This window comes from Podarcis erhardii, assembly GCF_964252035.2.
Source record: "Podarcis erhardii genome assembly, chromosome: 3".
In the NCBI taxonomy this organism is placed as follows: Eukaryota; Metazoa; Chordata; class Lepidosauria; order Squamata; family Lacertidae; genus Podarcis; species Podarcis erhardii.
In genome coordinates this window covers 71,910,824-72,055,002 of record NC_138507.1, presented here as the reverse complement: position 1 = coordinate 72,055,002, position 144,179 = coordinate 71,910,824, and the positions used below count along the sequence as shown (strand labels likewise).

At 40.2% G+C, this 144,179-nt stretch overlaps 1 protein-coding gene across 11 annotated transcripts; it reads right to left on the bottom strand.

The window, feature by feature from the left end:
• Positions 1 to 32,296: 32,296 nt before the first annotated feature.
• Positions 32,297 to 140,629, bottom strand: QKI (QKI, KH domain containing RNA binding). Of its 11 annotated transcripts, none has more exons than XR_014154796.1 (9): positions 140,021 to 140,616; positions 102,674 to 102,816; positions 87,192 to 87,308; positions 75,374 to 75,517; positions 51,456 to 51,543; positions 43,149 to 43,445; positions 39,852 to 40,685; positions 38,426 to 38,468; positions 32,297 to 35,326 (listed from the first exon to the last, which is right to left on the bottom strand). XR_014154796.1 is itself a non-coding variant. In XM_081855200.1 (9 exons), exons 1-8 carry the CDS (start codon positions 140,160 to 140,162, stop codon positions 38,437 to 38,439), a joined length of 1,038 nt encoding a protein of 345 aa, XP_081711326.1. In that variant the 5' UTR covers positions 140,163 to 140,616; the 3' UTR covers positions 32,297 to 35,326; positions 38,426 to 38,436. The 11 variants fall into 11 exon arrangements, 8 of the variants coding, with proteins under 8 accessions (XP_081711326.1, XP_081711329.1, XP_081711327.1 ...); XM_081855200.1 differs by having other exon boundaries at positions 39,852 to 39,926; XM_081855201.1 differs by lacking the exon at positions 32,297 to 35,326 and adding an exon at positions 43,734 to 43,757 and having other exon boundaries at positions 35,849 to 38,468; positions 39,852 to 39,926; positions 43,149 to 43,421; positions 140,021 to 140,629.
• Positions 140,630 to 144,179: the final 3,550 nt, after the last annotated feature.

The window sequence follows — 144,179 nt, the reverse complement described above, 5'->3', positions numbered from 1 at the left end:
ATCACTTTGGCATCAGACTTTGCTGCCTGTTTACATGTTCCCTCTCCAAGAAGCATTCAGCAAGCATCCATAAGGGTGCGGCTATGTCACAGCTCTTCACTACCATCATACAATGTTTCCTGGCCAGCTTTTGACAACCACTCCTCTGTTTTCTGATGACACTCATTGCTTACTATCAAAAGGCTAAGTAGGTCATTTCTGCCAAATCCACCCAACTCCCATTTAACATACACTCATCCCAAAATTGTTCCCAAGGGACAGATGAGGTAAAAAGCTGGTGAAGAGTGTATTGTATGAAAGCCTTCTAATTAAAAGTCATTATGTGAGGTCATAAAGTTCCTGGGGTTATGCACAGGTCTCACTCAGAAATGAATTCATGCTACCAAAGATCTGATTAACTTCTTTGCTGCTTTGGTCTGGTTATAAGACTGACTATGCCATTCCAATATTAAAGGCTTGTTGCAACAAGAAAGACAGGCACCTCAGAGACTGAACACATGCTAATGCTCCACTTAGTTGGGATCAGTGCCTCATGATTATAGGGTGGGGGACAGATTGCAGCTTCAAAAATGTGTAAATAAATGTGGGGAATATTGTCAGTATATAAATAATAGAGGTGATTTGGTAGCAGCAAAGTAGATATTTTCTCAGGCTATGGTCTGAAGGCACAGGAAATCACCACCATGTCAAAGCTAAGTAGGCCTGGATCTAGTCAGTGGCTGGATGGGTGACCACCTGGAAACCTTGTGATTGTGGATTCAATGACAGAAGAAAGGTGGGATAGAATGGAAGAAAAATAAATAAAATAATAGTGTTGTAAGTGAGTTAATGCATGGAAAAGATGACTGACTAATTTTGTTCCTGGTAGTGAGATATTGTGAGATTTTGGGTCTGGCAGTCAAGAGGCACTCTAACATGGAGTGGGTGGGCCTTTAATGCTTCTGCCGGCTTCTCACTGGACCACATACTCTATACGTATTGCTGCTGTCGTCTGCATCTGTCTCCAGATGTGATAATGTGGTGGATTCCCTATATCCCATCCTCAGGACTCTAATAAGTTCTAGTACAGTTTTTTTATGTTCCAGAATTGGTGCGTGTTCCTTCACAACTATGTTACTCTAACAGCCATTGCCTTTTGGAAAATAAAACCGGTCATGATAGGATCAATAAAATTCTGCAGCTTCATATCTTTCTAAAGAACTGCCTCCATCACCCTTGTCATCTACTGCCTTGCTTCCATACTGCCTTGCACTGCTTGACTGGGTTGTTTTCAACAAAGGCAAAGCCACAAAACTAAAAGGTTATTTTAGAGTATTTCATTTCCTCTGAGCAAAGAGAAGACGACAATGCGACAGCAGATGCACAGCTCAAAAATGAATATTTCATGATAAACAAGGAACCTTTGTAAACACCAAGTACAGATTTATAATTGATGAAGAATGCATCAGGGACTTTAACATGTTCTGAAACTCTTGACTTCAGAAAAAGCATCCAAAAGTGGCCAGTCCCATTAAGCAGGTGGTCTCCAGTTAGTCTCTAGAGAACGCATCTTCCAACCATACATTGAACTGCACCAGGCAGCGAGAACCACATGGACTGATGAGAAAAACAAAAATGGAAAACAGACTAATGCTTTGGGTGGGAAACCAATCTTCTCTCAAAATATTCCTTGTACTTTTCAGAATTGTCCTGAATTCCAAATACTGCCAGTGGAAGGAAAAGAGCTCTGACCTCTTAACTGGTAATATATTCCATGGCCAACTTCTTCCAGTGGAATGTTATAGTTATGTGTAAGGTTGCATAATATTTGGTTTTGTGTGCATCATGCCATCCCCTTACCACTTACAGGTACTATAGCAGATACACCCCTACCCCCCTGAGAGAGGAAAGCTATACACTCATCACAGGCATTAACAATGCCAGTGTCTCAATATGAGCATTAGAACTACAATAAAGATGATTGTATATTTGAAGCCATGTTAAGAACATAAAAAGAGCCCTGCCGGGTAAGACCAAAAGGTCCATATATTACAGCATCTTGTCATCACAGTGGCCAAACAGAGGGTCATGGGAAGCTCACAAGCCAAATCTGAGCACAACAGCGCTCCCCACAATTGCAATTCCCAGCAACTGGTATTCACATTGCCTTTGACAGTTGAGGTGGAACATAGCCATCATGGCTAGTAGACATTGGTAGGCCTCTCCTCCATGAATTAGTCTAATCCTCTTTGGAAGCCATCCAAGTTGGTGGCCATCACTCCCTCCTGTGGGAGTGAGTTCCATCATTTAACTATGTGCTGTACTTACTTTTGTCTGTCCTAAACCTTCCAACAATCCACTTCGTTGGATGCCCACAACTCCTATGATTGTGAGAGAGGGATTAAAGTGTCTCCATATCTACCTTCTCTACACCATCTGGTTACTCACACCTGTTGCTGCTCTCCTTCTTCTGCCTTGATTACAAAAGAGGAAAGGAAGAACAAATATGCTTGCTTGGTTTGTTTCTTTCCTTCAGAAAAAAAGTGCACTTTCTGCACTTTTATCATTACAAAATAAGAGCAATGTTCCACGTTCAGACCATTTATGTGAGGAATCTGTTGTTTATTATAGGAACACCAAGTACTACAGCAAGTCCACTATTATCTCTCATTCCCTGTGCACAAACAGCATGAACAAGTGAAAGAGATTAAGGAGAAGCGCAAAGGTATTCCCAAAGTTATTGACAAATATTCAATACAGAAAGCCTTATGAACAGAGGAGGAACCCTGCTAGATCAGGTCAAATGGGTCATTTAGTCCAGCTCCCTTTTTCTCAGAGTGGCCAGACAGATGCCCACAAGTAGGATCTGAGCACAACAGCACTCTCCCCACTTGTGATTCTCATCAACTGGCATACAGAGGTGTAAAAGTGATGCAAGTTTGCAATGTAGACGTGTCACTGTCTGTGAATATGGTTTGCCCCTACACCCGGATTTATGCCACCCCTGATAAATCCATGCTCCAAAAGAGACAGTGTACTACATCCTATGTCCTGATTGTCAGTCCTGGGGTTAAGAGAAAGGTGAAAGGGTGTGTTGTTCTTGGAGCTGTAAATTATCATTTGGCATTGCTTGCAATAATTTCCTTGGAAAACATCAGGCAGGTGACAACATGAAGTTGCATTCTTATATGATTAAGGGCTGGAAGGGTGAAGGTTGCCAACCATGTATTTTCTTCCTCAATTCTCAGAAGTAAACAGCCCCTTAAGTTGATGTGAAATTTGATATCCAGTCAGTAAAGTGAGTATGACACAATAGAAGTGGCAGAGAACAACAGAATTATCTGCTGGGTATTGAAAAGATATGTCTCCTTTAATGTGGAAGTATAAGGACCGTTGGTACATCTAGCACAACATTGTCTATGTTGACTTGTAGCAGTCCATCAGGGCTTCAGACTGTGGCACCTCCTATCTCTACCCAGAGATGCTGGGGATCAAACCTGGGACTTTTTGTATGCAAAACAGGTACTCTTCCATTGAGCCATGACCATTAGTCTAGGAGTCCTAGTTTGACACTCCAAGAAGCAAAAGCAAGAAAGAATCAATTTTGCATGCCCTTTTGATACCAATATGTGCACAGAAATAACCAGTCACTGCAGAAACACAACTTTAACTGGCATGATTTCCAACCTCTGAAGACGTCTAGGTGCTGAAATACATTCAAAATCCCCTCCTCTTCCCCCCCCCCCATATTCAGAGATCCTTTCAGAAAAGAAATGAACATTAAGCCATTTGTCATCAACAATGTAGATGTGCCTTCCTTATTTACTTTGAAGAAAGACACCCTGACATGCCTGCCGTCCATACCACAGACCTTCAAAAGTGTTGGAATTTATGGCAGGGCTTTTGATTCAATAGGCACCTACAAATGATACAGCTTTCAAGTAGTGTTTGAATCATGGAGGGCAGAGGCCGGGCCCCTAATGAAATCCATGTACTTCAACTCGCTTCAAATCAAGACTTCCCTATGTTTTACTTTATTAAAAAGTAGATAAGGGAACTGTTGCAAAAAAATAAAGGGGGCTGGGGGCAGCCCGCATTTTGAGCACTGCTTTCAAGGAAACATTTTTCTCTATTGAGCATAGGGGTGGGCAAATCTATCATTTTTGGTTTCCCACAGTTACTAACTTTTCTAGTCTTTAGTGCTGTTCTCCACATTTCCATATCAATTTGCTTTCTCTTTTTTAAAGTCCTTGTGAAAATTCATCAGCATTTTAAGGCCAAATTTATCCCAATATACATGTTTGTATGCAATTTCTCTTGATGTTTACATTTTTACGAAGCAATTCTACCTCATATTTGTGCACTATTTTCACTAATATGTGTTTTTTTTATGTACACTCTATTCCAGTAGATGTTTTTGCGCTCATTTCTTGGCTGGAGAACTGCACCGCAAAATTCAGAGATATGAAAATTTCAGTAGATGCAGGCATTGTGGTCCACATATGGTTTTAGAATGTATGAATTGGGTAGGTTTCCTTTAAATGTGAATTTAAAGGCAAGGAATTTCTCCCCCATATCTGGCTGAGATGAACATTAGCTGCTTGGCTGAAAAGTGAACAGCTGTTGGATCACTTCCTACAATGGTGCTTTTAGATAAATCTAGACTTTGTGAGGGGGGTATCTTTAAATGATAAAGTTTATTCAAAATGTGGCAAGCCAGCTTTGCTCCATCTGGAGCCCCTCCTGTTAATTCTGCTGAGTGGGACCCTAGACCTCTGCCCCAAAATCCTCCCCTGACAGCACCACTAGCTTCCTACCCTGATCTGTAAGACAGACAGGAGACTGGTCAAATACAACCCATCACCTTTGAAACCTGAGGAAAGAGATTCTAGCAAGCTTCCTCCTCAGTGGCCATCTGTTCAATGAGTTAAAGACTCACAGAGAGATACAAAACATGATCCACAGCTCTGCCTTTTCAATAACAGGAAAGCATGTTGCATGCACACAGCATCCGCCCTCTATGCTGTTCCCCTTGACCTTTTCTCTTGCATAAGAAGGATACATACACAGATTGTGCAGGCTGTCATTGCTGTCTAGAGCCTAAATGGAGACGCTCAAGGGAGTTGCCTACCTAAAGGTCTTTCGGGCCAGTTCTCATGCCTGCTTTACAAAGATACTGTGGAAAGCAACTGGGAGAACAGGCCCCCAAGAAAGGCATTTGATGGGGTTGTATTTGGAGATTGGGGTTGCAAGAGTAAAGCTGGCCGGTTTGTTCAGTAAACAGAAGCTAAATGTGGGTGGAATGTCACATGGTCCCACAAAAAATGTGGAAAAGATTTGGGATTTTAAAAATGGGTGCTGCAAGTCTCTGTTACTGTAGGAAATTGTCCAGTAACACAACTCCTGTGATAAGCAAGGCCCTGTGCAGTACAGCTGAGTTGGAAAACTTTGTTTCACTTGAAAAGAAGCAAACTCTGGTGTTAAACAGTTATATCCGCACCCATGTTTTAGTCTCCATATCTACATCCTACCATTGAATGGCCAGCCTCCTTGACGAGGTGTCACCAGAAAAGAGCAGTCCTCTTTCCACAAAGCTTCTCTAATTCCCTCAGTGGAATCCAAATGCACACAGCAAGACTGGGATTACATTGGTGTATTAGCCGATGGGAACAAAATCTCCTGACAAGCCGTTTGCTCGACCCTGATTGGAAACTATCTTTAATTAAAACACCACATCAAAATCCTAAACCAATTTCATCCCAGCTCAGCTAAGTGCTTTGTACAAAACATTAACTCTAAAATCTCATTACACATTAGCAACCCCTCTGACAAACATAAATGATAATTTAGCTCTAATGCAGTCTAGAGCAAGCCATTTCTTTTATTAAAAAAAGAAAGAAAAGCACCACATGGTCAACAGCAGTGTGCACTGGCTGGAGCAGAAGAGAAAGTCTTTGATTCTTTATTTGCTTTCTGCAAGCAATTGGTCGGCTGTTGGTTTGTTATTGGTTTGTAATGTGTTGTTCAAATTGTGGCTGTTTTCAAACAAAATGCTAAGGCTCTTTTGTTTCTAGATAAGTGTTTGAAATCCCACCAGAAGGTTAAGGCTTTAGGATATTTCAAGCACTAACTTGGGAGAGCGGAGAAGGCCAAGGAAAGGCAAAGCTTGGGGGCTTGTTGTCATGCAGAACTAGAAAGAAGAAAACAGACCCTCCAAGGGTCCCTATTTTCCAGGGACGTCCTTGATTTAGAGAAGCCATCCTGGTTTCTGATTTGATCCTGGAATGTCCCACTTTTCATTAGGATGTCCCTATTTTCATCGGAGAATGTTGGAGTGTATGGGAAAACATTTTCAAGATTTGACCGTGTGTGTGTGTGCTTGGGTCTGTGCCTGTGTTATTTCATCTGATGCAAAATGTGATGTTAAAAAATGCCAACAAAAAAACTCCATTGACAACAAAAGGGCAAGGGAAGTGGGGAATCAGGGCTGGCTGGGGAATATATTTTCCATCCAAAGGCAGCCTTCACTCTAGCCAACTTTCTGAAGGCCACATCTCAGTGATGGATGAGGTCAGGGGCAAAAGCAGAGACAGGTTTAGGGGAGTGCAACCTGTTTGTCCACACTGGGTGCTGAGCTGAGAGGATGTCACAGGAGGCACCACAACAATGACTTAGAACAGAAGACAAGAGGCAGGGGCACCAAATTTTGGTGTCGCACAGGGCACCCCCAAAATTTAAAAGACCAAAGTCTGCCACTGGCAAAAGCAAGTGGAGCAATGAATCTATTTTTTGCCTTTGTTTAGTAGTCTAGTTTCTATACACACTCACAACGTCTTGCTCTGTCCTCTGTGAACACTGGGACAATGACAATGTCTTGGCCTCTATTTTCTACAGGCTACAGAACATGCCGTACAGACTTCTGTGCGACTTCCCCACTACTTTTTAAAACTAAAACATAGCTGGTAGAGGCTGTACAATCAGGAGTGGATAAAAAGAAAAATTAAGATAATAAAACAAAGGAATTTTGAATTTGCAAATAAATCAGGGAAGTTGCTGGCTTTGCAACTTAAAAAGAGAGAGTAGGCAAAGAGTATTTAATGAATTGATAAATGATAGAGTACACATAGATAACCCAAAAGAAATAAGACAGGAGTTTTTGAGGTTTTACACAGATTTGTATAAAAAAGAGAAAGAAGATCTCAAACTAATAGAGAAGTATATAGAAGAAAGTAAATTGAGTAGTATCTTGAGAGAAAGTGCAGAACTAAATATGCCGATCTCAATGATGGAAATATATTAGGCAGTAAGTAAGGGAAAATCTGGGAAAGCCCCATATCCAGATCAGCTCTTGGTGGGATACTACAAAAAAAATAAATCAGGATGTGTTAGGCCCCCACCTAAAAGACATTATGAATAAAGTGTTAGAAATAGGACAAGTACCAGAAACTTGGAAGGAGGCCTATATCACCTTGATACCTAAACAACATAAGGACATGACAAACCCTAAAAACTTCCACCCGATTTCACAAACCCGATTTCACAAACCCTAAAAACTTCCACCCGATTTCACAACTAAACTGTGATTATAAATTATTCACAGCAATATTAGCAAACGGACTCAAAAAAATTATGAGCGATTTAATACATAAGGACCAAGCAGGCTTTCTTCCGGAAGACAGTTAAAAGACAATGTCAGAAATATAATCAATGTCAGAAATATAATCAACATGAAATATAATCAACATAATAGAATACTTAGAAATGCATAACAAAAAAGAGGCAGCATTGATGTTTCTAGACGTGGAGGAAGCATTTGACAATGTGTCTTGGCTATTTATGAAAAGAGTTTTGAGGAAAATGGACCTGGGGAAAACCTTTTTAAAGGCCAGAGAAGCAATATACACCACACAATGAGCAAATATTATTGTAAACAATACTATGTGGGCTTTGATGGGTGCAGGGTTATGAAAGGAACCAGACAAGGATGCCCATTGTCTCTGTTAGTGTTTATTTTTATTTTGGAGGTATTGGCACAAAAAATAAGGAATAATGACAAAATAAGGGGCATAAGAGTGGGTCAACAAAATTACAAGTTAAAATCAAATGCCGATGATGTTCTCTTGACCCTGGAAAACCCACTAGAAAAACACCAATATGTCACTAGTGGAAACTCTGACAAGGAAAAAATTAACACAGAGACAAATTGGAGTACATACAGTGGTACCTTGGGTTAAGAACTTAATTCATTCTGGAGGTCCATTCTTAGCCTGAAACTGTTCTTAACCTGAGGTACCTCTTTGGCTAATGGGGCCTCCCGCTGCCGCTGCACCACCACCGCACGATTTCTGTTCTCATCCTGAAGCAAAGTTCTTAACCCAAGGTACTATTTCTGGGTTAGCGGACTCTGTAACCTGAAGCATCTGTAACCTGAAGCGTCTGTAACCTGAGGTACCAATGTATAGAGACTTGCTAACTGTCACCAGAGAGGACGATAAATTGAAAGTGTATGGAGAGGTAAACAATCACGGGACAGATTGGTTAAGTTACTATAAACTCCCCCCAACTTTTAAGTTAGAGAAAAAATATGGATTTTGCTGCATAGGTGGTATCTGATGCATAGGTGGTATCTGATACCAAATACACTAGCAAAAAAGGGCAATTGCTGGAAATGTAAGACAGCAGAGGGATCCTTTTATCACATGTGGTGATTGTGTAGCTTAATTAAAAACTACTGGGAAATTATCTATAATGAACAAAAAAAATGTTTTAGAAATCCTTCTCTAAAAACCTAGAAGCATTGTTGCTGGGGTTAAAAACAACAGAAGTGACAAAAAAAGAGAAACTTGTTCCTATATGCTGCACGTATATTACTAGCCCCAAAATGGAAAACAGATAAGGTACCAACAAAAGAAGAATGTCATATTAAATGGTTAGAATATGCAGAGTTAGCAGGGATGACCACTAGAATAAGAAATCAAAATGCTGAAAAATATAAGGAGGACTGGTTAAATATATATATATTTATTGAATATATGAAAAAGTATTATAAACAAACAATTAACCTAGCAAGATGGTAAGATTTTGAGCAGTGTAAGAAAAAACTAAAGTGTATATAAGAAGTTGTGACAGACTGGGTGAATGAAGAAAACACGAGAAAAAGAGACAAAAGGAACCATGGAAAGAGAGGATGGGAAGACGGTGGAGAAATGATTTCTGGTTTTCTGTTTATTTTTTTATATCCTAAAATTGTTATTTAATTTCTATTTCAGAGGGGAGTTTTGTGTGTCGTTTGCATTGTTTCCGTTCATTTCTTTGATATGGAATTGTATCAGAAACTCAAATAAATAAATAAAAAGGAGTGGAGGAAAAGCGATTGTTGGCAAAAAGTTGTGCCTTTCCTCCATTCGCAGACATACAGCCCCCGTTAGCTGCTCTTTGTTTTTAAAGAGTGTTGTTGAAATGACACAGATCTCTGTGTTGTGTGCGGTTTGGCCCTCAGGCCTGTACCTACTTTCCAGTGATCAAAGGTCTAAGTGTGTTATCAGTCATAAACCAGACCAGTTGAAAAGAATAACGTTGTTTTCTCAGTCTTCAAAGCATGAACATTACAAAATCACATGGGATGGCTTGCTTGCAAGAACAATGGTTATAAATTGAAAGGGATGGATTAATATGCTAAATAAACCTCTTATAAATGAAAGTTAATCTTAAACGCATCAAGCAAGTGAAAGGTATAATAAGATTACAATAGGAAAATAAACTTAACGTGGAGAGATGATTCCTAGCTTTTCTTTTTTAAAAAAAACAAAACACCAACCTCAATTAATTGTTCTTGAAATGTTTCGAAGATTACATTAGCAGTTAAGAAATAGGAAGCTGAGTTTAAAACAGAAAAGATTTATAATTTAAAATAAGAGATCAAGACTAGTTTTAGCTTGGTCAAGGCTAGTCATACATTACCAAAGAACAGCTATGTTCTTGCTTCCATTGAAGTTTCTTCTCAGAAGTCCCAGAGTAACTAATAGAAGTCAGTCGCTGCTTTTCCTTTCTATTGAATGACCCCAGCTTCTCCTCCCTCCATCTCATTTCTCTTGTCTTTCCCCATGCCTACCTTTTAACATTAAAAAAAAATGCATGTTTGATCAATCACCCGCCAGATATTGATCTTGATCCTAGAGAGGATTTGGTATATGTGACACGAACATGATGTATATGCTTCTATAGTGAAGCAGCTCCTATTACATATATTTGAATGCACCCTAATTGAATATAGTCCCAACCACACTTCTCAGATGGCAAAACCATACAAACTAAGGATAGCAATTGAGTAGCTAGTTATATCTCACCAAAAAAGTGATGAAATATACCACCAAAATCAGGGGGGAGGGTGGGACTTGCATAAAATTGGTATGTAGTAGTTTATACCTATATAAACTATATAGGTATCTCAGCAGAATGGGGAAGAATAATATCCGATGACCAGCATGCCTGTAGATTGCCTTGCAAGATTGTTTTCTTAAAAAGGCAAGGAATATAAACCATGAATGCATGAATAAAATGTGGGGAGGCAAGGGAAATTGGTTTATGGTGAACATTAGCAAAGGAAGTTGGTATGTCTTTAAGGCTACAATCCTGGGATTATGTGGTGTTGAAATCAGTGGGACTGAGTGGGCATATATAGGAAAGATCGTAGTTTTAGTAGTTTATGTGCAGTGTTGTGGTACAGTAGTTGCAGGAGAAGAGAAGAGAAGAGTATTATAAAGACAGTCTTGTGCCACTGAATAAGAGAAGTGCATGGAGCTTAGGAACTTGGGTTAAGCACTTTATTTGCTGATATTTGATCTTATTGTCTACTATAATATTCTAATGAATTATTGAATATTGTTGTTATCTGAAAGTTATGTTTTTATCGCAAACTTTTTGTAGTGAATCAGTAATATAGAAAGGGGGCATACAAATTAAAAGTAAAATGAAATCAAACCAGATATTTGGAGCTGAAGTTCCATGGCTATCAACTGCAGTGCATTTATATGGAACAGATACACTCAGGTTTGTATTGTAACACTGCTTCCTATTACACAGATCAAGTAATGCTGGAGAGGGCAATCTGCTCCACTGAAGTCATATTAAACAAAGTAAGGGTGGTTTTTAAGGCACATCTGAGAGGCTGCAGTGATAGCGGGCTTAATGTTGTTTGCTCTCTCCATTTATTGTAAAAGAGACTGACTAAATATCCTCTGTTCGATTAACAACAACACTCTCAATCTCACTCCAGTCTAAAATGACCTTTGTAAAACTATACCAGTGGTCTGAATTCTAATTACACCAGAATTGATTTCCCTCCCTCCCCTGGGTACAAAATGGGAGAACATACACTTAACTTCATAGACCAAAATAACAACTATGTATTATTACATATACATAGATTATGTAGTCAATGTGTTTATGGAACCAAAAAAGGATTATTATTATTATTATTATTTTTAGAGGGGTGAATTATCAAATTCAATCATCACTAGATTTTCACACCTAGATTTGGTTTTGATTTGTCAGCCAATGTTTGGCAGCTTTAATATTCCAAGAATATTATGTGAGCTCTGCCTTTCCAATAGAGCTTTGTTACCTAAACAGGGTTGCCATCTTTTTAAAAGCAAAAAAGGAGAGGTCACACATTCCATTCAATGGGTGTTGAGTCTGAATACACAAATAGTTTAGCTCGTACGGTTACTGACATGTACCATTCAACAAGTGTACAGCGTATGTACCTCTGTACACAATAGTTGAGCAGTATAAACCAACAAGTGTACGCTCTTTCACACAAACACTTATGTGTAGAGGTAGTTTGTACCTGCGTTCAGTGTAACATGTGAACAAACTTAGAAATTATGGTCCCTACCCAGAAATACCTTAGAAATTATGGTCCCTGGGTAGGGCCTTGGAAGTAGGCCCTCTGAATCCAGAGGCAGAGCTCAGAGCATGTCTAGAAGTGGAAATATTAGGACTGGCTCTGCCCTCAGGCAAAGCGAGGGAGCTGCCTCAGATAGCTGATTTTGTGAATCTTATTTATTTGCAGAATGTGCATCTTACTTTTTTGGGGGGGGGGGGGCAAATCTCCCAACTTGGTTTACTACAACCAAGAGAGTCCCTGCCCTCAGGCTTACATCTTAAAAAGGCACAACACAAAAGGGCAATGGATTGGGGAGGAAGGAGGAAACACATAATTCAGAGCAAGCACCATCCTCTCTCCCTTCAGGCAAGGATCATGGCCCACAAAGAGTATTCTCATTCGAAAAAATTAGACAGAGAATCTAGGCTCTTTCCAGTGATCAAATATTAAATTTAGTAGATTGGAGCCTGAGTGGGAAATAGTGGTGAAATATAAGTCTAGGGATACAATTTAAGCAACAGTAATTTGCAAGGATTAATAGTGCAGATTCAGACACATGTACTCAGAAATAAGCCCCACTGAGCTCAGTTGGTCTTACTCTCTAATAAGTGTGATTAGGCTTGTATTTTCAGTGTGCTAAAGTAGTTTAGGTTAGAAGTTAGTGCAAAACAACAGACTAGCAGGGTTTGCTATCTCACCTAACAGCTCAGTAACTCATCTGCGTTCGTTCTGTTTATTCAAACATACCAGCTGCCTGAGGAGCCCTTTGAATTTAAATCATAGGCATGCAGGGCTAAAAGGAATTTGGAAATAATACAGGCAAGAGTTGCCCGACACAAAATGACAATGCAATGGCAGAGTCATTGTGACAAAGTATAACATTTCTCTCATTAGACAGCAGGGGGGTCCCAGATAAAGAAGGTGACAGTTAACACACTGAACCATACTAGCTACTAAGTCCCCAAACGCTATGCAGGTGCTATTGGTTTTTTTAAAAAACGTACCCTGCTTTCCTCTCCATAAAGAAGTTTTCTGAAGCAGCTTACAAATATAAAAGCAAACATCAGAAATTCCTCTGGGGAATGTGAGACAGCAATACAGGAGCAGATGCTTGGGAAGTAGGATGGTGCTTAGAAGCTTCAGAGCTCCCTGGGAAAGAACAGACGGCCCATGTTCAGCTGCTGAAATATCAAGGCAAAGCTGGGAAAGATTCATGCTGGAAACCCAGAGGGACTTCTGCCAGTCAGTGCAGGTGTTGAGCTAGATGGAGCAAAGTTCTAAGGCAGCTTCCTATGTGGTGGTGAGATGGAAGAAAAGGGCAGCTAAATCAAAAGAGTTTCAGATGATTTATTGGCAAAATATATCCCTTCTCCAGAATTCCATCTGCAGGTCAGATTATGGAAACCCTATGCTTGAATACAGAAGAACCAATAGCACATGAGTGTCATGGCAATCCTGGTGTGTGGCAGTCTGGACACTTCAGATAATGGAGGACTTTCAGTGAATTCACTCCTTTATTTCAAAAATAACCAGTTCCCACAATCATTTGAAGCAGGCATGTCCAAAGTCCGTCTTGGGGGTCCAATCCGGCCTGCCAGTCGGCTAAATCCGGCCCCTGTGGCAGTTTCCTGGGGTAAAATCCTCAACAACTTCAATCCTAAGAAAAGGTTAACAACAAAGGTTGGCCCTTTGGCTGGCCCTCACAGCTCTTCACTTCAGTAAATCTGGCCCTCTTTGAAAAAAGTTTGGACACCACTATGAAGCAGTGAAGCTAAGCAGCTCTGGTCCTGTATGTTGCTTGGATTACAGCCCTCCTAAAAACCAAACGTAGGCCAATCTGAGCCCCACAGAGGAAGAGCTGAGGATGTGAAATACATCAAAGAAGAATGATTCTTTTGCACAGACCAAATTTGGGTTGGTGTTGGGAAGCAGCCTTGACAAATACTGTAAAATTTAGGGAACAGATGGATCTGAACTGGCACAATATCTAAATCGAATCTAAATTTTGAATTCGGAACTTCAAAATTTGAACTTCTGCACCCCAAAATGTCAAATTATAAAGCAGAATTACTTTCCACCCTCCAATTTTTTTTTCAGTCCTAGCAACCGCTTTCCTCTTGCACTGGAGCCCTGCAGGACTTCATCTCATTACTAGACATACATGGATGCTAGTGGAGATAGGAAGGCAACAGGAAATGAAGTGTGAATGGACAGCAGATACACAAGACTAAATCACACCTGGACTTAGCAGCCTCTTTGATTTCCCATGGACTCAGAGACGTAAATGGGAATGAACTGGCTGAAATTCAACCATCACAAAATAATAGATGTTGACAGGTAGGGGAATTGCTTGAAAGAATGAGCAATGGGCATACATAAGATTATGCCTAAATCTTGCCAGCATTTTGTTTAAGTAGTCAAGAGGTCCAGTGTCTATCAGTGAAGGTGCTCCATATAATACATAATGTAATACATGTCTAACTATGCCATCCAATAATCTTTGTCAGAGTAATTTGCTGTCTGAAAGCAGTTAATTCATATAGCAATGGTTACAGGTGATGAATATTTGGACATGGCCACATCTTGACTCCCTGCGCTGCTAATTCAGTCTGAAGATGATACCTAGGAAGCAAAATCTAACTGGAGCTTGGCGAGGGTCTCTTCAGATGTACCAAACATCACCATAGTTGACAAATGTGATTTTTTGATGAAATTTCCTACTTAGAATCATAGAATTGTAGAGTTGGAAGGGACCCTGAGGATCATCTAGTCCAATCTGCCATTGTCTCATACGGGGATCAAACCTGCAACCTTAGCATTATCAGCACCATGCTCTAACCAACTGGCAATTACTTGCTTTTTTGCCAGAACAACAGACAAACCACAGGATTCAATCTGGGAGAGCATTTCTTGTGAAGCATCCTAATTCTACACTGATGTCATTTTAATATAGTCCAGCCTAGCCCAACCTGGTGCTCTCCAAATGTTTCAGATTACAACTTACATCAGCCCCAACCAATTGAACTAGAAAGCTGAACTAGAACACTACCAGGGTCCATGCCTGGATCGTTTAAATCCCATGGCAGAAATATGACGAAAGATAGAATCTCCCAGACTCTTCACAGGCTTTTCATTTGGTGTGGTGGCCCAGAGTGGAATTGTACCATTTAGACCTCTCAGAATGTCTGAGTTTTGTGAAAGAGCCTAATTATCTTCCCCAAACAAACAAAAAGCTATTGCACCCTAGGAGCATCATCATCATCATCATCATCATTTTATTTTATGCCACATTTCCTCAGTTAAAAACAATGCTCAAGGCGGCTTACAACATGACAAGATTTACATAATTACAAAAGTCATAAACAATAAATAAACCACATCAAAAAAATACACAACCAAATGGAAAACAATTTCCACATAAATCAAAATCTAAAACGAAGGATAAAGCATTAATATCACAGTTTAAAATGACATAGGTAAAAAATAACAGCATTTTTTTAAAACAACAACAACAAAACGAGCCCTCTCTGCCCAGCAGCAGCAGCAGCAGCAGCAGCAGCAGCAGCAGCAGTCCTTTATGGAGCCTGTCAGGTCCCGCCCTAGGCCAGGTGGTGAGTGGCAGGACTGGGCCCCTCAGGATGCTATAGTAACTCCTAAATATAGATTCAGGTAAGTAGCCGTGTTGTTCTGACACAGTCGAAATAAATAAAAAAAATTGTATCTGAATAAGTATGCATGCACATGAAAGCTTATACCCAGAACAAACTAATTGGTCTCTAAGGTGCTACTGGGCAATTTTTTTATTTATTCCTAAATATAGATTTACATTCCCATCCCCATCTAAAGAGGCATCCAGCCAATTCAATGGACTCCAGATGATGAGCATCTCCAATTACACATCTGTACGAGCATCTGCATCAGCTACACACACAAAACCCGGCTTCTACATGATCTACCTTGTGGTTTTGGGTGCCGTTCTTTCTCTTTTCAATCATAAAAGTAAATTTTCTATTATTATTTCTACTAGTACCTAAAAATACTTTTAGATTTACAACTGTGCAGACAATGTATCTTAATGTTCAGGAGGATATCGAGGTCTAAAGAAAATAATAGTATATAGATTGGACACAATAATCAATTGCTCACCAGACACCAGAAAGAAAATAATACCATACATTTATTATTCAAATAAATCATTCTTCTAGAATTACTTCAGGAAAAACATGTATCCCACTTTTTTATGTTTTATTAGTACATTCCAGTCAGAAGCCATCTAAGGAGGAGAAAATAATTCATTAAACAATCAAGGAGACATTTGTAAGTCAAGGACTTATTATTATCCAGACTCGAGGAAACATACAAGTCTTCAAAAATATATTACGTTTTTATCTATTCCAGTTAAGTTGTTTTACATAAGAGAGAGGAATTTAATCCGACTGATCTATCTCTGTAGCAGCTCAAGGGGAAAGCAATTCAGATTCACTATAATCTGAGTAATAGGTTCAATGCTAGCTTCCTCTTATCATAGGGAAAGGAGCCGTTTTCATTTCACAGTTTATGGTGCCTTCCCTATAGTTAGCTTCTCCCTGATGGCCAGGCATAACAGAAGTTCTATTAGTGAAGTCTTTTGCACTTGTGGCTTACGCTAGAGTGGAGCCACCACCCGTGCTTAGCTGAAGTGTGAACACAGCCTCTTGGGGAATAATAGACACTAAATCCTTCATAATTAGATCTCATTGAGGAGGTGAAAATGAAACACTTGCTAGTTGGCTCACTGAATTCTCCCCCAAATCTGGCACATTTGACTCTCCCAAACTACAGAGATGGACAAAAGGGTCTTCTTCTTGGTCCTTTGTTCAATACACACATTTATTTATATCCCAGCTTTCCTCTGTGATGCTTAAGGTGGCATACCTGGTTCCCTTCCTCCACATGGTGTCCTCGCAACCATGGTAGGTTAGGTTGAAGAGATGGTGATTGGCCCAAGGTCACTCAAAGAACTTCCTTCATGGTCTCCCAGGTCCTAGCCCAGCACTAACCACTGCTCCACACTGGTTCTCAGTTAATACATAAATAGCTTCCAGCACAACACATCTAAACTATGTGGGGAATGAATGTCATGTTTGACCTAAGTACAGGGATGACTCAAGATCTTTTGCCTCCTGATGAATGACCTAGGCCATTCCACACAAGACAGCTGCCGGCTTCCTATTTCAATTGTTTCCCCTCCTGCTGCATCTTGCTGTAGCCAACCTCAAGTCTTTCTGGAGGGTCCCTGATCCTGGCATGCATGTGCAGAATTAGTGGAGAGAATCAAGTCAGCAATCCCCCCCCTGTGCAATCAGGGTTCTCCCCATCTAGCCTACTTTGCTGCCCTATCAAAGGCAGCCTGATTGCATGGAGAGATCAATGTTTACATATTCATGTGAACATTCTTCTCTCAAGAAAACAATTTGAATGAACAAATCGTGCAGGATGCATTTTGAGAAAAGTGGTGATTTATGCTTCTCAGCTCCCGGACACTGAAATGAAGAGAAAGAACCCACAGAGAGTCAACATAGGGCTTATGCACACTAAACTTTTCCCCATGCTTCCAGGATTGCCATAAAGAGTGGGTTTTTGTAAGGAAAGCTCCAGAACATTCAGACATGGAGCTTTAAGGCATGGACCATGCCTGCAAAGCATGGAGGAAAGCTAAGTGTGAATAGTGGCTGGGAGGAGCGCAGAGAGAAGAAACGCCAAGGTGCATCTGCACAACTGGGTGCCTACATCTGCCCCAGCTGCAACAAAACATGTTTCTCCCGCATCAGTCTCTACAGCCACAGCAGGTGCTGCAACCGTCCAACAGCTTGACCTCATCCCCAAAGGCACACTCCTCCATTGTCTCCTGAGACAGCCAGATGCCAACAACAGTGGCTGGAGTGTTAGCATGATAACCAGAGAGAGGGATGGATTAAAATTCTCATTCTCAGTCATAAAATGCATTGTGGGATCTTCAGCTAGACACTTAGTTTCAGCCTAACTGGCCCTCCCTACAGGGTTGTTGTATAAGGATAAAGGGGGAAGCTATGTGCTTTTCTGAGTTACCTGGAAGGAAAAACAGAATATGGATAATTTAGATTGCAATGGAAATAAATCTGTGACAAAATAGACCTCAATTAATAGGAACTTTTAATGGTATGTGTAAATTCTCATGTTTATTGTGGACAAGAACAGAAACCAAAAACTGTCAGGAGTAGTAGGAACATCTAGGTGCTCTTGGTCTGTGGAATAGGGACTCCAGTATTGCCATCGCACCTCTTCCAGGTTGAAACACAGGTGTGGGAGAAGGAGCATAAGCAACTAAGAACATCAAGGTCTGGAACATCTGCCCTGCCTTGTTGATGGCTTAATAATGGGTTATATTCTCCTTCTTGGCTGCTACTGAATGGAATGTGCTAATAAAACATTATGAAAAAGCAGGATGCATGTATTTCCCAAGGTAATTGTTTAGTCTTATTTTCTTGCTGGTATCTGGTGAGCAATGGATTATTGTGCCCTTATCTTAGTTTGGCTGAGTTACAGCTACTTTCTGGGAACTTATCTGGAAGGCTGCTGCTGGCCTTGGAACGAAGCAACAGCATCAGCATCAACCACAGCAGGAGAAACATCTGCTCCTGGGTGAAGGTATTGTCATCTCAACTCCCCCACATACAACCATTCCTGTGAGAACAGTGTCCAGTGGCTAAGAGCATCAAGGCTTGTAGAATCTGCTCTGCCCACTCTGGAGGTGTTTTCATGCTGAGAGAAGCAGCACCATCAACTGGGCAATGCCAGAAGGTAGACCTACCCTGTCCCCATGAATGATGTAGTCAACTATAGGGCCTGGATTTCCAGGTCGGGGTGGTTTACAATTACTGGGCCAACGTGGCTCCAAAAAGACCCAGCACCCGGTGGAGAGGTGCAGTAGTTGGCTAATCCCTCATTCAGCAAGAGGGAAACTCACTGTTGCTTTGCCTATGTCAGTAGACAAGCATGTATCCTCAGGTATAGAAAAATCAATAGTAAGAGTCCTTACTGATCTCATTATACTCGCTCCATTTAGGTGAGCGACTCAAAATGAGTAAACCGAACACTTTTATTGGACTAATTTCCATTCAGGACCAAAATATGCACACTTGCAAGCGGCAGAGAACTCATCTCCAGGCAGAATGAGGAAAAAGCTAATTCTCAACTGCGTACAGAGTAATGGTGCTAATGCTAATACCTTTTAGTCATTTCCGGTAGATGGTGTCCCAATTACAAAACTTTTAGCACATCAAATTGTTGTTTACAATATATTAACCAGCAGGGGGGTTACGGGCTTATGTAATGACCCAAGAAACTATTTGCAGCATAGCGTTTAGCCAAGGTAATCCATGTGATCAGTGAACCTCCGTGTATCTGAAGGAAGCAGAAGCAGAGTGGCAAGGGAGCTATGAAAGGAGAGATTGCATTGCCAGGAATAGATTTCAGGCCTGACCCTTGAGATTCCTTAGGCCTCAGTAAAGGAGACACTCTCTCCTTTAGTCATCCGTAGTTTCACAGCTTCCAAACGGGGATCAAGGTTGTGTCTGTCATCTTCCTTTACCAACCTGGCACCCTCCAGATGTTTTGGATTATAACAGCTGTGTTGACTGGGAGTTGTAGTCCATCAGGCTGGCAGAGGCTGTGGGTCATCCAGACTTCGTTTTGTGCTGCATTTCTAGGCACTGGTCTGCATTTTCTCCCATTTGCTCTGATTCAGCAGTAAAATGGGGGTTTTCCCAGGGAAAGTGCCAGGACACGAAAACAGCTGTTTGGACACAGAGCTTTAAAGCGCGGACCTGTGCCTCAAAAGCATGGCACGAAAGGAAGTCTAGATGAGCCCTGTAATTCAGAATGCTTGTAACAATGACTTGAGAGCAAGAACCCTGCCCTCAGTAACTCCTACCAACTATAAATTTACTTAGTCATGAGTATACTCGGTTTTAAAAACAGCTGCCCTAACTCTCAGTTCATTTCTAAAAGTGTGTTTGCATAGATAAACATCTGACAGGGCCAGACTGCAATAGCCACCCTTTGCTGTCCTTAGATCTCGAAATCAGCCCCTCAATTTGCAGGTTCCACATAAGTTACCTCAAACAATATGGAGACATAATGTATCAGTGTTTTAGAATTTAGCGAGAATTTGGTTTATAAAGATAGTTTAGAGCACCACTAAGAAGTTAAATGCCAACCTCATTTCCAAAGAGCCAGTTTTATCATCCTGTCACCCATGCCATGGCCCTGCCAAGCACATCCCTTGTCAACTGTCCAGACCTTGGCAAGAGTACGTTTCTGAACAACTGCAGCAGCATCACAAGGGACGTCCTTAAAAGGGGGGGTGCAAATTATCATGTCCTTACTAATGTGTAGTAACACATCTTGATCCTACAAATAACAGGTGGAATCCCACATGCAGAAGTGGAAAGGAAAAGCCCCTCAGTACACATGGTCAATAGAAGGATCAGGAGCACAGCTGACCACTGTCCCCTCAGGGGGGTCCTCAGTCCTCCTCATATTAAGGCTATATAAGAGTTATAATTTCCTGAGAAATTCTAATTTCCTGTAGCAAAATGCACTTTGATGAACAGAATCCAAAGCTGAGGGAGTTTTTCATTCAAATGTGTTCTTTGATGAAAAGACCCAGCAGAGACCAAATAAAAAGACAAGAGGCCAGTGAAAGGGGTGTGTGTGTCTATTTTGCTTTTGAATGTTTGTTGACTTTTGGACATGAAACACTTATCTTATTAGTATGTTCGGCATTGCACAGCAGAAAGCAGTGCTTTCTCCACAAAGGCCTTTGTAATGAGGGGCTCTAAAAAGACTTTCAGCAGTGCGGCAAGTTCCCTCAGAGGCTTGGCAAGAATCTGAGGTGTGCAGGTCACCATTTGTAGAAGCAGAAGACATCTGGTTTATTGGAAGTGACACCCAGATCACAGTTAAGAAAGCCACTTAGGAGGATTAGTCGCTGCTCATTTGTGCCTTTTGGATCTTTTCTCATTCAGAAGTTGTGTTAATAATCATCCTCTTTGCAACCGAAAGGAAGGGAAGCACTGGGGAATGGGATTTGCAAAAAATGCAGGGCAAAGGAAAGGGTGTACGATAAGCCTGAAAAATGTGTGATCTACCAGGCAGGCATGGAAACTTAACAGGCTTGACAAACTTCCCACCATCGCTGGCCTGCCTGTGTGAGATGTCTCAGGCTATGATTTGTATCTGGTGGGCTGCGTCAGGCTTCATGGCATACAGGTTTTGCAGGCCTGAGGTAGAAAACAAAAGTTGTAGGACAAGGAATGTGTAGTGAAGAGGCCCTATCTTAGCCCCTTACTCTGCCTTTTATGTTGGTTACACCAAATTGTGCCAAGAAAGAAAATAGCTATTCCTTATGAATAGGAAGAAGGCAGATGGCTCCATTCCAGAAAGCTTGGATGACCAGGAACACATTTGAAAAGCAATAGGGCTTTCATTGTATATGGGCCAAAGCACTAAATTTCTGGCTTTCCTCAGATCTTTTGTACTTGTTCCCAGGAAACAGAAAATACGGGCAAGGGCATAGCTAAGTAGTAGCGCTCTTTGTGGGATGTATCCAGAGATATACTAGTGGAAGGCGTGCCGATGGTATCACTGTTCCAAGAACTGCTGCACAATAATTAGCAGCAGTAATTGTACAACACAAGACTCTTATGCTAACTTGTGGCGGGGGGGGGGGGGGGCGGGCTCTCATGCATAGAAGAGGCTTTCTGTCCATGGAAGGACTCCTGAAGACTTAAACTTAATTCAGGGGTTGCTGACACTGGAAGGCTAGTAGGCTCATTTGGAATTTTGAGCAGGTGCTAAGGGTGCCAATCACAAAATGGCAGCCATGGGCAGTGTAGGATAACAGAAAATGGCTGCTAGAGCTAAAAGAGAGGAGAGCAAAATGGTTTGCACATGCCCCCTCCAATCAGCTGCCCCATCAATGGTCAGGGAGAAGGGAGCCACTGCTATTAGTCACTGCCACATTTTGTGCCTCTGATCTATTCAGAACATAGAATCAAAGAATCTTAGAGTTGGAAAGGACCTTGGGGGGTGGGAATCCCAACTAAAGCGTCCATGACAGATAATCTCTGCTAAAAAAACCTCCAAGGAAGGAGAGACCACTACTTCTTGTGGGAGTCTGTTCCACTGCCAAACAGCTCTTACTGTCAGAAATGTTTTCCCCTGAAAGTTTAGTCAGAATCTCTTTTCTTGTAACTTGAAGCCGTTGCCTCGAGTCCTACCCTCCAGAGCAGGAGAAGAGATGGGAGGGTGCACGTCCAACCCTGCCATCCAATTGTGTGCATGTTTAAGTGTACACATTCAATGCCGAACAGGTTGAGCTAGTGCAGACCAACTGAGCAGGAAAGAGAAGACTCTTGTGCTTTGTAGATTTCTGAAGTGATATTACCGAGACCATTTGTGAGTGCCACAGAGGGTATTGGCCAGCATGTTGGTGCCTGTGTTTGTTGGAGAACCCTTCCTCAATACATCTAAGATCCTAGGTTCAATATGTGGCACCTCTCCTCAAAACTAGGGACAGACAAACCTATTTCTGCTCCATGGCACTTTAACATGTTTCTCCCGTAATTTTGTTTTATTTCTGCACTGATCTTTTTTTAAAAAAATGATCCCAAAATACATATTTAAATGCTTTCCCCCTTCCAAACATGTACACTGTTACCTTAACCTACTGAGTATTACATCAAAATATTTGGAGATATGTGAATACTGGGGTAGTTAAGTTCTACTTCTCATATTGCAGGAATTTTAGATCAGGAAAAAAAAACCCTTATAGAAATCCACAATGATCATATTCACAACAATCATATTCCTCAAACTATCCCTAGAGATATAAATGTTCAGGATTCTCTGTAGCTGCTTGTCCACATAGAAATTACTGTACTGTTTTGACCATGTTGAGCACTGGCCTTTATAAGCAGTAAAATGAGTGCAAAGGGCTTGTTTTCTGTTGCATTCTTTAATTATGATAATGGACTAAGTCAGGATAATAGTTGCCAGGCACAAATAATCATACTTATGAATAAAATAGTTTGTTCTAATGCTGCATTTTGATAGGACAATGTTTTGCTCCAGCCTGGTAACATTTTTTAAATGTCATACTGGATTTGAACAAGTAATCCCATTGTAATGTAAAATATAACTGAATTGGAATGAAGCAGAGTAATTCTGATTGGTGCAACAGATTTTTCTTTTTCTTTTTTTGCTGCTATGATGATACACCAGCTTTCAGCTCAAAGTTCAAACTCTACTCAAACGGGGGAGTATTTATTTTAACAGATCGGCTTGACCCAAGAGATGTTGCACATACAAAAATAAAAATAAAAATGATAAACTAATTTCCCCTTTACAACCCAATTCCATGCCTCCTATTTGCATCACATGGAATCTCTTTTTGTCTGTTTCTGTACCTTTTACGTACCATAGCAGAACTATGCGAGTTGTTACAGGGTTGCTTTTCTCTGTAAAAGATAACTAGATCTACAATACTCAATTTTTTTTTAACATTAGTACCTGAAATTTATTGTTAGGGCGTTCCAGCGTGATCTACTATTAACAACATACACACAGTTGCTCACAAGGGTTATGTTTTTGCCATGAAAATCATTGACTCTTTTTGACAAGCATTGTTATTTTGCTGCTTTTGACTATGATTGCTGGGCAGGGAGAATAAACACATTAGCTGTTGTGCCTGTCACTCACTTAGCACAGGGGACTCCTCACATCCAGCAGCTAAGGTTGATATTTGTTGTCCAATCTAATTTGCCTGGCCTGCTGGCTCTGATCAGTTCAGGCTATGCTCTTAGCTCTTCCCCCAATTTGTCTCTGCAAGCTCCCAAGCCAAAAAGAGAGAGATTGTGCCCTGGAGGCTGCTTCTCATCTCTCCATCTGCACCTTCATAAAGCCCTGCGAAAAAAGCACTTGGCCTTTGAATCACAAAGCCAGGAACAGGGCCACAAATGGGACTGTGCACACATAAAATATGTGAAATAGACTGAATCCCAACATGTATTCAATTTGGATGTGGGAATTTCTGGTTCATGTATTTCCATCAAGAGCACAGGTTCCCAACTTTTTTATATTATAGGTGGCAGTGGCATTTTTTAAAAATATAAAAAAGATCACAAGTCTATGGGTAGGGAGTAGTCAATTAACATTTTGAACAGTCCCAAGAATTTTTAAGCTGGACATTTAAAATGTTCAGAAACTAGGCACTAAATCTGCCACATAGCGAAGATGCCACTATGTTAAAGCAAAGCAAACCCTTCAAAACCTGAATTTCTTTTCTTTTTCAAAATTGTAACTCCAAACATATCAGCATAGATCTCAAGGCAGGAAGTTTAGAATATTTTTAAAAATAACTCAGAAAAGAATGTTTCCTTTCCTTTCCCCTTTTCCCCTTCCTACTAGCTCCTTGCCACATTGCTTAAAGCAACAGAAATCCTTTGGACAGGGGTCTTTTTTACAGCCTTTTCCTTTTCTATTTCTGCCAATGCACTTTCCCACTTGTCGTCATTTGTGTTTTTCATTCTAAAGCTATTTAAGTTTTCAGTTAACTTTGGCTTTTTTTATTAACAGCCCAATCCTTTACCCTTCTAATGATGAGTAAAAATTACACTGTGCATTGAACACTTTGCTTAGTATCCGGTGGATGACATATACTTGCCAGTTGGGTCTTCATCCTTGTCAGGGAACTGCCATCGGAACCAGAGGGAGAGGGAGGGCTCCAGAGGGATTACGGACCGTCCCAGGAGGGAGAGAAGCAGCCCAGCTATTGGGGAGGGAAATCAGCGTAGCACCAGTGGAGAAGAGGGGCAGATGGGGGAATCGGTGAGGTGGCTCCATGACTCCTCGCCGGAGACCAGCGGGGAGAGCACGGGTCCTCCGCTGCCCACACCCTCCCTGCGCAGAAGGCTTCTGCGCAGGGAGAGTAGGCGGAGACTAGGCGTCAAAGAGCTTCTTTGCTCGAAGAAGTTCAAGAAACGCCCACTGACGGATTCTGCCAGCGACTGAGACAGCCATGGGTGAGTGGCTGTCCGGACAGAATCGGGTTCACCCAGGTAACTCAGCCAGGTGTGGTGACGACTTACGCACGAGCAACCCCTAGAACCATTACAATCCTCAAAGTACTTCAACTGGCCTCAGAAGTTGGGGAGAAATATGGGACGACCAAGCTGTTATTTATTTAGTTTTAAGGCTATGAAAGCTAATCTATGACTAGGCAACACATTCTGTGATGCTTTCAAATTGCAAACGCTCTCATGTTTGTTGGGACAGTTGACACAATTCAGAAGTGTAGACTGCAGATAATCCCTACCACTCTTATTTCCTTTCTCTTTTCAAGGACTAAAATATCTGGTGGTTCATGTGGGAGATTCAGAGGCTGGTTGATACATAACATCTCTCCCACAAATAATCTGAATAATCACCACAGTAAATCCAGTGTTGCAGTTCAGAGGTGAAAGTGCTCCTAATATACACATGCAACATCTTTGCTACTAGTACCGTAAGTGTGCATGTAGCAAACCTGAAACATTCCATAACTTACAATTACATAGCAAGGGCTGTGTGTTGGGTATGGGGAGGACGTTGTGTTCAAACTGTTTCATCAGCTCTCAAGAGGCCCAAACAGCAAGAGAAAAGCTGCTTTTAACATGCTCTTAAGACACAGTCACCAGGAGTGTTGCTAGGGATGGGTCCTTGGGCACAGGCTCCCCCTTTTTCCTGAGTGCCTCAAGAGCTTCTAGGTGAGTAATTAATTCAAGGAAATAAATTAAGAGGACTATCTAGTAAGATTGGTGGTACTTGAAGAGATCTGGAACAGGATCTGTTGGGAAATTAATTGAATGCAAGTGAATGATTGAGGGTGATCTAGAGTGGGGCGCAAATTAAGACTTTATTGGGGGCAATTTGTGGATTGGAAATTAATTTGTTTCTGTGATATTTGTATTCTAAATTGGCATATGTAAATATCAGCTTATACTTGAAACTCGGAAGTACTTAGCAATCCCCCTGCTATTTATCATGCTCTTGGTATCTTAGCACAAACCACAAAGGAGAAAAGGGATTTACTGGCAACCAAGATCCCAGGTTCATAAAAGCACTGCATGGATCTTTGCTTTCATGAAGAATGAGTTTATGATCTGTAGTCCACACGACAGTGCATTTTAACCAGAAGACCAAGCGTTCAGCCTTTTGCCACAGAAAGGAGTTCAAGTTTCTCAGCAGCACAACTTTAGCATTGTTTTGCACAATTTATTTGTGATATCGCCTGCAATTTCATGCAAAGAATAAAAGCTTTATTTACATTTGCAACTTTTTCTGGATTATTATCCTTGTGAGCATATTTATTCAGATGAATGCAGGTGTTAACAGGACATGAGAAAATCTTAACATGCAAAAGGATAACGTAGCATATTCTGGAAGGTGCTTAAGCCCTTTATGAGAAGGCTTGTTCCTACACAGGAGGGCTCATGCTCAGAGCAGAGGACATATCAAAGTAATAGTAAAAAAAGGCAAATAGAGCAAATGAGTCATGGCTGGAGCCATTAGGACAGCAGCCAGCTACATAAACATTCCAAGGTGGAACCTAAGAAACATTGCTTGTTGTGCCTGTTTCATCCCACCTTTCTTTCTTTAGTAATGGCTATTTCAATTAATTCATGTCAGCAACTGACTAAAATAGTAGCTCAACCGATCGTGGCCTAGAAGCCTTGAATATGATGGTGGTGGTTGTTTTAATTGTAACTTACTTTTACAATGTGCAGGACAAGCAGATCAAAGGCAGTAGAGCTGAACCAACTGGGGCTACATGATGTTGCCTAGATGAGGTTATGAGAACAAAAAGCAAGGAAAAGGTGTGTGCTTTAGGCTACAAACAATGACCAGCCAAAGGAGAGGTGAATATGATCTCCTGCGCTGTACTGACTGAGTAGTCTTGGAAAATGGTTTTCCCTCTGACACTTTGTCCATAGGTTACACACCTGGGCAGGCCATACTGGGTTTAAAGAGCCCAGCAAAACCATTACCTCTCTTTTTGCTGTTTAGATGTAGTTCACTGCAAACTGGACTGCCAGTAATTCAAGCTACTGATCAAACAGAACTGATGCCAGGAATGTTAACTGTATGTTGTCCTCTTGCTGTTGCTGTTAGCAAGTGACAAGGGGAAAGTGATGCTCTGATCCAAGGCAACTGCCAACTGGATATATTGTTCCCCAGTGCAGGATATACAGTATGCTGCATAATTTATGCAATCACAATGTACCTCTTATTAGCATAGCAGCACCATTCAGCTAGAGTTCTGACGAAGCCACAGGCCATCTTGGCTGCGAGTCCTCCTGGAAGGCATGCTCCTTGCCTGGGAGGGATAAAAAGCTGAGGCTACTGTGGAGACTATCTTGGCTGTTTCTTAGTGCAGACCCAGGTCATGAAGTCTGAGCTTCCATGACCGCCACTCACCATGATCTACCATTGGCAAGATTGACAGCAACAGCACCAGATGTGTTCTATGCTTGTGACAATATTTTATTCTCATTAATTATACTGTTTCAAATGTGCCTTTTATATTTCACTTACTTTAGTAATGTTTTCTTCTGACATGTTTAATAAAAATGTACTAAATGTGTTAAATGTACACTCTGTAGTTGACCTCCTTTGTAACATTTTATTTTGAAATCTACTAATATTTTGGTTTCCTGTTCATTATGCTTTGGATGTATGCTGGCTTTTTTTTTACTTTCTTCAGTAATGTTTTACTATGGTTTGCTTTATTTGATGTTTTGCAGGCGTAGGCAAACTCAGCCCTCCAGATGTTTTGGGACTACAACTCCCATCATTCCTAGCCAACAGGACCAGTGGTCAGGGATGATGGGAGCTGTAGTCCCAAAACATGTGGACGGCCAAGTTTGCCTATGCCTGTTTTAATGTGTTGTAAACCACTTCCAGATTTTTTTCTTTAAAATATAAAGTGATACAGAAATGAAATGAATAATAATAAAGCAAAAGAATTTTTTGAGAAGACTGAAATGATGTGATTGAGGTAAGCTGGTTCCCTTAGTGGTCTGTATGATTCCTCAGGCAGGAAACCGGTGAATATTGGGAAGGGATGCAACTTGGGAGAAGGGAAGCAAAGAAATAGGAGGTCATTGTGGAGGGTTGACTTGCTTAATGCTACAACCATCCTGTGCCTCAGCAACCTATAAGATGCAGAGTGCCAATAACACAGTTGAGTGCCCATCTCTTCTTGAGGCTGAAAATATTGACCAGGTTTCCAGAATATCCCCACCAACAGCTGCAACACCAAGGCATCTAGAGAATCTACCATTTCAAAAACAAAAGCTGCCATTTCCTTAAACCTTCAGAGACAGAGTAGAATAAGGGCAGGGACCTTCATTAAAGCAAAAGGTTAAGTACTCCTGGAATAACATGCCATAAAGCAAGGGAAATGTGCAGTTTTGCTCTTCCTAGGATGTAGCACCTAGCCACGGAAGTTTAATTACCTGTAAGACAAGTACAACATTTATTTATCTTGTTCAATAACTACATGGAACACAAGGATTCTACTTTTTGTTGGACTTTACTCATTCTTGTCTGGTTGTTTAAGGAGTATTTCTAAATTAACTCATCGATTACACACACACACAATTCTGATCTCCTTTGACTGATACAGGCTATCTCACATGTATTTTACAATGAGAATGAATTAGGGAACTAGATGCAGAACTCTGGAATCTCTTAAGGTGTTAGAAACATTAATGACAGTTAAAGAGTGCAAAATGTACATTCTTTATTCTGCCATACATTGATACAGAATAAAATTTGACTTTTCAAAATATAAAAGTATTGACAGCCCTGCAAGCTGTCAATTGGCTTTTGAGGATAAAGCACATATAATTTTTCCAGTTTTTATTGCACATCATTTACAGGCGTGTTTCTTATTATTATTTACAAGTGTTTGGGCAACACCCATTTTTTCCTAATACACTGTGTTGCACAAACAAAAACTTAAATGATTCAAGCATTCTCACAACAGAACTCAATAGGTTATTTATATATATTTTAAAAATTCTCCTTAATCATTAGTCCTTCAGAAGCAAACCTTTGTCCTGGGAGTAATTTCTCCTGATGCAATTAGTAGTCAACCACTAGCACAACTGGTTTCCAGAAGTGAATACTGCAAGTAAGCCACCTGCTGCTTCTCAAATACCCACTTCTAAGGCAGGATTTTTACACCTGCAGTTAGTGATCTGGCAGCATAAAAAGAATCAGGAGCACTGTTCTTTAGTTAACCAGTTTGATTCAACATTGATTAGCAGAAAGTATTTCACTGGCGATTGTGTTCACTTCATATATTAATGCTACATCAAAAATAAAGATAGGAATTCCAAGCACAATTCACAATTTGCATCCTGGGAATGTTTTTAGACTGTGGACCTATCTTTATTCTAGGAAATATGCTACTTCAGAAACTTGTGTTAACATATATTTATTGTACACAGTTGTGCCTACTATGTGATTATTGTATGGCTATCCACTTCCACTGGCATTTCCTAATGAAATTACTTCAGTGGTCCCTACCTACACTAAAAGTTGTCAATTGGTAATGGTGGTCTACAGTAATTGTTATTTTAAGCAAAGAGTGGCCATCTTTTAAGTGTTCACTTAAAGATCTGGTATTGGAGAACTATTTAATCCAACTAGGTTAGGTGCAAAGATAAATTCTACTTGAATGGACAAAATTATGGCCTAAGGACTATTTTTAACTTCTACAGGATATAGCACAATCCTAAACATGTTTACTCAGATGCCAGCTTCATCATGGTTAATAGGACTTGTAAGCAGGCTATGAATTTGGTGTCTTGACCAGTTTATTCCTTCCAGTTACATATTGTCTTGTATTTAGATGAGCTTGTTTATTCCAGGAAAAATAGCCACAAACTCTCCCCACTTCAGAGGAAAAAATCATAGGGACCTGCTTTTCTACTAAAGAGTGTAACAGCAACAAGCAGACTTAAGTAACTCACCCTTATTTCAGTGAGCCTTTTCCGATGAGACTTAACAATGGGTACCCCCATCCCCAATGGTAGTAGATTTTTATCACTAAGTAACCAGCAGTGTTTAAAATGTGACTTAAGTATTTAGAAATAATGTCTAACTCCAATTTCAAATTAAATACATAAGGAGCCATCTCAAGGAACTATATGGCAAGGATCCTGATTTATGAGACGCTGTGCTTGTGCATGGGTGCTTCCCAACTCCATTGAATAGCAGCTTTTTCAAAAGCCCATCCACACTCAGGAGGGCTCAACAGGCATGAGCATCTGTCATTGGAATGACATGCCTTTTGCCTTTACATACAAATTAAATCCCTTCTTCCAGCTCACAGGAAGGTTTGGTTTCTCACCATAAAACAAGCCATGGTTATTATTACTATTCTTATTTTAAAAATGTCTCACTGTTCTATATTATACAAATATTAATCAATGTTGGTTGTGGCTTCAAACAAGTGGGTATGCAACCAGTGCTGCAAGGGAAGACATCCACTTGCACAGCAGGACTTCTCGCCTTCCCCAAACCCTCTGGAGCAATTTTTAGGGTGTGTAGAAGGTTGCATGGGGTAGAAAATGAAGGTGACATCCAACCGCACAAGCAAAGTCTGTTCCTTTCATGTAGTGTTGAATACAACTCATGGGGCAAGGCTAAAATTTGTTGACCACTGAAGCATGTTGATGACAGGTATATTGGTGTAATACTGAAGTGGGTTATCAACCTTTATTACAAAACACCCTTTTATTGTTTTATACTTAAGAACAAACTTTCATATTATCACAAATATTGAGTATTATCTAGTTAAAACTCTGGATTTCAGTATTTTCTACTTTATTATATTATTCATAAAGAATCCTTGATTATGTTTAAAATGTATCAATCTGTCCTAACATAGCCTCTATCTAATAGATGGGATTTTGTTTTTATTATGTGGTGGAACTGAAGTATAATGCTTCAGTTATATATATTTTAATGGGTATATTTAAAACTGATTTCTTTACTCAGGTGTCATTGTCTATACAAAATCATTTTTGTTTACAAATGAGTAAATTTTAAACAAATGTAATTAACATAGCAGCTATGAATAGGCCACAGAAAGCATGGGTTGTATTGAACAAAGTCACCCCATTTTCACACAAGGACACTGTTTGTGCAATGGAACTCCCCCTTTCCTCTCTTCATGCACCTCCACAGCATGCTTTGGAGAGACAGGGAAACCTCCCAGAAGAGGTGCACATGGGACAAGACAGAGAAATTCGGTTGCACAAGCTGTAGTCCTTGTGTAAATAGGATGAATTTGGGGATATAACCCCAAGTTCTTAACAATTGTTTCCTAGTAGAATGAAGTTGATTGAAAGTAACTTACTACAGCTTGCTTCTCTGAACTCTGATTGCTAAAGTTATCCCTTGGTAACAGTCAACTTTAGACCTCCTTTTTGAAAATGGCTACTACTAAAGAGTTTATTTACTTTTTGCAGTTATTACAAAATGACCTATTCGACTTTGTACAGCTTTGTACTGCCCTGAGCTAAGTGGTGTTCAAACACTACAGAAGATTTAAAAACCCGCAATCCTAAAAGTAGTTAAGCTACAGTGTTCAAGCTGTTTACTGTGAAGCAACCTGCTTGAAGTCAGTACAATTACCTGAGAATTATGTGGTTTGAGGATTGCAACTTAAACCCCTTCAGGGTCACAGTGAAAGTAATTTAGATTCATGTACAAGGGAGAGAGGCAGATTCTGCTAGAGTAAGGGGTGAAAAGTTTCTTGCTTCAAATACATTCAGAAGCATGAACAACACAGGAGAGTTACATATTGAGATGTCTGCTGAATTGTCCTTTTAATCAGTGCTTCAAATCACACTGAATTTGTGTAGCTTCAAAATGGCTCAACAAAGAATCAAACTGGTTCCTCTGGGCACCTAACATAATTTACCAATAGATTGGTATCTTTGCCCTTTTGCTGTGAGCTGACAGTGATTATTTCAGAGAAGGAAAGTGTGGAATTAGTAATGCAGATGCTGAAAGGCAAGTGGCAAGACTCTACAAGAATGCCTCCAATAATGCTACTTGTTCCCAACTCTATTGGCACCTACCCCCAAGGTAAGAGGCCAGAATGACCAAAGCCAATTTAATAGTAGTGTGCAGAATGTCAGCCAAACAAACAACATAAAACAAGTCACGTTGTGTTATCGGTGGTCACGTTCTTCAGGGTTAGTCCAATAACTCAAGACTTTACATTCTTCCGTCTTTCCTTGTTTATTTTAATTAAACATGTAATGGTTAATAAACTGACATAGTCCAGAGTTAGTAGGTTGGTATTATAACATTTATTAAAATAATGCTATGGGTTAATAGAAACAGCAAAGAACCAAAGAATTAAAATGCAAGCTATGTAAAAACCCAACTAAAACCCAGATATGTCTAATGTATTCAATCCAGTAGCTAACTAAAAGCCCAAAGACAACACTCCCAATATAATAATAAAGTACTGCAAAACAATTGGCAATTTTCAGTTATCAAAATTGTGGGTTTTGCATTTTTGTATCCTTTTCTCAATCAGGAAAAAAATTCTTCTGAATGTTATATAACATACATATAAAACAAGATAGAAAAATACATTATAAACTTGTAACAATGGCTGTAAATACATTATCTTACATGTTTCTCATAGGCAATAGGTTGGTTATGGTACATACATAGCATCAAACTAAAGTAAAAGGAATAGACAAATACATGTCGTCTGTATGGTAACATACAAGCGATGTATGTATACCCACTCTAAAAAAAATTACATAATACTGTCAGAAAAAAGTCTTAAACTACATATTTTAATAAAGAAAAATTCAATAAAGAATGATAATACTGAGAACCAAGGCATTCAGAGATTTCAAATGTCATGCTTTAAGTTGATCCAAAATGTTGTCAACTAAGTCTTCAAACTTTTTCAGAACAAACATTACTTTTATAAGTCACACTTCTCCCAAGAAGAGACCTTTGATCAGCATCTAAAAATGTCCAGGTTTATCATAGTTGAGATGAAACTGGATCAAATACTGGTTATGTTTTAGCAATTCTCTCTCCAAAATTTTTGAGTGTTGTAAGTTTATTCAACCAAACAAAAATCAAAATGGCACAGCATATACTGAAAGTCAAACCAAAAAACCTATGTGTAACAGGAAGACAAAGCCAGTGGCAAGGTAAAATAAAAGCTAGCTGAATACAAAAGGATGTATGTTTATTGCATAGTAAATAAATTGATACTTGTTTCCAGGTGAGACACAATGGTTAGACCAAGTCACCATGCAGGTGCTTAAAAAGTAAGCCCTCTTACCTAACTTACTATTGACCTTTGATTTGGAAGCTGTGAAGATTTTTAGGATAATAAGTTGACACAATGGAGGGGGGTTATCACCTGATCTTTGCCAAATCTGCTCAAAGCAATTAACGTATCACTACTTGCTCATATTTTTTTTACTTCACCTTTGTGCGTAAAGTGTTTTATCACCACTAGCCCAGCTATGCAAATGTTTACTCACTCAAACTGAAGCATAGCTGAACTTCCAGATAGTTAACTGATACTTCTTTTCCTTTTCAGTAAAGCGCAACCGGCAGTTAACATTCATCAAGTAGGAGTTTGGCATTGTAGATGAAGCACACAAAAACCTAAAACATGCTCAAAGACAGACTGTCTGAATGCTCAGTTTAGTCATGGGCAAAATCATCCTGTAGGCAAGTTCACGTTCTGCTGTGTTTTCCCTTATCTATTTCAAATAGGGACAATGCAACCTATTCCAGGGGTGGGGGGTGGGGGGGTAATAACACTTGCTACTGTATAAATAGTGTAATCTAATACTTTGATTTAGAATGAGACTGCATCTTAGAACCCTTTGGTTTAAGGCTGAGCAAGTACTATAAAAATATATTGTCTACAATTGAAGAGGGAACATGTTACAAAAATATTGCGGTTGGCTGTTGGTGGAACAATTCCATTTCACAGTTTCAGATCTGACAAAGTTGCATTATGCTATGGCAAAAACCAGGTAATTTAAATGGTCAACTCATTTGTCTTTCCTCACAGCTTCTTTTCACATACTGGGCGACAGAGTGGCATGCATTAACTTGCTGTCTGAGGGAGGAGCGGATTATACGAGACATCTGACTAAATGACCATGAAGAAAATAAGGCACTTTCTCTTCTTTATACTTATTCCAATACTTAAAAAATAAAAAATAAAGACAAAAAGGCTCTTTTGGTCTTTTGTTTCTCGACAACCACCAGAAAAAATCATTTAATGAAATAAAGGGTTTCTTTGTTCTTTTTTCTTTTTTATAACACTTGAAAGTATAAAATGCTACATTTCCAAAAATATATTTTTTCTGCACCAGCACCCTTGTATAGTAAAAGTATCTACTTTTTTTCAATTTGTTTCAATGCACTACACTTTATCTACAATTTCATTACATGTATACAGCAAATAGGCAAGCATGGCTTTTACATCCTTAATGAAATTTCTCTATACAGGGAGGTTTAAAAAAATATTTGAACAGTTTGCCCAGTAATGTGACACATAATGCATGTACCTTGTACTCATGTAATCTTTTAAGGAAGTTGATGTATAGTAAAAGAAAGTATCTCAGGATTAGCTTCAATAGTGTTGCTGTTTAGTTTATGCATTGATGTAGTTCAAAAATTCAGTAACCTATCTTTCATGGCACTTTTTTCTTCTTAAAAACACCCAATTTGGCAGGTAATATAAAAAAGGCTGCATCTTCTGCCCTTTGAGGGCATTGGTAATGACTACACTGCATGTCAAATTTTGAATACTTTTAGGAATCCCTTCACCAATGACATCCCTGACCAAAGGTTCATGCATGATGCATCATCACACAGTACATTCAAAGAGAACTTTGACTTCTTTATGAGAAGAAAAAGATTCCTAGAAGTCTCACAGTAACTGCCTCTGTCATCAGGGAGTTAAGGGACATCTGCCTCCATCTCTCAAGTGAGGCCGTTCTTACCATTCATTTAGGGTGGGACACTAAAAGATGATCAGTGCGGAGGGATGAATTGGACCTTATTGCTTTACTACTATTCAGTGCAGGTTCTAGAACCACTTTCACCCAAACAGGGAAAAAAAGCTGAGTTGGAGGACAACAATTTCTTTGTCTTTTTGTTAGATGGTAAGACGAACGGACAAGTGCCTCAGCTCGCTGCACTGAAGACAGGCAAGCAAAGGCGATTACCAGTTAACTGATCAGCAGGCAGGCATGGTCAGGTCATCATTGGGTGAAGAGTTCAGAGGTCAGAAGGTCATAGGTTAGTTGCCGGTGGCGGCTGGGTGGTTAGAAACAAAAACAAAACAAAAAGGAAAGAAAGATAGAGAAGAGATTAGTTTCAGCTAGTGACGGCTTAATGACAACATGAAAACTAATCACAACTAATAAAAACAAGCATGTTTAATTCTGACATACTGCTTGACACCATCTACAGAATGCAATAAAAATCATGACAGCCTTCTATCATGATTTGAACATATGAAGGAGAAGCCCACTCCCACAAAACTGGTTAACAAGGAAAAATAGAAATAAAATATATCTAATGGTTAGTAGCAGTCGATGAAAGGGGGAAAAAAAACAATGAACAGTTTCTGGAACTTGGTAAAAGAATTTAGAACAGTCAGTGCACCATATCAGTATCTGACTGCTATTAAGCATTAGTATTCTCCCATGTGCAAGCATCAAAGCAAGTAGTAATGATGAATGTGATTATTAAAAACTGATTGTTAAAAGAAATGAATCTAAGGAATTTGATTTGTCATGAACAATTTGGTTTCACATAAACTATGGGCCAAACAAGTTTTTTTGTTCAATATATTTTATTGCTTTTCAATGATTCTATTTACAAACAACATTGAATTTCTTGGCTTCATGATACAAAGCAATACTAAATTGAAGTCTAGAAGTGTAGGCATCATCATAGGGACCAGGAAAAGGCCAAATGTTCTAGCCAGCTTTTCCTGCTGAAAATGCTATTTTACACATATAGGACACTAAGAAAATGCACTTGTATGTAAACACTGTAAAAGTCCTGCCATTTTAAATTCTATACTTAAAATGCTCTAGTTACATCAAAAATAGAGGAAATCTAATTGATACTAATAAGGCATTTTAAAAACTACAAACAGCTCTTTTTTCAAAGCTAATACTCTGCAAATACAATAAAATCTGACATTTCATATACATTCCTGCTTTATATTTTTATATTTTAAAAGAAGCCACCTGTAAATACTATTTTCTTTTCCAAAACACACACAAAAATTACAGTAAAACATAAAAAAAGTTCTCAAGTGGAAAGTTATCATTCCCAATGTTCTTGAGCTGTTCCTTCTTTAATGACTCTCTCACATTCTCCTTCAACAACTTGGTCCACTTTACAGTAGTACAAATTTTAAGACTCATTCAACAGCTTTATCATCTCTAATAAATTGAGGTTTGAAAAAAATATTTGTACTGTTGCCATTGACTAAAGCAGAGGAGATGGAAGTGAGAAAGGTATTCAGTGCAAAGTCAGATTTGTGCCATTTTGTAAAATGAAATTCAGTAGGTGCAATGTTCACAGATAGCACACTATTTAATGACAGACATCATGGGTTGGATTCATCTTCACATGTTACATTGTTTCTATGGCCTATCATTTAGGCTACAGTTCATGAACACTAAACATTATTGCTGTAACTTAAATGAGACCTCATGTTCCCTGATTTATTGATTTTTTTTGGAAAAAAAAATGCTGAGAAGTGGGGTTTAAGCTAAAAATGTTGTCAAAAAATAAAAACAAAAACAAAATTAAAAAATAAATATTTAGTGTGGCACCATCTTGCCACCTTAAAATGTATACTAGATATCCGAAATCTTAAAGCATTCTTGGTACTTACTACAATTTTGATTAAAATGGTATTACAAATTTTAGACATAAATTATGTGACAATTGGCTTTGAAAACATTCAGTTATGGACTTAGCATTGCCATTTTTTGTGGTTTATAAAATCAATGCAAGCTATCTTAAGATACCAGTACACCTGTGATACATCCTCTGCCAAGTCCCTGGCCTTCTACAGTACACACAGGTTTGTCAACTGTGCAACACACACCATTTACAGTTTATTACAATTAGATCAGTCAGTCACTCTCGTTACATGAATCAAATTCAGTTTTGTATTATTTATATAGCGGGGCCTTAACCTTGGCAGAAATTAATTAAGTACTGCTTAATTCTTCCATTCTAAACTTAGAAAAAGAATGCTGACAAATTGGCTCTTGCTTTGAATGCAATGCTTACATGTAAGCTAGCATTAAGAATAACAGCTTGCTTAATGAGAGAATATAATAGTAGCATACATAATTTGGAAAAAAGTTTAATCATAGACCCAGTGAATGTACATTCTGCCTCTCATCTTCTTGCAGCTTTTCCTTATGAAGAGAAAGCAATTCGGTTTACTGACATTGTATTTTAACTACCATCAATATTGGACAGGTAATCAAAGTATTAAAAATCTACAGCAAGTGTAAATAGAAAGTGCCCACTAATTTTAGCATAATGGAAATGTTCAAAAAGTGAAATTTCTTTTAACTTAGAAGTTGGTTGTATGGAAGTAGTTAAATAAAATCTAAACAAAATACCAATATATGCACACAACAATCCTATTGAGAGAAACAGGTGTAGCACTCAAATCTACTGCAACTTAAAATGAACACAAATACTATATTAGTTTTATGAAATCTTAAATTACCTACAGTGTTCACTAATTACACTTATTTTTGAATCATATAGCACCATTAGCAAATAAGCACTGAAGGAAAAACGTTAAGGAGGTCACCTTCACCTCCTTATATTATATACAATAGTAGTTATAATTGAGAAGGCACTTTGGGAGCCCTTGCTACTAAAAGGAATTCCAATTCCAAGACTATAGTTAATAAAACTAAAAACCTTGATGCTACATCCTCAAGTTACTTGAAGCCAAAATCTGACCAAAAAAACTTATAAAATATTTTCCAACAGCCACATCTAGTTAGAAGCAAAAGTAAGTGGCTTCCTGTATTAGTACCCAAATGCTCAAACTTTCCAGCTGCAAAAACAGAAACAGGGACAGCAATACTTTCCGCTACCTTTTTTCCTTACCAGCAATTGAGTGTGAAATTATTTCTTCCCACCCTATTCACCGGACAAAGCTGTCCTGCTTCCAGCATCCTTTCACATCCCTATATGTTAATAACACTTTAATAGTGTACAAGCATGTAAAATCCACGTAATTGCATTAAGCAGAATCATGTAATTTACCCCATTCCTCAAATATGTGAACCAAGTGAACTGGGCCTATGTGCATTCTTTTTCTTCCCCTGCATGTACACCCTGTTCAAATATTATACTCACATTTGGGCAATCTAACAAAGATAGAACTGGAAAGGCACACTATCTGTATGTAATGAGAAAGTAGGGTAGGGGGAAAGATTGTTCAAAAGAAGCTTGTCATAACTAAGTAATGTATTGAGGGAAACTATATTAATTCTGTTGTAGCATTTTAGAAATGCTCCAGATTATTCAACTACTACTCTGGTTTGGAATGTCTGTAGTAACACTGAGTTGCTTTGGTATGAGCCCAAGAACAGGTTAAATGTATGAAAAGGCTCATGGGGTGTTATACAACTTTCTAAGTCTTGCAAGTAGATAAAAGAGCCATTACCTGAATGCTATCAAATGTATCAAACCTACAGAAAACTCTCATACCTCAAGCACTGCAATTCAACACTTCCATTCTAGTTTGTATTTCTGAACTGTACAACACACATTAAGCCCCACAACACCCCTGTGAGGTAGGGAAGGAGGATTTCTATGGAAACAGGCAGTACTGCTACTTATCAAATCCACAAACCAAGCTGATACTACATGTGGGATAAATGCTCCTGAGAATACACAGTCACCCTACTGCCAGTAGCACACTCAATGTCAATAAACCGAGAGCTCACTTTTCACAGGAGGATTAAACCATTCACGGGTCCAAGAGTTCGAGGAACATGAATTACATTTCATGTAAAAGGAGAAAATGAAGATTTATTTTCCATCCGTTAGCTAACCCAAACAGAGTCCAAAAGCAGTTGTCTTTGCTAACCAGAATGTCAAAATTGTAACAAGTTCAAGAAATAAATTTTAGCATCAAATGATATAACTAAAAATTTATATTTTTTAACAGAAGTGAAATATTCTTTATCAGCACAAACCCCAACCAACTTCTGATATATCAATTTTACTGTTGTTGTTTTTTGTTTTCTTTTGCTAAATTTAGAGACGGGTTTTGTTCTCAGATATCTGCTCAAGTTACAGTACAGTGGCACAAAACATTTATCAGAAGAGAGGAAACTAAATCTTCAGCTTTCTCCTGTAATAAGAAAGCATTTACTTCTATCTCATTAAGCGCCCATCCATTCATTTTATTTTGCAACACCAATCTGATATCTCCAATTAATAATAGTCACATGGGAGGGTCAACTATTAATGCAATACTAAGACTTCAGTCCTGCTTGAATTTAAATCATACATAGTGCTTACAAAAGGAACAAGTTATAGCATTTTATATTGAATACACTGAAGGTTTTTTTAAAAAAGAAAAAATCATTTAGATGAAAAGAGTACAGTAGTTAACAATTTTAAACTTCTGGAACAAATATTACTAGCACTTCAATTTAATGTAAAACATCAATATAATGGTCAAAATAGTATTTGGTTAACCAGCTGTGGTGTTGCAAATTTCATGTACACTCAAAGCATTTCTTATAAGCAAGAACTGCAGAACTAAACTAACCTCTGTCTGCGGTCACAATCCTTTGGTAAGGATGGACACGCATATCGTGCCTTCGAACTTTAGTAGCCACCGCACCTAGTTAAATTGCAATTACCAAGACAGTTAGAAAACATTTGATAAAACATTAACAGCAGGCTTATCAAAATGGATTTAAAATGATCACTTTCTAAAAAAAAAAATTCATTTTAAGAAAGCAACAAGTTAAGGCACAGTAGTTTCAAATTTTAATCTTAATATATGAAGTATACCTGTGCAGATTAATATTGCATTTTTTTTAAACATCCGGGCCTTAACCTGCATTATCCATTCATTTACAAACTCAAGATTACAGTTTCATGAAATCTACTAGACCCAAGCACATTTGAGCTTTACTAGTCACATATTCACTGAAGTGCCTTCCTTGCAGCAGGACTACCTTAAATAATGCCATTTTTAATACTGAAGATTCTTTGCTAATTTTAAAACAACTTCCAGTTTTTACCATTTAAAAAAGTTTTAAAGCAATTCCTCAAGCCTACAGACTGTGGTTTAAAACTAAGTCAATAACTGTGAACTGCAATGAATTAGGTGATTAGTAAAGCAAATAGTACAGAATACATAGCAGTCAGTATACTACCATACACTCATAAATCACAGCTAGTTTGTCATAGTACAGGCTATACCAAATTAATAGCATTTTTATTTCTATGTGCAAAAAAGTGCAAGTAAGTCACTGACTGCTAGGCTATGTTTTTTCAAGGCTGCTGAAAACTAAGCATTTGTTAAAGTCAGCTCTGACGAGGGTTCAGTTAAGACCATTCTGGAATTCTTAGCCTTTCGTTGGGAAAGCCATACCTAAAGATAAAAGGAAGGGAATGAAACATTAGTCAACTAAGATTTGATACTATTGCCAATCTTCCTTTCCTCTATCACGTATTTTTCCTAAATCAATCTTTTCAGAACTTTATATTATCTCAATATGTCACCATTTTACTGCAAATCGCATGTGGATCTATTATGTGCCACTCAAATCAATGAGGCTAACTTCATTTTTCAACACTGCCATTTTGCATTTTCACCTAGTAGCACTGTATACATTTGTCCCGGACCAGGGGCAACTTTCTTTTTCCAATTGTCTCAATGTTGCAGTCAGTTCTTCACATAATCTCTCCAATCACAAACATGGCTCTAATTCTGTGCCCATCCCCAGCGAGAAAATTGGATGTGTTATGGCACCTAAAAAGCTTTGAGTTTGGTTGATTACTCTGAATTCACCACATAGGTAAAATTAGTACTTCCACACAATTCTAGTAGTTAAATTGAAATAGTCTATGGAGGGGAGGGGTTGAGGTCAGCTAAAAGTAATTCACCTATTTCCATACTATAATACTGTACAATGCTTTATCTTTTACTATAGACTGCAGTTATTATGATTACCAATAGTCTGCTCCTCAAAACTAAGCTAATAATGGATTATGGATTTGGCTAGATTATTGCCTATGGAACTGCTACATTTACAATTTGTTATGAATGACTTCCAGTAATCCATACCACAGAAGTGTTAGGATTGGATGAAGTCATGTAAAGAGATTTGCTACCGGTGACAGAATGTGGGGCTAAACTACTAATATTGCTCCTGAAAAGACGGTCTGCATCTGAAATAAAAAAGACTAGCAAAGGAAGAGAAAAAATATAGGAAAAGTTAGTGTACCAATGGCCCCAAAGCACCACATTGTAGATGTCATTAATTCAAAATCAGGGCTAAGATAAAAGGCAAAGCACTGTGAAGAGCTGAATTGGTTCTACAAAAGTAGTAGCAAACAATGAAAAGCAAAAACTTGAGTGCTTAATGTTCTCTTCCTATGACCAAGAAGATGTGAGCTTGTGCATACAGACACACAAGGTCTATTCTTCTGTAAACGAGCACTACTTTCAACATAGTAACTGTTTAGATATGAACCAGCCAAAGTTAAGCACTTACAAGTCTCATTGATTCTAACACAAGTGTTTAACAGGGATTTAAATAGAGATTCAAATCAAACAGACTTAAAATGTGCATAACTTTGGCTGGATTATGTTCTTAGAATGTGAAAAACATTATTGCTGACCCAAATTTAACAACCAAAGTCCCATAAATCAACAAGATCAGCAATGCCAAGGCCATACATATTTCACACAAAAATATAGACAGAAAAATATATTCAAAATTATGGGAAGGACACAAACTGCCCTGCAATGCCTGCATTGACCATTTCTTAATTAATTGCTGCTATAGTCTGGCCTTCATCCAGCAAATGAACAGACCAAAGTATCAGCAATGTGAGACATTTCAATCTCCTCTGTAAAAAAGGAGGCAGTAATGTTTTAAATTGCAACTTCTTTTAAGTTATGTTCTCACCTAACTTCAGTGATTTTAATTACTTTAAAATTGGTGGCACAGAAAAAAGAGATACATATTTTTCCGAGTCCCTAGAAAAGCAGGACAAGTTATTTTACTTGCACCTCTGGGGCAGCCCATTTAATATTAACTTGTGGTTTCCCAGCCTCCTCTGCGCCCAGTCTCAAAAATGAGACTGTGCCTTTTTCAATAATTAGAGATATACAGCACAGGCTGTGTCAGAGAATTCTAAAATATCCTTCAACCCTCTCTTTCAGTATATATCTAAAATTTTTCACATTTCAGTGTGCCTTGTTACTTCCAACTCTAAAATTCTATAATTCTATCTTGTATGCCTCCATCCAGCAACTTCTGAAGCCTGGTGCCAAACACATTGCTGTGCTTTCCTTTGGACCACATCAGCAAGGTGGAGTGTGGGGCTTGTCATTTGGGCAGACCAGGACCTCCATACACCCTGTCCAGGCTTGTGCCCCAGAAAGGTCACTTTGGTACTGCTAATGCAGCAAAAACAACGTGGGAGGCAGTAGTTACGAGTTACCAGCTTCTTCAGCCACAGCATGCTCTGTGATTCTCCAGAGGTTTGACTTCATCTCTGGAGGCGCACTCCATTGTCTCTTGGGACAGATGGATGCCAACTATCTTTTCCAACTAAATCTAGTTGTTTGTAAGAAAGAGTTGAACTATGTTTAAACTGATGATATTTTCAAAATCTGAGAAGGGGACATGGTGAAATGAAACAGATGCCAATGAAAAATTCACCAAGTTGCCCAATATGCTCTGATAACATCATCAGAGGCGAGTTCTATAGCAAAAAGGTACTTGTACAATATAGTATGTTTCCTCACACTATATTTATCTTAGTATAAGAAACTCACCACCTGATAAATTAATATTCAAATAATTATCTAGGAAGAACTTACCTAATACACCACTGGGTTCAATAGGATACTCAAGAATTGATGTAGCAGGAGCCAGTGTGTAGGGATACTCATACGGTGTGTAAATTAAACCAGCTTCAGGTCCTGGGGGAACTATTGCAGCAGTTGGGTGAGGAGTTCCATTTGGCATGACAGCGGTCTGTATTTGTCTGATCAAAGGCATTAAGGTAGGGCCACCTGGCGTAGGGGTACGCAGGGCAGCTGGTGGGAGAACAGGCGCAGGCCCCGTAATAATCCTTGGAGCCTGGGCTGTTGCTGCAAGAGAAAAGGCAAGGGCTGCTACAGTAAGCAAAGAAATTTAGAAGAAAGTATGGAGACAGCAGTGCAAAACATGGAAAGATGAGAAAGTAGGAAAATAGGAAAGAAGAAAAATAAAAGGAAATCATTAGTACATGCATTGATCACACAGTGGCAAAGCACACCATTCAAAAGCAAACAGCTTTTCATTTCCCAGTGTGATTAAGTATGAACATGCAAAACAAAAGCCAATTTGAAATGGTAGAGGAGATTTCTAAAACAGGTTACACAGCACAAAAGCTCAATTTAGACCACATATTTTTTCATTACCTATGCCTTCAAGACTGCATGAGACTGAGAGGCATGCAGGAAACAAAGAAAATACTGTTGTAATTGCATATGGAATATTTTAAAAAGTGAGATTACAGAGTCCACAGAACTTCAGTTAAGCTTAGATATCATACAATGTAACATGTTTAAATTGCAACTCATCATAAAAACATTCTATTTAGTATACAAACATCAGCATTTATTTATAACATTTATCTACTTTCAGCATCAACACTTTTGCCTTTCTGGTATAGTTAGCTACCAAAAAATCTCTCTTACTCTTATTTTTCTTAAATGCCAGTATGAACGCTAGAAAAATAGACTCAGGTAGTATTTAAAAAAACAAGTAAGTTAAGATGTGTAAATGTGCTGTTAATACATAATGCTGTCACTGGTTTTAAAATCAATTAGTGTTTAAGCGTAGCTTTACTGATTCATCAAACATAATGTCCAGTGATTAAGTATTGTTAATCAGATTTAGACTACAATTCACTTTTTGGAGAGCCTTTTGGACCTGGTAACAACATGCTTCTGAGAGGCTGCAGTTTAAAAGCACTCTCAAATTGGCGCAGAATGCTGCTGCTAAAATCTTAACGGGGCAAAGTGCTCTATGATCAGGTGACTTCATTATTGTATCAGCTGCACTGGCTTGTACTGGTTTTCAAATGCAATTCAAGGAGCTGGTTTTTACCAATAAAGTTCAAAGTAACTTGAAATCAAGCTATTCTTGTGTGAATCTGTCCATCTGTTAAGATCAACTGTTGCTTTTGTCTTGTATGTGTAGGTAACCAACACATAAGAGAGCTTTTTCTGTGGTGGTGCCTCCTTGTCCCAAGAGGTTACGTTACCTTCCTCTTTCTTGTCCACCAGCACATAAACACTTGCTTTTTAAAATCTACTTTTGATTCTGTTGCTGCTCAATGTATTGTCAATGAGACTCTTAGTGTTTTTGCTGTTTTTGCTGTTTTTAGTTTTGTTAATTTATGTTTTAGTGATTGTATTTAATGCTTTTGTGTTTGCTCTTCATTTGTAAGCAGCTTTAAGTGACTCCTTTGTGGAAGGGGAAATGGGTATAAATCTTTTTTAAATAAATAAAAGTTAGGAAAGGACCAATGAAAAATACCCAACTATTTGCTCATGTCATGGAAGAGTGACCTGAAATTCAGTCTGCTAAGAGCACAGGAGAGCATATTTAGGACAGAAGTGGCAGGTTACTGTTCCTGGTTCGACTTTTCTAATAAAACACAGTTATGTGATGGTAAAAAAATCAGTTATGTGGGGGAAGCTCTTTGCTTTTCTCTCAGACCTTGAACCTTTAGTGTTAGTACACAATTCCCAAAACATCCCATTTTTAGTATGGAAAACCTAAGTTTGGTTAGAAAAGACAGGAACAGCCTTGACTCAGCAGAATATTTAGACTGAAATCCTGTGTCTGCTTACTTGGGAGTAAGTCATTGATACATCAAAACAGTTATCTTGGATTTAGGTTTTAAATTTCCCTTTCTAACTCTTTAGAACACAGCAGCTATAGATTGGGTGGGTAGTAACTGAACTCATTAGCACCTTCTTGGCTTTAGTTGCTCACATCCTAGGTCACAATACAAAAAACAGTAGTACCACAAAACAAAACTCTAAAATTGTCAAGTTCCATGGTCAGTTTCCCAGTACCACATATGCAATATACCTTACAAATATCACCTCAGAGATTCAGAGAAAGATGTACAAATATTTTTTTTTATCTTGTATCAACGTTTTAAAAGTTTCTTATGCTTAATCTTTTGTACGGAGGAACAATTAAAACAAGCTGCAGATGCCAGTGCAAATCAGAATGTGAGAAACTAAAGTGCAGCAGATTCATCTGGAAGGACCATGAAGAACCCTCACTCAGTGGACAAATCCTCTGTGAGAAAGAGTGATCCACAATAACCTAGCCCAAGTCATCATGTATGTTGACTTGGCTCACTAAGTGAGGGCCAGTATAATTTGACCAGACTGACAGCATAATTGACCAGACTGAGAGAACTACCGTATTTTTCTGTGTATAAGACTAGGCTGTTGTTTTTTAATTAAAAGGTTATGCTAAAAATTTGGGCTCGTCTTATACACGGGGCAATCTTCCCCCATTTTCTCAATTTTCAGTCCCCAAAAAGAGTCTTATACAGTGGTGCCCCGCAAGACGAATGCCCCGCAAGACGAAAAACTCGCTAGACGAAAGAGTTTTCCGTCTTTTGAGGTGCTTCGCAAGACGAATTTCCCTATGGGCTTGCTTCGCAAGACGAAACATCTTGCGAGTTCTTGTGAGTTTTTTCCCTCCCCCCCTTTTCTAAGCCGCTAATAGCCACTAAGTCGCTAAACGCGCTAATCCGCTAATAGCCGTGCTTCGCAAGACGAAAAAACCGCAAGACAAAGAGACTCGCGGAACGGATTAATTTTGTCTTGCGAGGCACCACTGTACATGGGGGTGTGTTATACATGGAAAAATGTGGTACTTTCTTTCTGACAAGGCTTTTGTATGTATCAGCTGCTAGACTTGGAACATATTCAGCATGACTTTGGGCATGGTGAGAAAAGCTTCACCAATTTCTGCATGTCAGGTAATTGTTAAAGGTGAAAGAATCCTACCAAACTAAGGTGATTCCTGCCTCAGAGATTGTCATAGCATATGAGGAACTTGTGGACCTCAAGATGTTGTATTCCAGTTCCCATCAGAGCCAGCCAGCATAGCTAATGGTCAGGGATTATGTAATCCAATAACATATGGAGGACAACAGGTTCCCATATCTGCTCTAGAGGATGTTTCCTTTTCATGCAGCAAAGTCCCAATAATAATTTCTTGTTTTACTTGAAGATGAGAGAGATCAGAAACTTGAACTTGAATGAAAGAAATCAAGCTTTAGGGTCCAGTAGGCAGAAGTATAAGCCATTGTTGAACAATGAAGCTTTGTATTATTAGATGTTTATGTGTTTGTTTTACAATGTTTTTGCCAACAGGGGTATTTAAAAAATCCATTGAGACATGAGCTAGGCAGCCATGCCACTCTGCACACAGATTCTGCTGTTGTTGTCTCCCCAAGTATCTGAATGAGGGAACATATCCTGTGGCATTGAATAGGATTGACACATGCAACCAATACAAGTAAGGGATGAAGGTGGTGCTGTGGTCTAAACCACTGAGCCTAGGGCTTGCCGATCAGAAGGTCGGCGGTTCGAATACCAGCGATGGGGTAAGCTCCCGTTGCTCAGTCCCTGCTCCTGCCCACCTAGCAGTTTGAAAGCACATCAAAGTGCAAGTAGATAAATAGGTACTGCTCCGGTGGGAAGGTAAACGGTATTTCCGTGTGCTGCTCTGGTTCGCCAGAAGCGGCTTAGTCATGCTGGCCACATGACCCGGAAGCTGTATGCCAGCTCCCTCGGCCAGTAAAGCGAGATGAGCGTCGCAACCCCAGAGTCGGTCACAACTGGACCTAATGGTCAGGGGTACCTTTACCTTTACCAATACAAGTATGAATGAAGCCTGGCCAGATCATAAGGAGTGTATGCTACTTATGACCCAGCTGGGCCTATGAAAAGTGAGAGCTTGAAACATGCTCACCTGACTTCTGATCATTCACAGCAAGAAGTTACCTAATAATGAAAGGAAAGCCCTAAAGAGAATTCTTAAATTGTAATTCTGAGAGAATTATCATGGTGTTATTTAGAGAACCAAATAACCAGGCCTTGCTAGGCTAGACTAAATTGGTTCAAAGTTAGGTGCCATGGTCAACCGAAGCCCGTAAAAGATATATGACTAGATGGGAGTTTACAAGAGCTATCCTGCTGTTGTTGTTTTAATTCCATTCACTTCTGTTAAGAGGACCTATCTCAGATGCAGGACTGATCTTGATATAGTTAGTTTATATACTAGACAAGGGCTAGGAAACCTGTTGCCCTCCAGACATTGCAAGACTACAGTTCCCATGACCATTGCCCATGCTGGCTAGAGATGTTGGGAGCTTGAGTCTAGCAACATTTGGAGGGTTATGTGTTCCCCTTCCCTGTGCTAGGCATACTGGTATGAAACAGTAAATAGGATAAGAACAGATTAGATACAGTGCTGTTGGGGTGTCTCTAAATCTGTATCTATATCTATATTCATATCTAAATTACCCTATGCTAGAACCAACCAGACAACAAGCACCTTGCAAGGTTTGCCTTTACTAAAAAAACATTAACACCTGCATCAATTTTATACAATACCTCTCGTTTAAGGGTGCCTGGTCTGAATTTTATCCTTGTGGCTAGTTGCCAGAATGGAACCATGAAAAGTAGGGGGGGGGGGCAGTAAAATACAGCTGAATCATTCTTGCTGTTAGTCATATATGTATGCTGTTACAGCACATACTTGCTTTTTTAAACGCCACACGGTAGTGGTGGCTGCATTTGTAGTACAGTTGGGCATGTGCATGCTGTGAAGCAAATGCAAACACACAAACACTGTGCTCACTCATAATGAAGGAATAGGCCCTAAGGTGACTGGCACAACTATGAAAACATGTAGCAGCCTAATGAATTATGACACTGGTTCATCTACCCTAGTATTGTTTACTTTAACAGCCTAGGCAGGTCGGACTCGAAGATCAGCCTGGTAAATTAGCCAAAAAGTTGGTAGTCTACAAAATGTTTGCTAGCCTGCTTTTTACTCATAAGAAGGGCTAGCAGAGAAAGGCCTATTTTGCGAGCCTACTTAGTTTCTATAGAAGAGAATGGAAGAGAAGCCTCTCCTCTGTGGAGAAGGGAAAACTTGCTCTCTACTCTTAAACTGGGTGGCCCAGGTTCAAACTATCTAGACTCATGCCAGCCTTGTTTTAGCACTGAAAAAGCCAAGTACACTCTGACTAATGACCTCTATTTGAAGAGAGACAGAGCAGTGTAACTCTGCTGGTCTCCTTGAACTCTCCATTGTTTTTTATGCCATGATGCATGGTGTGCTTCTGGAATGATGCAGGGAGGTGAAAGTTACAAGGCACTGTATTACAATGGCTCTGCTCCAACCAAAAAGTAGCACTAGGACACGGTTGCTCAGCCAATGGCTTTTGAACTGTGGGACCTGCAAGGTACCACTCTGTCTCCAACATTATCCAGCAGCTATATGAAATCATCCAGAACTGTCATGTGGGGATTTTGATCATGATGTCCTCAGCATGCTGATACCATGCAGATCTCTCTTTTCCACCTGAATCAGCAGACACTGTGCAGGTGTTGGATTAGTGCTTGAAGCAGTGACGGGCTAATAAACTGAGGTTGAATTCTAACCAAACAGAAGTACTGTGGCTGGGTAGTACCCTTGTCCAGGAATTATTAGACAGACAACCTTTTTTGTGGGGGAGGATGGCTGCACTCCACATGAAGGAACACGTTTACACTCTGGGAGTATTGCTGGATTCCAACCTGTCAATGGAGTCCAAAGTGGCTTCTGTGGCTAGAAGTGATTGTGCCCAGCTTAGGCTGGTTTGCCTGCTATAGATGTTCTTGGACTGGGAAAGTCTGGCCTCAGTTGTCTATTCTCTAGTGACATCCTGCCTGGACTACTGTAATGTGCTCATTGAGTGGGGCAACCCAACAGGACCATGTATTACTGGTCCTAAAAGCACCACACGGGCTGCAAGTATGCTTCTTTGCCCAATTCAAAGTGTTGTTACTAGCATACAAAGCCCTCAAAACCCTGGGACCTAAGTTCCTTAACCCCTGGGAGCTTACCCCTCAGTATCAACTTTATTGGCCTGGATTTTGGGAGGAAGAGTGGGCTAGAAATAAAAAAAGAAGAAATGTGGCAGTGTAGCAAATTGGATCCTAAAGAAGGCAGACAGACTGAAGGAAATTAGATTCTGAAAAAAACCTGGGTAAACAAGGAAGAGCTCCCTTAACCAAGGAAATACATTCTGCATATGCTCAGAGGCACATAACACCATGTGCCAAATATTTGGTAGAGAAAAAAGCTGCTAACCCTACCTTTAGTTAAGAGTAACACCCTACATGCCACAGTACAGACCCTCAAATTATATGAACATATGAATGAAGCTACCTTATTTAGTCAGAACACTGATCTATCTAGCTTAGTATTGTCTATACTGACTTAAAGCAACTCTCCTGGTTTCAGACAGGAGTCTTTTCCAGCCCTACCCAGAGGTGCCTGGGAATAAATCAGACTTTACTGAAAACATCAACATAATATTGCTTGCACATTTCCACTATATCTAGAACTACAGCAGCTAGAACCTCCCATCACCACCACTACATCCATTTAAAGAAAGCAAATAATCCAGGGACTGCTAATGTTCCAAGCAAGCTTCAAGATACACACCTAAAATGTAAGAAAAATTCAGCTACTGGGAAATCTACCTGTAAGACACTCCACAAAAATCACTGAAAATCAGCTGAGCTTTAATTGGATTGCAAAGTCCCATATGCATCAATTAGACTTGTAGGTTTTAACCAATACATATTTACTTAGAAATTACTCCCAAGTATAGACAGGATTTCAGTGTTAAGTTCTTTTAACCAATTTAAGCACAGTTTAAACATATACAGATGATATCAAGAGACACTAGAACAGCAGGAAGATAATTTTTTGTTAACATTTCACCTCTTTTCAATGAAAGCGGTTTTCCTAAATGCATGCATCTGGAGCCTCCAACACACTGATCAAAGCCTAAGAATAATTTTAGGTCCCCTTAACATACCAGAAATCCATTTTTCTCTGGACAAGCTCTGTGTTAAAGCTAACAGAATGAGCCAACTTAGTTGCATTATGTAAGTCTCTGTTGGGTTTGTTATGCGAGACTGTGGTTCATTAAATGAAAGAAGGCAGTGACAGGAAAAATTATTGCCCATATCAATTAGTGATTAGGCTGACTACTCTTACCCTCAAAGTGCAATGATTTGCCCGTTAATTATGTTTCAAACATGACTGAAATCTAACCCAATTAGTGCAAGACATTTAGTTTTAAGATAACCTTGAATATGCAGTTTCTGAAAACATGCTGAATGAAACTAAGAACCATTGCAAAATATATATGACTGAACTCATAGCTGAAGAGTTGAAAAAAGGGAAAACATGCCAATAATTACACAGAAAACACTAACTATATATTAAATATCTTCAAAACATTTATTTTATTTTTAAACTGGTCCTTCTTGGAACTAAGAGAGGGTAGCTTATTCAGTGGGTTTTTCCTACAGCACTGGCATATATACCCTTCCTTGCAGGTGCCAATTCTTTCGCCAGCAACCATATAATCAGCCTCTGCTCACATGGCTAGATCTAAGTTAACCCCAGTCATGTAGAAGCCCTTCAAAGAAAAGTGGGTCTTACACAGCTAGATCAATATTTAAAGATACTCTTAAGGAGAATTAAGATGTGAAAGAAATGTGCCTAATCCCAATCCTCTCAGCAGCATGCTTTGCTCACTTTGTATGATGCCATGACATTATAAGTACAGCAGTGTCATATTACTACACAAACTGAGAGTGTGCACATTCTGGAAAAGCAAGATAGGGCATGTGAAGCACATTCATGAGATGTTTTCTGTGTAGGAGTCAAGATTATGGAAATGGCAAGATCTATAAGGGGTCAGTGGGCTACATATGTAACACAGGCAATATTTTGTTTTCCCATCTAGTGCAAACAAACACAATTTAAAAGCATCCTCCCATATAAAACCCCCACATTTCTGTTGTACTTACGTGATTTGATATTGGCGTCTCTGTAGGTGCCATTGAGAATTGCAAGTTCCATCAACTGCATCTTTTTAAGGCTATCTTCTCCTTCTGCCTGAACAAATAAAGTAGACTATTAGTAGAGTATTTTACAGTATCAATGCACTTGCAAAAGCTTATCACATTTCAATATATGAAGTGGAAACATGTTTGTAAAATAGAGAAACTCCCTCAGATGCTACTCTACCTACATGAGGTCCCTATTTTTTCAGTCCTAAATCTAAAACACTACTCTCCTTGGACCTCCTCCTACATTCTAAGAACACTGGGAAGGAAGCCAATATTCTTAACTTCTAAACAGCACTGAGCTTTTTAGAAGGACAGCATAGCAGAATTGGAGGCTGCTCTCTTTCACACAACATTTTGGATACCATAGACTTTATCAAACAGAACTGCATGAAAGGCACATATGCAGAGCTATAGGCAGTCTGCAACGGAAAACTTTATTAACAGCTTTCCATGAAACATGGTTGTATAGTGGAAGCTGCACATGAGGCTATCTTGGGCTTCCATCAAGTCTTATAAAGTAAGTATCTCTTTAAATCCCAAAAGAAAAATAACAATTGGCAGTTGCAAGCAGTTACAGAGTTATTGACGGTAGATTGGGGAAACCATTTAGATATTGTTTCTGCCAGGGACATCTGCAGACAACATATTTCCAAAGTTACTATCCATGCACACAAATGCTGTTTTCCATCTGGATTCAAAGTCCATAGTTCAGTTGCTAAAACTTTAACAGACACAATTTCTACAATTACAGCAGTCTTGTGCTGACAGATCACAAAGCTACAAATAGCAAGGTGTTTAATTCTGTATTTGGATTTATTTTGCAGCTTTAATGGATAGTAAGTATAAACTTATGAAAGATAATCTTATGTACTGGAAATGCAGCAAATACTGCAACACCCCCACCTTCCACTTCTATCTTGTCAGAAGGTGGGGTTGCCTATATCCCCTGATAATTTTGCTTCTACCATGGCTGTGGATATTGTATCATTTTGAAATGGTACTTACCCATATATTTGGTTTACAAAACTCTCTCTATAAACGTGGCTGCATGGCCCACAATGTAGTTTTTGTTTATTATGCCATCATTTAAAATTAGCTGGTGTTTTTAATTAAATGTTTCATTAATGTTCAAGGACAATAATAATTGTTCCACAGTCTTTTCTTTTCAAATCCTGAAAATTCTATAATTCTTTTTTGTGATCCAGAAACACAAGTTAAAACAATTTATGGTGTAAAAGCACACCACAATTTTTTAATTGTTTTCTTTGGCCAATACCTCTCCTCTCAATTTACTAAAAAGCATGTTTCCCAATGTCAGAAATTTCTGTAAGCATTCTCCTTAAAAGAGGGTGAAACTGAGGGTGCAAAAAGGGGGATGAAGAATCTTCAACGGAAATCAGACTACATGTAAGTCTGTATCAATGAATGAAGTACAATTTATAATGCTAAGGTGCTGCTGTAAGTAGACTTCTGGAAAGTCTGACGAAGCATGGTTTTTATTAGTTTAATATAGTTGGCAAACCTTTTATTGTCTAACTAGCTTTTCTTCTCTAACACACTAAACACTCACATAATTGAAAAGTTTAGTGTTCTTGTTAATAACTGGAAGGGGCGGGCAAAGAAATTGTTGAATTCTAGTCTCTAGTAACATTGAAGACCATATCATATGCTGTTAAGATTTTGCACTGGATTTTCTGATCCTTTTTACTATGCTATAAATGTTAGATAAAAGCTAGGTGTTACTGAAACTACAGTGAATCTTCACACACACACACACACACACACACACACACACGGATCTACATACACACACACACACACACACACACTAAGATCTACTATATATTTATATATATTTCATACAGTAAAACCTAGTTGAAATCATTTTTGAACTTCACATGCAAGTATAGGAGAATTCCATGTAAGAGATTTTTTCCCCACCAGCTAATCACCCACAGTTGCCCAGCACAAATAACAACAATCAAACAGCTTCCATATAGCATTCATAGAATTGTTGAGTTGGAGAGGACCAAGAGGTCATCTAGTTCAACCACCTGCAATGCAAGAATCTTTTTTGCCTGAAGTAGGGCTCAAACCCACGAACCCACTCTACTGAATGTGCTATCTCTAAAGCGACTTTTCCACATATTCACTGGAGCTTCAAGAGTACACTGTCATTCCCTCTGTCTACAATGCCCAGAATATGAGTGCTGTTGTTTATGTAGCCAAAAAGGCATCACTCGTGTGCAAGAGGGACCATATCTCGTGTGCAAGAGGGACCAAGCTTTGGTGGACACTAACCATCTGCAGAAATACAAAAAATAGTTAGGAAACCGGGGTGATTCCAAAAACAGTCCACGAGCTCTAGGGCTGGGCGATACCTGGTTTCAACAATGCACTATTATCACCAGCTAAATATCACAATATACTGATATATCACAATGTCTGAATTTAGGATGGAGCTTTGTCGAGCCACTGGTTGTTTTTGAGGTTTTTCCCACATTGTGATTTTTGCATAGCATGCACACACCATGAATTGCAATATATTGCTAGGTCAAAAATTATGAAATGTGTATCATGATATAGACTCGAAAGTGAATTTGGGCAATATATCACCCAGTTCTAAAGAGGTCATAGTGTTCTCAGTTGTCATAGTATGCTGACTGCTGGAGTGGCTAGAAGTCGAAACAGCAGCACTCCACACTACATTTTGTTGCGAATCCAGTATTATGTTCTAACTTTGAGACAAAAATGTTACACATCATTAAGATCAAAATACAGTGGTACCTCCAGTTGCAGACGGGATCCGTTCCACAGCTCCGGTTGGATCCCGAGGTTTTTGCAACCGGGGGTGCCTGTTCTGTGCATGCACGCAGTAGATCGCTTCTGCGCATGCGGAGAAACCCGAAAATATACTTCAGGTTTTGCCACGTGCGTATCCCGAAGGATACGTAACCAGAGGTGTGTGTAAGTAGAGGTACCACTGTACTGGCATTTAACTTGCAAGGACCCACAAAAACACTGTGAGAAAACTGTGAAAATGGAACATTGGTATAAGACAGAAAATTATCATGTGGTTTTATAGTTACCAGTACTCTTAACTCAAAACAGGCTGCGACAAAGGAAGGATGCTTGGGAGAGGCTTTTCCCACTCGTTTCCTTGCCCAATTGCAACACAACAGTTCTGCAGTGCTGCCAATGGGTCTTACTCTCTGGTAGTTCCTGCTACCCACTCCTACTTACTGTTGAGATTCCTGCATTGCAGGAGGTTGGACTAGAGTACGATTCTATGATTCTTGCAGCCCAGATGGGATGCACCAAAGCAACTTTGGGAACAACTGACTGGTACCATTAAAGATGGAAAAGATTCATTCAAGAAATGAATTTATGAAGAAAGTTCTGAAAGAAATGTAGCCATTTTAGGAAACAACAGGATTTACTGAAATAAACCCCAATAAGAAAAAGAAATTGTGATAGGGAATGGATTATGTTCAACTAAGTGCACTTGCAGAAGAATAGTAGATAAGAAGGTACCTTTTACTGAGTCAGACCACTGTTTTATATAGCTCTGTATTGCCTACACTGAGTGGCAGTGCGTGTCTAGGGTTTCAAGCAGGAGACATTGCCAGGGGTTGAACCTGCAACCTTCCAATGCAATGCAATAAGCTCTACCACTGAGCTGTGACCCTTCCCGAAAGTAAACAAAAATTTCTACTAGCAGCTAAGAATGGATACCAAATGAAAACAAGACATACTATTTCTGACTTAAACATTTGTGGACACTCAAACTGTCAACCCCGTTGTACTTTTCTGATACAACTTGGTAACTAAAAAAAAAAGAAAGTCAGATTTGGATCCCTGCAAATACCTCAGCAGGATATGCAGCACCAAACTAATGATATGGCATACTTTCTTTGGAATAAATCTATGATGCACATTACAGTGCTTAGGCCAAGCAACAGTAAACTGACATCATTATTTTTTAGCCAGCGCTACTGCCTTATCTTTTTCAAAGTAAGCTATCAGTTCAAATGATATGCAAAGACTATTTCACTGACAAATTTAATGGTCACAATGTTAAAGACACACCGAGGGTGGGGGGAGCTAGCATTATCTCCTTGCATTTCTCTTCACTTGGACATTTTCTATTTAATGATACTTGCTCTAATTGCAACTTTTCCCATGATTCCTTTTTCTAGTTATTTAACATGCAACAAGATAAAGTGCCAGGAGTGAATACATTTGTATATGTCCAGGTTCAGAGTCACTACCATGGAACTTATATAATTCTAAATATTGACTTAGTTTTTGGTAACACTGCTCTACATAAGAAGGGCTAAAAACCATATTCTTTGGGCATGAACATGAGTTAATGTGAGCTGTTTATACAAAAAAATTTATGAACATTTAAGCTCACCACACTATTTGCACAGCAACTGAATACCAAGCTCCGACATGGAAACCCTGCTGATGGAAGCTGAGATACCCATGAAAGGAAGTTACCAAGTTGACTGTGACCCTATTCAAGTACTTAAGACAGTTTGCAGTTCTTTGACAGAAAGGCAGGTAGTAAATTGGAGGTATGGTGTTTCGTTTGCCATTTCATATGAGGTGCCATTTTTCCTTTAAAAGTTTGCCTCTGGCAGGCAAGGATACAGGTGTGTCTTATCTGTTTGCTTGTTTTTATTTTTTAAGAAAAAGGGTGCCCATATTTGGAATTTCTAAGGTACAAAATTTAGAGATTGCTTATTTGGATGTGTGGTCCTACAAATAAATGCTTCTCTGGCAGAATACACCTACGTAATCTAATACAGTTCACTAATTAATCTACGGAATTGGATTCCACAAGAATCAGTGGCAACTGATTGTTCACCAGAGCAAGACATTTTGAGCCTATTACACTGATGCTGGCCCAAACTGCACTGGCTGTCAATTAGTTTCCAGGGCCAATTCAAGTGCTGGTTTTGACCTAGTAAAGGTAAAGGGACCCCTGACCATTAGGTCCAGTCGTGACCGACTCTGGGGTTGCGGCGCTCATCTCGCTTTATTGGCTGAGGGAGCCGGTGTACAGCTTCCAGGTCATGTGGCCAGCATGACTAAGCCGCTTCTGGTGAACCAGAGCAGCGCACAGAAACACAGTTTACCTTCCCGCTGGAGCGGTACCTATTTATCTACTTGTACTGGCATGCTTTCGAACTGCTAAGTTGGCAGGAGCAGGGACCGAACAATGGGAGCTCACCCCGTTGCGGAGATTCGAACCGCCGACCATCTGATCAGCAAGTCCTAGGCTCTGTGGTTTAACCCACAGCGCCACCCGCGTCCCTAGGCATTTTGACCTATAAAGCCTTAAATGGCTCAGGACTGCAATGCCTCAAGGACTGCCTATCTCCATATGAACCAACCTGGTTACTGAGATCATCTTCTGAGGCCCTTCTTCATGGACCTCTTCCACAAGAGATCTGGAGGGTGCAACATGAGAACGGGCCTTTTCTGCAGTGGCTCCCTGTTTGTGAAATCTTCTTCGCAGTGAGGTTTGTCTGGCATTATACTCCTTTAGGCACCAGGCAAAAACATTTCTCTTCAACCAGGCCTTTGGCTGATTAACACCCAATACCCTTTTGAATGTGTTGTGGGAGGAGTTACCGTATTTTTTATTTGTTTTTGTTATTATTTTTATTACGTATTTTGTGTTTTTCATATTGTATTTTGATGTTGTGAACCGTCCTAAGATCTACTGATGATGGGTGATATAATAACGATGACAACAACAACTAGTAGTAGTAGTGGTGGTGGTGGTGGCTACATACTACCTCCAGGATCAGAGACAGCACTACTCTGAACAGGGGAAGGTCTGTTGTGCTCATTTCCGGTTTGTGAAATTTTCACTAGCATCTAGTAAAAGGATTGGCTTTAATCTGATTCAGCAGGGCTCTTCTTATGCCATTACTCAAACGTATGCATCCTCTAAACTGCCAGAGATAAAACATACTACAGACCAGTTTGCACCCCGTGCAGAAAGAACTTCGTTATAAAAAGGTACATGCACAACAAATAAAGTTACTCAGCTTAAACAAGACACATTATAAACGCAAGTCAAGTTATTTTCCACTAGTGTTTTGTTGTTACCAGCATATAAATTCCAGAATGATGATAATGCTATTTCTGTTAGGTAGCTACAGCTCATCTTACTTCTGGCTAAGACTTGCATTCAGCCAGTTAAAAATACAGAGTACTAAAGAAAGAATTGCATGTCCTCTCTTTAGAGGACAAATGTGTCAGTCACATGACCTTACATTTGAAAGACTTGACTGCTCGACTGGCAGAGTATGCTGCCAGAGATTTTAAAATTATCTAGCTTTGCATTTACATTTTTGTTTCTGAAAGTAGAAATATTCAGGTAATTTACAGGGACTATGATAACTTCTTGAAAAAAACTACATGCACTAATGTGACCATTTTAGTCATATTTTTCCTTGAAGGGGAAATAATGTTTTATCACATAGTTAAAAATGAACTTTGCTTGTTTTGTCGTCTAGCATACCTTAATTTTTGAGTTAATTTTTTCACTTGTTGCAACTTCTGAAACTGGCTCCAGGCAATAGGGAAGTTATCTTTGAAGCTAGCTTTAAGTCTAGTATTATTTACTAACATCAGGAAAGGAAATTACAACTCTCAGGATTAATAATTTCTTAGCGCACTGCTCAGTAAACTGCATTGTGGGCACTCAAGCAAGTGCTGGTTGGGAGCAGAGGCTGGATGGTCCATGTAAGGCTTTCACTGTGCAATTAACAAGGTAAGTGAGTCCCTGGCAGGGGATGGTTCGTTCCTCAGACCCCCAGGGATGCCCTGACCCGCAATGGGAATCACTGTACTAAGAGGTCAAAAACAGAGAGTAGAATGGGGAAAACAATGCTGATTTAACACAATGTAAACTTTGAGAAAATGGCTGAAGCTCAGTGGTCAAGCATATGATTTGCATACAAAAGGCCTCAGAGGTTCAATCCCTAGCAACTCCAGGTAGGCTGGGAAAGCATCATGGGGCAGGCAGTTTTATTTTTCCATCCCTTTCATAATGATTTTAAAATGGAATTAGCTTTTCTTCACAGCTGCTAGTGTATGTGTGTATGCTATGGAGTTTATATCCACAGACACCAGTGTCCCATTAATTCACTTATTTTCACCATGTTTCTGCTATGAGCACAATACCTATCTATGCTTTTCTTTAAAACCAAGCACCCCAGCCAACCCATCTTGATCTGGATACCTCTAGCATTAGCATTTAAACATTGGTATACAGTGTATCTCTGCAAATGTATTTGGCACATACGTTTTAATCTAAAGCAACCTGGATTCTCTGAATGGCTATTATGCCCACCTGCATTTGCATTGTCTAGTTCTGCCCTCTTCCATTTGAACATTCAATCGTTTTCACCCTCAACCCTTCAGAATGATATATCTTGAACGTTCATCAGCCTTCTCCCAGTTATCAATTTAAAAGCTACTCTTCCAACTTTTTGTTTTCAAACAGCAACATTTTTGTTCCAGTCTGGTTTAAGTAGAGCCCACCCAGTTCTACAGGGCTGGTTTATACCCATATGCTCCCCCCGGCAGTACCAAACAAATCCTCCACCACCCCTCATACAAACATCACTGTCTCATTCACTTGCTGAAGTCCCCACTGAGCTGTGCCTGTCCAGCTGGCCCTATGAGTGGTATAGGTAGCTTTTCAGATAAAGCTACTTTGAAGATTCTAGCTTTCAATCTCCTAACTAGCAACCTAAGTTTTGCATCAATGGGGCCTGCATGCACCCTTTCCGTTGAAAACTCTTAGGCAGGGGTAGGCAACCTAAGGTCCATGGGCCACAAGTGGCCCACAGCGGTCATTTAACCGGCCCACGAGCCATCCCTGAACCGAGCCGCCCACTTGGCGAGTCTCCGGGCACTGTGCTAAACTGATGCAGCGCGGTGCCTTGCTTCCGTGGTGCCGGAAATCAAGTTTGCGCAGAAGCCGGAAATCATGGGCGCATGTGCTCACACACAGGCACAATCCAACCCATGGAGGGATCTACACTGGAGTGAACTGGCCCAGGTGAGCTAAACCTTGCCGATCCCTGCTCTAGGGTGTATGTAAGTGTAAAATAAACCATTTATATTTAAACTCTACAGTCTATGGTGTGCCTGAATTTACAACGGAAACATGACCCTGGAACCCCCTGGAATCTTGCCATCGCTCAGCAGAGACTGGGGTGATGTGCAACCGTTGTAACATAACTTTTACTTTGTTGCTTGGCATTTCTTAGGTAAGGAGAGTAGTTTGCCCTGGGCTCCTTGTCCTGCTGCTGAGCTTGTACATCTGCCAGACTAGCGTGCTACAATAATGCTTTATCACTAGGGCTGAAATGCTTTGTCAGTGGGTGCTTCTAATCCAGCTCACAGGGCAGTCTCCATCACTAGATTACCCTAAATATATAGCTTTGGCTACCTTCCCTCACCTCTTCCTGCAGCCAAGCAGATCAAGAGGTCATTGTTTGAAGAATATAAGGATGTGTGGCTCAAATTGCTGGGCTGCACCAAATTCCAGGGAACAGAAATTTGAAATATGGAGTGTAGGTCCATTTAGCCCTCTAGGGATGTGATTTTTTATTTTTATTTTTAGGCTAGGAGGCAATGGATGGAATTGAGATAAGGGTGTGCCCTTGAAGCCCTTCAGAAAATGTAAGTCAGACCACTGGTCCACCTACAATAATCAGCAGCAGCTCTTCAGGGTTTCAGACAGAGAATCTCTTCCAGCCCTCCCTGGAGATGCAGGGGGGGAAACATAGGACCTTTTGCATACAAGGCAGATGCTCTGCCACTGAGCTACAACCCTTCCAACACTATCAAAAAATGATGATGATGATGATGATAGTAATTTATTACTTGTACCTCACCCATCTGACTGGGTTGCCCCAGCCATTCTGCGCTGCTTCCAACAGAATATTTAAAAAAGACAATGAAACGTCAGATAACTTCCATCAGATAACAAAACTTTCCAATATGGGGTTGCCTTCAGATGTCTGAGGAAAATTGTATAATTGTTTTATCTCTTTAACATCTGATAGGAGGGCATTCCACAGGTTGGACGCTCTCTGCCTGGTTCCTTGTAACTTCACTTCTCACAATGAGGGAACTGCCAGAAGAGAACCTTGGAGCCTGACATCACAAATATAAGCTGAGGGCCAAACATCTTTTATTTGCACAAAACAGGTTTTGGGGATCAAAATCAGCACATGAATGAGGAACAGCTGAATCCTTCCCAAATACTTGCCAATCCCAGGCACTTTTCTCCTAGCCTAGTTGAAATTGTGTCAGCCAAGTTGGGACAAATGTACCTCAAGAGAGACAGCACAGCTAGCTTATGTGAGGTACAGTTCTGCCCCTTTCACACACCCCTCCTAAAATAGTTTTCTCTCTCTCTCCCTTCCTAAAATAGTTCTCTCTCTCTCTCTCTCTCTCTCTCTCTCTCCCTCTCTCTCTTACACACACACATACACACACACACACACACACACACACACACACGGTATAGATAGGAGTGGTAGCTCTGTCACATCCAATTTGATATCAACAAAAATAAAAGACAAAGGCTTCAATTAAAACCATGCTCTTAAAGCCCAGAACAGAACACAAGTTACTGTTACATCTACAGCTGATTCATCAAGAACAACTGAAGGTTAAACAAGCATGAGCAATGTTCATTACTTAAGTTATTTACAGAAAGAGAATCTACCTGCTCACAGTGTCAAAGTTGACTAGCAAGTCAATAGGTCAAAGCCCAACTTCTTTAGTGAGAATGAGCATGGTCTCTGCAAATGTTTACACGTGACCCAAAAGAACCAGTTCAAAGTGCCCAGATATCTTATTTGCTTTCAAATGAAGTCTTCAGTGTCCCTTTATCCCCTCCATAGTCAGATTTGACAAGTATTGTAATAAATATTACATGCAGGGAGGAAAGTTAAAATCAAGTTAATGTTTACTGAAACAAAATAAAAACCATTTTTAATAGTATTACTTGAAAAGAGATCTAATCCAGCAAGGGAAATTCAATTTACATCTACAGCAATCAGATTTTGTTTTTTACTCTAGGGATTTGTTACAAACTGTCTCTCTTGAAATGTGCTTACTGTGCAGTATTTAGCAGAAACAGTTTAGCTTTAATAAGCTGATAGTCTGCACGGGAGCATGGATCAACTCGTTCTCATTAAGCATAAGCAGTTTCTAACAGCCTTCATGTTGCTGCTCAGCCTATGCCAGAGAAAGCAGAGATTGCTGCTGCTCTAAAAACCATAATTTATGAGTTTATTCAAACCCTTCAAATTGCTCTAAGTAAACGCCTCTTACGTTTGAAAATTCCCATGGCAACTTAGTTTGGCAGGCAAAGGGACCCAAATTCAATCCTTTTATCCTCCAGCTAAACCATTACAATGGTAATTTTGCTCTGACACTCTGAAGAGACAGCTAATTACTGTACTTCAGCCCTGAGACAGATTTTCTATTCAGATTAAAATGGCCCTGCATGGTTGGAAAGAGTAGCAACACCTTTCTGCACATTGGGGTGGGGGTGGGGAGATGCACTCTCACAGCATAGCTTCCTACTAGAAAGGTTATATTATTACTAAGTCAATATATACCTTCAACTAAAAGATTAAAACCATGTTTTCTAAATAAAATACTCCGAGTACAATGTGCTTTGGACCAGTCTAGTTGGAAAGATCAGCTTTCCCCATATATGCCCAACTGGAAGTTTTACAACGTCATGTAATGTTCATTCTCCACTTGCAAGGAATCAACCTACTGTCTGGAACTCCCTATCTGCTATTAATAGGAAGATCCCTTCACCATATGTAGCAAGGTCTTTGTTTACACTAGCCTACACAGTATTTTAGTAACTGCTGCTTTTACTTATATTTTGATAAAATGTAGCTTAAGGTCAAATGTTAAAAACAAGTTACTTGTATCTCTAAATGAGCATTTTATATTCTATGCAAATCTTAGATGTTAAGGATGATTAAGTGGTCTATACATCCTGTTGAATAAATAAATAAGTTCAGCAACCAAGAATTGAGTTGTGTCACAAGACAATAAAAGTAAATTGGCTGCAGAAAAGATTATGGATTCATAAGAGAAAGTCACATTTGTCATCACTATCGTTATAATGTTAAGTTTTATTAATATTTGAAAACTGGATAAGGGATCGGCAGTGAAAATTACAACAGTTAATAAAACCTGTCTATTGCACTTCTTAAGAGGACATTGTCTAATTCTACTTACAGAAGAAAATAGCTCATATTTTGGGTGGAGAGAGAAACTGTAGAATGTAGAATGCTGGCCAATATTTGCAACTCTTCTAAAATAATTTAATCATTTGTTGTATTAGGTATTTTATAATCTGTATCTGTAACAGATTATATGTTTACTTGAAGCGGCTTTATTTTGTTTTATTAAAATCAATAAAAATATTTTTAAAACACAAAATTCTATATCAATTATCATTTGAAAAAGAAAACAAAAATGTGGAGGCTGGAAATGCAATCTATAGTAATAGCATAAAAAAATAGATCCACATATAAACAATGAGTATCCTTCTAATTTTAGTAGTGTGATTAGGAATAGGCATTTTATTCTTGAAAGTCAAGTTTGTCACATTCAAATCAATTAAGAAATTTGCATGTATTCTTTTCATTGATTAAAGGTTTACGTGTACAGATCTGTTGTTTTGTAATTATATAAAGCTAATTATTTCATTCTGAAATTTCTCTTCAAGAACCCAACTGAAGTTCAGAAGCCACTGAGGTTCAAACTGTGTATAAGAGAGGTGGGTGAATCATCTCCAAAGCAGCAGGGGAGGGAAAGATCCAGGTACAATTGCTGCCACCCATACTTTTACTACTACAGCAAATAGCCACTGCAGAAGAAGGGGGAGGGGACTTCCACCTTTAGTCCCAAACTGGATGAATTCTACTTGCTGCTACTTTCCAAAAAATCAGTGGCAAAGATGCATTCATATACTATCCTCATGCCTGGCTTGGTACAGAAGGAAAAGTGCATTTGAATTTCAAGTTCAAGTAGGCACAGCGATTTATATGGATGAACATTTTCATTAATTTATGGGACATGTGGCCAGGCAGTATTTTCCAAGCATTAATCCACACACTGTGTGGTAACCAACTAAATTTTACTCAGAGTAGAGCCATTAAAATGAATGGACCTAACTTAACAATGTTCTTTAACTTTAATGGGTCTACTTTGAGGAAACTTGGTTGAACACCACACATAATTCTTACACTCCATATTGCAACAACACATTTGCAATTGACTAAATTACCCATGCTACTCTAACTATACTTTTCAAAACTCTTATATTTAAAACATTTAAGATAGTACAAATAAAAAGTCTCCCAAGCAGACTGTCAGCCATAAGTTAATTATTCAGGTTCTCAGTTTAGGCTTTATGACAGGATTCTACCACCAACACACCAGCACAAATTTATTGTCATAGCAGGTCAATGCTTACGCAGTGAAACATTTGAAATATTTCCATGCATGTTTGAAATATTTCCATGACTTCTTGTTATATGCCAACAGAGTTCTCTAATCGATTTAAACATACACCGAAGTTTATTCAGCAGCTCAGCAGAACTTGATGTTTCTTGCTTTACTATGTCATACTGCAAAAATATAAACACAGCACACCTAGCATCATTTGATTAACTACAGCTTATTGCTAACTGCATCAATTAAGAGTTACCACATACATACTCCATATTAAAAACTGCTTTTTCAAGTCAGTTACCCCGAATGCTTACAAATTAACACAAGTATTTGTTAGAAGCAGCCATGTGCTAGAAAATCTTACTGGTAGACTCTGTATTTCAGAATCAAAACATGAAAGGTAAATCTTAGGTTATGCTGTCATGCAGTTTAGAACATTAGTTACAAAGCAACATTGTGATCTTCTTTAACAGCAATGCCTCAGAGGAAATGAATGAAAAATTGAAGAATTTAGTCAAGTCAAGCATGTACCACTCTAAGTCAGACATGAGTACGGGGACAGGAGGTGTAACACTACAAGTGGCAGGGGCAGCAGGGAGTTGCGGTATTCCTGGACATGAGAAGGACAGGATGAACACTTGGTCATAACTCTATAGCTCACTATAACAAAGGCAATACCCAAGCCAACACTTTAAAAGGATATGCTACACATGTACTGGACAATAGCTCTACTTAAATCTTGCTGACATGTGGCACATGTGCTCAACTACCATTACTTTAGAGAAAATAATAATTGAAGAAACAGATTTTAAAAGATGTAAATAAGCCAGCAAACAAACATTTCCTTGTTTTCACAACACCTAAGGAGTTATTCAGGATAATTGTACAGTACATTGTAAGAAGGGGATCAGGGACAGAGAACACTTCAATCTGTTTTAAATTAGTTTTGTCTTAATCTTCAATTATGGTTGCTATAAGAGATACAGAGAATAGAAAGACAAGCGATGTAAAAAACACGATAGTTAATTTAATTATGAAAAGATCTTGGTGTATTTTCCATTTAAGTTTTTTAAAACAGGCCTCTTCTATACATCATTTTATGGATCAAAGGAATTTATGGTATCTACAACAGATTATGGGATACTAAAGTTAGGGCAAGCTTTCGAATTAGGATTAAAGACGCATGCCTCAGTTTTAAGATGATTAAACTAGGCTGGTAGCAAATTAAGTTCTACAAATGGTTAGGGATAAGATTATGATGATCGTCCCCAGTCTTCTATACATCCGCTTTTGCTATGATTAAGATTGGTAATCTTATCTTATTGCTGTTTGGGGAAGACAAGATTTGGTAGCTTATATATACATCATGACAATTCTATGCTTTAAAGGTATTAACCCTCGGACATAAATTTGAATGCTGAACTCCAATGTGATCTCTGTCGAACATTGCAGAGCTGCCCACTCGATCTGTTGAACTGCTATTTCTCTAAGGGCCACATAATATTCATTCTGCACATGCAAGGAATGAATCTTTCAGTGTGGCAGCACCTGTACTCCCTGCCTATTCATATTACGCTGGAACATCCATTGTATTGTTTTTGGCACCTGATAAAAAAATTGTTTACCCAGATGTGTGAATCTGACTTGGCTTTCAACATCTAATTTTATGAGTATTTGTAAGGTAATCCGCTTAGAGGATTAAGTGGTATACAAATCCTGCTAAATAAAATAAATAAATCTTAGCCCTACCATCCCTCATTTTACTAGGTTTATTCTACCTATCTGATATATTCAATGAGCTCAATTCTCCAAGATCTTTACTGTACATCGCATGTACACACACTTATCTGACTGCTTATTTCTGAAAAAAATCAAAGCAATTAACTGAGTATTCAAAGAACATGCAGCTATATATCTTTAGGCAAACTATTTCCTCTATAACCAGGCCTTTGAACTATCTGTGGCCTTTTAGAAGTGGGTGGAGTGTTTTTCATGTATTTCTCCCCTTAATTTTAATGTATATTTGGGGGCATGGGGTATTTGGCTTTTGGTTTAATAATAAAACAAAACAAATTTAATAATAATATCAACAACAACAACAACAACAATAATAATAATAATAATAATAATAATAATAATAATAATAATAATGTTTTGCATATTCAACAAGGACTGTATTTCTCAAACAGCCATTCCTGCACTCTTCTGAAAACCATTTTTGAAAAAGCCAGTTGTGTTTCAACAACAGATCCCAGTGTTCCAAGAAAAAAAAGTCCAGAACACTCTCAAATCACTGTCATGTGTGAACCAAATGGTAAGCAGAAAGATTTAGGACAAGTGGTAAGAAGGAAAAACATTAAGCATTCCTTTCCTCTCATTCTAACCTCCAAACTACCCCTACCTTAAGCAGCGTTTCCTAGAAGGGGCAGAGTATCAGGGATTCAGTTTGATATATTTTCATGTCACATGTAATTAGGTCCAGCTGCTTCACCCAACACAGGACTGCTTTATTATTTGAACAGGTCACTACATCAAATTACACTTTACTTTTGAAATGCTGCCTACCTCCCACATGTGAAATTTGTAAGCATACAAATGCAGGTGCCAGTACTCTGTCCCATCAGACTGTGGAAAGATTTTCATCCATCGTATGCCGACTAAAAGCGCCTTAGCCTTCTTCTTACTCCAGACTAGCGAGTTCAGATCCCTTTACAGTGGTACCTCTGGTTACATACTTAATTCGTTCTGGAGGTCCGTTCTTAAACTGAAACTGTTCTTAACCTGAAGCACCACTTTAGCTAATGGGGCCTTCCGCTGCCGTGCGATTTCTGTTATCATCCTGAAGCAAAGTTCTTAACCCGAGGTAATATTTCTGGGTTAGCGGAGTCTGTAACCTGAAGCGTATGTAACCTGAAGCGTATGTAACCCGAGGTACCACTGTATCCACATTTCCCCAAGCTCACAGGACTCAGTGTTTTGATAAGGAAAACTCATCTTTGAATAATAGTTATCCATGACTATGAAAGTCTGGAATACCCATTAGATGTTCTCTAGTTTAGCTTATTCAAAATTTTGCTTATATTTTGCAATATTGTTCTTTCCTGATTCTAAATGAAGTTTCTTAATTTAACCGAGTGATGTTGACTGAGTAATTTGACAATCTAACCCAGCCCCCACATATCAGAATGCACAATGCATGCTTAGATAAAGGGTGGGTGTGGAGAAGATGGGCTTAGTATGTGTTTTATAGGTAACGAAATATCAGCCAAGTGCTCCTTCCCCCTGATTGTAACTTAAGATTCCCAATAGCATCTCCTGCATACAAGTTTATAATGAAATTTAGGAGGTGGAAGCTAACATTGACAGATTGATCTACAGTATCCACCAGTGGTCATACGGATCTGTAACAAACTGTCACAATCTCCATTAAATGGATAAATCTGTAAGTTATTTTCCACTGCCCTTTGCTTCAACTAGTACTTTTTACCACCCTTCATCCATTGCTCTATGTTTTAATGTGCAAATATCTGCCACAAATATAGCTGAAGCTCAAAATATTTTACATAATACTCCAGAGTTCATTGGTTAAAATAACCCAATGCTATGCAGTCAGTGCCAACAGATTGCTGCCACCCACTTATTGTGGAAGTGGTTTCCTAACAACTATTTTGGGAGCAAACCCTCAATAATGTTCTATGCTGCAATGGTATCACGCTACAGTTTAGCCCAGAGCTAACTAATTTTTGTTCATTTCCACATCAGCCATTGTGTGGTTTGTTAGCCATCCCATTCTCTTTTTAAATCTCAAAATTTGTTGGTGCAAACTATGTGTCTGACATAACAACATTCTATTCCAAACTAAATACTTTATAATAGTCCTAAAATGCATGGGTTTTTAAAATAGAAGTATGATTAATGTATTTCTCATTGTGAAAGAGGGCCTTATCCTAGAGAAAAGTGTCCTTACTATTTATATCAGTAAATGCCTGAACATGAAATGGCACGCAAATGTTCAGCATAACAGACAGATCAATCAAGCCAGACAGCCTGGCATTGTTTGAAGATGACATTATCATAATTAGAACCTTTTATATTCACAAATATATTCCATTTAGGATTCCATCTACTAGTCCTTGGCATTTTAAAATTTTATTAACTTAACCACTATTATCTTCAAATATTAGCTTCTCCGATTTACAATGTGTAAGTACTCAGAATAAATCCACAAAAATATCAATTTTTTACCATTTTAGTGGAATACCGTATTTTTCGCCCTATAGGACGCACTTTTTCCCCTCCAAAAATGAAGGGGAAATGTGTGTGCGTCCTATGGGGCGAATGCAGGCTTTCGCTGAAGCCTGGAGAGCGAGAGGGGTCAGTGCGCACCGACCCCTCTCGCTCTCCAGGCTTCAGGAGAGCCGCAGCGCCAGCCCCACAAGGTCGGGGGACAGCGGGGAGGCGGAACGCCACCATCCCGCTGTCTCCTGATGTGGTTTGGAGGCTGATGGCGGGGAGACGCGTGCTTCTCCCCGTCGCCAGCCCCGCAAGCTCCGGGGACAGCGGGGAGGCGCAGCGCGTCTTCCCGCTGTCCCCGGACCTGGTCTGCAGGCGGGCGGCGGGGAGAAGAGCGATTCTCCCCGCTGCCGGCCCCACAAGCACCTGGGGGGGGGAATAATTTTTTTTCTTTATTTCCCCTCCCAAAAAACTTGGTGCATCCTATGGGCCGGTGCGTCCTATGGTGCGAAAAATACGGTATATAGTATCATGAGTCAGTTTTACCAAGTTGCAACTACACAAGTTAAGATGACTTAGAAAATAAAGCAACTACAACTGTACACAGCCAACCCTTTATAAAGTTATGAAGAGGCAGAATGACCACTAATTTTCTCTCTATAAATCAGAAAAATCACAACCCAACTTACTTTTTCTGGGAGGGGCTTATCAACCTTTGGAAGACCTGGAACATGACACAAAAACTGGAGTTAGAAAGGGGAAGTCCCTTACCTGTTAGGAGAATTCTTCCTAAGTGACCCTGTCTAGCCAAGTAATAGGTTGGAGCACTGGAACCTTTTAACTACCAATGCACAGGAAGTACCATCCAACACATGGAGATAAAGTCTTTAAAGCAGAGCTACTGCTCAGTCCCTCTGCTTCTCTATCTTTTAGTAAATAAAAAAATATTTCCCAAAAGAGGGAAGTGGTAGGGATACCTGACTAGACAATGGCACTTGGGAAGAACTCCGTTTACAGGGAAGCAACCTCCATTTCTCATTCAGATGGCATAGGGTCCGGATCACAGGCAAAAGAAAGATGAAAACAGTATGACCAGGTGTGTCAACCAAATCACTACTAGTAGATAGGCAGCAGGGCAAGTCTTTTAGATTGTGCAGTTTGAAAGACGGAGGCCTACAGGTCTGCAATGGCTCTAGAGAACAGAGTCATCAAGAACTCAGGAGAAAATATGTCTCCCTGCATATGCTACTCAGGATCCAAGTTATGACCCCTGTATAATTATCAGATAGGAAGCTAGTTATTCTGTGGCTTTATTTTAATAAAGAACAATTTTGCAAGGTAATTTGATGATCAGGACTAACTAATGAGCTACACAGGTAAGCAAATATCAAACCTGAATTTCCCATATAGATATTCAAAGCTTTGGTCATTATGCCATTATTTAGTTCTATGGAAGGAGGTAAAATGCCAGAACAACTGGACACAGAATACTTTTGTGGTAGTGTCTGCAAAAGTCAGGAGTTATGGCAGCTTCACCATCACTGAAAACAGAAAGCATGTGAAGCAGATGCACAAAACTCCTATGTATTATACTTTACATTTGCAAATATGATCCTACACTACCTCCAAGTTCTTTATGCCACCTCTGCTCAAGTGCAGCAACATCAGAAAACAGATGAGCAGCATCATTTAAAATGCAAACACCACTGCCAACTTTAAGACTGCGTGGAATCAGAGCCGGATCAACCTCATCTAGTCTGATTCCTGGCATTGTAGAAAATTCACTATTACAAATGAATATGTTCTTAACATAGTTCAGAAAGTTGCTGTAGCAGATTTATGACTTTGTAATTTGCAATTAGGTTCGGTCACTACTAGAGATGTCCTGTTAAAATAAGACCACTGTACTAGTAAATCTTATTTTCAGCCTCATTCAGCAATCTGGTCAAAATGTCTAGCAAATTACAAAAGTAAATTTAGTTCGAAAAGAAGAAAGAAAATCAGAGAAGCTTTTTACTTCTGCTTTAAATTAACATATTAGAACTGTCACAGAACACACTGGCGTGAAAGAGAACTACGGCTTGCTTGTTATAAGAAGGAACCATGTTCTTATGCTCCTTAAATATTAAAGCAGTTTCCTTTAATTATACCACTTCTTACAGATACTCAGCCTGGTTGGCAAAAAACACTATTTTATTGCAGGCCCTCACTACTCACATAGTTCAAGTGAACTTCTGCAAATTAAGCTGATGCAACTTACAGAGCACGTTACCAGGTTCTGTGAATCTCATTTGACCAGAAGCCAAATAAGAGATTGTAGAACCACCTGATAGTAAAAAAAAATTCCTAAATGTAAGATGGATCTATTATAACAGCCAATTCAAATATTAAAAGGAATGCAGAAGTAAAACATAATTTACAGTTCTGCAATCTCTGTTCCCATCATTAACTGAGAAGCAAGTTCTTTGATTTCACCTGCATTTATGAGCCACAACTACATCTGACATTATACTATAAAGTTTTGACTGCATGAACTGGCAAAAGTAAAACCAAGCAGAGGTGAACCAAACCTGCTTCTGCTATAGGCAGAAAGGCAAGTACATTCCTGACAGAAGAAGTGGCCTTATCTCCATCTTTTAGAATGCATTTGGGAACTCTGATTTGCTGGCCTTGATACTTAACTTTAAGAGAAGCAATCAGGATCTTCTAAATCTAAATTCAACGTGTTAAGTATCCCTAGACCCCTACCATTTTATGAGCTAAAGATTTAAATATTCTCCTTGCAACAGTGGATATTTCAACTATTCCCTAGGATGACTGGACTGAATTATTGTTAATTAAACTCAACTGTTGGTGGATACAGATTTAGCTATGTTATAGTAACCAAAACTATGGCTAGAGCCATAGTTCTGTTTATTCCAACCATGCCACTTTAAATTATTTTCTGTTCTGAAACAACTCTTAGAAGTGTGGTGGGATTAGCAGCACATTACCTACACCTAAACCATTTGGGAGGCATTCACCAGCAAAGCGGAACCCATGGTATTCCAGGTGAACCCATTCCTGGGGGCCCCATCTACCACAAAAAGGAAAGAATAAAATTTGACAATATAATCACATGATGTCATGAGATCTTCCTTAGGAAAAAATGTAAAGCCTACAAAATTAACAAATTGCTGTCCATGTAAAAACTGTCCAAGAAACCAGATGTTTGATCTGCCTAAACTGCATTAATGAATAGTTTATTATTCCTCTAATAGTAAACTACACGACTGGAGACAAAGCAGAGCTGTTGAGAAATAAGAAGAAAGTATCAGCATATTTGAGCAAAACCTAAGGTATGCAAAAAACAACAACAACCACACGACGACGTTAAAAACCCAAGAGGGAGTAACCCCTCCACCAGCAGTCCAGCTAGAACTGATGATGCTCAGTGACCTCCAAAAGCCATGCAATATTGTGTGTCTGTTCTATTCATTAATGATCTAGAGTTATATGTCAGCAGTGAGGTGGTTATGTTTGCTGATTACACTAAATTGTTTAAGGTGGTTAAAACAAAAAGAGACTGCAATAAGCGTCAAAATTATTTCTTCTGCAAGGTAGCTGAATGGGCAGATGCTACGTGTGCACTGATGCATATTAAGGCAAAACCCAATTAAATCCTCATTTCACATATACACAAATGAGGTGTGAATTGTGAACAACCAAAAAATCAATCATGGTGGATAGCTTAATAAAAGTGTTCACCCAGTGTGCAACAGTTGTGAAAATTGCAAACTCTAGTCAAAACAAAATAAAAAAATTCCTTCCAGTAGCACCTTAAAGACCAACTAAGTTAGTTCTAGGTATGAGCTTTCGTGTGCATGCACACTTCTTCAGATACTTGTTATCTGAAGAAGTGTGCATGCACACGAAAGCTCATACCTAGAACTAACTTAGTTGGTCTTTAAGGTGCTACTGGAAGGAATTTTTTTATTTTGTTTTGACTATGGCAGACCAACACGGCTACCTATCTATAACTGCAAACTCTAGGAAAGGGATGGGAAATAAAACTGTCAATAACATAATGCTTTTATGGAACCACATGTGGAATATGCTGTGTGGCTCTGGTTGCCTCACCTGAAAAAAACATTATTGTAAAGCTGGAAAAGGGCTAGATAAATTGCCCTATAAGTAATATTTGTGGGGTTTATAGTTCAGAAAAAGCAGTAAGGGGGAGAATATTGAAAAGGTGGATAAAATATTGGTGTGAAGATGGTATTAAATCTTAGGACAATGAAGCTTAACACTGGAAAATTCAGAACAGACAAAAAGAAGTCTTCACACAACACATAGTAGCACTATGGAGTTCTCCCCTTGACAAGATACAGTGATAGCCAACAACTTGAAACCTTTAAAAGAGAATTGCATGGACAAAATGCTATCAATGGCTACTAGTCTTGTTGACTGTACTCATGCCTCTGAGCATATGATTTGTGAGTCTCTGAAACCATTTGCAAATGCAGTTTCAGACCTTGGTTAAACTAGAACCCCGGTTAACCTTAATCTTCTTTAGTATCAGTGCTGTAAAGGCTTGAGGGAAGAGGGATTAAGGAGGAAGAACGAGCAACTATTTCTGAGGTTGACTCCATACTTCTAAAGTAAGTGGCAGTTAACATAGAACCAATGTAAATTTACAATGAAACAGAGAACCACTCTTAGCATAAAAAGCAAGGGGAGGTTTAGTGGCAGACTCACAAAACAAAACACTTCCATTACTTTAACATCACATTTGGGTAGTCAACCTAGCAATTTATAAAGAGGAATAATCAAGACCAGTATTTATGCACATTGTCCCTTCACACTTATGACATTATTAATAACAAATATGGTCCTCTCCATGTTCCATATATACAGCAATAGTCATTAACATTTAGTTACAAGGTACTCAAACCACCTCTCCCTTTTCATGACTGTACAAATATTCATTCATAACCTCCTAAAGAATATAACTTGCAAAGAAAATCCAATACTGAAATGGAGACAGAGAAAAACCAGCATGTGCTAAAACAATGAACAGTGTAAAAAAGAATGATTCAAGTTATCAAGCAGAACTAAGCAATGATTTACACAAACAAAAACTTGATTTGTAGTGAAATTAGGAGCTGACTATCTGCAACTTGCATGCATCACAAATATTCTCTCCTTTAGGCACACCATATTCTTTATATCCTGATTTGAACCTATCATTATCTCTGGAGGAGCACATTCATAATTTGAGTAACTTTTCAAAATAAATTTAACATAGCTGACTCCCAAATGAAAGCTGTACCAGTTAAAATTGCTACAATCTTAAAGTCATAGACTTCCAAATGCATCAAGATCTGTTCAACTATTTGACTATGCATGCAACACTGAAACACATACACTTTCATTGTCTGACATCAACTGGGTTAAGCTTTAAAGGGTTTTAATCAGCAGATCAGCTAATCATCGTTTTGAGGAAAATCAAAAATATATTTTATTGTTCATTAAATTATACATTCTTATGCTTCATGTGCTGTAAAAAGGGCATCTAAGTTGATTTTGTAATATGCAAAAGGTTTTTTAATTTAATCAATTTAATCAGTTCAAAGGAAGACAGCTTCAAGTACAGTACAGTGCAATCAGTTGACAGTCCTAGTATATGTATACATGTTTAATATTAAGGTATCAGTTTCAAATGAAGTTCTATGAAACTATCAACCAGCTACTAAATTGTAGTTGTAAATGATGAAGAAAGCAGTTATGTATTTCTGCTCCTTTCTCTCCAATTAAGGTCTAACTAAAAATAACTTCAGTGAAATTTCCTAATGTCTCAATCATTTGTTAAAAATATGAAAAATGTACTCTGAACCATTCTGTCTAGTATAGTAATACCTTAAATTATACTGACCAAACATGTTTTTCTGTGGTACTAATGTATAAATTGTACTTGATACTACTTCTTTCCTCTATATGACAAATACTTCAGCTTCATTTTAATAATAATAATAATAATAATAATAATAATAATAATAATAATAAATTTTATTTATATCCCGCCCTCCCCAACAGAAGCCGGGCTCAGGGCGGCTAACAACAATAAAATTTAATTTTAAAAACCTATCATTGAAAATTGTACTGCATTGTGCTTATCTTCCTTGTAAAAATATCTCAAATTTCACATAACCTGATAATGTTATATATGCACCTACACATACACGCATCAAATGGAATTTCTCCAACTCCAAAACTGAATACCCATGAAGTTAATTATGATCTTTTGTTCCATGGAAAATTAGCACTGCCCCTTATAATCAGTGAATTCTGCTCATTCTTTCATGGAAACACTGAACAAGTTAAAGCAAAAACAGTTTGAACACCTGCAACCTTAAAGTGATCTCATTCATACATTTCTGTTTCTATTTCCTAGTTTTCTATGTCTTGTTGGCAATATGTAGAATTAGTAAAGACCTATTTAGTAATACCTCAGCAAATCAATTTTATAAAAACTTGATTCTTCACATGTGGAAGCCAAATAAATATTATGGCCACCATCAAGAAACTAGTGAGGTTTATTTGTAGTTAGATAGGAGTTGTACATTTCCTAAACACTTTGTTAGGCCCCACCCACGTTTTAAATTACACATCTTGCATAGAACCCAGATAGTTACTTTAGGTGTACCCAAGTGTTTTCTTATGGCTTTCTGAACTTTTGACATTTCTTCTCTTAACAACAACCCTCTGTAACGTGCTAAACGTGCTTTTGAAAGAATCACTTTCTAAGTTTCACAAGTTTAAAAAGTAGTTTGATTTGTTTTTATGTCAACAGCCTCACACAGTTCTCTAGATTGTGGTCAAAGAGCTCTAAAATGACCCATAGTTTTCAATTATGAGAATGCATTATAAATTATCCTTTTCCATTAGGAGAAATCTGACTTTTAAACAACTTATAGATTTATTCCTATTAATATCCTTTATGACATTGTAGTACATAAAAAAATACTCCACTCTGAAACTACGCTCACAAGAATGTAACCTAATCTGAATATTCTCATTCCCAATTTAAAGAACATATCATAAAACATGAATATTTCAATATATTTACTTACTGCAGGTACCAGTAATTTTTTTACTTCTTCTACAGCCCTCTTCAGTTTGATTTCTGCTCTGTTTTGAGCATCTTCCACAGTGATTAGTACATGCAGGTCTTCATTCAGATGTTCCCAGTTCGGCTTTCCTCTGTTTTGTTCTTCCTGGGGGGAAAAACACCGCCATCATATTTATTTTGAGTTGGCTTTGCTGCAAAAAGGTTTCTTAAGATACCTGATCCATTTATAAGTTATAAAAATGCAATTGCATCCAGAGAAGTAACTGATTTCTTGGTAGATGAGAGACAGCGAAAGAAAAATCAATATTGTGTGATCTCCACATAGTTAATTTCTGGTGGAAAGCATGAGGTTGTTGTTGTGTTTGGGGTGGAGAGGCAATGACTATATTCTCTCTTACTTTGTGTTATGTTATGCCAGTGGTGGATTTAGGGGGGCGCAACTGGTTCACTCACAGCTGGGCACAGAGCCTCAGGGCTGCCACAACTATGATTTACAAAAAAGCACAAGAGGTGAGGGGCACCAAATTTTGTTGTTGCACAGGGCGCTGTTGCAATGGGAGACCCTGATATCCAACACTGGCTGTGCCCCCCCCCAGGCCAAACATTCTCTGACTGATGTCCACAGCACTCCCTTCAAAATTCAAAATGTGTCTCTATGATCTTAAAAGGTTAGTGCCCCCTTTTATAGGCAATACATGGCTGTATCCTGGGTCATTGGTTGAAACTTCAGAAGTTTCCCCATCAAATCTGAACAGAAAATGCAAGAAAGAGAATCTGAAGAGAAAATGCACTCAATAGTGCTTTCTTCTGAATAGACATACTTAGGAATGGGCTGTACGTTACATACAAATGTACCATACAAGTCTCAATTATGCTATCTGTGAAACATTTACTGAATGTTTGGAAGAAGGCTTTTATAACCTTTTACTTTGTAAAAAATTCAACCAATCAGGTTATGGTCAGATGACAAGACAAATGACAAAAGGGTTCAATTCAGATTTAACACAGCTATAGCTAAGCTCAGAAAATAGACAAGAGAGAGCATTTATGCACCAAGGTAGAGGAAGGGAGTGTAAGCCACAGATGTTCCCAAGAGCAGGGCATTTACTGTAACAGTAATTGAAATTTATCACTATTATTCTGAACAGTAGTTGACACAACACAGAATAAGTAGCATTACATCTGCACAAGTCAAACTGTCATTCAATTGGAAACCTGGTTTGGAGGGGGAACTTTTAAAGGTGATTGTTGGTGTGACAGCAGTTCCAAGTTTACTAAGAGTAAATACTTCATGGATACAAAATAATTGTCCCAGAGTGTGACATGACCTTCAATAATATTCTATCTAACACTTGGGTTGAGGCAGGGGCATATGTGGGAATGTAAGGGACCACTCAGAACAAATAACCACTGCATGTTATATTGAACAGAAATATAATAATAATTTGACATTTCACAGTAAAGTACAATCTAAACTTACAGCACAAAAACTCCTATGCAAACAGCCCACATATTCTAAGACATAATTACAAATCAGAAGTGAAAGTCATGGAAAGATCAGACTATTGCTGATGATTTAAAGGATTTATACTACAACTTTGGAAGCAAGTAGCTAATTTGTCTACTGAAAAGTCCTATTAAGAACTATATATAGTTCCATTCTACCCCTGCCTTTGTCCGGATGCTTCAGAAATTATCCTGATTTATTTATTTTTACAAAATTTAGTAAAAATATGCAAGTGGCTGTCATGAACAGCATTTATAATTTAAGCCACATTACTAGTATGTTTAAAGTGCCAGATCTGGTATGCACTGCCTATGTGGGACAGTATACGTATGTGTATGCAGACTTGATGAATGAACCTTCCAAAATGGTGCCAGACCCTTCCATGGTCTTATCAAGGGGTGTAGATGTATGGCATAGTGTGAATACATTTGCATTCACTGCCGTACAAGTACAGTCATTATTATTCATCCTGCACCTTACAATCCTGAAATTGCCACGGGTAAGCCATGTTTCTTAAATGGCCAACCTAAGAATTGAGAAGCAAGGGGTTCTAACTCTAGCCATTGCTGTCTTGAAATGATGGAACTAAAATCACTTACACAGTGGCTCTAGGTAAAGGTAAAGGTAAAGGTAAAGGTAAAGGACCCCAGGATGGTTAAGTCCAGTAAAAGGCGACTATGGGGTGCAACGCTCATCTCGCTTTACACAATGGCTCTATCCATATCAAGGCATATTTGACCAGCTGACAGGCTTTGGAACCCCAATTCTATTTTACTTGAAAATTGAAGATATGCAATAAAAAGTTTTGTATCAATACATGGAGAAGTTAACATTTAACTGTCACATTAGAAGTAAGATACATTAAGTATCCCAAAGAGTTTTGATGCAAGTATTGTATGCCACCATCTGATAAGAAGGCCACAAATTATGCACTAAGTGCAGCATTTCCTAATGCAGAAGTAATTCTATAACATGACATTTAAGAACACAGTGATTGTTCTACCCTCTGCTAATGTATTGCTGAAGATGTGTATATTTCACAAAGCAGGTTAGCTGGGATGTTCGCTGCTGACAGGAAGAGTCATCTGCAGAGAGTAACTGTACAACATAAAAGATGAAGCAAGAGAAAACTGGTGTTCCATATACTTATACAATTTAGATGATGGCGTAGCACATGTAGAACATGCAATGAAGTGTTTTGTGTGGAGTGGCTTTTCTGTCAGCCATGCAGTCTTTCAAGTTTCTTCATTATATGACCCTTCCCCATTACTTTCTGTCCTCATCTCTCTCACACACACATACACACACACACACACACACACACACACACACACACACACACCGGCACTAAGCATTCTGTGGATGTTGAGTATCAGCTTGCATTTGGCTATTCAGGGAAGGTTTTGCTCCCTTATTTTTATTCAACTTGGGATTTCCCTACTCCCAGTTTTGATGACATAGGCATTATAACCAGAGTGGCGCAGTAATCAGAGTGCTAGCCTAGGACCTAGGAGTCAATGGTTCAAATCTATATTTAGTCACAAAGCTCAATGGACCTTGGATAACTCACAACCTAACAGTATTGTTTGGGGGTTTAAAAATGGGAAACGGAACCATATACAGTGGTACCTTGGTTCTCAAACTTAATCCATTCCTTGAGTCTGTTCGACTCCCGAAACCATTCGGAAACCAAGGCACAGCTTCCAATTGGCTGCGGGAGCTTCCTGTACTCAATCAGAAGCCGCGTAAACCGCATTGGACGTTTGGCTTCCAAAAAACATTCGCAAACCGGAACACTCACTTCCAGGTTTGCGGAGTTCGGGAGCCAAGCTGTTTGAGTACCAAGGTACCACTCTATGCCACTTTTGTTTCCTTGGAGGGAGTGGGATAACTAATAGTAAAAATTCAGCACCTGGGTTCATTATTAATCTAACCTGCTATGCTCTTCCCTACCTCATACATCTGTCTTTATAGCCTCAGTAGTATGTCAATTTAACAGGCTCATAAATATTAACCTCAAATCAAGTTAAATCATGAAACTCAAGTTAAAACAGCAACATTTTAATCATGCAGCAATATTGAAAATCTCTTACTGCATATTAATCAAGTGCTCAATTTGGCTATAACATACTAAACACTAGCACCAGCAATTAAAAGGCTGAAGCACATGGCCCAAAATAACTAGAGAAATTTCAAGTACATATTATAGAAAAACACCTGTATAATGAGATTATAGTACATTTTCAAGGTTTTTTTTCTTTGCAGCTATAGTGGTAATGAAACCATCTAGAAATGGTCTGGTTTCAAACCAGTCACTACTTAATAGGTGATCAACTAAAATAATAATAATACATATACAAAGGCTCCTGCTATTTGTTTTAAAGTGGACTTCAGGGGGCTAATATCTGTGCCTTGAAGCAGCTTTACTGGTTTCCAATCTGTTTCACAGCCCAATCACTATTATGCCAGGTATTACAATCCCTTTGTGCACCCCAGCATGTTCTGCAGCAAAACCGGTGGGGGCAGGGGGGAAAGTGTGACCTTTTCTGCTGTGGTGCTCTGCCCTTGGAACTTTCTCCCAAGAGAAGCTTTTCAGTTTCAGGTAAAGATTCTATTCACTAAGGCTTTTCAGGGTGTTTAGTTTTGACTGATGGGTTTGTCCATGATTTTGTTGCTCTTTTGTTTTCATCTTATTCTGCTATGCCCTTTAATCTTTATTACTATTGTATCATTCAACATTTTCTAAACTGCTTTGGGAGTTTGTATGCTTGAAAAGTTTAAAGTAGGGGTAACGTCAATGTGTTCAGGAGGAATTCCCAAAAGCGAAAGAGTTTTGGTCTCCTTATTCTGATAGTTCTAAAGCCACTGAGTTTTGTTACTACCCAAAAACCAAAACTCCCAATTTTCACAAAAATTGAGGGTGCTATCCAATGTTATCCACAATCAAAGTAGACCTATTAAAAACAATGGACTTAAGCAACCTAAATGCATTTATTTCAATAGGTCTAGTTAGATATCACCCTGAGTACTGATCCCATTTACTGTCTTTTCTAGTAGTTCTCAGATCATTAGTGCTCAACTTTGAATCAGATTCAGCTTCTAGATTTAACTCATTTTGCACCATAATTCCTGCAATAGATTACCGGTACCAAAGTATTTTAGATACATAATTATCAAGGTTCGTATGAACTTGAGTCACCTTCCTTACCAATTATCGCTACTATGAAATTTCACAGACCATAGTATCTCTAAGTACAAAACTGACCAAAACCTCATTACAAGTTGAGGTTAGAACAGCTATGCACACATAGTGAGGATTTGGTGCATGGGGGGTGTATTCACGGTGTCATACTAGGTTAAAAATCATGTTGAAACCCATGGTAATTCTAACATATGTGGAATCACAAAGCTATGTAAGTACCTTGATTATCAGAATGGACAACCAAAGTTGTAACAGAAGGACAGTGTCGAAAGCCTATACCCCATCAAGAAGTGAACCAAGACAGCTTAGTGCTTAGCAACTCAACTGATTGCCATAGGCAACCAGGGATTCTGTGCATATGAGTGCACAGAACTCCACTAACATGAAGTGAGATGGAAGAAAGCTCCATCCCTTCATCAGCCCTACAGCTGGCTTGCAAGAGATACAATCACTCCAGTGCCAAAGGGAAGGAATATGACACAAAGAGCTGATGTGGCGTGTTAACAGACTGGAAAAATCAGACGAGGATTTACCGTACGTGGCCATTAGCTGTCTAGTTGCAATATTATAGCAAACAATTCTACAATTCTGTGAAGAAATCATGTAAGAAAGGCCAGTAAAGACTATCAAATACTTCTATGGCACTGTTTAAAGCTCTACTACTATTATACTTCAAGAAACATTCGGGAGAGCTTGTATGTTAGAAGTCTCAGGTTTTAGCATCGAGTTTTATGACAATGACACCAAGTGTTTTTCCTGCAAAGTTCTTGTATACCTCCAAAAGGCATCTGAAATACAAATTTCTCAGCAAAACAAAACATTCTCGTACATTTCAGAGTATTCTTTGCAGAAAAACTTTTATTGCCAAAATCACATCACTAGCAGGAGACCTTGAAGCAAAGTTAATTACATAATTATTGAGCAGTTCCTCAATTATTCTAGTTGATTTCATGCTTCTAGCCCAGATAGATATCTAACTATTTGCAAACTAAATCAAACATTTTCTGCTCTCTCCATGAGTATAACTATTTCTAGTTCATTACTGAATACCTGGTATCATAAACATGACACACCTCGTAGTAAACACTATATTCACACGAAGAAATGCTGCCTCTAAGCATGCTTAAAATGTATTAAATTTCTTCATCTCCAGATAAAGAGAGATGGCACTATCAGAGTTTAAAACAAGTTTAACTGAAAGCTGTCACTGGTGGGAAGAAAAGTGCAGAGCCACTACTTCCTTAATCAAACAAAGCAGGTAATTAACAGCCATTCTGACATAGTCCCTTATCACCAAAATACACAACACTACTCAGTTCTCCTCTGTGCCAGTTGCTCTGCAACAACAAAGCAGGGCTGATGTTTCAGGGTCACATTCATTCATTTAATACACAAGCATAACTTTATTTTCCAGACACCTATAATTAAACACAAGAGCCACCTAACTCTAATTTTCAGGCAGGCTTGCATGTGAATGTGATATTTCCCCCATAAATGATTGCCTTTCATTTCGTGGTTTCAAATAACTACAGTTCACATAGTTTTGATTGCATAGCAATTAGATACACAAATAATCCAAAAATGTGGTTAGTTGGTTTTTTTTTATTGTAAGCAATCAACCCTATTCTTTTTCTTCTGTACATACAAGCTTCTCATTAGAAGACAATTGTCTCTTACAAAACTGCCAGCAGATGTCTTCTTTTTTAAAGTTAAGAAAATGACTAATAAACATGCAACACCATGGGTAAAATTCAACATAGCACTAAGGATATTGTTCTGCCAGCAGAAGCCTTTCTGCTTGCCCAACGGAATGATCTCTCCTTGTCTGCCCGCATGCTGTTCTTGACATTTTCCTGACCCTCCTGAGTGGATTTGAGAGAAGCAAGGGGAGGGAGGGAATTCCCACTGCACTAGCGGGAGTCCTTGTGCAGGCTGCAGTTAAGGGGATTGAGTGCTTGAATCTGGCCCTATGAAACCTGCTTTTTAATATGCTTCTGAAATCATTCTAATACTTGAAGGTTGGAATGCACTGGGAAAATTATTCACCATGATTAAAAGCTAGACCTGTCCATCAAAATGCAAGATTCCCCACACCCTGTTCCCTCTTGGCCTCTTGGCCTCTGAGGGTTTCCACAATCAGCATGGCTTCGTCTCTCAGAAAAGAAAGGGGGATGAGGAACTGAAAACCCAGCATTTAAATAATGCTTTTATGTGTTTCTAAATTGTTATTTTAGTGATTGGGGTTGTAATGTTTCAAAAATATTGCTTGTTTTTTGGGGGACTGCACACTGCTTAGAAATTTCTGAAATACTGAAGAGGTATATTTCATATACTTTTAATATGAAATATATAAAAGGAAAAATGGAGGCCACAGAGCAATTTGGCAGCGTCTAGGCCTGGGCAGTCCAACTTTTAATACCAAGTGTACTTCAGCATGGAACTCGTGGGCCACATACTGCCTTGTCTTGCAGGGAAAGGAAGCATGCCCCAAAATTTGTGTGCCCACCCTACCCCTGCTCTTGTGCTGCCTTCCCAAAGTTGGGTAAGTGAGGCGCCAGGCTTTGGGAAGCATGTGCAAGGTTCTGGCAGCACAAGGGGTCCGGCAGGGTCCTAGAGCCCTCTCACCTCCTTCCCAAAGCTTGGAAAGCACTAACTAGACTTTAGGAAGAAGGCAGCAAAACTCGAGGGCCTGGGTCAGAGCTCTATCACACCTTCTTCCCCAAGCCCAGAACCTCAGTAACCCGGGGGGGGGGTGTCAAATGCTGCCAAGGGCCACCCACAAGGGTTGCATGTGGCCCTTGAGACGTGTGTTGGATCACCATGGTCTAAGGGCTCTTGTTCGGGGCTGTGTTATTGGTTTTACTGCTGCAATTGTTTAAAATGTTTTAAATGACTTTAATTTGTGGGATTTTAAAAGTTTTGGTTTGCTTTAAATAAAAGAAAGATATGCCTGGAAATAGAGGAGCAGTGGGACGGAGTAGGGGGAGCAATCACAGTGGTTCAGGCTTGAGGAAGGCATGGTGTGGGAAGGTGGGGCTGGCTGGGTAAGGGGCACACAGCACAGGCAGTTGGTCATTGTGGCTGTGTGCCAATCCCTCCTCCAACGTGGGGAACTGTGGTTGTCCTGTCAGCCAACCCTCGTGTCTGTGACTGCTGTTGTCAAATGCTAGGTCGTTTCAGAATAAGACCTCCCTCATCTATGATCTGATTGTGGATGAGAAGGCTGATCTGGTCTGTATCACTGAGACCTGGGTGAGTGAGAAGGGTAGAGTGTGGCTACCCTGGGTATTTGGTGCAATATTAAGACAGACCTGAGGGTCAGAGGGGGGAAATTGATGTGGTTTATAGAAATCACCCCCTCTGTTTCTAGGCTCTCTGTCCAGGGGTGGGGTAGACTGGGGGTTTCTGCTGGTTTACCGCCTGAGCTAACAGAGCTTTTCTTGGAGGTGGTATTGAGGACTACAAGACTGCTGGTTTTGTGGGGATTTAACAATCTCTGGACTATCTGAATGGCTCAAGCTATTGACAGGATAGTCCCTAAGCACCCTCTCCCACTTCATGGAGTCCGATTGACTCCCTGTTATACTCCAGAGCTTAGGGTTAGGAAACAAGTTGGGAAACTGCTTGAACGCAAGTGGAGGAAAGATTAAATCAAATGCAATCATCATCGAGCCTACCTAGTGGCAGTGAAAGCAGCAAAAGAGGAATACTTTGCTGCCTCCATTGCATCCTCACTATGCCATCTGGCAGAACTTCTCCAGTAATGTGGGACCACTTACAATCTGGCCTGAAGGAGGAGGTGGAACAGACAGTAGCTCGCTGTGACTTATTTGCAAAGCATTTTGATGACAAAACTACTTCCATACACCAGGATCTTGACTCCACTGTTATTACAGATGAATCTCAAACAGTGTCCAGAGCACTGTCTAGACCTGTTGTGTTGGTTTCAAATAGTAAGGATTAAGGAGGTGGACAGGGTCTGCTTGGATTAGTGAGGGCAATCACTTGAACTTTGACCCCTTGCCCCTCTTGGGTAATAAAAAACTAACAGGGAGGGGTCAGCTGGGTGGGCCAGAAAGGTAATTAATGCCTCCTTGCAAGTGGGGGGGGGAATCTCTGCTTGCTTGACAGAGGCAGTTGTATTTAATAGAAAATAAAGATAAGGTATTGACTAAGATGTATAAATGTCTTTTGGAATAGTAAACAAAAGACAAGCAGGTGAAATCAGTGATGATACACTGGGCAAAAGACTGGCAGCGTGGGAAAGGTTGTGGAACACAGATTTGAATTTCACAGCATGTTATACACTGAAATAAAATTATATGAAAATGATGTACAGATGGTATTTAACACCTAGTAAATTAGTGAAAATGTACAAGTCATATATATGCTGGAAATGTAAAGAGAAAAAGGGTACATTTTATCATATATGGTGGTCTTGTAAGATAGTAAAAAACTTCTGGGAAATTATTTACAATGAACTGGAGAAAAAAAATTGACGGTAACTTTTACTAAAAACAAAACAAAACCAGAAGCTTTTCCTTTAGGGATAATAGGACAGGATACACTGAAAGACCAGGAAAAAAAACTGTTGATGTATACAACCATGGCTGCCAGGATGCTTTTTGTGCAGGGATGGGAAGAAGACACTGTCCCAACCAAGGAAGAATGGAAAGCAAAGTTGATGGACTATGCCAGTGGTGGCAAACCTATGGCACGTGTGCCACAGTGGGCACGCAGAGCCCTCGGCCCATCTGCGCTGCTGCTTGTTGGAGTGGAGGTGGCAGTGGTGGCAGCCGATGAAGAGCCGCCCGCCCCACCCCCTCGGCTGTTTTCCACTGGTGCAGCCACTCCTCCACCAGCCGAGCGCTCCTCAGGCCCCCAAGTAGACTGAGTATGGCCAGACCTGCCCATGGCAGCCCCAGCCACATCTGCCGAGCCAAATTGGGAAGCGCCACTGACGGCTGTATGTCATCTTTACTGTGAGGTGACAAGCCAGAGAGCGGGGCCGTGCTGTGCCCGGGAACCTGCCTGGTACACAACCCGCCCTTAGGGACGCTGCAAACACGCGGCTCCCACCCAGGTTCTGGGGCCCCACCAGAGCGCCGCCTGGAGCCTTGCCTGAACCATGGCTCGCCGCAGCAGCAAGGAAGCAGCAGGAAGCAGGACAACTCAAAAGCCCAGTTGGCCTGTGTGGCATAACTTTGGGCAGCATGCTCAGAGCAGGATCCCTGGCTGGGGCAGGCCTTCAGCTTCACTGGCGGGGACCACAGCAAATGGTGGCAGCAGGCAGGAGCAGCTGCTCCTGCAGCCGCCCTTGCGAGGATGCCCACACGGCAGCCTCCTGCAACAGGACAAGGGCAGTAGGTGAAGCGCGGCTGGAGATGCTGCAAGGCGGCCGCCTCAGATCAAAAGAAGGCACAGGTGTGGCCTCACTCATGTGCCAAAATGTAGCCTGGCGGCAAAACAGCAAAAAAGGCGCTTAGAGAAAAGAGCATTCTGGTGGCACACCCTGCTAGGCCTTTCTTGTTTCTAAAGGTGCAAGGCCAGCTTTGCCTTGCAGCTGGAAGCCTCCACTTCACCCCCTAATAAGGCTGCTCTCTTGCCCTCCTTTCTCTTCGCTGAGCAATTCCCCATCTGCACTTAACAGGGCTGGTTAAGAATAATAAAGAACTAGCAAGTCATGTATGGTGAGCTATTTATGAGAAGTCTCCCCCAAAAAATCCCCTCCGAAACAACAACTCTGGGGAACCCCCATCCCCCAAAAAAGCTCAACAGCTCTGGGCACTCTGTGATAAATAAGTGGGTTTTGGGTTGCAGTTTGGGCACTTGGTCTCTAAAGAAGAATAAGAAATCAAGAAGCAAAGACTTTTAATCAGGAATGGGGAAGATATTAGGATTATTTAAATTACTGTAAACAATTAAATATATTAGCAGGATTAATTTAAAGTCAAGCAATTAAAAGGTGATTTTGGAAGAAATGCAGAGAATAATTAAATAAAAGGAATTAAGTGGGAGGTGCAGTTTTGGAAAACAGGGAAGAGGATTGATTATTTGCTGCATATTTTTATTTTGTTTGTTTATATTTCCAATTTAATGTACCGCAGTGTGCGGAGTCTTAAATTGCAATCCATCTAAAGGGGTTTAGTGTTATTTATTTTTAAAAGGAAGCAACTGGTGCATGGTTTAAACAGCAATGTAATCCACTGATTCCACTCTGACCTTGATATTAAACCTTGGACATACATGGTTTGTGACTGAACTAAGATTAAGTGAAGGATGGCAAGATTTGTTTCACAGATAGTTAATTGTGAGATTTTCTAGTATCTTAAATATTTTCAAGGATAACAGCTTGTGACAATAGGGCATGGAGAGAAATACCATAGTTGAAAAAGTTTCTAATATTATTTCAAGCATCTCAAGAGTTTCTCTTTCAAGCAACTTTTTAGTTGCAGTAGCACAACACCGAATTCCACAACCAAGTCATTGTCTATTTCAGAATTTAGTATCTAGCTCCGTGTTTGCCATCATTATCCCCTGAGATCACCAAATTTTATATTTTAACTAGCTGGAGCTTTGTAATTTGCACCATTTTCAAAATAGGAATGTCATGTGCATCTTTCCACAAGTGACATTGCATTCAGCATGCCGAAGATGAAGCACAGAAAATAATTTAAGCTGTTTACTCAAGTAACCTATTATCATTAGGACTCTTGCTGTTGTAATCAACCACCCAGTCATAATACATCTACAATGTCACCAAAAGTATGAACTCCAAGCCATGAAATCACTAACGGCCTTAAGCAAGTTCCCAATTTGCTCCTCAATTTGCTATAGGGATATTAGTACTGACCTACTTACAATGATGTCGAAAGGATTATCAAGATAATGCATTTGAAGCTCTTTGAATACTTGATACTGTAGGAACAGTTATGAATTCTAGAGTCCACTCCACCAAGACACACACAGTTCCCATATAACTAAAAGCCTCAAGGTTTATTTAATCAGCATAAAATAATCATATGTACAAACAATGAAGAACATATAAATAGCATAAACAAGCTCTTCTAACAAACTAGGAGTTTTAAAATTATCTTTAAATTATCTTACCTTCTTTTTGTCTCTCATGGACCCTTTGCCTCGGACCATTATCTTACATCCTGTTTCAGCCTCAAGCTGTTTAGCTGTTAGCCCTCTGGGCCCAAGGATTCTTCCAACGAAGTTGAACTGAAATTTAAAGAGGGAGGAAATCACCATTTTCTTCAAAATATAGCAATAAACATTGAGATAACAATCAGCATGACTGTAGTTTAAGTACAAACAGAATCTTGTCCTAATTACTGCTACTCAATTTCCCACAGAACAGAATATCTCTCCACCCTGTATTTCACTGGTCTGTTGTCATGGTGTAGTTTGCATGACCGACCACAGGTGGCACTAAGTCCTGGAAACTTTAGTGTGACAATTAGGAAGAGGATGCAGCAAGATGAGGCAGGGACTAAAGGAGAAGACTAAGAGGAGGAGGCAGAAGTAGAGCAACCAGATTTAACCTCCTGGTGGGCAAAGTTGGGTCCCACAGCCCAGAGATTCTCCACCCCGGAGAGAGTGGATCCTCTGACCTCTGGGGCGTGTAACTATTCCTGCCCGCTATAGTTGTCTTCCCAATTCTAGAGCTGGAGAGGGGAAGTGGGCATCATCCCCACAGTTGCACTGGGCTTCCAAGCAGATTTGGAGATTGCTCCTGCAACCACGCTGCACTGCTAAGACACTTGAAACACCATTACCAAGCACTATGCTTGCCAGGTCAATCTACTCTCCCAACTTCTTAATCAGAGACAAGGCATACTATTTTGGGAAGTAGTTCTAGAAAAGACCGATTCAATTGCCTATTAAGGCCAGCCAAACATTATGGAGACCCCATATTTTACCTAATGCAAGCATCATTGATCACTCTTGAATGTGCAATTACTTTTGCTGCAATTCTTTTTGCATCACTGTATGCAGAGCTTTGGGAAACAAATTACAGGATTTTAAAACAAGCTGAGCCACCTGCTAGCTATCTTTTCCTGCTTAATACACAAATCTGAGCTATATGTTAATTTTATATTTTATTCTGTCAGCTCTTAAATGTCAGTCAAATGAGAACAATACTACTTTTACATCCTTCACACATCTTAACCATGAGAAAAACTAAAAATCAATAGTCACTTCTCACTATGCTCCATGAATAAAGACTAGCAACTACAAAAACACAAATGTAAGAACAGTGTCAGTGATATACTATGAAGTTAGCAGATGTTCATTTGTTAGAGAATATTATATAGCTACTTCCAACAAATAACAAATACATTCTGAATTGTAAAGTTAAATAGGTCTAGTAAACATTTCTAAATAGTGAATAATCAGATCTGATTATATTATTTATATACAATGAGCTGTTACAAGAGTTGTCACCTTCAAAAACAGAGCAGAAAACTACATACTGGAAACACTAACACATTACTATTCTTAACTGTAATACTAACTTACCGTATTTTTTGCTCTATAAGACTCACTTTTTCCCTCCTAAAAAGTAAGGGGAAATGTGTGTGCGTCTTATGGAGCGAATGCAGGCTGCACAGCTATCCCAGAAGCCAGAACAGCAAGAGGGATTGCTGCTTTCACTGCTAAGCGATCCCTCTTGCTGTTCTGGCTTCTGAGATTCAGAATATTTTTTTTCCTTGTTTTCCTCCTCCAAAAACTAGGTGCGTCTTGTGGTATGGTGTGTCTTATAGAGCGAAAAATACGGTACATTAAAATTAATCTACTGTATATATCCAGTGATTTTTTTTTAAAAAAAAATTGTGAACTATTTCAACACTGCACCTGTCCCACAAAGGCACTCTAAATAAAGAAATTAAAGGATGTGGGGGGAAATTGTTCACTATTAACAATAAAACAATGGTTACATTAAACTTCATATAACCATAGAGCAAATTCTTCTGAAACACTGTCCAACTGCTACTTCAACAAATCGGACAGTGCCTAAATCAAAGTAGATAGTACTGAAGATAAAAATCTTTTACTATAACTGAATTGCAAAAACAAAATAGTTTTAAATAGGCATATAGTTTTACGAAAGCAGCTGATGAATATCTAAAAACAATGATAGTGGGAAGTCTTCATTGTCTACAAGTAATGCTGTTGTTTGTTTCTCTAAGCTCAATACCAAGTAGTAGCATAAAACAGGCTTGGGCACAACAGAAGAAACAGTGCCCTGCCATTTGCTTCCTGTAGTTATCATGATATGTTCCTCAAAATGGCAGGAGTTAAACCACCACACTGGCTGCATGATTATCAGTTTAACATTCCAATTATGTGTGTAGCCTGTCATTATGTCTAGCAAGTAGTAGAAGCAACAAATTCTTTTGTTTCATGCCTATATGAAGAAATAGTTTGAAATCAATCTCCACAAGGGTGCCGAAGCTTAAAGCCAAATAAAGCAGGATTGAGGCAAATTTATTTTCATGTTAGTACGAATTCATATTAAATATCAGTGACTATCCCATCCACACATTCATGTCAATGCAAATGTGTCCACTTTTTCCTAAACAGATTATCTCTGTACTAAAAAAAAGAAAGAAAGAAAGAAAGAAAGAAAGTGTGCATTTGTCTGTGAAATGTAAGGAATCAATGTTTTTGGAAAGCATAACTTGGTGGCTATGATTTATCTATAGACTTCTGGAAGGTACTATTCCTCCTGCAGAGGAATCTGCTAGAAAAGAAGCAGATAAGAATTGATAAGAATTCCACAATTAACATCTGGGTTGAGAGTGGGGTCACTCTGTCCCATTCCATTCACTGGGTGCATTTGTCCCATCTCTGAATTTATGTGTAGCTAGGTAAATGGAAGATTTTTCAGTGCTCCTGCCTCAGGGCCGTAATGCATTGTACACTCCAGGCAGCTGAACACTTGTAGGTACAATCTACAGTTCTAATATTCTACATACAAATCCAGAAACATTTGAAGGCCAACACCTCCTCTCCAACGTGAAATCAAAATAAGACCACCTAATCAAAATTGTATTCCAACAGTATCAAGCTAAAATAATTTACAAGTACTACTTTACAAACCAATTTCATTTCTAATTAGTCCTGGAAATCTGCTGAAAAGCTGTTCAAGTCCCTCCAACTCTTGAATTATCAAATCATATCTATCTTTAGAAATATCACTGACAATCAATTCCAAAAACTGGATTACTGTTTATCACTGCTTCTTTAATCTGGACTAACCAGATTATCTCTGTGATCTTGATAAAATGAGTATTCTAGATAGCAGCAGGTGCTCTGTGCTTTAAAAGGCAAAAACCTAAAAAAACTAAAAATGTAGTATGAGGTTTAGAATGAATTACTAAATCCTTTAAATCCACATTATTCACCTCTAATAACCCATGTACCAAAGAGTTGAAGCGTTTAACTAATGAACAGCTTTTCTATCTAATGTAAATATAACAGATCAAATGGTAAAAGCCTGAATGGTTTTCCAGGTCAATCATGATGACGATGACAATAATAAGGGAACAGTGGTAGTAGTAAATAAAAGTGCATGGCTTTTTTAAAAAGACTGGTGGCGTTCTTTAGGAGCAAAGCAATATCCTTCTTACATTTACTTATATCTGTATGAGGTAGCCCAATTATGTGTGAAATATGCAGAGGGGATTTCAGAAAATAATAAATAGTACTTCCCCACGCAATAACTCCTAAGGATCCCTTCCTAACTAAGCCCCAATTAACTCTCCCAAACCTGCTCCAGAAGGCTGGGAGATCTTCCACAGCAGCTTTCAATCTCACATGAGGAATTATGATTGTACAAGGTCTATTTTTATTTAAAATATAATATATAAATATATTTCTATCTCACTTTTTAATACTGATTCACAAGGTAGCTTTCAATATAAACCTAGAATAATTAAGAACAGGATAAAAAGAGGAAAACAGCAATGTTTTAACTCTTTATGGCAAAGGGACAAGATGCCACAAAAAACCAGAAAGGTCCTGCTACCTGTTACCATCTACATTAATTCAGACAGTGGGACCATTCTCAAGTCCTCTTAAAATGTTCTTAAAAGTTGAGCATGTACATGTGAGAGAAAAGTTGAGTGCTCTATTTCTATGTAAATTAGGAACCAATCTGATCATTTCTCGAATAGGATTATTTACACTCTACCTACCAAACATAGGCATGTCATTTTCATCTCATGAAAATCTTCTCTAGTTTGCCCAGTTACTCTCAGACTTTGGTTCAACCTATCAGTCTTGGGCATTTCATTTTGTTTGCTACTTTGCTTTTTTGAGGGTGGAACAGGGCCAAGGCAGAGTGAAGCAGAATGGAACACCACTGGAAAGAAGAAGAGAAGAGAAAATTGTCCGTTGCTCAGATTCCTTTGTTCTCACAATTAACACATACTGTCATGGCTGCTTTTCATAAGACCCTATATGACTATATTTCAAATACCTTCCTTTTTTAAGAGAAAAGGGGAAGCATTCAAAATGCACATATATAGTGCAAAGAGATGCAGGACTTTGTTGAAAGCATCGAAGTGTAAATAACATTCTAGTTGTAAATGAAGATTATTTGCACCATCATTCCAGAAAAATGAAGAACTTTCAGTGGGTAACTTGATTTAAACCAATGGTTTAAAATCAGCCTTTGCTTCCCAATTTTGATTTTTACTATTAGTGGTCGCTAACCTTTGGCTCTCTAGATGTTGAACCTTGACTTACATCATCGCTGACTCTTGTTATGCTGGATGAAGCTGATGCAGGTTGGAAGCCAACAACATCTAGAGGGCTACAAATAAGTCATCCTCAATTTAAATTGTTGTTTTAAATCACAATTTAAATAAAGCCACCATCTGCCTGTAGGTCTCCTGTTACCACAAAGTACACCCCAGGTTTCCGTCTTGTGTCCACCCACTCCTGTAGTCTGCTATCCGTGGATTGTCTGGTCCTCCACACACAGATGGAAGAGAGAGAAGAAAGGAATATACAAACCCAGAGAACTTAACAGTGAAGCTGGGAAGGAAGATGAGGCAGTTGTGAAGAGATTGCTGGGTGGCAAGCACTTGCCCAACAGTACCACTGAGCCTGAAACCAATTTCAATTGTGACCAAACATCATTTGACAAGCAGTGTTCTTTAACAGCTCGTAACATATATTATGTAAGTCTTGCACTAGTTAGCAGCTTCCCCCCAAATTTAGTGCCAACTATGGTCACTGAGCTACAAAGACGGGCCAAATCAGTTAATTTTTTTCACTTACTGAGGAAAAGGTTTCTCTAAAACCAGAGAGAGAATTTTAAATATACAGTGGTACCTCAGGTTACATACGCTTCAGGTTACAGACTCTGCTAACCCAGAAATATTACCTTGGGTTAAGAACTTTGCTTCAGGATGAGAATAGAAATCATGCAGCGGCAACAGGAGGCCCTATTAGCTAAAGTGGTGCTTCAGGTTAAGAACAGTTTCAGGATAAGAAGAGACCTCCAGAACAAATTAAGTTCTTAACCCAAGGTACCACTGTTTTAAAAAATCTGTTACAGAATTATACTCATAACCCTGGAATCATTTAAAAGCATATTATTACTTTTTGACAGACAGACCAGCTATCACTTTTTCTTCTTATTCTTTTAAAGAAACACTAGTCTTCCACAGATGATTTGAGACCTATTACTTTGCTGGCATCCATCTGTTTTAAGAGACAATGGAGTACACCTCTGGGGGTGAAGTCAAACCGCTGCATTAGCAGCACTTAAGTGACCTCCCCAGGGCACAAGCCTGGCAGTGTGTATGGAGGTTCTGGGTTGCCCAGATGACAAGACCACCCTCTCGGCCTCGCTGGTATGGTCCACAGGAAAACGGAGAAGTACATTTGGAATCAGTTTGGCTGCAGCAGTTGCTGGAAGGAGGCATACAAAATTTACTCCTTAGGCTTTTTTTCTCCCCAAGTTATCCTGCAAGGCAGCGGAGGTTTAGGATCAGAGTTTCCCCCCTTCTGCATGGGCTACCTTCTCAGGTTGATGAGTCCCATCTGCCCCTCACTTTTCTCTGCAGCACATACAGAAAATGCACTCCCCATAAGGACCACAATGTGTCCCCCAGCAGAAGTACTACCCCTCCCCTAACACCCTGACCCATTGCTATCACCATATTGCGAAATTAAGAAGTGAGTAACTGCAAGTTTGTGTTAAAGATGGGAAGCAGGTCTAAAAAAGTTTAAGCATTTACTTTAAAATCTTATTTCCACCTTACATCCTGCATCAGTGTGAGAGATCATCTTAATAATAATAATAATAATAACAACAACAACAATAATTTATTATTTATTCCCCACCCATCTGGCTTGGTTTCCCCAGCCACTCTGGGCAGCTCCCAACCGAATGTTAAAAACACAATACAGCATTAAACATTAGAAACATGCCTAAACAGGGCTGCCAAAGTAAGATAAAAGTAAGCAAAGATTGCTTATTGCTTTGACATCTGACGGTGGGGCATTCCACAGGGCAGGCACCACTACCAAGTAGGCCCTCTGCCTGGTTCCCTGTAACTTCACTTCTCACAGTGAGGGAACCACGAGAAGGCCCTCAGAGCTGGACCTCAGTGTCTGGACTGAACAATGGAGATGGAGACGCTCCTTCAGGTATACTGGACTGAGGCCGTTTAGGGCTTTAAAGGTCAGCACCAACATTCTGAATTGTGCTTGGAAACATACTTGGAAACATACTAGCTCCAGTCAGGACCAGTGTTATATGGTCTCGACGGCCAGTCCCAATCACCAGTCTAGCTGCCGCATTCTGGATTAAGTGCAGTTTCCGAGTCACCTTCAAAGGAGAGCATTGCATAGTCCCACACAGAGCGCATTGCATAGTCCAAGTGGGAGATAACTAGAGCATGCACCACTCTGGCAATACAGTCTGCAGGCAAGTAGGGTCTCAGCCTGTGTACCAGATGGAGCTGGTAAACAGCTGCCCTGGACACAGAATTAAACTGTGCCTCCTGGACAGCTGTGAGTCCAAAATGACTCCCAGGCTGCACACCTGGTCCTTCAGGGGCACAGTTACCCCACTCAGGACCAGGGAATCCCCCCCACCCGCCCGCCCCCTGTCCCCCCAAAACAGTACTTAAGTCTTGTCAGGATTCAACCTCAATCTGTTAGCCGCCATCCCTCCTCCAACCGCCTCCAGACACTCACACAGGAATTTCACTGCCTTCACTGGTTCTGATTTGAAAGAGAGGTAGAGCTGGGTATCATCTGCATATTGATGAACACCCAGCCCAAAGCCCCTGAAGATCTCTCCCAGTGGCTTCATGTAGATGTTAAAAAGCATGGGGGCGGGGAGGACGGATCTCTGAGGCATCCCACAAGTGAGAGCTCAGGGGTCTGAACACTCATCCCCCACCACCACTTTCTGGACACGGCCCAGGAGAAAGGAATGGAACCACTGTATAACAGTTCCCCCAACTCCCAACCTCTAGACGGTCCAGAAGGATTCCATACAATTCATTTTTTGTGAAACTAACAGTGGAATCCTAGCAATATCTTACCCTTACATTAGTCTGTATCTTCTAAGGCTGCAATCCTATCATAGTAGATGGTATCAACTGAAATAAAGTAAATTCCCTTCTCAGATTATGCTTAGTAATTTTTGATAAATAATTTTCTGGACCTAGTTTATGAATGTATCTTATTGAATTTCAATAAACACAAAGTTGAGCAACATGAAATGAACAAGTATTAGTGTCTTACAGACTATTCTATCAGTCATATTATGTAAAGGAGGTACAAGGGAGACAGGATTAGTGCCAATAAAGTCACATTTTTTCACATAGCCTCTCCACAAACTTGCTTGCAAGCCTGGAGGCTTGGAACCTTCCTGTAGCGTATTGATAAATGTGAAAAAAGGGGGCCCGATTTATACATGAGTAATATTCTAAAGAGGAACTACCTTTACAGACCTATAAAAATATGTATGGGCAAATATAAATTCCATATTTAAACTTCTTAGCTGATTCACAGTTACCCTGAAGAAATTGAGTATCCAAATATGTTGATTACCCTTTGCATATTAAAATACAATTTATCCAGTTAAAGAATTTTTGCTGAATACCCAGCATATCTATGAGTGGAATTCTAAATTTCACTCTTCTAATGATTGAGTCCACACCAGCATTTCAACTTAAAAGACAGAATGATCCCTCCTCCTCCTCCTCCTCCTCCTGTGTACTGTTCTGGGGCGGGGGGAGGGGCAGGGAGGCACTATTACACAAGCAGAAGTGCTAGGCTTCTGCTGACAGGATTAGTTACGTGAATCCCACCCTCAAAGTTTACAACAAACCCTAAAAGTTTACAAAGTCTGCTAGCAGATTTTCTTAGACCATAGAGTTAATCCTGTTTTGGAACCAAAGTACAACATTAAAATATATCTAGCTATCCCTAATACAATCTTTAAGATTCTATTCTGAATGCAACATAAATCCCCTGAGCTCTGGAAGCTGTAGATCTTTTCCATACAAAACTTGTGGCTCAACTTTAGACTTCAACAAGTTCAATATTAGTATAGCTAGCCTTCTTCCCAATAGTTCAGCAACGTTTGAAAACCTTGCCTACTCTCAGATAAGCTTTTAGCTTCATTTCTTTTACACGAGGGTTCCATGCAGGTTATCTATAACTTCACAAATCTTCACAGTTACTATAGTTTTCATAATTAAATTATTATTTGTTTACAATATAATCCTAAAAACGTGAAAAGCATTCTGAGGCCTATATCTGCATGAGCAAATGCGAGCATACAACCTGCATACAATAAAAGCAAAATCCTTACAACACCATGTCAGGGGGACCTCTACAGTTTCACCTTTAGTAGATGTAAAGCACTGAGTGTCATCAGCATAATTATTGTCAGCCACTCCAAACTATTTCATGCAGAAGTTGAATTGTATACAGCAGATAAAATGGACCACAGCTTATGCAACACCACTCTTCTTAGCCAGCCAGCCAACAAGTCAGGAATCAAGCCAGCAAAGTATTGCTCCCTCTATTCTATCTTGGCAACTGGTCCAGAATGATACCAGGGTTAACAGAAGAAACATTTAGTAGGCCCCAGTCCATCTGCAAACTTCTTGAATACTTCTGTTCGAGTTCTAGTCTCAATTTTTCATATGGAAACAGGTCCTTACGTATTTTGCTAAACTTATTTTCAAGAAATGGCTAATCTCTGCTTCTTATATGAAAAAAGTTACAGTCATACCTCTAGTTGCGTTAGGTTCATGTTGCGGATTTTTGGGTTGAGAACGCTGCAACCCCGGAAGTGTATATTCCTGGGTTTTGCTGCGTGCATACGCGCAGAAGCGCATGAGCGCTCTACTGCGTCACATGCAGAAGCGGCGCTCTACTTACGGGACTTTTCGGGGTGCAAACGGCACCCCAGAATGGATCACGTCCATAAGTAGAGGTACCACTGTACTAGCAGTAATTTGAAGAACTGCAACTTGTAAAGGTAAGTCAAATTCTTATACATTAAAAAGCATGCTATAGTAATACTATATTTTAGTCTGCAAAACAGCAAGCAAGAATATATAATCATCTGAATAAATTGCAAGATTAGAAGGCAAAGCAATCCATTTACAGTGGGACATTTCACCTAACAGGTAAAGGAGTGGACATAGAGGCATCTTACCACTTACGTTCATTTCTCCAAACTGTCTGACCTTCACTGTCAGTAAGCAGAATGACAAGCCCACCAACTGTTTCCCTCCCTGGGCTACAATGCATTCTCTTCCTTTTTAAGGCCAGTGTACCACTGCAACAAACAGCAGGGCTTAAGCCAGCTGCTAGAATGTCACACAAATATATTTAGCTCTGATCTCATTTATTGCCTTCCCTTAGTGACAACCATGTAGTAACCTTCTTGCTCTTCCCTGCTGACATTCTTTACCAAACTGGCACCACCACAATGCAGCAAGATTATCTGTCATCAAGACACATGCATTTGAGGTAGAATCTTAATGTATTTATTACTTTTTATTTGCTTGAAACTACCTAGGACAAGCTGAAGTTTGGCAAATACTGGGGTACACCTTTTCCTCACTAATTTCAGTAGAGCTGTGTACAAGTCATAAGTGAAATTCTCATCCTGAATTTTTAAAGTTTTGTGCTATTATAGGTATTGTTATACTATTCATCAATTTACCGATCAGATATTAGAAAAGCTACCATACCACAGCTGCATGGGTGCCTTAGGTTGTTTTTGTTTTTTATTTTTTTTGCATTGGATCAAGTGTTGTATCTCAATGATCTAAGTCATTATTTTGGATAACGTGTTATCCACGTTCCCTGTTGGGTCATGTATGCAAGATAACTGACTGTTTAGTTTAATTTATTTATAGTGAAATAAAATTATACACATGTACACAAACACAGCAATTTAACACATTTTATTTCATTCCTCAAGCTTTGTGGAAAAACTGATCCTTAGAGACAAACTGGAAAAGGTTTGTGGAAATATAAGTACTTTTATTCCCATCTGAAGATTGCCATATTTCATGATATTTCTGTTGTCATTGTTGTCCCCCCGCCAAAGCTCCTTTTATCTGACATGGGGGAGATTCACAGAACTACATTGGAGGATAATTCCACTCATAACTTCCGATTACAAAGTCAACCACAAATACGGTTTTTAAAAAATACATGATTTTAATAATAGCCCGCATTAGTTGAATTTTCAATACTCAAGACTTAGACCTGCTTCAGACATCATTTGATTGCCAGGAACATGTTTTGAACTTTCACTTCTCCCAAATTCCCTCCATCCCTAGCTTTTGGCATGCTTCTTTTGCCATGACAACTGAATGATTCAAACTATGATTCAAACATTAGGAAAACCCCAATAATGTCCAAGTACAAAGATACCTTTATCTCCCTTAGGCTACCCCTTCCTAAACAGCTAAGTGATGAACGAATGAGAATGCTTAAGTAGGCACAGAAACTCTGATGGAGGTGCTGGGGGCGGGGGAGAGAAAAGGCAAGGAGAAGCAAGGGAATATCATGGTAAAGGGGATAGCTGTTTAATTGTCATTCCCAAGCAGGAATGCTTGCAGGTACTACATGTCTGACTTCTGATCCACAGCTAATATTCAGTATCCTTTTGTTTAGAAATGCAAGGCATCTACAGATAGATGATGGTCAGCTCATTCAAGTCCTCAAGTAATTGATCAAAGAACTGAACTATATATAATTCCAGCATCCACTGAATGATAAACTTATTATTAACTGGGAACGAATGAGAAAAATTAATAATCTAAATCACATTAAGGAGCAAACACACCATGCAAATTTCTGAAGTTCAAATCGGTCTAGAAAGAGTAGCATGCTCCATGTTCTCTATCAGGATATCTTCATTCTTTCAAAGTCTGGGTTTCATTGCAAAAGAATTCTGTCCTCCAAACTAGTCACAGAAAATTCATATGCTATTTACAATCAGCCATCAAACGGTGATTTACTGCTGTAAAGGTGCATTTATTTAGCATGCCCAATGTATAGAAGGAATTAAAGAATTTCAGCAATCCCCAACCAGATTCCAGGGAGTCCTGACTGCAGCTCTTTCTAGTGATGGCATTACTCCATGCTTGAGTACTTCTTCATTTGTTTCACTATCAACTGACAGGATATTTAAACTGTAACCCGATGATCATATTTGATGAGCTCTCTTATTCATAGGAATCTGATCTTATGCAGTCTTTTATTGGCAAGCTGGATTCCGGTAAGGTGCATGAAGTCAGCTTGACCGATTGCACTATCACCCAGCTGATGGCAATACTTGTCAGGGATGTGTTCTTTCTCAAGTACCGTATTTTTCGCTCTATACAACGCACTTTCCCCCCTCCAAAAATGAAGGGGAAATGTGAATGCATCCTATGGAGCAAATGCAGGCTTCAGGAAGCTATCCGCAAGCCTTCGGAGCGCAGCAGGAGTGCCCGCCGGGCTCCGAAGGCTTGCGGATAGCAGCCTGAAGCCCGGGGAGCACAGCGCTGCACATCCCGGGCTTTGGGCAGCTATCCGCAAGCCTTCGGAGCCCAGTGGGAGTTCCCACTAGGCTCAGAAGGCTTACCTCGCCGCCGCTCCCGGACCCATTCTGGGGGCTGGGGGAAGCTCTGGCTTCCCCCGCCCCAGCCCCGCGGCTAAAAACAAAGCCAAGACAGCAAGCGGAATGGATCCTGCTCACTGTCTTGGCTTCTTTGCTCTTTGGGGCTGGGGGGGGGGAATTATTCCCCCCCTTTATTTCCCCCCCCCCTAAAAATTAGGTGTGCCCTATGGTCCGGTGCATCCTATGGAGCGAAAAATACAGTAAGCAACACACTGATCATGCTCAACCTCTAAACACGCATTTTTGAAGACAGGTATTCATGTTATCTCTCTTCTCTTATCAACCAGTAAGTCTCTGCTTCCTTACCCTCTTGAAACCTAGCACAATAATATAATTAAGGGAAATTAGAAAAGAAATATAGATATAAATATTCAAAGCACTGTCAGAAGGAAGTTCGCCTTGGTTAGTAGTGTCACAACTTGGAATTAAAAAATGAGACAGATTCCCTATCATATTTTATAAAAAGGAGACACCTTCAAAGTTTAAATTTTCTTGGAAGAGACAGAAGTTCAATGGGCATGCCCTGACATGACTTTCTGGAGTATTTTACATAGCATCATATCACTGAACTTCTACACAGGACTAATAAACACTACTAATGGGGGGGTTGAGGGGGTAATACTGATGAAAGCCAGTGTGGTTTAGTGGTTAAAATGTCAGACTAGGGCCTGGGAGACTAGGGTTCAAATCCCAACTCAGCCCCGAGCATGGATGCCCAGGTCTCTGGGGTGGCCTGGAGTACATCTGCACAGTTAAACCTAGTGCACCAGCTGCGCCTGTTTCTGGGCACAATTAAAAGTGCTGGTTATGACCTATACAGCCCTTTATGGTTTAGGTCCAGCTATTTGAAGGAGCACATTCCCTCATATGAACCTGCCCATGATTTAAGATCTTTGAAGAAGACCTTCTCTCGTTCCCATCACCCTCACAGGCATGCTTGGTAGGAACATGGGAAAGGGCCTTCTCATTGGCTGCACCCAGACTTTGGAACTCTCTCCCTAGAGAAGTCAGACTGGCTCCCTCCTTGCTGTCCTTCCACTGGCAGGTGAAGGTTTTCTTGTTCCAAGAGGCTTTTGAGAACTGACTGCTTTCAATGAGAGGACTGGTGCCGTGCTGTTTTTATTGTAATTATCTGTATGGTTTTAATAGATTTTGTGTGTGTGCGTGTGCACACACACACACACACACACACTTTTAATTTCAAATTCCATCTAAGTTTAATTTTTTTAATGATTGTTCATAGCTGTTATTATCTGTAAGCCACAGTTAGCCTGTCAGGGAAAAGGCTGGGGTATAAATAAATATATGTACAGCTACAACAGCAACATCAAAAGCTGCCTTAGGCCAGGTCAGGTATTTGCCCATCTAGCCTAATATTACCCATTATGACTGACAGTAGCTCTCCAGGGTCTCATCACTTCCTGCTACAGGAATGGAGAACCTCAGGTCTGGCGGCTGAATGTGACCTTCCAGGCCTCTCCATCTGGCCCTCAAAACTAGCTGTCTCTCTCATTGGCCCTACTTTGCACCAGAAGTGCTTTTGCCTGACTGGAATGTGTCCTTGAACTCTGATGATGCCTCTTGCAAATCTGGATGGAGGATAGGGAGGGCTGTGTGAGTACATGTAGGAACTAGCCTACTATACAAAGGCAAAGTTTCATTAGCAGCTCTGTCCACTTTTGCTTTTGGTCATATCCACCACTGGCACGAGGCCCTTAGAATATTGCCTAGAAGGGAATGTGTCTCTTAGCTCGAAAAGGGTTCCCCATCCATGCCTTACTAGATACTTTTACCTGGAGTTATCAGGGATTGAACCTGGCAGTTTCTGCCTACAAAGCATGTGCTCTACACTATTGAGTAATGGTTTTCTCGCCTGGAAACAGATAGTAGTTTGGGAGGGTGGGAGATTTAAATTGGGAATAGTGTAGATAGCAAGAAAATAGCCCTATGTATTTCAAAGGATTTCAAAGTCTGAAAGCAACAAGAACCAGGAGCTAATAAAAATAGAAATATGACATTCTCATCAGCCCAAATCAGCAAGCAGCATGGAAAGCAATTTCAGAAAAAGCAGCAACTTGGCAGAAGCCCTGCCCCAGGGTTGGTATTTTTTGTTTTGTTTTTGAGTGGGGTGCTCCTCCCCCCCCCCCCCCCCGCCACCACATTTTCCGGTCCCATGCCCCATTCACTGTATTAAGGCAGTAAATGCTAGCCTATCCTGCATTTTAAAAGGTTTTTGAATAAAATTATACGGACTCTGAATTCCTTAGTTTGTTATGTCTTCATTCCATAATTTACTCAACCATTATTAATTCAGGAAGAGCAATATCACAGCTTTCCATTTAGTAGTAACTGTTTTATGTACTAATTCATAATTAGTCTGTTACTTAACTGAAAAAGTTACCATTGCTCCTATCAGTATAGTTTCTTTTTTTTTTTTACTAAAACATGCATGTATAGACGCTCAACATGCTCAGCTGTGACAAGTATAAAAAACTTGAGCACACTTCCCAAACTCAGTTCAATGTGCCTGCAAGTGCTGTGCTCATAATAGGTAGGGCTCAATGGAATCCTAGATATTCTCAGAAAAGCTACTGCACAGATTGTGTATAATTCCAAAAGCATAGACATAAGATTGGACACTTCTCTCAAAATGAAATGGTCAAATGACCAGTGAATCACATTTTAACAGTTGCCTTCCATTAAACTATACTGCCACTGTATAAAAAAATGGAACTTGCTAACCACATATTTTCAACTATTAGTAAATCAAAACTTATTACTCAAGATATTTCAGTGTAGATTTAGGTATTTAGAGTTGTTGTTGTTGTTGTTTTAAAAAAAACTTTAGAACTTTGCAGAAGTTCATCTAATATGAAGTTTCAATTGTTATTCTGTTGTAGAGGCAAGATGTCATGTATTCTGAAGTGCAATCTCATATGTTACAGAAAGAAGAGGGTTCTACCAAATTATCATCTGAGCAGCAAGCTAGCCTATGCCTGTTCTTAGACGTAGGAAGGCTCATATATGGGAACATTTCAGAAACATCTCACTGGAGACAGGTGAGTTGATCCTGAGCACACAAACTGCAGGTGCTGTGGGTCTTACCCCTTGGCATCATGATAGAATCTCATAGCTTCCAGAAAAGTATTGCTTTGCCAAGCATTTGACAATAGCTAATACCGTTAACAGCTCATTATACTTTGTGAAGTGACCACTTTCTTAATCTTAGTTTAGTCCATAAAAACAGCAAGATATAAGCCATAAAATAAAAAATAAAGATTGCTCTATTTATCAGACCTTACACCTCAGTAGTATTCTTGGACGCAGAAAACTGGCAAACATGAAGCCACACTGAGAGGGTATTGCACAAGCTAAAAGCCAGAAGACAGATTCACCAAAAGAAGGTACTTACATCTGGATATTCTTTTACAGGCACATATAGTTTCTCTTGTAACTGTACAATAGGTCCCACAGCATCAGGTAACTCTGCACTTCTCTTCTCCGTGCTACCATTTAACGTGTCGTTATACATGTCTTTCCGTACTCTGCTAATTTCTGTGGGGGGAAATGTATACTTTGTGTTAATCTCAAGATATTACAATTTCTAAAACATCCATTTATCAATTTTATTGTCATCTTTATGGGACCCCAAAATTTATTTCAATTATAAAAGAATTGGAAACTGAATACATATTTTAAAAACATTTCTGCTACTGCCAGTTATACTCCAGGGATGTTTCTTTACATTAAAAAAAGGCTGTTGTAGTAAAAATTTATAGATGTATTGACAAGGAAAACTTACAAATGTACTAGAAGCTGTTAACTGCTGAAATATGTAAATTACTGAAATATGTAAAGGGAAATAACCAAAGTATTTCATGAATTTCAGAGGGTCCATTATTGAGCACTATGACAAACCATTTAAAGCAACCAGAGTGTCAATTTGTCTTTATCTTTATTCTCAAAGTTACTAGAAAGTTACTGGAACTATTACTAGAATAGATTATGTTTATAATGTTCTATTAATGCAATTAGAAGGTACTCTGAGGTAGGAGAAGACATTCTGCTTTATAATTGGTGCGGGGAAATTCATCAATCCCATTTACTACTTCATCATTATGTATTTACTCTCTAAAAAATACCCAAAATTGATTAACTACAATTGGAAGTAAAGTTGTCAATACAAAACCTCTTAGTTATTGTTACCATAATAGTTACCATAATATTTTACTTAAGTCCACCTTCAACTTTTGATCCAAGCAAAATACTGAAACCTCGTGAACTATTTAAAGCTTTCCAAAATAAAAGTGTTTTTGCTTGCTTTATGAAATCAAATCCAGGATTGATAGGTATCATCCAACATCACCCCAAAATCTGCTTCTGAGCGGCAGGGAGCACTCCAGAAAAATTATGGGAGGTGGGAGGAAAGGAAGTTCCATTCCACAAGTGGAAACTTCATTGCACAATCAGGTGGGAATCATAGGATGTTACCGTAAGGGTTCAACTTCAGAGGAAACTACAGTATAGCAAAAAGAAAATTGCCATGAATTCTAGAACTTCGTTGGGTCCATTGAGATACACATGATCACATCAGGTCTACTGCTCAAGAAACAGTCTGGACAATCTTCTGAAACCTCACCTAGTAGTGATCCAATCATAAATGAAGGAACCAAAGCCAATAACCTATTTTCAGACCAATGCAACAAACCAAATATTCCAAAAGAGAAAATAACATCTACATGCTTCAAATGTGGGGCTGGGAACTCAAAAGGAACCATTTTAGATAATACTGACCAAACAGAAATGACTATTCAGCTCTAAAGTAATTCATGTCACACCTCACGTCATGATGAAGTCACAGAATATCACTGCTATGAAAGAAATGAACCTTGCATTTACCAAGATCAATCAGCTAGATTTTCACGCAAGTGTTACTGAGGACTGCAGGCTTGAATGTGACTTTTCTTTTTAAAGGCCCACATTTTGGCAAGTTAAACAGACACCCATGTGTAACATTAAGAATATAAAATGATACAGATCTCAGTAGCAGCCTCACAAATTCAGGGCACAGCAATTATTAGACAACAGTTTCTCTAGCTCACCTCCTCTTACAAACCTTTCATCTGCCATTAGGGCACACTGGCCCCAACTCTTTCTCAAATTCAAACAGGCTTTCTTGCCTTGTAGTATAGAGAATACTTCAGTGCCACAGACAACACATATGACTACTTACAGGCTGCTGAAATAAAGCTAAACAAAAATGAAACTTTAAATACATGTGCAGGGTGGAGGGGCAGGATCTTCCTAAGTTACTAAACCAATGTTTTGGAAGTATCTCTTAAAGAATAATTTTCTGTCCTACTGCCCTATTCCATTTTTTATATATGTTGTCTTTCATTAAATTTATACATTCTGTTGGTATTCAGTACAACAGAATCTAATTAACTAGTAGTCACTACAGACTGTGGTGTAGAATATTTACTATTGTACCCAAAATGGCAAAGAATTTCAAAGAGCACATCCAGAAACATTTAAGCTTAGTAACAGTGATTTCATTTCTCTACCACAAACTCACATAAAAATACATCTATGCAGTGTACAGAATTCTCAACTAAAACCAACTTTAGACTGAATAGTAGTCTCCCCATGTTAAAAACCAGTGACGTTTCTAAAGCAGTTTGACATGTTTTAAGAAAGGGAATTCCACTAGGTAGCAGAAAACTGTTACATTACTTTAAGTAGCTCTTTGGATCACATACATTAATAGGATTCACTGCAAATTACTGTTTTCCTTCACACTCATTTCTCGTACACAGCAGTTCGAAAGCACGCCAGTGCAAGCAGATAAATAGGTACCAATGCAGCGGGAAGGTAAACAGTGTTTCCATGCGCTCTGGCTTCAGTCACGGTGTTCTGTTGTGCCAAAAGCAGTTTAGCCATGCTGGCCACATGACCCAGAAAGCTGTCTCCTAGGTCCTAGTCCAACACACTAACCACTACTGCACAACAGATGTGGGTTTTTACTTATTTCTGTGTTCTTTGAGATTTAATTTTTTCCTTCCATCAATTTCCTTTGTGAATCCAGTTCATAGTGGTTAGAATGATTGGCTTGTCATATGAGACTGATAATATATTTTTAACTATTTGGCAGTTTTTCAATTTGGCAGCAAACTCAGTTTCATCATTTTCTATTATAAAAATGGACCTGCAGGGTTGCAAAGCCCTCACCCCAACTGCAACACTCGTATCAAATGGCTTCAGCATTTAAAGCAACATCTTCCATACAAAAACAGGTTTGAATCTAAACAGCCTTTCAAACTAACATTTCAAAATTGGTATACCATTCAATTCACAATTCATAGCAGAATATTTTAAAACTTGAGCACACTGATTAGTTGCTAAAATTCCACAAATTTTACCCAGGGCCCACACATTTTGGAGGGAAGGTACACTTTAACAAGGCCTGAATGAACACGACACAACTGAGAACCAAAGACTCAGATGTTATGCTGTACAAGGCCTTATCACCATATTGAAGCAGCAAGCTGGTCAGCAGATGCAGCTATGAAGCTCTGTTTTATACAATTTTGAAACAACTTTCAAACATCAGTCCTGAAAGTGCTACTTGTTTAGTACTCCAAACACCAGCATTGCGAGCATCATTACCCGTTGATACCACTGACTTTTTTTATATCTGCAGTATATCTGACAAAATTTTAATATACAATAGTTTAAGTAGCATTTCAGACATTAGTAGCAGAACAGGTATTTCATAAAACATTTATTGTTCTTCAAACTGTAGCATTCTTCTACTGGGACACCTTGTAGAAATGTTTTCCAAATTTTTGCTTTACCTCAAGCTCCTATTGGCTATTACTATTCTCCTTTTTAGTACTAGCAGATACAAGTGACACAATGAAAACAAAGCAGGAAGCAAAAACTCAAGCCTCCATTCCTACAAAGAACTAAGAAGTCTTACAACCACAGCCAAAGATCATGGACTGATAGTATTTTATTGCTCAGGGATCATTTTCTTAGGGAGAGGATTGGGAGAGGGATCTGACAACGATGTGAAGGGATAATGGGCATTGTGCAGCAACAGGGCCTGCATGGTGGTTGCATGAAGGAAGTGTTGGCTGAGACTGAGCAGGGAGAGCTCGCAGGAGGGCACTGAGGGAGGAGCAGCTGGGTGCTGCAGCCTCTGACCAGAGACTGAGGCAGCACCTCTTTCCTTTCCTCCCTCTTTCTCGGTCACCCTCCTCCCCCCCCCCTCGTATTCCCACCCCCCCATTTAAATACTTATAAGTTTATGTTGATTAAAATTGTTCTTCATTTTAAATATTGTATTGTTTTCCCTGTTTTTGTGCACTACAAATAAAATATGCGCAGTGTGCATAGGAATTCATTCATATTTTATTTCAAACTATAGTCCAGCCCCCAACAGTGTCTGAGGGACAGTGAACTGGCCCCGTTTAAGAAGTTTGAGGACCCCTGCCTTAAAACATTCAGGGAAAACAAAAAGCAAACACTGTTGTAGTACACATGCATTTCACCTTATTTTTTGTGTGAAAATATTACCAGAATATGCCCCTTTCAACACTTCCCCAGGATTCATCAAATAATAATTTAAAATATTTTTCTTTCACAGAAACACCTATGCCATCTGTCTTCAATGAATATCTACGAGAACAATGGTTTGCTATGGATTGGGGGATAAAGGATGTTGCATCCAACTTTCTGTAAGCACAAGGAATCTTAGCACTAGGGAATTCTGTACACGTGTCAAATTGCTTTGGGTAACTCCCAGATCAGGGAATTGGGTTGATTCAGGGGATTTTGGAGTTGCCCAAATTGAAGCAGGGGTCTTCTAAGCGACTTTAACTGAATCAGAGTCCTCCCAAAGATTCCTTACTGACAGAGGTAAACAGACAGACAGATTCAATGTCTGTAAAAGTGTCTGTTTTATTTTGCTCCATATGGGGAAAACCGTGTAAGGAGGAAGAGGAGTGCAGATTTGTGACAGGCAGCTCTAGTTTTCAACCAAGGAATAATTTTACTAATGCTTTTTTTTTATTTCCAATTGCGGTGCTTATGGGAGGCATGTAGAAGAAATTTATCAAAAATTGTTCCAGTGTTTTTCATTGGTTTTTGTTACTGTGTCTGGCAGCAAAGGCAGGAGTAACCCCCAGAGCCTTCGTATTAGGAGTTTGTAACTCCCTTTGTGGCTTTTTTCAGAGTGACAAATACAAGAACTACCACCATGACAATTCATATCAATGATTAGCTATTTGTGACTATCAGTCCCTGCTCACTTTGCTCTCAAATCCCACTCCCCTAAGACCCCCTACCCTACCCCCATCTTATTCCTCACCAAAGCACCACAGAGCAGACTGCCAACACATCTCCCCTGTTGACTGACCCACGCCACCTCCACAAGTCAATCTCGCTCACCCTCTTCAGCCCCTTACTTGAATTACCCCACTGCCACAAGTCCACCTCACTCACCTGCTTGCCCACCTTGCTCACCCCACTCACTGACATCAATAATAGGAGGATGCTTGTAAAAAGCTGTAGCACGATCTGCTTTACATTAACACTGAATGGTTTCAGACTAATGCAGCATGCTTTATTTTGATACACACATGGTGGCTGCAACCAAGAGATAGGCAAAAATGCTGAGCTATGCAATAGCCCAATAGCACTCAGATCTGACCTAAATGAACCAGCACCTAAAACCAAATCTACCTAGAATCAGTGATGGAGAACTTCAGACCCACCACACCCCTCAATCTGGCCTGTCAGGTCTATCTCAGAAAGCCTCACCCATCTGCCAATCATTCTACATCATTTTATTGAGTTTGGAAATAAGCCCTTAAAAAGCAGACAGAAGGATCTCACACCTCCAGTCTTTGTACTGAGCAACAAGATGCCAAGATCAGGTTTAAGTCCTCTGTCCACTCTGCAAAAAGTAAAATGCACCATTTCTACCCAAACCAGTGGTGATAAGAAATGCTGCCATTTACTTTCATTTCTGATCTTAGCAATTTGCTGCTTAGCACTAACACCAAGTAAAACCCCTTTGCCTCTGTGCCTGCTCAGGCAGAGGGAACTTTCCAACCACCCAAATCTCACTGCTGGAATGGAGATGGGGAATGAGCGGGCTGAGCATTTGCTAGTGGCCAGGAGGAAGAGAGGAAATGTGTGCAAATATATTTTAATTTAATTTTTGTTTTATTCCAGTACAGAAAATTGTATTTATTTTTCTTTGTACTATTTTAATTTATTCCACTGGTAGGAATTTTATTTTGCTTTGTTTCTGTCTTACCCACCACTGAACACTTGGAAAGTTGGCCATGTTTGAATCCAGTTCTCAGAGCAAGTGTTTCCCTACCCCTCACCCCTAATTCGAACCAAGCTTAAGACTGTTTTCCTCTATAATGAATGAAGTATAACAACAGATGCCCTCATCACAGCAATATCTTATTTGGTGTAACCTATATAACTGTTTTTTGCTCACTTCTCAGTTTATGGATATTTATCACTTGACATGAATGTTTACTTTACATTTCATGCAAAGTTAAAACACTTATGTAGTAAATGCCAACTCTGAGCACTGACCTAGTCTTGCTCAGTGACTTATCACAGAGATGTAAACTGAAATCAAGGTTTTGAAAACAGTTTAAACACCAGGTGCTGAAGGTGCCATTTTCCAGCATGTGAGAGTGGGAGAGGTGCCATATGAATATCTACAGGGCTGCTCAATGTATCCACCCCCACATTCATCTAAAAAAGTCAAGTAGAAACAGGGTCACATTATCATAAGCAACCTTCTTTGCAGTTAGCAAGCTTCTAACAAAGCACCTTATCTTCACTGCACAAGTTGCCTTGTGACAAGTAATTACAGCAGCCTTCCCTAATATGATGCCCTCCAAAATGTTTTGGACTCCGTTTCCCTGCAATCCCAACTAGCAAGACCAACAGTCAGGAATAATGACAGTTGCAGACCAAATACCTAGAGGGCACTAAGTTGAAGATGCCTGGCTTAGACATGCGAAGGCACATGAGTTGGCAAGAACACAAAGAACTTGACCAAAAGATGCAAAGAATTGTAACTGACTTTAAAAGAATTCTTCACAAAAGATAATTGTTTTGTTTTAGAATAACTGTTTTCATTATGCTTTATAAGGATGAAAGATTATCACATTTCTCATTTTTGTAAACCAACATACCTCACTATGCATAAATGCAGTTGATATCCAGGAAACAAAACCTACTTTTAGGTACTTACACCTATGTAACGCAAACCAGTATGAGCTGCTAAAGCAACTATTGTTGAATAAAAGCATATGTTCATTTAAGCACAAAGCTGTAACTTGATGGCAATGTAAGCATAGAAAATGTACATTACAAATGCAGAAATACTGTATTTACTTGAGCCATCAAATCTAACATACACCTCAATTTTCAGAACCTTGAATCCAAAAAAAGCATTTGCTGTCAAATGTAAATGTGCCATCGAATCTAATGCACACCTTAATTTTCACAACATAATTTGGCCAAAAAATGCGAGCATTAGATTCAAGTAAATACGGTACTTGCTGACAAAATCATTTGCTTCAATCAACTATTGCATAGCATCTTTACCTCTTGTTTAGAATGCCATATGGACTACCTGATATTACATGCTTTATTTAATCCATTTAAGGCCCTGCTGGTCTAAATGAATAGTTTAGCTCCCTATGAAATAATTGGGATATGCAAGAAAATGTTATACTGTGGACTCCTGTTCTGAGTCCGAGGTAGCCATGCAATTTTTTCAGATAGAAAAAACAGGGGTTCAGGCCAGCATACAAAGACAGTATTCGTCACAATGTACCCACATTACAAGGCATACATTACATGCAAGCAGTACTCCAGAATCATCACAAGAGAATTCTTGGGAACGGCAAAGCAGTTGTAGCAAACAGGACTGGAGCCCGGTGATCACAGTTTCAAAGTGAAACTCCTCCTTCAGCCTATGAAGCTAACAAGGTCCCACTTCAGGAACAAATAGAGGCAACTGCTGTGTGCTGGCTAGATCTCTTCAAAACTGTGCTGGATTATTTGGTAATAGCCTATTTATATATTGAATATACTAGCATTATGGTCACTGCTCCAAACTCGTTCAACAATGGTTAAGAGCAGTAGTCTCGTAATCTGGTGAACCGGGTTCGTGTCCCCGCTCCTCCACATGCAGCTGCTGGGTGACCTTGGGCCAGTCACACTTCTCCAAAGTCTCTCAGCCCCAACCACTTCACAGGGTGTCTGCTGTGGGGGAGGAAGGGAAAGGAGATTGTGAGCCGCTTTGAGACTCCTTAGGGTAGTGATAAAGCGAGATATCAAATCCAAACTCTTATGATCCTCACCATCCTCCTGGTCAGTTTCATGACCAACTGTTATTGGGCACAGTCATTTATGGCATCAATATTTTTTACCTCTTTGTCACAACGGGAACACATGTAGCCAGTTTATGCAATGATAGTTGAAATCAATACTAAATTTCAAATCATACACTCTCCTTTTCTTAATTTATAATTTATAATTTATAATTTATAATTTATTATTTATACCCCGCCCATCTGGCTGGGCCTCCCCAGCCACTCTGGGCGGCTTCCAAAAGAATATTAAAATACTATGATACATCAAACATTAAAAGCATCCCTAAACAGGGCTGCCTTCAGATGTCTTCTAAAAGTCTGGTAGTTGTTGTTCTCTTTGACATCTGGTGGGAGGGCATTCCACAGGGAGGGCGCCACTACCGAGAAGGCCCTCTGCCTGGTTCCCTGTAACTTAACTTCTCGCAGTGAGGGAACCGCCAGAAGGCCCTCGGTGCTGGACCTCAGTGTCCGGGTAGAACGATGGGGGTGGAGACGCTCCTTCAGGTATACTGGACCGAGGCCGTTTAGGGCTTTAAAGGTCAGCACCAACACTTTGAATTGTGCTCGGAAACGTACTGGGAGCCAATGTAGGTCTTTCAAGACCGGTGTTATATGGTCTCGGCGGCCGCTCCCTGTCACCAGTCTGGCTGCTGCGTTCTGGATTAGTTGTAGTTTCCGGGTCACCTTCAAAGGTAGCCCCACGTAGAGTGCATTGCAGTAGTCCAAGCGGGAGATAACCAGAGCATGCACCACTCTGGCGAGGCAGTCCACAGGCAGATAGGGTCTCAGCCTGCGTACCAGATGGAGCTGGTACACAGCTGCCCTGGACACGGATTTAACTTGTGCCTCCATGGACAGCTGTGAGTCCAAAATGACTCCCAGGCTGCACACCTGGTCCTTCAGGGGCACAGGTACCGCATTCAGGACCAGGGAGTCCTCCACACCTGCCCGCCTCCTGTCCCCCAGAAACAGTACTTCTGTCTTGTCAGGATTCAATCTCAATCTGTTAGCCGCCATCCATCCTCCAACCGCCTCCAGACACTCACACAGGACTGTCACCGCCTTCACTGGTTCTGATTTGAAAGAGAGGTAGAGCTGGGTATCATCCGCATACTGATGAACACCCAGCCCAAACCCCCTGATGATCTCTCCCAGCGGCTGCATGTAGATGTTGAAAAGCATGGGGGAGAGGACAGAACCCTGAGGCACCCCACAAGTGAGAGCCCAGGGGTCTGAACACTCATCCCCCACCACCACTTTCTGAACACGGCCCAGGAGGAAGGAGCGGAACCACTGTATGACAGTGCCCCCAGCTCCCAGCCCCTCAAGACGGTCCAGAAGGATGTTATGGTCGATGGTATCAAACGCCGCTGAGAGATCCAGCAGAACCAGGAAACAGCTCTCACCTTTGTCCCTGGCCCGCCGGAGATCATCAACCAGTGCGACCAAGGCAGTTTCAGTCCCATGATGAGGCCTGAATCCCGACTGGAAGGGATCCAAATGGTCCGCTTCTTCCAGGCGTGCCTGGAGTTGTTCAGCAACCACTCGCTCAATCACCTTGCCCAAGAATGGAAGATTTGAGACTGGGCGATAGTTGGCCATCGTGGCCGCATCTAAAGATGGTTTTTTAAGAAGTGGTTTGATAACCGCCTCTTTCAGTGGGTCTGGGAAGGCTCCCTCACGGAGGGAAGCATTCACCACCCCACGAAGCCCATCACCCAGTCCTTCCCGGCTAGCTTTTATAAGCCAGGATGGGCAAGGATCAAGGAGACAGGTGGTTGGTTTCACTCGTCCAAGCAGCCTGTCCACATCCTCGGTGGTAACAGATTGGAATTGATCCCATGCAATTTGACTAGACAGGACTCTAGCACTCTCCCGCCCCGGCCCTGCTCCCACAGTGGCGTCTACCTCTTCCCGAATCTGAGCGACTTTATCTGCAAAAAACTTTGCAAAATCATTGCAGGAGATCATGTGGCCCGTACTGGGCCCCGATGTAGCAGGTGGTTCCGCTAAATTGCGGACCACCTGAAAAAGTCTCCTGCTGCTGTAATTTATGTGTTAAAGACCCCCTTTTAAAACTTCAATCACTAAAACTGAACATATTTTTATTATTCCAACCATGGCACAAATACATTTTTGCTCACCATGCTCTGTACACAGTCGGCATTAATAAATATCAGCAGTTCAGACTAAATTCAGAAAGTTGGTTGTGAGGGGGGAAGATTCTGTTGCAGTTACTAAGCCTCTCCAGAGAAATCCCAAGCTATCTACAGCCTAGAACTCAGGAGAGGCAGCTGGGGCCTCCCACTTTTCATAAGCACGAGTGTAACAGTGGAATCTAGCTACTTTGCAACTTCAGCATGGATGATCTAGCAGCATGTACCCCTCCTTCTGGCCATACAAAAGAACTGTGGGTGTCTCCAGATGATGATTAACAAGCTTCATTGCCTCCCCCCATTCACTCTAGATGTTTGCAAACCATGTGCTAAAATGTATTTTGAATAATATCTGTGCACTAATCAAGCAGCTTTATGTATTCGTTTAGCAAGATGGCTCAGTATTGACCACTTCAGTCTGCCAACCAATTCACTTAAAAATTGAACTGCAGCTATGACTAGATAATTTTCTAAAAATGGTCTAGTATTGAGGGGGAAATGACTGCAATTCTAGAGACATCAGGGGTTTAAAATTAGCTACACTTAGTAGTAGTCAATTGAGGGAGGGCACAAGGAGAAGGGGACGAGAAGGGAACAACAGAGGACGAGATGGTTGGACAGTGTTCTCGAAGCTACCAACATGAGTTTGACCAAACTGCGGGAGGCAGTGGAAGACAGGAGTGCCTGGCGTGCTCTGGTCCATGGGGTCACGAAGAGTCGGACACGATTAAACAGTAGTAGTCAAACATTATGCAAGTCAAAGGCTCTTTTCAACTCCAAGATGGGCTTCTTTCATATGACATATTCAGAACACTCCTTTACTACTCTCCTCACTTCTACACAGCTGCAAACCAAGAGAGGGAGACAAAGACTCTTCGATGTCACACTAAACCAGGGGGTCAGCAACCTAAGGCCCATAGGCCGGAAGCGGCCAATGGAGGCTGTCTGACTGGCCCACGCGCCACCCCCAAGCCAAGTTGCCCACTCGCGTGCTGCACTAAACTGGCATAGCGCGGCACCGGAAATTGCGTCTGTGTATGTGCAAATGCCGGAAATCACGGGCGTGCACACTCTCAAACATGTGTGATCCAACCCATGGAGGCATCTCCACAGGACCAATCCAGCCCAGGCAAGATAAACCTTGCTGACCCCTGCACTAAGCTGTTCTGAAGGCCAGGACTCTCCCCAGACTTTGCACTGATTTTAAAAAGGCTCAGAAAGTAGCAACAAATTCAGTGGTAGGCCTGCAGCTGTGGATGGAAGAATTTGCATGGTATCATTGCTTAAGACCTCACTCTCTCGGAAAAGGAAATAAAATATACATTTTTTACTGGGACCATGGAGGACGACATCAATATATACTAATATATATAGTATTATATATTAGTATTAGTATACAATATATACTAATCTAACTTAGCCCAGTATAGAGATAACACTGCCAAATTTACTAAGCACAGGAATGTCCACAATATCCCCCCCCCACCTGCATGTATAATTTCTCCCTCCCCTTCCCTTTTGGAACTAACCATGGGTAACATTATGTATGCTAACCCTATTTGGAACCAACCATAGCTTTAAAAGTGACACGGGAGGCACTGTGGTCTAAACCACTGAGCCTCTTGGGCTTGCCGATCAGAAGGTTGGCAGTTCGAATCCTCGCAACGGGAGCTCAGTCCCAGCTCCTGCCAACCTAGCAGTTCAAAAGCACACCAAAAAGTGCAAGTAGTTAAATAGGTACTGCTCTGGTGGGAAGGTAAATGGCGTTTCTGTGCGCTGCTCTGGTTTTGGTGTTCCTTTGCACCAGAAGCGGCCTAGTCATGTTGGCCACATGACCTGGAAAAACTGTCTGTGGACAAATGCTGGCTCCCTCAGCCTGTAAAACAAGATGTATGCTGCAACCCCAGAGTCATCTGTGACTAGACTTAACTCTCAGGGGTCCTTTACCTTTACCTTTAATGGCCTTAAAAACTCTGGCATTAGTATCAATCTGCATGCAATAAAAGCAAGAATCATCTCCAAAATGGGGGGAGCCCCTGGGGCATTCTTATTCTCATAGCCTTCATAGGTGGTGGTTGAATTTATATACCGCCCTATACCCGGAGGTCTCAGGGCGGTTCACAGAAAATATCAACCAAAAAAACCACTATATAATCAAAATAAAAACAACCCAATAACACACACCCCCACAAAAAAAGAGCTGCATTTTAAAGAGCATAGGGTGTCAATCAGATCAACCAAAGGCCTGGTTAAAAAGGAACGTTTTTGCCTGGTGCCTAAAGGTGTACAATGAAGGCACCAGGCAAACCTCCCTGGGGAGAGCATTCCATAGATGGGGAGCCACTGCAGAGAAGGCCTGTTCTCATGTTGCCACCATCTGGACCTCTCGAGGAGGCACATGAAGAAGGGCATCAGAAGATGATGATCTCAGAGTCTGGGTAGGTTCATATGGAAAAAGGCGGTCCTTGAGGTATTGTGGTCCTGAGCCATTTAAGACTTTATAGGTCAAAACCAACACTTTGAATTGGGCCCGGAAACTAACTGGTAGCCAGTGCAGTCGGGCGAGGATCCGTGTAATATGCTCAAACTGTCTTGCTCCACTGAGCAACCTGACCGCTGAATCCTGCGCTGGAAGAGTGTGAGGTGGGACTTCCTCGATGAAATCTGCCATTAGCAGTCCATAGACTTCTACAATGTTGAGAAATAAGTTGACATTGTAGCTACCGTTTTCTATCCAGCTGCAAGAGATAGCACTATTTTTTTAAAATGAAAGACATTACTCCTTTATAAATTGGGCGTGGTCAAACAATACTATTCCAAACCTTAATTTGTTTCATGTTTTACTTGACTCTCCCAATTTACAGTCCCAACTAATTTCAGAACTCTTTGTCAACTTTATATGTACAGAGATCTTGAACCTTCATATGTAAAATATTACAGTGTTGCTTTACAACCTCCTGACATTTTCGCCAAGAATCACTGAAGTTCAGAATCAAGAAAGTCTATCTTGGGGTTACTCTTTAATAATAAATGTTATATTCCAACAGCACTTAAGTGTTGAAAACTTTTTAAAAGAAAACCTGCAGGGATTGAAATTGACAATTTTTGACAAAGCAACCAGCTGGTGTAAATATTTGTTGCCACAATTCTGCATGTTTAAAAAGGTAAAGGGACCCCTGACCGTTAGGTCCAGTCATGGACAACTCTGGGGTTGTGGCGCTCATCTCGCTTTATTGGCCGAGAGAGCCAGCATACACTTTATTAAAGGAACATTTTGCAAAGTTTCCCATTTAGCAAGATAATTAATATGTGAATCAGTAAAATTGCACTGTTATTTGTACTAGACAGCATCTGGAAAGGATTTCCAAAGGTAAGCAACTGCCTTCAAGTATTAACTTTTATTTGTGGAAATACTACACCTTGATTTCTACTGAAATTTAACAAGCCATGTTAAGAAATCTAGTAGGGCACTTTTTACTTTAACACAGGAAACTGTAACAAGTACTGGCACTACTGTGGCTTTTGCAATTTTATACACAGTATCTAAACATGCCTTTCAGAATATAAATAGTCATTCTCCAGCTGTTATCTGTTCTTAAATGATTTAAGTAGAAAAGCGTGTTAGCCAGTAATTAAAATGCTGTAGATAACCTGTTTGATTTTGAGTAAGAGCTATTTCACACAAGCTATTTAATATGCAAGAAGAACAGCAAATGAGCATAGCTAAAAAGATACTGCAAATTTAGAGATATTACTCAAACCCTTGAATAGAAACATAGAATTTAGTTTCTAATGGACAGCAGATATTAACTAACTTAGCCAATGTTCATCTTCCACTCCAGTTTGCACCGATGCAAACGAACACTAGGTTACAGGAAATACAGGGAAGAAATGGGGAACCATGAAAGGCCACAACTTAATGCAGATTAGACGGTTGCCCACTGGCCACATTTACTACTAGCCATGTAGTACTAAGGAACACATGCAGGCATTGGAAAAAGCCAGTGTGTGTGCTGCCAAAGTAGGCATTGCCACACTTGCCGCCGCTGCCCCCCCCCAAAAAACGAACATATGCAACCTACTGGGCACTCACCTACCCTCCAGGAAGACATGCAGGATTTGTTTCCAATCCATCTTAATCAGCAAAGTAGTGAAGCAGAATTTTCTTCCCCACATGCTGGACTGGGGGGAAGAAATCATGACTATTCTTAAGAGATTAATCACTAAAGAGCAGCCACCATTTTCCCTTCCCATCACAGCACTGGGAAGAGACGGACCTCTCCTCCCTGTTTAGTACTTTGATAGGGAAGATAGCTTGAAAATGCACCTTTTCTCCCTCTTGGATGCCGCCATCGCTAGCAGTTCAGAGGTAGTCCTTCCTGTTTCTGGAGAATGTGACAGCATGCGAGAGGGAAATCATGTGTCTGTCCAAGGTCAGGAAGTGACATCCTTTAAAATCAGCAGACCTGATCCAGCCCAGAAACCATCTCTGATTTACACAGTATTTGTTTTTATGTTGTAAACTGCCCTGTGATCTTCAGATGAAAGGTAGTATATAAATTTAATTAATAAATAAAAATCCATTTGAATGAATGAATGAAGTGGTCTCTCTGGAGTTAATATTACCCATAGTATCAGTTTGTGTCCACTGGCATTATTGTGTGTTGAGACTGAAATCAACACCTATCATCATGGCATGTAAAGCCATTCTTGCACAGGCATTTTTAGCAGTGGTACAACAGTTATATGTGTAACTTTACACATATAAAAAGGTGGTGATAAACTCTGTATTCAGCTTTGGGGGAGGATCATAGGAAGAACCTATGGTAACACCTGGAATATATGGAACATTTACTTTATGAATGTATGACCAAGGTGATTTCACCTAAGTTTTTTTTTCCTCTGGTAATGACAGCATTTGTTCACTCATTTATTTCTAAGAATCCAGACATTTCCTTCAAACTACTGCATTCCTGTTTTTTATCCAGGTATCATACCAGCCTTCAGGTGTGAACTAACATCAAAGTGCTAATGTTTCAACTGAGTTGGAAATATGGGAGAAGAACATACTCAATGCAGCCTTATTCCTGCACCAGTCTGTGCACTGCTTCTGAGGAAAACAGTGAAAAGAGATTTTTTCCCTTCACTCACCAAGTTTCTTCTAGATAGTGCTCAGTGAATAGCTTCTCACCTCTAGGCAGGCTTGGCAGATACTGATTTAGATTAATTCCAATTTAGTCACACAACCAACTTTGGAATGAAACCAAACTTGGTTGCCCTGGTGAATGACTTCTGCCAGGAAACTTAGCAGGGTTGCAAGCTTATTGATTCTCTTACACCCCTCAACAGCTTTTGATACCATTAACCATGGTATCCTTCTATATAGTTTATATGAATTGACATTAGGAGGCACTTGTCTCCAGTCCTTCCTAAAAAACTGATGACGGAAGGTGGCCCTGAAGGATTAATGTGACATGCTGGAGAGCTTCCCAAGGTTCCATCTTATTCCCCACACTATTTAATGTCTACATAAACCATTGAGGAAATCATCTTGTGGTTTTGTCTGCAGTGTTATCAATATGTGGATGTAATCCAGTTCTCTCTTTTGTATCTAATAATCCCATGGAGATTTACAACACTTTAAATTGTGTTGGAAGCACCTTTGGGCTGCATAAGAGTGAACAAGCTAGATATTAATCTGTACAAGATCAAGGATAAACAATCTATGCTGGATGGATGTTTGCAACCATGTCAGGCAGGATTGCACTCTTCCTGAAGGTGTAATAAGCAGTTCAGAAGCTCTCCTGCATTGGGCATAAACTGAGTAAGTGCAGGCGGTGACCAGGAGTGCTTTGCTACTATTATTAGGCTGGTGTGCCAACTGCAACCCTATCTGAAATAAACAAACCTCAGCTTAGCTATTCATGCTAGACTACTTCCTGTAATGTGCTTTATGTGGTGCTGCATTTAAAGAGGAGTCAAAAACCTCAACTGATGCAAAATGTGGCCACCCAGGTACTGTGGGGGCCAGGGGGGCAGAACATGTTTCAGTTACTCTGGTTACCAGTGCACTTCCAGACCTATAATTCAAAATACTGGTATTGCTTTTTAAAGCCCTAAACTCTGTGGGCTGGTTAACTGAAGGACTGTTTTCATCTGATAGCCTTAAAAATATATACATGTTTTTAAAAATTCAGTGTTAGAAACTGGGGTATGAATGCTAGGAGACATGTAGCTGCTGGGATCTAGGTTGTGGGCACCAAACCAAAATGTCTAGGTGCCTTCTTTCTGCCCTGTTACTAGACCAGGCAGCCCTGCAGCAAAAAATAAAAATGCTGCAGGTGAAAATCAGGGGATCTGTAGGGTAGCGCGGCAGCAACCCCGCCAAACACCTGATTCACCTGGCAGCACGTCTTTTGCTGCTGCACTGCTGGGCAAATCAGGTGTTTGGATGGAGGCAGATGTGCGTCTTTTACTGCCGTTGTGCCCAGCAGACGAGCTGACTGCAGCCAGACAGGTGGAGATGCTAGGAGCCAACAGTGGCTCCTGGACATCTCCAGCCAGTTGCAAACCCCCATTCTACCATGTTGCTCATTGGGAACCTGGTGCTATGCAATTTCTTGGACTAACACACTGCACAGAATTATTGTGATGATCAAGTCCAGCAGACAAAGAGCTTGTACACAATTCTGAGCTAATTAAAGGATGAATACAAGTGTAATAAATCTATAAAAATACACAATGATCTGTGAATGATCCAAAGATAATCAGCAAATTTGTGTACCTGAAATATCCTTAAAATGTCTCAGAGTGAAATACTAGTTTCTGAAACCTTGCTTGGAAAAATCGTTAGCTACCCTAAAAATTCTTCAATATACTGTTTTATCCTTTTTCAACTTATATCAGCATTGCAACTGTAAACTGAGAAAATAATGGGAACACAAGGAACAGGCCTTCACTTGTAATATACGCTTTCATTCATGATTATTTTGAGGCCTAAATATTTCAAAAGCTTTATAAATAGATCAGTTTGCCAAATGCCTTACACGCAAGGCAACAAGGTCATCTTTTAACAAACTCTCTCTAGTTCTTAAATAAAGGAAAAATGAACCATCATCCATCTAAACTAAGCAGGCCCAGCAAATACCCTGCAATTCCTACCCTCTACTCAATGTCGAAATGGGTGGATAAATTTAAAGCCTGCTCTCCCAGGAGTTGCTTTATAGGCAATTTTCTTCTAGTATCAAGGACTGCAATTTCCATTCGACTGCCAGTTTGCGATTAAATTCATCATCTTTATTATAAAAATGTGCTGCACTCTATGGCCTACTGAGCAAGAATAGTAGGAAAGATATTTTTCACTTCTAAAAGCAGCATCATTCTAAAATATCCACCACATCCATTCCAACATTCTCTTCAATATGATAGTAACACATATCATTCACAAAAAGATGCATATTTGAAATTTTCATGTATGTAACATCTTTCCATGCAGATCTAAAAACAATTTATTCTCAAAATCGTCATAATGAATATATTAATTATCTTAAGGTAAAGGTAAAGGTAAAGGTAAAGATACCCCTGCCCGTTCGGGCCAGTCTTGCCAGACTCTAGGGTTGTGTGCTCATCTCACTCTATAGGCCGGGGGCCAGCGCTGTCCGCAGACACTTCCGGGTCACGTGGCCAGCGTGACAAGCTGCATCTGGTGAGCCAGCGCAGCACACGGAACACCGTTTACCTTCCCGCTGGTAAGCGGTCCCTATTTATCTACTTGCACCCGGAGGTGCTTTCGAACTGCTAGGTTGGCAGGTGCTGGGACTGAACGACGGGAGCGCACCCCGCCGCGGGGATTCGAACCGCCGACCTTGCGATCGGCAAGTCCTAGGCGCTTAGGTTTTACCCACAGCGCCACCCGCGTCCCATTCATTATCTTAAGCACCTTTAAAAAAATGTTATCTATCTGAACAAACATGCTCTTGAACCACCACTCCCATACACATTACTCTCCAGTTTGATTTTTGAAGAACAGGTTCTTTTGAAGGGCTACAGGTATATTTCAAAATATGGAATATTATTTACATGTATGTTTGGAAAAAGCTTATTACAAGGTACATTTATCACTGAATACTAAAGGAATTCTCAAAAATTATGTTGTTAGATAAAGCATTAACTAGCACTTTAAAGTGATATTTGCAATTCTAATACACGATCAGGTAATTTTTGATACGGAATGTCCACTATTTCAGCACAATCCCAGAACTATGTTTAAAAGTTCTTGATCAAATTTGTTTAAGGGTTATTAAACACACAGAATGGAACCCGTTTCAAAGGGGGACAAAGAGCCCTTTAACACTAGGCTCAACTAACTGAGCACTAGGCTCTAATTTGAACACTAGGAACAAATTAGAAAGGTACTCAAACTACCTAATCAGCTTTTAAATTCAAATTATGAATTAAGAAAACTACGCCTTTAGGCCTCTTCCAAAAAATCTGTGGGTAGAAAGTATGTCTCAAGCAACACATCACATTCAGTGCATATTTGCAAATATAGCAATCACATGAGCTCTGCAGCACCCTATGATATCACAAGACCAAAGTACCAACAGTGAGGTTACCAGAAATTTACAGCCACTTGCCATGACAACTATGAATTTAATTTTGGCTATTAAAACAGGGATGCTGTCATGAGTAAGTATCAGCTGCACTTTGCCACTTTGAGGGGCGAGAGAAATGCCAATATTTTTCTTGTCAAGGTAAACTATGCTTGCCAGATCTGCCTGTCATTGTCAATCCTGCCACACTGCTGAAATCCTCTACAATAGATTAAAAATGGTGCTGCCTGCTTCTGCTTATACTCTTTTTATTTCTCACTTCCACGCATATCCTTTCAAGCTCTATCCTGCTTCTCCATTTCAAGACCCTTTCCCAAGCCTCTTCCCAAACCTGTCATGTCTGCAGAAGAGTACACTTCCTCTGCAAATAAAGAGTTGACCTCTCTTCTGCCCAATCTCCCTCCTCTAAAAAAATAATAATTTTTACACCAACTTAGTCCTAAAATATGCCAGCTATTTTATCCTACCTACTTCATAAACAAACTAGCTTGTAACAGAGTTGCTGCAAGTAAGGCAGGTTGGCAGAAAGATCTGGACTATACTTCTTGGGAAAGGAGAGATGGGTTTATTGGTCTTTTTGCATTAATACTGAAAATGAATTTCTACTGCTCTATGCCAATGCACCAATTGGAAAACTGTACAGTGGGCAGGCACAAGCAGAAATTCTGCTAAGGTAAGGGAGTTCAAGTGTTGGGAGAACTCGCATTTTTGGTAGAGCTGCTGGGAGGAAGATAGTGCTCTTTGGTTGTGCTGAGTATAGAAGAGATGGTGCAATGTTCATTTTCTTCAAAAAAGTAGTGCACGACTTGAGACTGGGGGAGCATGCCTTCTATCCTGTTAGCAATTCTCTGATTCTATTGAAAGATGGGACAGGCTGCGCTTATGTGGGCAAGTGGGCTATCAAAAACATTTGAGACTAGTTTGTAGATACCTACAGATGGCATTCAGTATTCATTAACAAGCTGTAACTTAGGTTATATTAAAAAGTAAGTTGCAAGTATGCAAATGCAACAAATTAATTTGGTATTCCACACCTGTAAGGAAACATTTTCAAAATTTCAGAAACTCAATTAGAATGGTTAGCAAACTCCTACATGTCCAGATGAGGAAAAGAAGAAAGCTCAACCATCAAGCACTGAAAGTCAAACATATTTTGCCTTTTGCTTGTAGTGAAATGCAGGGCAGCCACTCCAATTAAAATGAATCATAAAGGGACCAGCTCACTGGAGATTAGTTTAAGAATAATGTTCAGCAGGTTAAGTTTGCATTACTCTATTAGTATGCAGGGATTCAAATGTTATATACAACACAGAACTTGATTAGATTATAGCTGTTCAGTCACTCTACCATACCTTATTCAGTGAAAGCCATAAAAACAATAAATTGCTTTCATCCTGATAAGACCAATAGTAAAGTGTGTGTGTACACATACACATGGATATTTTGAAGGAGCTAGTGGCACAGCCATTGAAGAAAAAAGCCTCCCCGGGGTATCTGAAAACTACAACCTGGTGGGCAACCATACCCCTCTTTGGACAAGGTGTTCATGTAGGCAGCAGTGGGTCAGCTACAGGAATTTTTGGAGGAAAACAATTATCTCTGGACTCATTCCAATGTTGGATCACGTCTGGCTATGGCTAGAAATCAGCTTTGTTCACACTTATGGATGTCCCGGGGGGGGGGTGAAACACTGATTTTATGTTACTGGCTCCCCCTGACCATTTATAAGAGTTGGGGATAGAAAAACTGTTCTACAATGATTCTGGCTCCTACCTGCATGACTGGTCTCAGAGAAAAGCATTAGGGAAATATGTGTCTGTAATTGGCTTTGATATTTTGTCACTCGCTTAGAGCACTACTTTGGCATTTGTCTGTTAATTGTAATTATAATCCCACCTATCAACACTACCAGACCCACATTTAAGACAAACATTTTGCAAGAAGACAAACATTTACATCTCACTTCTATACCCACATTTAAGACAAACATTTTTCACATGTGCTGGTATGTTTCCCCAGTTCTGCTAGAACACTGAATTCTAACGGGTAGATTACTTCTAAGGGCATTTAAAGGCATTTAATGAATTATCCAGCGTAGAACTGGGCATAAGGTCTATCCGAAGATATCTGCTCCTTTTCATAAAGAAATTTAAGTGCACTAATTTGAAAAACTCATCCCATGTGCCTCAAAAAGCATTCTAAAAAACTGTCGAGCTTATTATGTTATCGTTTAGGAATCAGCTTTTTAAAGAAAGCATTATTCCAAATACATTCAACTGAATGGCTTTACTATTATAAGTAAAAGTAAAGGGACCCCTGACCATTAGGTCCGGTCGTGGCCGACTCTGGGGTTGCGACGCTCATCTCACTTTATTGGCCAAGGGAGCCGGCGTACAGCTTCCAGGTCATGTGGCCAGCATGACTAAGCCGCTTCTGGCGAACCAGAGCAGCGCACAGAAACGCCGTTTACCTTCCCGCCAGAGCGGTGCCTATTTATCTACTTGCACTTTGACGTGCTTTCGAACTGCTAGGTTGGCAGGAGCAGGGACCGAGCAATGGGAGCTCACCCCCTTGCGAGGATTCGAACCGCCGACCTTCTGATCAGCAAGTCCTAGGCTCTGTGGTTTAACCCACAGCGCCACCCGTGTCCCCTTTACTATTATAAATGTCACTAAATACCACAACACATGCATCTGCCTAGTAAAAAAGTGCTCTGCCTCTCCTTTCAAAGAATTTTCTTTATCTGGGGCAATTCCACTTTAGCTGCATTAAAAAGCCAGGTACCTCCATCAGCATAGCTGGGACCAAGTGCCATTTAGTTCCACCCCCTTCCCTCAGTAGCCTCTCTTGCACTGGCCATTCTACTTGATTATTATGTAAAAGTGGGCTATCAATGTACTTCTTTTTATTATCCCATGTTTTCCTTTTTTTATCAAGTCTACCTGATAGTGGATGTTCAGTATTATGATTGCTCGCTATCTACTGCAAATAAGTTTTATTAGTCTAAATAGCCCTACTGTAAAACCATCAAAGCAACGTTGTTTGCCTAGTAAAATGAGTGTTTTACAACCAGCTCATACTGTCAAACAAAACAAACTAAACATGGAACTCAAACACGTTTATTTCAAGTTTTAGCACAACCCAGCTACACAATAAATATTGCTATTATTCTTCACCGAGAGATTTCACACCAGGCCAGCCTTCCAGATAAATTTTAAAGCTAACCGCATTTCCCTCCCCTCCCCCTTCATTCATCCTTCCATCCTTTACTTCTGTCTCCCTCCTGGCCTCTGAAAATACCCCACTCTTTCCATACCCTTCCTATTCAGATTTCTTTTAAGCTCTGTAATATTTAACAAGAGCTGCAGTACTTTTAAGTCCAAGAAAGAGCTAGGGACAGAAAAGAGATATACACAGCAGCAACTGGAAGCACTCAATCTATAGACCATCATAAGACAGGATGAACATAAGAATAGCTCTGCTGGATCAGGCCAAGGCCCTATCAAGTCCATCATCCTGTTTTCCACAATAGCCAACCAGATGCCTATGTGAAGCCCACAAAGAATATATGAGCACATTGGATATATATGATGACAGATTCCTTCCTCAATATTTTCTGCTTTAACTATATCCTGCCTTTGGGTAAATTCTCTTGCTCAAAACAAGCTATATGGATATACACACACACAAAAACCATACAGAATCCTTTAATTTCCCCCCATAAGCTTACCTAGATTTGAATTACTTTTGGTGAAGTTTAATATTTGAAGTGTTCTTATGCTTTCTAAAATACCAATTATTACTAGTGCTCCAAAGCTTTGATTAGTAGGTCTGTCAGCATTCTAAACACAGGTAATTTATATCAAGCATAGGACCACCAACAAGCAACATCAACTCTGCTCTTTAAAAGCACATTGTCATGAAAGTTGCAAGTACATACAGTGGTACCTTGGGTTACATACGCTTCAGGTTACAGACTCCACTAACCCAGAAATATTACCTCGGGTTAAGAACTTTGCTTCAGGATGAGAACAGAAATCGTGCTCCAGCGGCACGGCGGCAGTGGGAGGCCCTGGTGCTTCAGGTTAAGAACAGTTTCAGGTTAAGAAAGGACCTCCAGAACGAATTAAGTACTTAACCCGAGGTACCACTGTAATAACTTCCTCATTCTTCCTTCTGGCTTGGTAACAAAAATGAAAGACCAGCTTACCATTGGGGATGATACAATCGTGCCTTTTCTTCTAAGAACCAAATGAAACTGAAGCTTACTTGCCCTCTGCAGAAGCTTATGCCAATGGATCCAACAGGGTCACTCAGCAGAATGGGGAGAGAAGCAGGTTTTGGCAATACTCCCATCTCCATGCAGCTCCTTATACCCCATATATCTACTCTGGAGATTAGAAGGCTCGCCTTAATAGATTTAAGGAGCATGGAAAGCTGGAAGGGGGAGGGAAAGCACCAAAAATGGCTTCTCTCTCCATTCTCCTGACGAAAGCCTTACTGTCAACAAGGTTAAACACACTGGGTTGTATCCAATTGTGTCATTCAGCTATTTATAACACTGATGAACTCATTTTGAAACCATTGTAATTCTAGTAGTCTGTATTTTAAATGAGACTTATTTTAAACTTTTATAATTTTTGGAAATCTATAATATTTTCACTCAAATAGTGGTAGCTTCTGCGTATCAAATCACTAAGAAGAAACTCCATCCTCCTTCATACTATAACAAGGAATGTTCTCTGAGAATTTAAAAGATGTAAACACATGTTAACTATTTTTTTTACAAGGAAAAATTAGTTTACAGTCCTGTAAATTATACTGGGGACAGCAACTACAGAAATAACTGCTGGTTTTAGAAAGAGGAAGGGCACTGAGTTGGTTTCATTTACAGTGGTACCTCATGTTATGGACGGGATCCATTCCGGAGGCCCATCCATAACGTGAAATGCCCACAACTGGAAGCGCTGCATCTGCGCAGGCACGATTTGGCGCTTCTGCGCATGCACGAAGCATGATTTAGTGCTTCTGTGCATGCGCGCAGAAAGACCAAGAAGCAACCTGTTCCGGTACTTTCATGTTGCTGCGGGACGTAACACGAAAAGACATAACATGAAGCGGACGCAACACAAGGCACAACTGTACTAATATACTTGGAGGGGTGGGAAGCATATCTTCAAAATTTTGAGTTGCGGATATTAAAAGTATCTGAGGTTGAATAACCAAAGCAGCAGAGCTGGCTTTCTGTTGCCCAAAGAGTACATAATATCATTATATGGTTGGATGATGCACTAACAAAGCCCTGGATACTAACCATACACAACGTGATGATACTTACATTGTTAAATAATACATTAGATACTATAGACCCCATAACTTTCTGAAAAGCTTTGTGTAGTTGACCTCCTTTATAATGCTTTGTTTTGAAATCTTCAAGGTAATATTTTAGTTTCCTGTTAATTATGTTGCTTTGAATGTATACTTTATTCAGTAATGTTTTATTCTGGATTGTTTTATTTGATGTTTCAATGCATTTTAAACTGCTTTGAGATTTTTTCTTAAAAATATAAAGAGTTATAGAAATGAAATTAATCATAATAAACCACTGGTATTCTACAGAGATGAGAAAACAATGTGATTTGCTACCTCCTTCAATAGCCTCCCTAACAAACTGTGCGAACACAAGAAGATACAACTTTGCTTTAATGCCTATAAGTTTACAATATTTTAAAGCCATTCAAAGATTCAAAGGCAATGTAAAAAAAAAAAGTGAATTAGTAATAAAATCCAAAATTTGGCAACATACAAAGACTCTGTTAACACTTCCCTAGGCCCCAAAAGTTGGCGGGGGGGGGGGTATGAGGAAAGTTATCTGCTTAAAAGGGGAATAGACAAGATAAATCTGTTATATTTCTATTAGTTAAAAATCCGCTTTTGTTCCAACTTTAATTTTAAGACTGCAATTCTATTACATATTTACTTGGCAGTAAGCTTGACTGAACCCAATAGAACTTGCTTCTGAGTAAACAAGCTTATGTTCAACTTACAGAACACACTGGGCAACTGCTTAACAAACCCTTCAACAAGCTGAAATGAAACCTTTAGCTTTAGTAAGTAATGCAAACTATATTATAAAGGAGTGTTTATCATTTAAACTATTAGTGCAAAGTAAGAGCCCTAAAGAGCTTCCAGCTTCTGCATAATTGTTTCTCTCTCTCTTTTATTCCTATGTGGGACCTCCCTAGAGCCTAACCTGGAAACTGCATCTGCTAAAGAATGCAGCAGCTGGGTTGTTGACTGGGGCATCCTGTGGACACCATATGGAAAGTTAAAGGTACAGGATATGCCTGGACAATTAAGTCCAGTCAAAGGCGACTATGGGGTGCAGCGCTCATATTCTTAGATATGTTGCAGATTTGTTTTTCTTGTATGGTTTTATTGTTTTGTGCAAATTATTTTATTGCTTTTTGAAACTGTATTGTGTGTTTCTTACTTCTATCTCGTACACCACTTCAATGGTTTCTGGCAATTGAGTGGTGTAAAAATCTGTTAAATAAATAAAATTTAAAATACTGACTTACAATCCTTTGTAGCAAAACTAAGTAGAACTGAGTGACTTAAAAAGGTTGCAAACGTACAGAGGATCATGTTCCACCCTCTATTCCTTCTGTTTTCTTTTTAAGCTGGAATCCTTCTTTCCTTCAACTAATTAGTATAGAAAAATTCCTTCCAGTAGCACCTTAAAGACCAACTAAGTTAGTTCTTGGTATGAGCTTTCATGTGCATGCACACTTCTTCAGATACACTGAAACAGAAGTTTTCAGTGTATTTTCAGTGTATCTGAAGAAGTGTGCATGCACACGAAAGCTCATACCAAGAACTAACTTAGTTGGTCTTTAAGGTGCTACTGGAAGGAATTTTTTTATTTTGTTTTGACTATGGCAGACCAACACGGCTACCTATCTGTAATTAGTATAGGTAACTAAACAAGCATTATTCTATGACTTGCTTTGTTGCCTTCCAGCTCCAATTGAAAAGGTATCATAACTATTACAACAGTAAAACCTTAAGGGCCCTGTTATCACTTGCATTCACTAGCCAGAGTAGAAAAAGTCTCTCACTATATACAGTGGTACCTCGGGTTAAGAATTTAATTTGTTCTGGAGGTCTGTTCTTAACTTGAAACTGTTCTTAACCTGATTTGACAAAGCCTAGATACTGGCTATCTAACATATAACCAAGTACCTATCGTTATGCATCAAAACCAACATTGGTCTGTAGCAACTTTCTACTACAGTGGTCAGATAGATAAGTATTTAAGGGGAGGCCTCCTGCAGATTGGCAACTGCAACTTTTGAACTGCCAACAGTTTAACTGTTATATATAAAATATTTGCCATGTTAACACATGTCTTGTGTTAACGGTCCATGGGTTACAGCCAGTAAATGAACTGACCACCTGCCCATTTTGCTCTGCCCCCATTATTACTATTTTGTGCCTAGCTCTAAAGACTGGATGTCAGGGTTCTAATAGTAAAAAAGAAATAGACCCCACAGACCTCAATCTGCCCTCCCCTGTACTGAAGCAACAACTTCATATTCAAATTCCATTCAAGGTCCCTTCATACATGCCCCTTGCTTGCCCTCCAAAATCCTTTCACAAACAAATTTATTAATTATGCTTTTCCACTGAACCATGGTCACTCATCCACATAGTTTCCTTAACAAACTGTCAATTCCACATGCCCCTATAGCTATAGAGCTATCAAGTGGAATGGAAGAGATGCTTATGTTGTGACATGTAACAGTTACTCGTAGCTCAGCCTTCTAGGCTCTAAAAATGACCATGATCTATGGAATGCTTTAGTAATGGAGTGAAACTGTGGAGACCTAAAGAAGAGGACTGCGTAAGCCCCTGAATCTTACATTCAACAGCCTAGGTTAAACAAATCCTGACTGCACTAAATGGTTTGTTTATTTAACACTGACACTGCAAAGAATCTATCACAACTTATTGCATATTTTGGATATAGCCTTTTTATGTATTTTGGAAAAGTTGCACCAAACATCTATTTCACACAGCTTAATAAAATGATACACTAGAGCAGGCATGTCCAACTCCCAAGAGACTGTGATCTACTCCCAGTATAAAAAAACTGGCAGTGATCTACCCATTGTTATTGGAGGAAGGAGGAGCGTGTGTGGGGCGGGTGGGTTGCCCAGAGTTGTTGAGCTCTTTTAGGAGGGAAGTGACCAGAGTTGTTGAGCTTTTCCCCCATAACTTTTTGTACACGATAAGGATCCCACGATCTACCAGGATCAGCTGGGGACCTACCAGTAGATCACAATCTACTGCTTGGACATCCCTGCACTAGAGAACTCTCACCCAATATTGGAACCAGCAAGGTCAGCTGCATCTGCCCCTGTCACATTGAAAGCAACAGGTACCAGAACAGAACAAACTGCTGCAGTGTTCAGTGACTCCTGTAAAGCCCTCAGTTACAAGGGGGGGAAACAGTAGCAGCCACAGCTGTTCTTACAACAGTCCCCTTATTACTCAACCCTTTGTGTTGGTTCAGCATAACTGAAGTAACACACCTCTCCATATCCTTGAAACTAAACTTGAAACCTGCAAGGGCAAGAGGGTCACCCTAAACCTGCCTGGGCTTTTGACACAGTCAGAGTACTTCCAAAGCTGAGTGTGTCGCCAAAAGTAATATGCAACATGTCCCCTGGATAAGGGGATGTTTCAGTGGCAAGCCCCAATTTTAGCTCATTACCAAGACTTGTATAATCAAACTGAAATACTCCAAAAGGATTACTCCAAACTTGGATGTCATTCACAACCATAGTATAGCCTTTAGCATCCAAGGAGAACTAGGCAATAATCCTCATTTATTAAGTTAGCAGCACCATCCTGTGTGCATGTTTTGCCTAAATGTTTCACTGAGTTCAGTGGCTTTTATAGAATAAACAAAGCATCTAGGTAGTGAACATAACACTTGCACAGAAATATTTTACCAACAATGGGGCAGTGATACACAATAACCAACTGTTGTATTCATCAGAATATGCTGTGTAAATATAAGATTCTTAAAGTACCAATGGGGCTTGCTTAATAAGAAAGGAGTTCCGCATCCTAGACACAGACACCTGTGTCATATATAAACAAGATGAACATCATGTGGTATCATTAAAAGTGACTTTCTGGCTAAACCCAATAAGGCAGGAATATGGGGCAATGCAGTCCCTCAAGTAAACAGGTTCCAACCTGTTCACAACTTTATATAATAAGATTTTAGCCATCATATTTTAAGTACGTCTACTGCTTAACATCAGAGTTAATAAGCAAAGAGTGCATACCAGAAAAAAATAAACCTATATATATTACACAATAGGAACCTCCAAACCGACTCAAACCACTTCTGGGGTAACAGAAGGCTCACTGAGAAGATTAGTTCATACTGCGGCACAATAACTATTATCTATAGTGAGTATTATTATCGCCATGACAGAAAAAGTAGGCAACATCACAGAAAGAAGTGCCTAAAATCAAGAGAGCAAATCAATAGTACCTTACCTATTAACACTGAACAGGCTGACAATGCCACAGTATTTTTTTACCAATTGCCACAAAATAGTTGTGAACACACACACAGGGTGGACTGCAGTTATTTGAAAACACTGTCTGGACTGAACTAGATATGGAAATTAAAGAAAAAAGGGTTAGTGTGGAAGCAATCCTTCGAAGCGGATGAGCACCTTAATGTCAAACATAGAAGTGCACTCTTAATCAAAGTCAGCATGCACAATCTTTTTGCCCTCTCCCCAGACCCTGAAACAGTGCCCCTGACTCTGAATGCTGAAGTACTGAGGTAAGATTCTACTTGCAGCAGTTGACCTATAAGCAAATGCATCATTGCACAGACATTCAGATTAACTTTCTCAACACCAGAAGTTTCAAAGAATCGGCTACATCTTTCAGATTCTACTTGAAGTCCACAATTATGTGTCTGTTGTAACAATTATACATTAATACAAGTAACTGTTACATATTGTCATACCACTTGCATCTAATCCTGCATTGTCTGGTATTTTTTATTTCCCATTTCTGCAATGAAAGCAACACAACTAAGAACTAAATGGCTGGGCTATTTGCTTCATTCCCAATACTGTATACTCAACTTTTTTAAAGTAGTCTGCTATGTGCTGCATGATAGACTGTCATTAAAAAAAAAACCCAAAAAAGCCCACGTCGCCTTACAGTTTAGTACAGTGGACCCTCAGGTTATGTTTCCTTCAGGTAACGTAACTTTCGGTTTGTGAACGTGACAAACCCGGAAGTATATACTTCCGGGTTTTGCCCCGCACATGTGTGCAGAAGCGGCGCCTCTAGGTGCACACTTTTTGGGTACATACGGACCCCCTGAACGAATTAAGTTCATACCCGGAGAGTCCACTGTAGTTCTTTCAATCCCAGTCAAAAGCCTGCAGTACATGAAAGAAGAGGCTTATTGTTATTGTTACCAGCACTGTTTCTTCAGCTGTTCCTTCACTGTTATACTCCAACCACTTCCACCTCATGCATCAGAGCGACAAGACGCTTAACCTATGAAAGCTCTTGAAAAAATGACTCTTTTTCACTCAACAACCAAACACTGTGACATCAAACTGGGAGGTGCAACATTTCAAGTTTTAAGGCCTTTAAGCCTTCTACACAAGCTAGAAGCAGCTGTAATGACATCATATATTTTTACACATATTCTACAAAGTAGAACTAAATTTGATATTTCAACAGGACAAACAAAATTAATGTATGCGTTGGAAGCAGCAAACATAAAAGTTACTCAAGAAAATTTTGAAGGCCTTCATATACTGCAAATTTAGCATTTTGTTACCACTTGCACATATAGAACATGAAAATTAATGGACGATCTAGAACAACAGGCAAGTAAACTGAAACAGAAGTTTGCATGTTTCACCCTCAGAATTTGAATATTTGGGTACGGGAAGCTGAGATTCAAAGTATGCAGTATGATGTTTACAAATCTGACTATACCCTCTAAACTGCCACCTCCCCCCAATAAGCAATGCATTTTATATTAATGGCAATGTCCTATAGCCATTCTACACTATAAATAAAAACAATTTTGTATGTTTGATTGCACCTTTTATTTGCTTGCCTGTGTCAGTGTTTCTTTTCATAACTTCATCAAAGCAAGGAGTTTTAAATTATCAGCTTCCTGCTTCAATACAACTAATGTAGTGAATTAGATTCATTACCAATAGCCTCTCTTACCACAACACACAGAACTATTGTATTTCTTACTCTAGCAGTACATCCAACATACAAATTGGACTTAATGAAGTAGTTCAAAGCCATGTCTTTCAACTGAATTTCAAAATTACAATCATATTCCAGATTTGTATCACTGAAGTATAAAAAAATTTCAAAAAGGGTACCACATGTAAAGTCTCAATGAAAAGTTGTCAACCTAAATGGACTTTATATTATTTCAGAAAAACAGCAAATACATGAGTTTTAAGGAAGAAACATATTCCAGTCACAATACGGTGTCAGGATGACCAAGCAGGTTAGAATATAATGGGCCTGACTGAGCTCCCAAATATCAAATTTCATGCTTTCTTAATGATACAGCAGCTATGCTGGTCACAGAATGATAACTAGTATGCAAATATAAAATTTTCTTATTTGAAAGAAAAGCATAATAATGCATACTGACATGAAATTTGAAATACAATTCTGTATTTTAATAATTTTCAATTACATATTTATAAACCACTCTAAAAACAGAAAAGCTGAACAAAGCCACACAGTTAATTGCAAGTCTAACTTTCAAACACAACTCTTACATCCTATTGTTTGAATAGTGAGAGCATTTAAAATACTAGCCACATTAAAATTTTGCATCAAAATTCTAGCATAGTCATTTAACTGTAACATGCACATACAAAATTCTTCATTAATGTAATCACACTTCTCTAGATAAAGGGTGTTTCTTCCATTTAACAATTATATCAAATATTTCTTCTCAATTTAGGAAAAGCATTAGCAAAGGATAAGCCATTTAGGGAAAGCATAACCACTCTGTGAATATTGTTTAAGAACAGGTAAGTACAAAAATAAAAAAACATGTATGCCTCATAGAATGTTTGCATGCATCTGGCAAATTACTCTATACATCAAGCAGCCTGAATTTATAATTTATAACACTGGTAACTAGAGGAGCAAGTCTAACTTTCAAACACAACTCTTACATCCTATTTAAATCCCACACATTTCTTTAAACAGAATGTAATAAAGAGAAATACTGTAAATGCAGGATAGATTCAGCAATGTAGAAGTCAGATCTAGGTAAGTTTGAAAAATGTAATATAGAACAAGACAGATCTAGATAAGTTTGAAAAAATGTAAACAATGTTGTTGTATTTTGTTCCATCCCAAAATATATGAAAACATTTGTAATTATAAAACATTTTAAGTTTTTTAAAAGTTTTATTTACAAATGTGCTAGCACTGGTTATTTTTGGAACAGTAAAAATGGCTGCCTATAGCTTGTAGCCAATAGGCCACTAACCTTTCTGGGCCAGGGGGGCACCATTTGGAATTCTGAGTAAGTGCTGTGGACACCAGTCACAAAATGGTTGCTATAGGGGCGTGATATAGCACAAAATGGCTGCCACCTTTAAAGAAAATGAGAGAGCCACAAAAAGTGTAGGCATGTCCACCCTCCCATCAACAGAAATGGCACCTTTCTTATCCATTGCTGCACTGACAGAGCTCTTTGCACCTCTCCTATGTTCAGAACACAAAAAGCATGGGTGTCCAGTCCTGGCTTTCAATTGAAACATAGAAATATTTTAGGATACGTGTTCAATACAGAACCCACTTCCAGTAGAAACAGGACTGAAGCAGGAAGGCAAACAATCTCTCATGTGTTAAAGATTTTTGATGGGCTATTTACCTAGACCTTTCACAGGAGCTATAAGAGGGACTGGCAGACACACTGGCACCCACAAGTACAGTGTGTCATTATAAAATTGTAAAAATATCTGGAAGTGTTTGGAAGCTTGATTGCCTATCATTTTCCTCCCCTCAAAACAAAACTGGAACTCAGTCTCACTTTCTTATAACAGAAAGTGACTAAAATGAGTTATGCCAAATGAAACACCAGAGTTTTGTAAGGGTCTTGTGCCACTTTAAGAATCCAGTTAACGGTATTTAACAAACTGGTACATAATTCTTTTATTTTGTTTTTGTCTGGTTTTGCTCCTTATAGTGGTTCAAAATCTGAACTCAGCCTAGATAAGATTGTATTCAACCAAGTTATCCCAAGTCTGTTTGCGCAACTGAACTTCTCTCTATACACATAGCCCAAGCACCCCCAAATCTGCTCTGAAGAGTTAGAAAAACTGCCAGAACAGATTTGTCGGGGCACACAGTGGAGGAAAATTTCCGCTCTACAAGCACATAACAGGACAAAATTGTTGGACACTATACACTTAAAGAGGCTTCATACCTCCCTTTCACTGTATTCTTTTTTAAACTTCTGCTGAAGACGGGATGTGAACTGGGAGATATCAAGAAGAGAAGTATTCAATGTTCTTTAGGGTTTCTTCAAGAACACTTGTTGACTGAACACCAACTGCAGACCCGACCTTCTGCATGAGTAAGAGGGATCAGAAAGGCTGCCAAACATGCCAGGTGGAGCAAGGGCAGAGACTTTTGTAAAATACACATGTGCCAAGTATACACACTATCACAGTTTGAGATAATCTATCTGAGAAGGCTGCTACTGTTTATTTCCATGTTTGTCTCCACTGAAGCTTTTGAATAATTTCTACAAAAGACATACATGTTGCTATGCCAAGGTTATAGAAAATTTGGGGCTACTTCCAGACCACTGATCTTTACAGAAAAAATTCTCCTGAATGTCCAGTTCTGACAGAGAATATATATGTTTCTGCTTGAAAACAATGCCAAAAGTCCACCCCTCCACTAGAAATATTGGTGGAAAATACCCACAAAGGGTTCCAGAAGAGTCAAGGCCAGAGCTGTACAGTATCTGCCTCACTGATCCCAAATGAACAAGAGCAAATACATATTAGGTTAAGTCCGTGAATAGGAAAATTCCAATCATAATTTTAAATTCTGTTTTGCAGGATGGGGGGCTTTGTTATCTCTTGCCTTTATTTATATATCTGAATTGTACTCCTAATTTATTAAAGCTGTAATTTAATCTTCCAATTTAGTTGAAGTTTCTACAGAAAATATTGCATTAAAAAAATGAAAACAAAAATCCTACAGAACAAAGTTCCAAGAATACTGTATATGTAAGAGACTGAGCACATACTTCACTATCAATTTAACAAAATCATTTAAGGTTAAAATAGAAGCCAGTTAAAAACAGCATTTTCTCTTAAAACAAGCTTACTAAAGCTTGCTTTGTGGCAAGCTCCATTGAGTTCAATGGAAATTACTTCTTAGTAGACATGCTTAACGCATAGAATTTTAGTTACAGATAGGTAGCCGTGTTGGTCTGCCATAGTCAAAACAAAACAAATTCCTTCCAGTAGCACCTTCAAGACCAACTAAGTCAGTTCTTGGTATGAGCTTTCGTGTGCATGCACACTTCTTCAGATACTTCAGTGTATCTGAAGAAGTGTGCATGCACACGAAAGCTCATACCAAGAACTGACTTAGTTGGTCTTTAAGGTGCTACTGCATAGAATTTTGTTGACACACACACACACACACACACACACACACAAAGAGGACGCTTTAAATAAATAAATACACACACACAATTGCTTTATAAATTGAATAGCTTTTATGTAGTGGGATGGATCCAGACTCAGTGCAATCCTTTGCATATTTTCTCAGAAGCAAGCACTAGTTTGCTAAGTGAAGCTTACTCCCAGATAAATGTGCACAGGATTGCAGCCTATTAGTTCAACATGGGTCTCAGTGAATCAATGGGATCCATGTTAACCTCATCATGGCTTAAACATCCTATTGTTTTCAGGTTAAACAAAGGCTGCAATCTTATTCCGGCTTACCTAGAAGTAAGCCCTCTTAAATTGAATGGTGTTTACATCAGAGTAGACTCCATAATTACTTGGGATTCAATCTAATATTTGTAATTGGTTTTAAAAAATACAATTCAAATGGCTATTTTTATACTGAATACTCAGAACCAAAAGCATACCAAGTTTGGCTCCAATTTCTGTTCGGAAACCTATGTCTCCACTGTGGAAGGTTGTGTGGATCCAGAATTGGCCTACACAGTCACCTACGGACACACTTGTTAAGACCATATTCATGGAAGACAATCTTACTCAGCTACGAGTGATCGCCAAAAAAGAAGATATATACATTATGCGGCAGTAGCATTAGTCATGATGTGAAGGCTAAACATCTTGCTTCTGTGACAGTGCCATTCTGTACTCATTTTAGATTTGTTTGTTTTTTTTAAAAAAAATGAACATAGATGTCAATGAAACTTCATCCTACCTGGATATGGGCTTCTAGTAATAATCTCACATAAATGAACTCTGAACATATCTTTGCCGATCTCCAGTTTGAAGCGTGATATTTGGCTTGCTCAGCATCATCTTTATTAAATATTTAATTCCCGTGTACTCATAACACAAGGGGAGACAAACAAAAGGAATTCAACAAGTTGCTATTCACATAAAAATAGATACTTTTTCCTTTCTTTAAAAAATTTGTGGCAATACTTTCAGCAGACAATTGCTGGAAACAAAAGGATCTTCTAACCTAAGAAAAGCCCTTCCCTCCACTTCCTACAGGCTCCCATAAACCAATAGAAAAGCAGCTTTATATTTATTAAGTTAATTTACATAACTTTGCTGCCGTTTATAAATAAAACAAAAATCAATGATTTTGAGAATCTACACTATTATTGAAGCTTTATCTCTGTGTACCTTTGAATATGAAAAGGCATACACATGATTAAATGTAGAATATTTTGGACGGTACTGATATTTACCCATACAATCAACTGACCTATAAAAATACAGACGTTATCTGCAGTTTTCCACAAATACGTATAGATTCCATTAGAATGCTCCAAGCCCTAATATAACTAGCTATCTTTTACACTCTTTGAGCTTGACATAACCGCCAAATACCAATAATAACAGAGGGTGGGAAACAAACTTTCTGCCTCCTGTTCTACAAAACTATCAAATTGCCAGAATGTTTTCTTAGTTTTTGTTAATGTGAATACAATTTAAGAAATCCAGAAGTAAAAACGTTAACTATTTCATGATTAGCAAGCGACTAAAGAGCAATTTTAATTACTTCACAGATTTCATTTACTGCACAAACCTTTCTACAATATTTTGAGAAGGGGGTGGGGATTATACCACAATCATAAAACCTAAAGGCACAGTATATGTGAATATGCTTGCTTTAAGTTCAACATCTCACATACTTCTTAAATTTTCTGTTAAAGTTTGCCAATTTTGGCAAAAATGTTTATAAAAGCCTTAAAATCTGCAATCTTTCTTTTCCAAAAAGAAAGAACTGGCGCCCCTTAGTGTTCAAATATTAAAACATTTAGATCATTTAATTTGCATGGAACATTTTTTCAACATTCCAGAAAGTTTTCAGCATTTGCAGTTCTTCCACCCAGGAGCCAACACAAACAGGAAAAGGCAGAAAGAATTAAAGGGGCAGCTGAACTTTTGCCTTGAGCTATCCAGAAAGTGATGGGGAGGGGAAGAGGGGAGAAAAATAAGGGAGGGACAAGAAACCGCTTGATTGTTGAATTAGATAATTTTCAGATCTTGTTTTGGACTTGCACAAAACAGGGGAGGGGAGATGCCAGTTCAAAGGCTTCCGAAGTTCCAAGGTTATACCACACTCAAAAGATTCAGTGACCTCACATATTCTTCTTGAAATATCCTTTTGACACCAGAGATGTTCTGCTCTTTTGTTCTTGTGACAAAGTCGCTGTGCCTCCCTTTTCCAGATCAAACTGATGATTCAGTAACTTTTTCAATCCATTGTTATAACTGTGCTCAATTTAGTTACTTTAGAAGCTACTGCTCGAATTCGTATCTTAATTTCATACTACGGAATCTTCCTGAAAAAATGTTAACAATCTGAAGCTACTTCCTAAATAGCATCCTTTCAATGTCTGTCTCATTTATAGTAGTGTTATCCCAACAAGAGTCAGAAATAAAATTCCAGTTTGTAAATCAACATCCCACAACTATTTACATCAAACAAATGCTTAACAGCGTTTCCAATTCAAGTGTAGGCAAACCCTTCAAAGGCCATTTTAAACTATGCATAAACTTTTCTCAATTGGAAAAATAAAATACCCAAAACCATGACTGAAATTAGATGTCAACATCTTTCATATCCAACTACTGAAGTTTTAAACTACCCCCATAAAATTCATAGGACGCCAAAACTCATGATTTCTCGGGACAGGGTTTTGATTTGAGGGGAAGGAATCAGGTTCAGATCCAAGTGAAGTCAACACGTGATTAAAAAATTAGACAAGAGAGCACTGTTTTGCAAAGCCTTTGGGTGTAATCCTCAAGCCATTTGAAAGAATACAATTAGGATTTTTTAAACAAAAAAAAAACGTTGTAGTGTGCTAAGAGTTACACCACAGATTACAGTAAAAATTTAGGTCTTAATTCCACAAAAGTGACTTTACAGAGTGGGAGTGGGAACAGGAGGATTAGGTGTATGGCCTGGAACGTGCGGTGGGTATTTAACAACGCCACTGGCGGTTTCGCGTTTTGTTCTTGACACTCGGAGTCGCTTATTCTCCAGTGTAAACTCTTCCAAGGCAAAACCTAGTAAAGTTTGGTCTGTTTACTCACAAACTTGAAGCACAAACTCCTTTTTTGTGACGGAGCAACCACCCAACAGGGGAGGAGAGAGCTAAGCCCTCCAGACTCAGCAATGGGTTTGCACCACCTCCCTCCCAGTCAAATCTCGACAACAAGAGCGCCCCGTTCCTCATTTCTTCGGGCTGCAAACTCGTTCACAAGTACTTCTTTGAATCATGCCACCCGGCCTACTTCGTCTTCGTACTTTTTTTTTTCTACCGTAATCCTCAGAACTCTCTTTCCCCACCCTTTCCAAAATAAAACAACCTCCTGGGCTCTTTCGCTCCCCTCCCCCCTTCTTTCCCCCCTCAATGAGGCGGCGACGTTTCCCCCTCGCTTAAAAACGCAGCTACGCAGAAAAAATGAGGGAACGCAACAAAGCCACACTTTATTCCCTCCCCGAGCGCCTCGTCCCCAAAGGCCGAAACTTCTGCGAAGGGACTTCCCGCTTCTCTCCCCTTTGTTTACGGGGGAAGGAAAGGCCGAAAGACGCCATTGAAAGGGAGGAGAGTCTACCCCCCCCCCCGGTTTCGGGACGGGAGAGGGAAGGGCAAAGGGGATCCCGTATAGGGTGCAGAGGCCCAATGGAGAAACAACCGTTTTCCCCTCACAGCCACGGCTAAAAAGAGAGAGTTGCTCTTGATTTTTCGGGGGTGGGGGTGGGGAGGTGAATTTACCTTCGTCCAGCAGCCTCTCGAGGTGGTTGAATATCCCGCAGAAGTTGGGGAGGCTGCTCATGAGCTTCTTGTCGTTCATCAGCTGCATCAGGTAATCGGGGCTCGGCTTGGGCTTCTCCTTGGTTTCCATTTCCCCAACCATATTCCAAGCGCAGGGAGAGAGCGAGCGAGCGCCCGCACCAGCACTCGCCCAACCACCGCACTGGGCGCCCGCCAGGCGGGGAAAGAGACGGGGTGTGTGTTATGTGGGCTTGAAGCGCGAGGGGGGGGGAGGCCTTCCCCCCCTAAAACCGGGGGGGGGGTGAGAAGGAGGAAAACGAGGGAGCGGGGAAAAGGGGGCGCCGTCAACGAAGAAGCCACCAAAGCACACGCCGCTGGGTCCCGGGCGAGACAGAGAGAGGAGGAAAAAAATAAGAGGGGGAAACTCGGTGACCCCCCCCAACCCCTCCGCCTCCACCACCACCACGGAGGGCTGCGCCCTAGTCTTCCTCCGCCGCCTTCGCCGCCGTTTCTCCCTGTTTCCAGTCGCCGCTCCCACGGGAAGCCTTTCCCCACAGCGCCGTGCGCCCGCGGCCGGCGCAGTCTCCGGTGTTTCCCTCGCCGCCGCCGCCGCCGCCCGCTTCGCCTCCTCTCACCCGCCGCCGCCGCCGCCGCACACGCAGACGTTGGCCGCGGTTCCTTCTCCTCGGCGCGGCTGCCGCTGCTGCCCCCTGGTCTGTCTCCGCGGCGGGGAAGGGAGGGAGGGAGGCGGGCAGGCAAACGGGGGGCGGGCTTGGCTACTGTTTCGCGAGGAGTCCTCTCCGCCGCCGCCGCCGCCGCCGCTTGTAAGGCTGTTCCCGGCCACCGGTGGTGCTGCTGCTGCTGCTGGTGGTGATGCCGCCGCCTCGCCTCCCGCTCCGCCTGCCTCCCTCCCCTCCCGCTGGTGCCGTTTGCTTGTGGCTGGCGAGTCTCTGTCCTGCCGCCGCCGCGGTGCCTCCTCCTCCTCTTCTTCCTTCGTCTTTCTCCTCCTCAGTTCGCTCCGGAGTTCGCTTCAGTTCAGCGCTGGCGGCGGCAGTAGCAGGCAAGCAACGGCGGCGGCGGGAAGGGGAGGGCGCGGGGGAGGGGCGGCAGCGGCGAAGGAGGCAGGGGCGGGGCGGCCGTTAATCAGCGAGCGGCGGCGGCGGCGGCAGCAGCGCCACTTGGCGGACTCAGGACGCCCCGCCCCTACTGAGAGACTTGGGGACTCGCCTGACGAAGAACAGAGCGGAACCCGGCGGGGATGGGGGGGGGGGCATCCAACTACCGCGCGCCAAAAAGAACGCGGCGGCGCTGCGCACACGGATATGTACACACGCAACGCAATACTGTATATGTGCCTGCTTCAGTGTGACGGGGGCGCGCGCGCGCACGAGCAATCTCGTGCCGCCGCCTTAAGACTACTTTTACGTTCGACATGTATATGAGGGGAGGGGGGGTAAGGTGTTGTTGCTTTTTGGCGCGCGTGCGCGTTACCATCGGCTGGCGCCTCTCCCCCCCCCCCCGAACCACCGCCGAATTTCCACGAAAAATCGTCTGAGCGCACGAGATTAGAAACTCCTTAAAGAAACTCTTGTTACTTCACCGATCTTACGTTGGGGCGGGGCCCGGTCACGTGCCGGTGGCGGGGGGAAGTCCTGGTTGTGTCGCGGTTCTAACTAAGACGCATGCGCCTAGAGGGATACGGATACGCGCGCTCCCTCGCGCGCGCTTTCAATTGTGCCGCGGCCCAGCCCCTCTCCCCGTCTCTCCCCAAGCGCTGGAATGGAATGGGAGGGGCGAGGCTGAATGGAGCCCCGTGCGCCTGCGCAGCGCGAGAAACCAGAGTAATTTTGTTCTATCCCCTTGAAGCGGCACGGGAGAAGAGCGGCTTCTCCGTGGGGGGAAAGGAGCTCGAGGCACACGCGCCCCTTGGCGAACTCTCCTTTGCTCGGCTCGCGTTCACTCCCCACCGAGGTTGCGATATGTAGTGTGCACGTGTCGCCCGCTGGCTCTCCTGACGCGCGGAGCCGTGTCGTCCTTTTGCCACAGGAACGCAGCACCGCCGAGCCAGCCGCTCGTGGCCACCTCAGCCCTCCCGCGCGCTGCTCGCGGGCGCCCTCAAGCCCCGCCCCGGTCGTCTCACGCGGGGACTTTCCCCGCACGAGGCTGCCTTTTGCTCCCGGGTCCTGCTGGCCTCTGCCTCGCGGGATCCCTCCCCTCAGGCGCACCTTTCCTTCCCGCCGGGGGAGCGGCAGACTGACGCTGTTTTAACGGTCTCGCCGCTGCCACACGGGGCGAGCATCCTTGTGACTGAGGCGGAGGCAGGAACCTGCGTGTGGCTCGCCTGCCCCCCCCCCACCCAGAGGGCCTCGGCTCCCCCCCTCCATGGGCGCTCTCCCTCGGGGGCAAGCCCCGTGCGGAATGCCGCGGGGTCGCTCCCAAGCCCAGCCCGGCACGGGCTTCCTCTTGGTGTCCCTGGCCGCCGCCGCACAAAAACACAAGCCGGCCGCGGCCCGGTTGTCTGAATCCCTTAAAAGGGGTGGAGAGTAGGCGCGGACCGTTGCTTTTCCATCCAGGACCGCCCTCTCCCTCCAAGCGCAGAAGCCGTGGCCGTCCTCGCCTTCCTCCCGGTTCTTGCATGCTCGACCAAGGAGGCAACTTGGCTTACGAAACGAAGCCCAGCACCTGCTGCTCCCTCCCCCCCTCGAGGTTTTCAGTGCTTAAACCTCTCCTAAGCACCCCCCGCCTTTTTCAGCCAAGGACGGGTGTTACCTGATCCTGCAACTGTCATTGTGGTCCGCGGAATTTGCAAGGCTCCAGGCCGCCCTCCCTCCACCCACCCAAACGGGCTGCACGGATTCTCCCTTTTCTTCCCCCACCCGCTTCTCTTTCTCAGGGTTTTCAACGCGTACCGCAGCCGCATCGATGCCACAGTTCTCTCTCCTTTTAAATTCACCCCTATTTACATCAAATTTACGTAAATGTGAATGTAAGCAGTATTTCAGAGGGCAGACATTGTCTTTCTTTCGTTGTTCCAAGGTGGACGCCTTTTTTGCTGCTTGTTCAGCCGCAACACACGTGAAACAGATCATACCGAAGTAACCGGATTCCTTTTCTTTTTCAGTCGTCACACCCACATACCTCTGTCTGATCATGCACTACTTTTTTCGGTGTTAACATTCATGTTGGTTCCCTCCTTATATAGTGTATGTTCTACCTCCTCCCAAAAACATTGCCTTAAAAATAGAATCGATCCCATACACACTTTCATGGAAGTGTTTATTTACTTCTCCGAAGCATTCTGAGAAAATGTACACAGGATCAGACTGCAATACAGATTTCTATTCTAGGTGAGGCATATTTTCCTGAAAATAATTCAGAGGGACTTGCCAAGCACGCGTCCCCTATTTATTCAAAAGCATATTGCACTTTGTTCAACAAGTCTTGCCCTACAGAAGTGTGCTCAGGTTTAGAGTGTTACTCAGAAATTCCTACTAAAATGGATGTGTAAAACACATTAAGGTAAATATGAGAGAAGTTCTTGTTTGTTTATGCAGTTCTCCATATTTAAACAAAGGGACATTGATAACATTTATTACTTGGCAAAGCTATTTTAAAGAACTGCATTTATACAGCATTATCCTTATGAATACATCCAATTATTTTGTGAATCAAAATATTATGGTACTTCCCCCAAGAACTGATGTGAGTACTAGTGCTTTACAGGGCTAATGTCAAATTCAATCAAACATCTGCTCTGAAATTTAGAGGGAAGTTGTATCAGCTTCTATTAATAATGTTGGTTCTACTAAAGTTTTATATATATATATATATATATATATGCAGGTTTTGGTGTCCTCAGGTGTCTTCCCGTGTAAAAGTTGGGGTGTCTAGGCGACGTTTCGACGAGGTCTCACTCGTCATCTTCAGGCTGGTGCTTTCGGCTTCTTGTTACTGGAACAGAGCAGGATCTCAGTGTTTGAGTTCCTATAAATACTGTAGAGGGGGTGTGGTGTATAGCCAGTAACAAGAAGCCGAAAGCACCAGCCTGAAGATGACGAGTGAGACCTCGTCGAAACGTCGCCTAGACACCCCAACTTTTACACGGGAAGACACCCGAGGACACCAAAACCTGCATTCCTGTACCCGTGAAAATCTACGA

Bases quoted from the DNA above. Each gene is read 5' to 3' on its own strand.
- QKI (XM_081855201.1), bottom strand. From the start codon at position 140,162: ATGGTTGGGGAAATGGAAACCAAGGAGAAGCCCAAGCCGAGCCCCGAT. The intron at 43,758-51,455 runs GTAAGTACAACA...CATGCCTCTCAG, and splicing joins AGACGCCAATATCAAATCAC to TCTCATGCAGTCTTGAAGGC. The intron at 43,422-43,733 runs GTAATGAAAAAA...TTTCTCTTGCAG, and splicing joins ATGCAGTCTTGAAGGCATAG to CAACAGCCCAGGCTCCAAGG.